Raw genomic sequence first — 144,179 nt, forward strand, 5'->3', positions numbered from 1 at the left:
TTGCAAATTATATTCCATACTCATTGACTGAGCACTCTCAAAATCCACTTCCACAATATTTCCCAGATTTGGGTGTGTGTGTAAAGAGCACATTTCTACATCTCCTTTTAGACGTTCTGTCCTTGGAGTTTGAATCCCAAAGCGCAGGTTTTCGTAGGAGGATAGATTGCTGGAGCTGAGAAACCTGGTTCCTGGTCTCCCTGAACTTAATCCATAAGCGACACAGTCCCCTCCATAGACAGTCCTTTCTAGGAAGTTAGCCAGGATCCTAACGAATGCAGAAATTGGAGCTAGCGGGTAAGCTGCCTCCTGTAGACTCTCAGAGGAACAAATGTGAGTTTCTTGGAGTTGGGCCCAGATGGGAGGGACAGTGAGACTCAACCATTGTCTGAGATGTGAAGCCAGTGCAGGTGGCCTGTAGTAGCAAAAACCACCCATCACCTGTGGCTCCGTGGGTGAGGAGCCCACTGAGGGTGAAACCCTGGGAGACCAGGAACTGTGGTGAAGACCAAGGGAATGGACTGAGCTGCCCCCGAGCAGGGCTCATGAAACGCCCAAGTCTCTGCTCAGGGAGCAGGATGACTCAGTCCCTCTGTGACCATGTTGGGGAAGCTCCAACTGTGCTGCTAGATGTGTTCAGGCCCTGGGCAGCGCTCCATATGGGAGTCAGCACAGGTTAGGAGAGTGGAGTCCTCCCTGTTGTTTCCCTGGCCCGTCTTCCGCTGCTTTGCACATGAGAACAGCAATGTGAGCTCAGCTTGGCCAGGGCAGGAAGGGGGAGGGAGGGTGGAAGGGTGAGTAAGCCCAGTGCTGAACTGGTACGTGGGAAAGAAGACTAAAGCTGAAAAGGAAATGTAGGATTTTCTCTCATCCCAAATCTGATTGGCTTAGCGTGGGCCACAGTCCCACCCCAGCTGTGAAGGGGAATGGGTTCTGTGTTGGACAGCCCACCAGGGTCACCAAAGGAGAGAGAAGGGCAGTGCCCCAAGGGACAGTGTCTGGCAGACAACATAGACAGTGACCTCCTTGGGGAACCAGCACTGGGGTATTTGCTCCACGCGGCCATCGGGCAAGTGGCCCCTGACCCTGAGGTAACCAGTCCCAGGCTTGCTTGGGACCCATACTTAAGACTAAGGAAGAATGGCTGATCTTCATTGAGCACTTCCTATGTGCCCTCCCTCCTGCAGGTGCTTTGCATAAGTCACCATGTTTAATCTTCATCAGATTCTGGGATGTAGGTGCCCTTGAGAATCACAGCTGACATGAGAGCATTTAGTGGTGGAGCAGCCCCGGGAGTGGGCGCCACGACGCCCAGTGCACGAGAGGGGAGGTGCTGCATTAGCTGAGAGGGAGGCTCGGGGTCTCCAGTCTAGAACCCCCACTGGAGCATCGGGAGAGACAGGGCAGTGCTGAGAGGGACAACACGGACATGCAGATATGAGCAGGGAGACAGGCACCAGCTGCCCGCAGGAGCATTAAAAGGGTCCTAGAATCACACTCTAGTCCCCCTATAGCCTTGAAATAAATTGGCCAGCAGAGAGAAAGACAAGCGACATAAAAATCAAAAATAAATAGTCTCTAATCGAAGGTGACTTAATAGAATTCTGTTCATTGTAACAGAAAAAGTAAATGAGGGGAGAATGCATGTGCTTCCTGCCCCAGGAGAGGGACTCAATGTGGCCCTGATGGTGAAGTTGACAGCAGAGAGCAGGTCCTCGGTGGCCCACAGGGGGATCTTGGGCATCCAGGGCAGGCCCCACTCTTGCTATTTAATAACAGGAAGAGCAGCGGGGAGGCCGCCCAAGGCAGTATTGACCTCAGGGGCTAATGCTTCACTATTGGGAAGCCATGGGGACTGAGAGCTGGCATGCGAAACACCTGAACGTACCATTTTAAAACCCAGAAACTTTCTGAGACATGTGGTCTTATGCATCATGCCCACAGAGAGCCTTTGTGAAAAGTGTTGATGTTCCCCTTCCTTTCCATTTGTGGCACTCGGGTGCCCAGACTCTCATTTGGGGACAATCACTTAGGGAGCGAGTCAGGCGTCAGAACACAACACATTGGAAACTCAAATTTTCAGGCTGACACACACCCCATCAAGCAGCCAGAACACGTAGGCTGTTTGCCGACGGCCTGGGTGTCCTCACCTTAGAGGAAAGATCGACAGACACAACATAGGGTTGAGGCTGACAGAGCGAGTCCACTTAGTAGTGAAGTCCTGCCTTCCCCAGGACACGCCAGCCAGAGGGCACCCTGGATCTCTCTGAATGGCAGCCCAGCCTAACAGGATGTGTTCACACAGGCGTCCATGCCTGAATAAACCACTGATGACACTGTGTCCCCTCCTCAAGACTCCCAAGCTGCCCAAGCTGCCCAGCCCCCGCTGCCAACAGTGTGCACTGCCTCGTCTGGAATGGGGAGCCTTCCTCTGTCCAGGGCCAGGGACTCCCTTTCCCTCCTCGCTGGGCCTTTGGGACTGCAGAAGCTGGCTTCAGGTTGACTCAAGTCACTGAGCCCATGTCCCCCATGAAATGCGTGCTCAGGGAAAGAACAGCCTGTGATTTACTCTGGTGCTAGGATTTCACCCTTGATCTAAAATGGGAAGGTAGGATGAGAAATGGTGATAACACCAAGCACCAAGCAGTCGCCCTAGGGGTGCTCAAGACCAATAATCTCCACCCCTGCCACACCCCACCCAACCTCTCCAGGAAAACCTGTAACTAAGTCAAAGCAGTGACTTTGTAATCAAAACATAGCCTCCAGAGAAGCCCCTGGGCCCTCACCCCATTCAAACTTCTCTCCTGAAGCTTAAAGTGCCAGAAACTTGGGGCCCCCACGGAGCAGAGAAGGGCACTTAGTGAAGGGGAAAGGACCTCACGGGGCTGCCAGGACCACTTCTGTGGCTCCTTCCATCCTGCAAAGACCTAAGGGCCGAAACTGGGCCAAGCCCACCACCGGAATTCATTTCCCCACCTCTCTCTCAGCAGCAGTGACAGTGTCATGAAGCACTGCAGACCCCCTGGGATGACAGACCTGAAGGCTGCCTGAGCCCTGGGAGTCCCTGTCTGCACCCAGTGTAAACGTTTGCTCCAGGGACCTAAGCTCTGAGGGGCTGGTGCACTTTCCTGAACTGTTCTGGAGGCCACTTGAGGGTTACAGCCCCAGGCTACAAAGCCTTAGGGAACCCACAGGCCCCCAGAGGTCCAGGCAGCCTGGGTGACATCACAGGGTAGACTCTGGAGTCTTCCCTGAGCTGGTGGCACCACACAAGGCCTGGTCACATGGCTGCAACCCTGTGGTCACAGGATAGAGGTTAAAAGCAGAGGATGTGGGCCAGACTGAGGAGGCTATGTCCCTGAGCTGCCACAGGCTATGTGACCTTGAGAAATCGCGTTCCTGGAGGGCCAGGGCACTTCTGTGGGAATCAGAGAAATGAGGTCCAGCAAGTTCCTGGCACTTACTAGGTTCCAGATCAATGTTAGCGAGGACGCAGTGACGACGAGGATGGCGGTGGTCACCCAAACAGGCTCTGTGATTAGGCCCTAGGCAGGGATAGTTGTATGTCTGCTGGTCTTTGAGCAAAGATGACTTCATTTGTTACCATGGCACCCAGTAAAAAAGCAAAAAGCAAGACTTTCAAGTTTTGGTAGATTCAAGATGGTTGGAAACTGATGCTCTTCTCACTGAGAGATTGTTCTAAGTCCCCTTGAATCTAGGGGGCTCAGTGACTACTTGACCAGAAGAATAAAGTGGAAGCCACACCGTGCCAGCTTCAAGTCCAGGCCTGAAGAGATGGGCAGCTCCCACCTCCTGTCTCTTGGGATGTTGCTCCTAACACTAGGCGCCCTGCTGGGAGGAAGCCCAAGTGGCCTCTTAGAGAGGCCACACCAAGAAGAACCGAGACCCTGGCCAGCAGCCCCCGCTGAAGCCAGGATCAGGGCCTCGCCATGTGTGGTGTGACCCTGGAAGAAGACCAAAAGGCCCAGCTGGACCATCTCAGCTGATGCTGCAGGAGCAGAGAGAAGCCATCCCCACCAAACCCTGCCCACATGCCAGGCTCATGAGTGGAACTGACGAGTGCTTAGCCACCATCTTCGGAAGCAACTTGTTATGAGGCAACAGGTAACTGGGGCACAAGTATTATTTTTCTCCAAACTCACTTAAGGGCTTGTCATGTGCTGCATTCATTCATAAGGTCATTTTATTTTATGTTTATAGCAACTTTGCCAGGTGGGTACAATGATTTCCATTTTTTTCCATGAGCTAGTCAGAGGTAAGGCACCTTGTTTGAGACCAGCCAGGTAGGAAGGATGAAACCTGTTTTCCACTCTGTGCTTCCTGTTAGCTGAGTCTTCTCTCCCTGGAGAGTGCACTGTACCCAGAAGGGTGCAGCAGGATCAAACATCAAGAACCCCACAGCTGACATTTAGGGGGCACTGCACGGCTTTCAAGGCAAGACTTTTACCTGCGTGATCTCATAACCAGCCTAGGAAGCAGGCTCCGCCATTATGCCCATTTCCCAGGTGACACTGAGGTTTCAAATGAGGGTAGATGGTTATCTCAAGTTAATAGCTCTAATAAGTGGAAAAGCCAGGATTTGGAAATGGGGTTCACTTTCTTCAACATGCTTATAAGAGTTGCCTCCTAAGGGGCCCCTACTGCTTTGGCATGTGGATGCTGGGGGAGGAGAGGGTGAGTTTGTGGTACTCGGCATCCAGGACCTCTGCCTGGAGTCCCTACAGAGAACCCCTGGAGGCCACTGGAGTTTCCCTGGATAAGCGTGAGGTCTCTCCTGGGGTGTGGAGGTAGGATGGTGAGAAAGAACTGAGATGGGGGAGGCCTGGCAAAGCTCTGTGACCTGGACAGTGGCCTCACCTGGACGTCTTGGTGAATCCCCGCTCTGTGCTGGGCCTCAGACCTCGCCTGGCCTGCGCAAGGCTGTCAGCCGCTGTCTTGGGGCGAGAATGGTGCTGGAGAGCAGCGTAGCCTCGGAACCCAGACTGCCTGGGTTCTCGTCCCAGCCCCGCCACTTGCCAACCTGACTCAGCTCTCGGGACCTCGCCTGCCAAGTAGAGCCGCGTGACATCCGCAGAACAGCTCCTCGCCCAGAGGCGGGCTCGGTCAGTGTCGGCTGTTGTTCATATGCCGCCGCGACGGTGCCCTCTGACTGCGGGGACAGTTGTTGTGGTGGCCTGAATAGTGGCGCTCTCAAAGATGTTCAGGTCCTAATCCTGGAGCCTGCGAATATGTTGCCTGACATGGCAAAGGGCCATTGCAGGTGTGATTACGGATCTCAAGATTGGCAGATTGTTCTGGGTTATCCAGGTGGGCCCACTGTCATCACAAAGCTGACAGCAGCAGGCAGGAAAGGGAGAGAATCTGAGACTGAACCAGCCACTGCTGGCGTGGAAGATGGGAGTTGTCAAGTTTTACTGCAATGGCGTATCAGCTCCACTCCAGAAGATGAGCCAAGAAAGGCAGGCAGCTTCTAGAAGCTGGAAAGGCAATGAAATGGGTTCTCTCCTAGAGTCTCCATAAAAACTCAGCTGTACCAACACCCCAAGACCCACTTCTAAGCTCCAGAGTTGTAAGATAATAAAACTGGATTGTTTTAAGCCACTAAGTCTGTGGTAATTTGTTCCGAGCACAATGGGGAACTCACAGAGCTGCCAAGACCCAACACGGCTGCATCCTTGCAGGAAGAACCACAGTGAGTCACCCCACGGCAGTTATTGAGCCCGTCACGTCACCCACACTGCTCGCCCTGTGGACACGTAGGAGCGCACTAGACCACGGAACTGAATGTCCCCTGGGCACAGGCATGGCCAGAGCTGGGACATTCAGGGCAGGAGAGCTCAGGGTGGGCTCATGGGTGGAAAGAGGCCTCCTGGAGAAGCTGGGCCCTCGGCAGGGCTTTAAAGGGTGGAGGGTGTGGGGTTTGGACAGGGAGGAGGAGGGAAGAAAGGCATTGCTGGAAGGGGCCCAGCAGGATCACGTCCACCCTTGTGCTCCAGTCCCTGTGGGAAGCCCCTGCACAGTGAATGGAGTAAGATAGAATGGGTGGTTTTCTCATGGAGCTGACACTCTGCAGTGGAGGCCAATACGCTATTGCAATAAAACTTGACAAGTGTTGCAGCAGACGTATAGCTTGTTAAGGGGGCATGTCAGGATGGGCTTCCTGGAGGAAGTGGCCCTTCAGTTGATACAAGATAAACTGAGGGTTTGTTCTGTATCACTTTGGGCACCGGTGGTACTTTGCATTCAGTAGGTGCTGACAGGTAGTTTAGCCATATAGTCTGCTATTCTCTGTCCAATTCCTTCTTAATCCATCTTCTTACACTAAGGAGAAAGTGTCATTTGGGGGCTAGTATGTCCTGAGCGCCACGTTAATTCTTGTTAATCTTCCCTTGTAACCCAGAGGCTGTTCTACAGGCAACTGGTGCTAATTAAAATTTAATAACACTCCTTGATTTTCTATGTAGTTGTTTTCATTTAAGTACCTTCCTTTTGGGGCAGGGGGTACTGATTTTCCACTCTGGGAGTGGAACAGAATTGCCTTTTAAATGTAAGTGAACTTGCCCTGGCCAGGTGGCTCAGTTGATTGGCCCATCCTGTACACCAAACGGTTGAGGGTTCCATCCCGTCAGGGTGTGTATGGGAGGAAACTGATGGATGTTTCTCTCTCACATCGATGTCTCCTTTCTCAAAATCATCAAAAAAACATGTCCTCAGATGAGGCTTATAAATGTGTGTGTGTGTGTGTGTGTGTGTGTGTGTGTGTGTGAACTTAAGTGTAATAGAACCAGGAGTGAGCATGTGTGGAAGAGGGGTTTCCTCTTGTCCTGGAATTGCCCACTGTGTCCAGTTATGGACAAAGGGGCACTAAGCGCCAGCCCCTCAGCAATGGGCCTGATCACTCCCTTAGGGCTTCTACATCCTAATCTCCACCCCCAACACTCACACTCAATAGTGGGGGGGGGGCAGAGTGGGAACCGACAGAGGGGAGTAGGGTGGGGTCAGCCCTGAAGGGGGCATGGAGGGAGCTGCCTGGAAAGTGGAACCCAGGAGTGAGCTCACAGGACTTTCAATGAATGTGTGTGGGAGGAAGGAGTGAATGGCTGAGCGACTGGCAAGTGTGAGCTCTGGAGAGCTGTTCCAGAGGGGAGAGAACCATGAGAGAGAGGCTGAGAGCTCCAAGGAGTGACTGGCCAGCGGTCAGGTCCTGCAAAAGCCTGCATGGGACACAGCTTGCAGGTGCCGCTGCTCAGTTTGGCTCAAAGCATTCTCGGTGGCAGCTCCCGCTGAGCGGTCGGCTAGGACAGACTGCAGAACCTCGGGAAAGGGGAAAGGAGGCAGGAGGGGACACTTGTACAGAAGAGGTTTGGTGAGGAAGGAAGGGACATGGAGGCAGCAGCTGGACAAAAAACCATTAGAAGATTGGGCCCGGTGAGGATATTTACATGCCTTCCTCCCACCCTCACCTTTGAGCATCTATTCTGAGAGGCCTCCAAGGCCTAAACTCCAGATCTAGCTTTCCCTGGTGGAGGAGCCTTGGAAAAATCCAAAGGATGACTTTAAGCTGAGCTCCTGTTGTGATATAAATCCCGTATCAAAATGGTATTCGACTTACAGGAACTTAAAATAAACACAGGTCCAGAAAAAATCCGCTGCATGGTGAACAGGAAAACCTCACTTTCACATTCTCTGACCTTGTGGCAAAGGGAGCTGTGGATTCCAGGGGCCAGGAGACTGGGGGCTGACGCAGGGAGTCCCGAGAGCCCAGATAGCCCGGCACCCGTCAACACTGCCATGGATGAGCAGTGAGGACAACTAGGACTCAGTTCCACTCTTTCTCATACTTTTACAACCCCACCCTTGTGTCCACCATGAGTAGCTATTTAATACAAACCCCAAAGCGCCCCTAAAATCGACCCCATTTCTTTCCCAGCATATGAACTCAAAAGGAAAAAATCTTTATAAAACCAAAACCACCAGGTTTAGTACGTTCAAGAAGAGCACCTTTAGTAAACAGGAAACTGTGTGTCAGGAAGCTGGCCAAATACACACGGGAGCAGGTGAGGCTCCCCGTGGCAAAGTTCAGTGGAACATAACTATAGGGTGTCCCCCCAAAAAGTTTCACAGGTGAGACTCCTGATGGGAGTCCTTTCAGGACACCGCGGGCAAACGGAAAGAAGGCCGTCGTCAGAAGGCAGATGGGTGGTTTTAAGGCTCAGGAACTGCTGGTCCAGGAGAGCGTGGTACACAGCCGTACTCCATACTGTTCCACACTGTATGTTGGCCCACCCGGCTCTGGGGACACTGGCCTGGTGCTCTTTGACTTGTTCCCATGACTGAAGTCCTCAGGGACCCAGCTGGCATGGGGAGCCAAGTGGGGAGGCCTGCCCGGGCTCCTGGCAGGGAGCCCCTCCATGGCCCTGTCATGGACCCATCATGCCAGCTGTAGTAGGTAAAGTCCTGGAGCTGGGAGTTGCTGCCACCACCGCCAGTGGCAATGGCTGAGGCTGTGGTGGATGCTGCGGGGGAGCCAGCCTCTCCTCCTTTGGGGGAGCCAACAAGAAGCACCTCGTGTTCAGTGGTCGGCTTCAGGGCCCTGGGCCCTGACAGGAGCCAGCAGTCTCTCCCACAAGTGGGGTTCTCTCCTGGGCTAGGCTGTGGGAGCTGGGGGTGTGGGGCTTTGTGGGTGTGGCTGCTTGTTTCCTTGTGCCCTGAGGTATCAGAATCCCTGGGTTTTCAGGGGGCTCCAGTTTGCAAGCCTCTGGCCCACTGGCCAGAAGTAGGGTGGCTGAGGCCTGACAGAAGGCCCAGCTCAGCGACACACTCTGGATGGCAGGCATGTGGGAGGTTGGGGGCACTGTGGCCTGCTGGGGTCTGCCCAGAGACAGGCTCTGGCAGGCTGGGCCTGCCTCAGGGGGCACTGGGTGGGGCCTCAGACTCAGCAGGTCTCAAGTTGGGCTTCACATGCTGCTCCAGTTCCAGTAGCTTCCTCTTGGAGGTGCTGACAACCATCTTGATGGTGGGGCTACAGAGCTGGCAGGCATCCCAGCCCCTTCCCTCCTGGCAGGTGGCCCGGGCTGGCCTCGGATGGTTGGGACATCGGCCTTTCTGAAGAGGTAACATAGCAGGTCATCCCGGCAGCTGAGAGTGTCCTACAGAGAAGAGAGGAAGAACTGAGAGGCTGGAGAAAGGCCAGGAGAGTCCTGGTAGAGGCTCATTCACCCAGGACACCCCTGTGCAGGCCATGTGGCCAGGACTGAAGTTTCTGGCTCCTGCTTGGCCTTTCCACACACACTATCCATGGTCAGGATGGTGGGGCTGGGGCCATACACGGATCAGGAAGAAAAGCCAGGCAGCCCCCTAACTTCACCAGCAAGAAAACAGACCCAGAGAGGGAGAGGACTTTCCACAGACGCTTCCACTGGATGGGACGGTCAGGGCTGGAGGCCTGAGCACAGCAATGGTTTTCATCTGTTCCTCATTCCCACCAAGCAGAGCCTGGAGGAGCCTGGTGGAGGTGTCTCCTGAGGCAGATGGACACCATGAGAAGAGGAAAGGCAGTGAGTGCATGCAGAAGAGGAGTTGGGGTTCACCAAGGATGGAGTCAGACCCCGGCCCGCTGGACCCATGTCAGGGAGCGTCCGTCTGTGGGACGGCTCAGCAGCCCAGAACCACCTGCACCTACCAGCAACTCCTGGCCCAGGAAGACATCTGGACGCTCAACTTGACAGAGACACAGTCTGCTGTTTTGCGTGCAGGTTGGGAGTCACATATCCAGGGTTTTTGTACAGTGAGACCTGTGGTCATTAATATCAACAGGTAGCACGTATCAGCTGCTTCCCATGTGCCAGGCACTATGCTAGAAACCACAGGTGTAATCGTAAGAGAACGAAACCATCCCCCCTCCCTCCCCCAAAACCTCATTCAGTTCTCAAAGCACCCTTGCAAGGCTGTACTAGGACAACCTGTAATAGGTAAGGCAATGGAGGTCACAAAGGTCAAGCAGGTCCCACATTGAGAAAGGGACAGATTGAGGACTGGAACCCACAGCTGTCTGACTCTGCAGCCGTCTTCCCACCACCCAGCCCCTCTCTGCACATTTCTAAACCTTTGACACCCAGCTTCATGAGTCTGCCCTCTCTGACCACCCAGAGGGCCCATCTCCTCACACCTCTCCCAGCATCAACACTCACGGAGTGGAGGCCTGGCATGGGCACCATTGTGACTTCCACGTCTTCAGGCCTGTTCAGAAAGGGGAGGGCGACAGGTTAGTGGGGTGAGCACAGTGGGGAGATGCAGGGAGGTGGGGGCGGCTCTCAGGAGCGGAGCATACGTTTCCACAACCAGCTCCTGCAGGGAGGATGCTTTGGTCTCATTTAGGCTGAAAAGGACAAGCCATCATCGGGGCACTTGGCAGGAATGCAGATTCTCAGGGAGCCCCCCTCAGTGCTCCTGACTCAGAAACTGCAGGCCGGCCTGGGTCCAGGCAGCCCAGGGGTGTGTGGCTCAGGCCTGCGTGTCGCGGCCACGGCTTCAGACCGAGACCTTCCTGAGGGCAGGGCTTTGGTTTTTCTGCAGCTCCGGGCACAGAGAGCTTTGTAGACAGAAACAAATGGAGAGCAGAGACCAGGATACATATTTCCTTTCAGCCGATACAGGACCAGGCACAGGGCGAGTCTGTGATAAAACTTGCTGACGAGCCGGTTTACTCTGTTGTTTTGAGAGCAGGCATCACATAGGACACGCTCCAGAAATACCGACTGAACAGATACTTTGAACTCGCTGTGTCACTGGGCTCTACTAACGCAGGCCACGGAGCTTACAGTGTGGCCAGAGAGAGTCCCACTGTGTGTGTTTAAGGGAATGAGACTGTAAGGCACGCATTTCATCCATGGGGTGACCCAGAAGCGGTGACCCCACAGCTCCTGGCCAGAACTGTGTGAGGTGCCCCTGCGGCTGCAGGAAGCTGCCCTGAGCCGGGAGGGTGTCCCCACAGCTGACGGCCGGGGGCAGAGCTGCAGCACAGACCTCAGGGCGCTCGAGCTGCGGCCACCTCCGGCTTGTGCCTTGTTTTTGTATGGCCTGTGAGCTAAGAACAGTTTTACATTTTAAATGATTAAAATATTTACTATCTGGCCCTTTACAGAAAAAATCTGCCAAACTCTGCTGGTGAAAGTTCAGAATAGGTAGGTGTTCAGGGCTCTGCCGCACACCTAGCGGGAGATGCTAACTCTCAAGTGGGTGCTGACCACATCCTCAGGGGAGCTCCGGGGGTGGGCGCACACCCTCCCACCCCCATGTTGGCAACACACTTCTGTCGCTCACTTCACAGGGGAGGAAACAGTCTCCTGGTCTGGGCTGGCTGACAGCACGCTGTGATTTTCTGGCTAGTGGTTCTGCTCCCCATCTGAGCCAGGCTGCACCACCCCCAGTCCCATCCCTCTCTGTGACTTTGTTGTCAAGGTCCCTACCTCTGGTCCTGGTCCATCTGAGGGAGTGAGGGAGGAGAATGCTCCCAGGCCTCTCACAGCAGTGGGGGAGCCCTGGTCACTGTCCTCCAGGAACTCCTCCAGGGTGAGCATCTCACTGCTCTGCTCAGGGAGGTACAGGGCTGCACCCAGGCCTGGGGCTGGGCCGCACCCCTCTTCTGGATGCCCTGCTGGAGGAGAGGTAAGTTCCGGGGTGGCGGTACTCATGGCAGCTGAGGGCAGTGCGTCCTGGGGTGCTGGCATCCCGGGGCAGGGTGGCTGTGTCCCTGCTGCGAGTCAGGTCTTCACTGCTGAAGCTCTTGGATCTGCAGTGGAGCTCATCGGAGGAAACTGGGTCAGGGGAGGGGACACAGAGGAACACACTTCAGTCTCCTAATCTCGCTTGCCGGCCTCCAGTGGGCTCTGTGCTGCCTCTGGCTCCCTGAGCACAGACAGAGCCCTGCCTAGGAACCCAGAGCACACTTCTCCCACGCTGGCATTGTGGGCGTCCAGGGCATTCTGGAATTCTCTAGAATTTACACTGGCATTTAAAAACAAAATAACTTGGGATAAAAGTGGAAAGTTCCTTCTAAAGCTTAATTTATCAACAGCTGTAAGTACCACGCTCATTAGCCTGGGACAGTGCAGACCACTTTCTGCACCAATAAACAAACTTTAAACATCAAAAAGGAATCAAAGTCACTCACTGTGTCCTCTGCGCACCATGTACTGGAACTGCTGGCACTGTCCCCATCCCGAAGCTGAAGTGACTCAGACTCAGAGAATGGGTTGCTTTCCCAGGTGCACAGAGCTGGTCAGTGGAGAAGGGATTTGAACCCAAATCTGTTCAAACCCCCAGGCCTGAGCTTGAAGTTGCGTGATGTGGCCCTATGAATGCAAACGCAACGTGCTTTGAAAAACCTCACTAATTGTATTTTTTAAATCATACAAACAATATACACCCAGAACCAAAGATCCAGGTCCGCGGAAAAGCACACAGCAGGCAAGGTGGACTTACCCTCAGGCTAGGAGGGGAACTGTCACTGGTCCAATTCCAGCTGCTCTCTAGGCTACCTGGCCAGGGCACTGAAAGGAAATGACAACACTTAACCTACAGGGCTGATGCCAAGTACAGCCCACATTAAACCATCCAATCCGAAAACAACTAATGACCCTGCCCAAGTTCTGGCAAATGGCCTCAGGAAGGACAGATTTCGAGTTGCTCTCGACTCTCCCAGGAGGAGTCCAGCCTCACCTGAGTGCTGGGTACCACGCACAGTGGGCTCTCAGGAACAACAACTTCTATCTATGTGTATGAGGTCTAGGGCTGTGGCCTCAAACAGTTTTGTTAATACAGAAAATCTCACACAAAACTCCAGTATAGACAAAAGGTCTGCTCTGGGGTTGGGGGTTGGGGGGAGCCCACCATTATTACCGCATGGAGCTTTCTGGAACACAGGTGGAGACACCCTGCCTAGACCAGGGCAGTGCCGCCTGGTGAGGGCAGGGGCCAGGACATGGCAGGTCATGCGTCCACGTGTGGACAATGTAGCCTGTGCCGTGCGCAGCCCACTTCCCCTCCGTGGTCCATGGGGGCGGGGACAGGGCCCTCAGGAGGAAAGAAGTCTGCACTCTTCTTGGTTCGCTGCTCTTCAGCTCCTCTCTGTCCCACGTTTACATCTGCCCCAGAGGGGAAAGAAATCAACCTTCACAGTGACGATTTGGGGGAACCAGGCTCACCCTCTGCTCTCTCGGGTCAGAGGGTGAGCACCAGCTGCAGGGAGGGAGCACCGCCCCTTCCAGGGGCAGGCTGTCCCTTCCAGGCCTGCAGACCTCCCCTCCTGGCCCACTTCTCCAGCACATGCAGAATCAGGGGCCTGCCCCAGGTATCATGAGTGTCTGTCCTGCTGCACACGGACAGCTGGGGGACAGGGACACGCTTCATCATCCCTGCTCACATCTTGTGCAGAGCTGAGCTGCACTGAGAACCGGGGACTCACCAGGAGATGCTCTGCTTCCCGGCCCACCAAGCAGTCTGCTCTGGATTGACCGGGTCCACAGGGCACCCAGGTCCCAAGTGCCGGCGGGCCCCGCAAACAGCAGGCCTCTGGAAAACACCTGTTAGCAACGGCGCGTGGGGCTGAGCCCCAAATACTTGGTTTTCCTAAAGCGCATAGAAGCAGAGCAAGTCCCCTCTTTGAGAAGGGAAAGTTTCAACTAAAAAATCCACCTTTCTCTTTGAAAAGGACATGTCACTGAAAGGCAACCGTGATACAAATCAACGGGATCCGAAAATGCCTGTTTGTCCGAGCCCTTGCTGCAAACCCCTCTGCTGCCTTCTCCTTTCCTCAGCTGATGAAGCATGAACCTGGCTGCTCAGGGAAGCTCACGAGAGGGGAGGCGACTCCTCCGTCCTGTTACCCTCCACCCAGGGCCAGGAGGGAGGGCTCCGTGGTGTCCCGCAGTTTCACCAGAGCCAGCCCTTGCCGGAAGCTGTAAGTGTCTATGTCTGAGTGATCAGTGCCAGCACCATTCACCGCTTCAGGCAATGGAGGGGGCAGGAGATGACGCTCGCTCCTACGCTTACTGTTGATCACTCCAGAAGCTGAGTCCAGTGTGAACTCTCTGAGGCTTTGTTTTAATTAAAAATTTAGCTTCCCACCCTTCTAGGAGTTTGTTTTTCAGAAATTGCAAAAACCCAAAGCAACTTAATTTTTGAGAAGGCTGGTCTAATTCACCATTTCCCTTCTGCAGAAATTGACAACATGCCTAAATCAGATGGCAAGTGTTTCTAACAATTTCTGAGATCAAATTTACAACTTGGAGCTACTCTGGGAAACTAAACTCCAGGTGAGGATAGCGTGACCTCCATGCAATCAGTGCTCTCTGCATGGGTCACATGGCCTTTCTTCAAGCAAGGGCAGCCAGAGCCTTAGAAGTAGGGCACTTGGTAGGTAGTGACTTCCCCATCACTGGAGGTTTGTAAGCAGAAGCTGCATGCTTAGGCCCATAGGAGGGCAGGGAAGGAGTGTTGAGGAACTGTGGGTCCCCTATTCCCACTTCAGCATAACAGCAATACTTGCACCTATTTTGTGTGTGGACTTCCACAGAGAACAGCTTGAAGGACAAATCCTATTGACGGAAACAGGTCTGAGAACCCAGGCTGAAGGGCACATGCACCAACTACTCACTGTGCTGCCTGTGGCTGGTGAACTTGAGCTCCAGGGACCACTCACAGAGCTGCCATCTGAATTCTAGCCTATGGTGAAAATAAGGCTGAGTCAGGGGCCTGGACCACCCATGGGGAAACTGTGGTCCTTTGTCAGAGGCCACCTCTGACTCCTGCCCAGCACCTGAGTGGTGGCTGTGTCCAGCGCCTGGAAGAGGGAGACGTGCGGACCCTTAGGACCTGCCTGTACTCTCGTCTGTACTCTCCCTCCCCCATTGCTCCTGCTGGGACAGCCTTGCTCTCTGCCTGTGCAATGACTGGGACGCAAATGGAAGCAGTGTCTGGCCTGAGGATAAAGCAGCAGCAGGAGCTGATACTTAGTACCCTGGGAGCCCCACCAACCGGGAGGGGGGCTGCACCGAAAGCAGAGGCTGTGAAAGCAAAGCTCTCCTGGGGCCTTGTTCTCTTCAGGTGGCTGGAGGAAGCAGAAGGAAAGAATCCACCACCTGAGGGAGGATGCTGGGTCCCTAGAGAGGGAGCCCTGCACCAGCAGCTCCTAACCAGAAACAGACGGAACCCATAGGCCACAAGGCACTGCTCTTTCCCTGGGAAGAACTACACTGCCCTGTGCTGACAGCAGCCCCGGGTTTCCTCCAAAATGACACCGGGGTCTCCCCCATTTTGCAGACAGTTCTGCATCCACCTGAGCATGAGAACCATGCTGCCAGGGAATCACAGTGGGCAGCGCTTTGTTTGCAGTGTGACAGGCCCTCGGACAGGCTCTGCAGGCATATGAACAAGTGTGGGCTCTGGCTCAGGGTGGGATCCCGGTGGAGACAGCCCCTGGGTGAGCCTGGAGGGCCAGGCCTGGAGTCCCCCAAGCCGCTGCAAGTCTGAGGGGAGGTGGTGCTCTCAGCTCCTGCTCCAGCCAGGCAGGGTTTCTGAACCACAGAGCCTGGGAGACTGGGGCAGACTGCTGACTGCTGACAGTGGACACCTGAGCATGGCTGCCCAGCCATACATGGCAGTTTCCTTGACACCCAACAGTAAGGGACTGCCATTCTCAGTGTCTGGTCAGGAGCGCAGGAGGACTGTCTGGTTGCCTGTGCTCACCCAACTCTTCTTCTCCCAGGGGTGCTTCTGATTTGTAAACAGCAGGGACCAGGTCCTGGAGCTAACCTAGGCTTGCCTTGGGGGCAGGGGCCCTATCTTTTCTTGGCTTGTCAAACCAGGGTTCTGCAGGCCATACTTCCAAGAGTCCAGTGGGTGATATCATTATGAAAACTAATATCCTTTCATGTTCTCATCAGTTTCTAACACCCCAGGGGCAATCATTTTCAGCTCTTCCTGCTGTCTTCAGATATTTTCATCTCTGAGTTATAAGCAGAGTGTCTCTTTCAGTTTTAACCTTTATTTTTCCCTTTCTGTTTGCATATTTTAAGTGCTTTTCCCCAACTGTTCCATTTAATAACATCCAGGTGGAGTTCCTGGGAGCATCAGGACAGCGCTGCTCTGCACAGTGTCCTGCTCCAAGCATCTTAAAGCTTTTGTCTCTGACCATGACTCTGTCACCTCTCACACTAGTTTCTCTCTGGTGTTGCAGGTCCTCCTCAGGTGTCTGGGGTCTCTGAACCTTCATGGGCTTCACCTGGCAAGATGGGACTAGACTGTTCTGCTGGGAATTTCTCCACCTACTCAGGTGACTTGAGGAGCATTTGACTATCACATCCTGAGGTGTGAACACGCATGGCTACGGCATCCTGGGAGACGTTCAAGTTGTAAACCCTTCCCTGAGTCCCCCCATTTTTCAGTTTAGGACACCTGCCCTCCACTCTATCAACCGACCTCCAGTTCAGAGATGCTGCAAGGTCTCTTCCCTGGAGAATAAACCTCCAGTGCTGCCTGAGTTCAGCCCAAACTCTGGCTCACCTCCGTTCTGGAGCTCCTTGGTGCCACCAATTCCTGCACGGCGGAGGTGGGTTCTGGGCTTTCCCACTAGGGGCTGCAGACTGGGCCTCCAGATGGTGATGTTATCTGTGCAAAGTCACACAGCTGCAGGCAGAGCTGAGGTCAGGACCTGTGTCTGTGTGACACCAAACCTGTCCACAGCTTAGCCCATCTGCTGACCACCCTTCAGTCTGAGAGACCCCTCCTGCCTCTGGGAGCTGGGGTCTCCAGGAAGGACCTTGGGCCCCAGATGCTCATGCATCTTGGTTCTGGAGGGACCTGTGACTCACCTGGGGTGTCGCCTGGTCCCAGGAGATGGGGGTGGAGCTGGAAGAGGTAGTAGTCATGGCTGAGGATGAGCAGGCCTGGGAGCCCAGCTCTGATGGCCGGGGCTTCATGGTGGGGTAGCCAAGGCCTCCGTGCGGTCAAGGCTGCCTCTGTGCAGGGCCACTGGCTTCGGTATTAGGTCCCTGGGGCCCGGGGCAGAGAAAGACAGTGATAACTGGGGTCGCAAGATCCCATGCCAAGGCGGGGCTGTCACACCGAGTCCTGAAAGCAGAGGCACCAGGGCACACGAGCCGCAGGGAGAGAAGCTGGGCTGCGCCTCGCGGGCTGTGGTCTGCACAGGAGGCTCAGGCTGCAGGCCTGTGCTGGGGTCCCCGGGAGGCCGGCCTTGGCTCTAAGGATAGATCCCACTGTGAGCCCCACGCAGCTGGGAGAAAATAAAGGACAAACTCAAGAGGCTCAACAAAACATTGTTAAAATCCAACACATTAACCATTGGGCCCACCTGCTGTGTACCTGTGTGTCACTCGAATCCCTGGTTTAAAAGGACCTTGACAGGTAGGTGTCTGCTCAGGACCATGGTCAAGGCCCTCAAGGCCCAGAATGTGCACCCTGCCAATAGGCATCCGTTACGATCTGAGAGAGGAGTTTGTTGCCACCCAGTAACTTGTCTGAGGTGTCTCCATCTGTGCATGGTGACACCGCCTGCAAAAATGACATTTACCTTGTAGTTGTGCTTTTCTGCCATCTCTGAATTTCCTACTGTGAACACATACTCTCCTCAAAGTTAAATAAAACCCTATTTTAAAAAAAACACTGAGGGATAAACAAAAAGATCTTCACCACCTAATATCAGGGAAGGGGATGGGTTCTCCAAGTACAAGTCATAAGTTTCTGCAGGTGGAGTTCCTGGGAGCATCAGGACAGCGCTTTCTGCACAGTGTCCTGTTCCACGCGGCCCATGGGCTGTGGACCCAGAGCCACGCCAAGGTCAGATTCCTGCCCCTCCCCACCCTCTCCCAGTGACCTGTCCCCGCCCCTCAGCCACTCAGTGTCTGGACTCACTGGGAAGTCTCAAGCACCCAAGTCTCACAACTTGAAATCAGGGGAAAGTTTGGATTTTGAAAGATAACCTTGATGGGAAGCAAGGCAAGTCTGGTGGAGTGAGTCAGACAGGCGTCCACTGGGTGAAGGTGACACGAGGAGCAGAGGAGAGGCGGAGATGGGCAGAGGCAGCGATGGCAGAGAAACCGCGCACTTCCCACAGCTGCTGGGAGACAGGCGGACAGACAGGTGGACGGAGGACAGGACGCAGCAGCCCAGGAGTCAGAGCAGGTGCGTGAGGCCAAGTCAGCGCCACTCGACTGACTTCAACATGGTGTAAGTCATAAAATAGATTTAAGTGGCAGCGAAGAATCGATTGGAGGGAAAATATGTGAGTAATCACAGAGGTGATACAGACATGCCAGAAATCGCGAGATGGCACAAGGATGGTGACGACAGGAAACACTGCAGGAGCTAGTGGCCCCTGTGGACCGTGTCCCGGACCTGACGGTGACCACGTGCTGATGCTCTGTCTGTCCATTGCAGCTCTAACACCTGCATCCAAGATGTCACGGGACCTCACCAAGGTCATACAGTCTCACTCCGGGCTGATCAGTTCTGCATTGCACACGGCCGGGCAGGACATACAAGCCTGCCGGTGGGACAGAGGGTCAGCGCCTGGCCAGGGGAGTGACTGAGCATGGACATCCCGGCCCGAGGACCTGTGGGTGATGTCCCGAGGCTCCCCTAGCATTGTGCTGTGCTGGAACACGATCCAGAGGGTGACAGCTCATCTTCTTTGAAATCGGAGTCCACACTGGCTGCTCTCAGCTTGGCTGGGAATTGGGGCCAGGAGGAGGGGTCCACTCTGTGTAATCTGGCCTTTAGGTACTGATTTGTCGGTTTTTTTGAATTTCAGAAATGAAGGAGGGGACATGAGAAGACACTGGTAGAGGCAAATATTGGAAATCTCCAGTGTCTGAGGAAGGGAGAGGCTATTTAGAGGAGGCTGGTAGGACCGAAGCCGACCAGAACCGCAGGCGTCTAGAGAAAGCTGGGCGGGCCGCTGGAGGCTTGTCTTTGTCCTTGGGTTTGCCTCTCAGAAAGGGACTCTTTTTGCGCCTTGTTCCTACATTGTCATCCCCTGGATAAGCCAAGAGAGGAAGGAAAAAACACACAAAACGGCAAATAAATGAAATGAATAACAGCAAATGCCACTACAATAGCTAAGTGTGCAGGGACATCGGAATCCTGTCCAGCCCAAGAGAGAAGGAAACGCCACCCAGGGCAGAGCCAGAGCCAGGGCCCGGGAGCCACTGCTGCCCGGGCTCAGTTTAGTTAGTTCACCGGCGTCCCGGAGCCTGTGCTTCACTGAGCAGCGAGGAGAACTCCATGTTCCCCAAGGAGCCGACCCGTTAGGCTATTTCCAGTCCCAATGTGCTGAATTACTGAATGAGAACGCATATAAATTTAGGACCTCATTTTCCTTCTCATTTGTTTTAATGACAGGCTCCCTGACAATTCAGCTCACACACAACTGGCTCCTGCTCCTGGTACAGACCTTGGAACACTTTGTGATATGTTTCTGGCCTGCTGCAATGAAAGAGTCCACCTAAACCTTTCTCTAAGAATTCTTTTTTTTTTTTTTTAATCCTTACCTGAGGAAATTTTGTTCTATTGATTTCTAGAAAGAGTGGAAGGGAAGGAGGAGAAGAGGGGAGGGGAGGGGAGGGGAGGGGAGGGGAGGGGAGGGGAGGGGAGGGGAGGGGAGGGGAGGGGAGGGGAGGGGAGGGGAGGGGAGGGGAGGGGAGGGGAGGGGAGGGGAGGGGTGGAACATCAATGTGAGAGAGACACATCAATTGGGTGCTTCCGGCAAGCACCTTGCCCAGGGATGGAAAACCTGCAATGGTGCATGTGAACTTGACTGGGAATTGAACCCACGATCCTTTGTTCCAAGGGCCCGCACTCTAACCACTGAGCCAAACCTGCCAGAGCCACTAATAATTCGTGTACATTTAAAATAACCTCTCATGGCAAGATGAATTTGAAAATGATGAAAATACCTCCTTCTGATACCAAAACACCCTCAACATTTAGACCCCTACGCATCCTCCAATCCAAACCTACACTTTATGACCTTTAAATCAGTCTTATCAGAGCAGACAATTGGTCTAACTTCCTGAACCTGGTCTCACTTTCTGAACATGCCCTATACATTCACATAACTGATTTATCCCATTTCTGATTTAGGATTAAAGTCCATGGTGGAACCTCTTGTTTCTTTCTCCACAGCACCCCTGGTGGCCACAGCTCACACCACAGGATAAGGGACAGACTTCAATGCTGGTGCCCAGGTCTGTTCAGCATCTTCAGGGACCAAAGCGGCTTTAGCTGCAGGCACTGCCCACAGTGGTTAAGAGTTCAGGCTCCGTAATCTGTCAGACCCATGTTCGGACCCCGGCTCCAGCACATATTCTCTGGGCAAGTGCTTAACCTTGTCAAGAAGGGGACAGTAAGCGTGCCTGCCTCACAGGGCAGTTAGGACTGGATAATAGATACAGTGCATAAACCAGCTAAAGGGGTGCTGAGCCCAGAGAAAACACCCATTCCATGGCTGCCGTTACTAATATTTACCACTAACCTGCTCACTCATGGATCCAAGCAACAGTTTGGCTCAGTCAAGCATTTTTTTCTCTGAAAGTTTTGCTAGCTCAACTAGGCTGCTTTAGTTCACTAGTTCACCTTAGACAATACACAAGTTGAGGCGATAAACGTAAAAAAAATTAAGTAGCCAGCATGAAAACCTGTGGCTACAGAACCAGTCAAGATAAAACTAATGCTAGTAAGCTTCAACCTGCAGTGAGTGTTTTAACCAGTTCATCTCCTGTAAAGACCGGGAATGCAAGCATTAGTCCCCAAACTGTGTGTTTGTGTGCATGCTTCACTTTTGCATTTTGAGTGACACACCAGGACTTGAAGTGGTGAATGTCATCTAGCAAGGCGTGTGCACATGTCACACTCAAGAGGCGGCTTATCATCCGCCTCTGGGCTGCAACGTCGGCCCCTGAAAGTGCACTAGTGTGAGGCATGGACCTGGTCTTCAGAAAGTCCTAGTGTCCTTCATAACATTTAAATTTCTCAGGGTGCACGTTTGGCAGGTTTATAGGTAAATTATCTATAAAATGATATTTAAAAGCAAATTTCAAAATTAAACCATGTTTAAGGCAATGGCTTTGTTTAATCGATGGTAAGATGCACATTGTTTCCCCAAGCCTTAGCCTCTCTGAAATCAGGACTTAGCTTCAAACATGTCCTGCAGTCACTGTCGGCAAGGTGGCAATTCTGACAAAACAGTCGCTGCCACGACCAACTTATTTTCTTCTCATGTGCGCACAATTGCACAGCTTATAACTGACAGCTTCTTAGACCTGGTGAAATACACCCAGCACATTTCAGAACCTCTGGCAGACTCCGGATGACACCCTCAATGACAAGGTGCCTGCACCCCATGGTGTCAGGACCAGAAGACAGATCAGGTGGGAGAAGAAAACCCGACCTGCTCTTCACTGTGACGACAAGTTCAGAGACACACACGGCCTTGCTGAAGACCTTGCGTATGTCCATTACGTGTTAAATGCATCGGGATCTCCCTTCAGAAACGCTTATTCTAGGCCTGGCAGACACGAGGAAACCCAAAAACACACACTATGGAGCCTGTCTCTGCGGTAACTTGTGGGCACCAGCTCTGGGTACTCACGTCCCTACCACAGTGCACACCGTGCATGAGGCTTCTCATGCTAAAGTGACTACCTTGCTCTGGGACCGAACTGCCACAACACTGTGGTGGGTTTGTGTTTCCTACTTGGTTGTTAACATACCTAAGGAGCCAGATGTGCCTGCATGGAGCACACCCCCTTCAGGCTCCTATGCACACGTGTGCACCCCCAGCACGCTGTCCCGTTGGTTCTACCCTGCCCAGGAGGGAGGCCTGGCACCCCCCTTCACTTCACCTGCAGCCGGGTCAGCCCCTCCTACCTTTTCTCGCGGGCCCGCTGGGGGGGTCTTGCTCTTCTGCCAAGTGTGAGCACGATGGGGTGGCCTCGAGGGGCTCCTGCGGACATGCAGCACTGTCTGGGGGGGACTTTGGTCCTTCTCTGGAACGCTTTTTCTTTGGCTTGATGAATTTGACAAAAGCTTTGGCTTTTGTCCAGCGGGTTTTCCTAGTTAGAAGTAGATTTTTAGGTCACAGCCAACCCTGGCCACCCCTCCAATGGTCACTGGGTGCCCTACAGTGAGCTGGGATTTCCATCACCTGCCTGGGAAGTTGGCTGTTAATTAGGGGTTCAGAATGAGGGCCCTCTTTGCCATCACCACAATGATCGTATCCGGGGCTCAGAGGTAGAACCTAATTTGCCGTTAATGAGCACAGACCCAGGATGGGGAGAAGCGTTCATCGTGGCAGAAACCCACACTAGCCTCTCGGGAGACAGAACTTCAAACACAGCCCCCAGCTCTTGGCTGCCTGTGCCGAGTACAGGACGTGGTTCTGCGCTAATCTAATCCATGTTTGCTCCAAGTTCCCAGCAAAATGCCACTTTCAGGAAGAGCCAGGGACCTTCTCATTTGCTGCCACGGTTAATAATAAGTGAAATAGGCTGGGATACTCTGCCCATTCCCGGCACTGAGGAATCTGGGTGGGGGGAGAGGCAGGGCAGATTGGGCCGTTTGAATTGGAAACAGTGCCCCTTGCCCATCCAGCGTGGCTCAGTGCTTAGAGTGTCAGCCTGTGCGCCAATGGGTAGTGGGTTCAATTCCCAGTCAAGGGCATGTACCTGGGCTGCAGGTTCAATACCGGGCCCTAGTCAGGGTGCATGGGAAGCAACCAATGGATGTGTCTTTCTCACATCGATGTTTCTCTCCCTCTCTCTCTCCTTCTCACTCTGCCTCCCTCCTTCCCTCCCTTCCACTCTCTCTAAATATCAATGAAAAAAAATCCTCGGGTGAGGATTAAAAATAAATAAAATAAATAAAAACAGTGAATTTAAGGGTAATACATTGCCGCTGACTGGAAATGGAGGTCCTCTGACCTAACAGAACAACCCCATCTGGGTTTGAATCCTGGCTCTGCATGAAACAGCACTGTGTTCACACAAATCACTCTATTTCCTCATCGGTGCCTTGATTCCTGTCAACAGAGGGGTCAGGCGGAGGCTCTGAAATTCTGTGGTTCTGTGACTTCCACAGAGAGGCCTTGCAGGACTCACGGGGATCCGACTTCAAAGTTGGGCTGGGGCAGGACCGTCTGAAGGACCAGCTCCTGGGGCTCAGGCCCGGGACCAGGGGAAGCCCTGCTGGACAGGGACCGAGCCAGCCCACAACCAGCCTACTGTTCTCTGGAGAAAGGAAGTGTTTGTGGAAATCCCTGGGGTCCCATGAATCCAGAAGAATTTAGGTTCAAGGCCAGGAGGTTCCTGTGCCTGAAGATCATGTGTGCTGGTTCAGGTGTCTGACCCAAGCTTCCTTCCCAAAACAGAAACATGGTTTTCTATGTCCTGAAATCTTGAGACAAAACCTGACACTCCTGATTTAATGGCTCTAAAACAAGAGACCCCTTTCCCCCTTACACAGACTCATGGCCAGCTGGCATTTGCCATACCCCGTAGGATAGCCATGAGTATGGAGGGTGGAACTGAAAGAAACCCTAAATCCTGTCTGTGCTGGAAGGGACCTGCACACAGGTGACCTGTCATACAGTGGAAGACACGGGCCCACCCACTGGCCACCGCTCCAGGTGGCTACAGCGTCCCCTCCTCGTGAGAGAGCAAGCCCTCTCTTCTGTTTAAGTCACTGGAACTTAAGTCAACTCACTGCTTTGGAGCCGGATCAGAGAACTGATGCTGAGCCATGAATTTATCTTCTAGGTTTTCCTTTTGTCTCTCTAAGGCATCTATTTCGTCTCTGTAAACAGAGGACAAAGAAAAAACAATCTGGCTTTTAAAATAAAACACATGAATTGACCCATCAGCCCAGCCTGGGACCTGGCCCAGAAGAGCCCGTAGTTTTCTGGGGTTCAGGCATCATGGTGCGCATGACCATCACGGTCGCAGAGGTGGGGATGTGTGAATGGAAGCATCAGACGTGGTCCAGGAACCCTGACACCTAGAGGAGACCTGCTGGAGCACCTAGGACCAGGCTGTATGTCATCTTAGGAGAGCAAACCCCGGATCACCTGAAACTTCAAGCTTGGAAACCGCGAGGACTCTCAGGCCAAGTCAATTCAGGAAATTGTGCACTCAGGGGCAGATACAGGGCTAAGCTGGCATTTGCAGGTGCAGACTTACAAGACCTTCCATGGTGGGCAGGGGTCTGCCCTCAGTCAGTTAGATGGGCATCAAGGTTACAAAAGTCAGCTTAGCAAAGTCAGACCTCTGACCTCGACCCATTCCAATGTTGGTTTCTGATAACACTCCCACGGAAGCAAACTCAGAGCCTCTCTGGGGCCAGACAGAGGAGGAGAGGAGCAAAGCGGGCCTGGAAGGACCAGGCAGAGTGGCTGGGCTGCCCTGGCTGAGCGCTCGGTGCTGCGTGGGACTGAACTCAGCCCCTGCAAAGGAGCGCTGCTCCCGAGGAGGCGGAACTTCTGGTCATTTTCCCAAAGGATCCAGAAACCCAGGGTGTGAAGCAAAATCTCTTAATATCTAAATGCTGGAAATCAGTTCACATTTTCAAAAACACAGAAAGGACAAAAGAGGGCACCCTGCTCATGGGGAGAGGGCGCCTGGCTTTCTGAGGCAGATGGCCTGCTTTTGTTCCACCCAGTCCCCAAGTGGAGCACGTGGTGATATCCATACAATGCATCCCAGGGGGCTGCTGGCTCCTGTCCTACTCCTGCCTCTTGCAGCTGGTGTGGCCTTGGCAGCTCAGACCCCTGGTTTCCTCGCCTGAAAATGAGTCCTCTGGACCAAGGCAGCTGCTCAGGCTGCTCCGGTCATGAAGCTGCCACAGTCCTGCCTAAACCAAAGGCGTTCCCAGGAGTTCACTGTGGGTGAGCACCCTTGAAAGGTGGTAGCTCGCAAACCACAGGGCCCCCGACCATCGACCCTGCTCTGCTCCCAGCGCCCTTGGCTCCACATCTGCTATTCTCGTCTGTGTTATTCTGCTCCCACAGCCATGCTGCTTGGCCTTATGCTAGAGCGCTTTCCTGTCTGGGTTTGACGGCCTGCCCCCTGCCCCCCTGCCAGCTGCACAAACTCATGGAGGGCAGACACCGCAGCCCTCCCAGGGCTGGGGAACAGTCTGCTCAGAGCGGGCTCAGGAAGCCCTGGCCTCCTGCAGATACCCTCTAATGCAAAACCGTCGCCAGATCATCCCCTTGGGTACCAGGTTCCCTCATGAGTGCCCCCCACTGGCTAGCCTTCCCCCATCCATGTCAGCAGCAGCACCCAACTCCCACCACCACACTTCCTTCTACGCCCCCATGGAGCCCCTCAACACATGTCAGGTGTGTATGTAGCTCTGCTCACATCCCATCTCCCATTCTGGTTCCTGGCATTCAGGTAATTGGTCCTGTGCACCTTGCAGGGCCTCCGGCAAACCCAGGACCCTGTAGATATTGGCAGAGGGAGGACAGTCACAGCGCACCACAACCCATTCCCCAGCCCATGAAGAAAAAGCGGACATAGGAAGGGCTCAGCCTTCGACCTGAATTCCTTCCCTGGGGGCCTCTCTTTGCTGCTGTCCTATTTTTTAAAGTGAACTTCATTCCAAAAGCAGATCACGAAGCATCTGGCAGAGGGCAGTGTCTTTGAAAAGCAAAGGCCAATCACCCCACTTGCAGAAACCTAGGACCATCCCAGGGAAAACGAGAGGAGGATGCTGTGGTAGGATGGTCTGTCCCTTCACCCTTGGGATGTGATGCGCCCCAGGGGTTCTCTGCCCTGAATGTCAGGGTCTAGGCTGGAGCTGGAAACCAGGACCCCTCTGTGGACAGGTCCCAGCCCGCCCACACCCCTTACATGTACTGCTGCTCCTCATAGTACTGAAGTTGATTATCCAACTTCTGCTCCAGACGCCTCAGGTTCTGGGCCATCCTCTGGATCTTTTCCGAGAGGTAGTGATTTTCTTCCTCCAAGTCCCCCTTGAGATCAAACAGCATCTAAAACACAGATCGACAATGTCTCAAACGCCATGCACCCCATGACTCATGCTGGGAATCTACTTCCAAAGAGGAAGAGAGCCACGTGCACAAAGATGGCCATTTCGGTATTTGCTAGGCCAGTCGGAATGACTAATACGGTCAATGATCTGGGGACGGCCAAGCCTTCTGTCACTGCACCATCCAATCAGGCAGCCGCTGGCCAAGCGTGGAGGCCGAGCTCTGAAAGTGCAGCCAGTCTGAGCTGAGATGTGCCATTAGGCAAAATATACAACAGATTCTGAGGACTTAACAATTTTAAAAAATAATGTTACATATCTCATCAATATGCTGGTGGCTGGTGTGGTCCACTTGGACGATGACTGCCCCACACGCCAAGAGGTCTCAGTTTGATTCCCAAGTCAGGGCACACGCCTGCATTGCAGGCTGGATCCCCAGTAGGGGGACGTGCAGAACTGAGTGAGAGGACCCAGGTCAGCACTGAGCAAAGTGCTCAGCTGGAAGACAGACATGAAACAGTACTGGGCTGTCTCCATGCACTGCCCGACCCTGCAAAGAGCCACGGCCTGATGAAAGGTGTTTCCTAACACATCCCTGCCAGTCATGGAGTTCGTCCCTTCAAATACTCCTGGCTTCCCCTCGGCCTCTGTGTGACATTCACACAGTCTCTGAGCACAGACCCCAATGAGGGCCCATTCCCACCTGGCCGAGACCAAGGCTGTCAGCCCAGGGAACTCAGCCCGGCGTCCTAAGGCCCACCAGCCCCAGGCCTCACTTCGCATTGTTTGCGGAACTTGGTGAGCGATGTTTCCGTGTCCTGGTGCTGCTCCTTCAGCTCGTGGTACCGGGCCTGCCAGCGGTCCACCTCCAGCTTGGAGCTGTCCAGGGAGGCTTGCAGGTCCTTGTTGTGGGCACGCAGCTCCTCTTGCTCCCTCCTCTGCTCTTCATACTGAGCCTGCCAGCGGTCCACCTCCAGCTCTGAGCTGTCCAGGGAGGCTTGCAGCTCTGTGCTGTGGGCACGCAGTTCCTCCTGCTCCCTCCTCTGCTCTTCATACTGGGCCTGCCAGTGGTCCAACTCCAGCTTTGAGCTGTCCAGGGAGGCTTGCAGGTCCTTGTTGTGGGCGCTCAGCTCCTCCTGCTCCCTCCTCTGCTCTTCATACTGAGCCTGCCAGCGGTCCACCTCCAGCTTGGAGCTGTCCAGGGAGGCTTGCAGCTCCATGTTATGGGCACGCAGCTCCTCCTGTTCCTCCTTCAGCTCCTGGTAGTGGGCCTTCCAGTGCTTCGACTCCAGCTGGGAGCTCTCCAGTGAGGTTTGCAGCTCCTTGTTGTGGCTTTGCAACTCCTCAAGCTCCTTCTTCAGCTGCTGGTGCCGGATATCAACCCTGGGGATGGAGAGACACAGGGCCAAGGGCTGAGGAGCACTCCCAGGCTCTGTCCCAGCTGTACAACCTTACTCAAAACCACAACCTCTATGGGCCTCAGTTTTTCTCATGTGTAGATAGATGAAGGTTGAACAAAATCAGCAGTTTTCAAACTGTCTGTTGGGGTTCTATAAGGCTGCCCCTGGTGTCCCACTGTTGGCTTGGGGGACAGGAGAGGCAGGCTCGGACACCACTTCAACACAGCATCATTATTAGCAGTCTTTATACTTAAGGCGTTGGCATCCCTGCCTACCTGGATAAAGGGTTCTTCTATTAAAACACTTTTAAAAAACACTGAGCCAGAACAATTTTGCTCTAAAACTCTATGCCTATGCCCAGCTCTTCTCCCCAATTCCAAGTCCCTTTCTAATTTCAACTCCTGAGATAAATGAAATATGAGATTCTGGGTACTATGTAAACCCAGTGAAATTATGGTCATCATCATCATTACCCCACTGGGTTTCCTGGCGGAAGATTTATACCAGCAACTCCAATTACCAGAGGCTCATGGACTCAGTTTGAACACAGATGTGTCCAGTTTGGCCTACACAGTTGTTGTTTTTAATTAATTGGTTTATAAAGATTTAAAAATTTTTAAGTTTCACATCAACATTCAGATGTCTAGATTCTTGGGGGGAAAAAAGCATAAACAAAAGCCCTTGGCCAGCCTCCCATTTGATGCCTTCATATGGTGTGTGCTCTCCACGAGGGTCTGGTCTGTCGCTGACACTTCTCCCCCATGTCCTGGACCTGCCTGGCCACCAGAGGCACCTGAGTTTGCAGCCCTTCAGGACATTCTAAAACAAGGCTGGGGGGAGGAAGGCTTCCTACAGTCATGACTCTGGATTGAGACAAGACCTGGACTCGAAACCTGACTGTGTCAACTAGGAGCACTGACCTTGAACAAGTGACTTAATCTCACTGAGCTGTTTCTTCACCTGTTCAAGAGCTCAGTCAATTCCCATGATTCCCAGTATAATGTTCTATCATCACTGTGAACACAGAATCAGTGTCCACTGAACTTGTTCCCCATGCCCCTATAAGTCTCAGGGCACACTTGTGTCAACTGAACAAGACATAAAGATGCCTGTGTAACATACTCACAGCAACAGCACTGTGACTCCTGCCTGCAGGAGCCTTATCTACCACTCGTGTCCTCCCTGTGAGGCCCGGTGCAGCACTGCACATGGGAGCACTAGGCAGCACTCAGCACTCCATTTGGGGGCCATTTCAAACAGCAAAATTGCCACCCAAAAGCACAAAACGAGAAAATCATGGCACTAACTGGGCCATGAGCAGGACGCTCATTTGCAGTGTGAGCGCTGGCACAAGGCAGGAGTCAAAGGCCTTGTCGGCCTCAGCTGCAAATGTGCGCATCAGTCAACACCAGTGTCCTGCACTCTGGGCACATCCATGAAAGGCCACAGGTGCCAGTCTGGGGGTTACAAGGACATTTCAGCCAGTAGGTGATTCATACACAGGGATTTCGTGAATGAGGACTGGCTCTCCCTCTCTCCCTCACGGGCCCGATCGCTGGAGTTAGAGGCTGAGGGTGCCCGGGCCCGATGCCATCATCATCCTCACCAGTGTGGGAGGTGAGGCTGTCTAAGCCCAGACAGGGCACCATCCCAGGTGTCCCTAGTCCTTCCATCCCAGACACCAGCTGGCGTCCCCTTTTACCTTCTTACCATCCAGCAGTTGACAGGGTTGGTAAAAATATACCATCACCAGAGGACTTTCTGGAGCTTTGCTCAGCGGGTGCTGAGTGAGTTGGTCTGAATGAAACCCTGGCAGACGCCGCTGCGTGGGGCGGGGCAGTTACCTGTCCAGCTCTTCCCGCAGCCTCCGGTTCTCGTCTGTGACGTTGTCGTTGACCCTCTGCTCCAGCTGCAGAGCCTCCCGCTCAGCGCTCAGCAGCTTCTCCAGCTGCCCCAGCGCCGCCCCGTGTCTCACCATGTCCTGATGCCTGTGGAGGGAACACACCCACTAGGAACAGGCACCCCAGAAGACTGCAGAGCCTCCCAAAAGCAGCTTCTCTCTGCAGAGCTGAGGGGGATACAGATGGGCAGGGAGTGGGCCTGGGCAGCTGAGAAATGGGAGAATGGCAGTTGGGACAGCCTGGGGCCAGCTCTGGGGGATCTCCTCCAGCTGCGGAGCTGAGCTCTCCTCTTCCCACCTGAGGTGTCTCCGTGGTCCCTTCTAGTCCCTGTCACAGCAGCCTCCCTCTGCTAGTCTGCTGAGAACACCACGACTGACCAGAGGCTTGCCTGGTGGGGCCCAAGCAGCTGCCGGGGCGAGTTGCACATACACATGCACACACACAGACACATCCTGCTCCTCAAGGCACTGCCAATCCAGCCCTTAACCTCCCCCATAACTTACCCCTCAGTTTGGGGCTTTTATTTTCTTCCTGCCTCAATCTTCATTACAGAACAGTGTCTCTGGAGGGCAGTAGAGCACAAGAGGGAGGCCCTGACCAGCCCTTGGCCAATCCTCTAGTGTCCAGGGACAGCCTGATCCTCCCGCCTGCTGGAACCTCTCATGTCCAGGGAACCTCTTGTGTCCGGGGATGGCTCAGGAAACTCTCCCCCAGGCTGACCTTCCTGCCTGCTGGAACCTTCCAAGTCCAGGGATGGCTTGGGAGCTCCCCACTTCCAAGGTGCTGACTGAGTCGTCTGCAGCCCTCCACCCCCGTCCCACCCACCCCCTATCAGCTGTCCTTGTACCATCTGCCTGGAGCCAACACTTGTGGAGACTCAAACTCGGAAACCAGCTCAGGCGGCTGTTTCAAGACAAATGTGCGTATGGCCTTTAGCCACGGGCAGAGGCTGCCCCGAGTGGGAGGTGAAAAGTGGGGGTGGGCTCTGCCTGGCTTGCAGGGTGGTGATCTTTCTCATCCAGGCTAACGATTCTGGAAAAACTCATCCCCATTTGACAAAGAGGGCCATGGACCATTAGGGTCCCGACTCCTGCCTCCCAGTTGTGTCTTGGACAAGCACACTGGTCAAGCATATTCCAACCATTAGTAATTGCCCTGCTGCAGGAAGACGCTGAGAGAGTCTTGCTCCCATTGAATCCCTAGTACGGGGTCTGACATCAGCCAGCGTGTGCTGGGGAACGAGTGAGTGTCCGTGTTGTGTCAAATGGAATGAATGCAGAGCCATCATCCTTGTCTTCCAGGCACCTGCACCACAAACCTGTAGCCCGGCTGCAGACATACCAAGGGGTCTCTAGCTATCTTTCCAACCAGCGAAACCTACAGAGTAGCACAGAGGGTCCGCATGTTTTATGGAGCAAGAAGCTACAGGAAAAACAGCAATGAACTCCTCCTTCAGAGCCATTCAGATTCCACCTGCACAAACCTTCCCGGTCTGAACAGACATTAGGAACACATCATGACACTTACAAATATAACATTAGGTACATCATGACACTGTTATAAATATAACAGGACATTAGGTATATCATGACACTGTTATAAATATGACAGGACATTAAGGATGAGGCCTGTAAGCACCTGGTGAGGGGTGGGCACCACACCAGTTTCCCATCATTAGTCAGCTGGGTGCATTCCCGCCACATCTAGACACAGGACCCACATCCAGTAGATGCTCACTAAGCATCACGTGAACACAGTATGGGTGCGGGAGGAGGAGAGATGGAGATGCCAAGAGGCTCATGATGCTCATTTTGGCTGGAAGGAGCAGGCCTAATAGGAGCAGACATGCCAGCAGCCCCGAAGGATGGAGACCTGGGTGGAAAAGGGGGTGGAAGGCCCCAAAGAGAGTCAACAGGAAGTGCTAGGTAAGTGAATAAATGAGTGTCATCACCCCCAGGCTCACGACATCATCAGATGCCCTCACCAGGCTTGGCTGGCTTAGCGGCCTCCCTGGATCCCTGCGAGGGAAACTCCTGCCCTTCAGCTGCTCCCACTAAAGAACCAGCATCTGCTTCGCGTCTTGTGAGGCAGAGTCACAGGAAACACCGTCAGCAGGGACGTCTCACAAGCACAATGTGTGGACGACAGCTCCCTCCTGCGCTGCTCCAGGTGTCTGAGAGGATCCCCCCTCTCCCGCCTTTGAGTCCCATGCACATCCACCTCTCCCAGGCTCTGGGTCCTGCTGCACCTTCCCGGGGCCTGGCGCAATCAGGATCTGCCCGGCAGGAGCTCGGGTCATGTTGGCGGACTGCATGCACACAAAGCCCCCATTTGTCAGGAGCACAAAGTTAAGATTTATGCATTTCAACATACATCAGTTTTACCCCAAAGAAAAGGCTCATGGAGGTAGAGAGGAGGTCACAATGAACCGAGAAAGGCAGTGTTGACAAGGACTGAAGCTGGTGATGGCACACAGCGCTTTCACTGCACTATTCTGTGTATTCCTATCTATTCAAAAGTTTTCAAAATTAAAAGTTAAAAAAAAAAAAAAGCCCAGACTTTGAGACTTTGACAGGGAAGAACAGGCCTGGGAAGCTAGGGAAGCACATCACTGCAGACAGGCAGCTCGGTGAACGTCCCCCGACATTCTTGGTTTGGAGACAAAAGGAAGAGGGAGTAGGAATCTTCAGGGGAGCAGGGCCCCCAAAGCTGACACGTGGTTTCCCTGAACTGGGAGTAGTGTGCACACCCTTCCCCCTGGGGACCCTCCTGCCCCCGTCTCCAGCTGCACAAAAGCCACACCGCTGAAGGTGAAGCTCGATGTACTTCTATTCACTGTGAAGCAGCAGGTCCAGAGGAAACTCGAGGGGCCAGAGCGAAGGGGGGACAGGAGCCCAGGGGAGCCCGCCAGTCTGCCCGCCAGTAGCCGGCACGCACCTATCCTTTTGAGACTTGTGCACCAGCTCCAGGGTGCGATGCAGCAGCGTCTTCTGGCGGCTATGCTCGTCCTTGAGGGCCTCGTACTCCCCTAACAGGTGCTCGTGGAGCGAGCCCAGGCTCGTGTGCTCCTGCAGCAGGGCCTCATAAGCTGCTACCAGCTGCGCCTCCTCCTCGGGCCTCCCCAGCTGCTTGGTGGCGAGCTGCGGGGCCTCCGGGCCCTGCTGCAGGGCCTGGCTTTCTGCCTCCAGCTCCCCGAGCTCCTGCTCCTGGGCCTGTGACTTCTGGCTGCTGCTCTCCAGGGTCTGCTGCAGCCTCTGGTTCTCCAGTATCAGGCCCTGGTTCTCACACTCCAGAGCGTCGGTGGCTGTCTTCAGAGAGGAGACCTCCCTGGCCAGCTTCTCCTTCTCCTTCTCCAGCTCCGCCACCTGCTCCACCTGCTCGGTCATCTGCTCCAGGTCCCGGTACAGCTGCTGCTTCACCAACTGCAGCTTGTTGAGGCTGGTGCTGGTCTCTGCCCCCGTCTGGTGGAGGTCTCTGCTCCCCTTCTTGATGTCCTTCATGCAGGCCTCACTGGTGACCTGGGACCTCTGCCGCAGAGACCGGACCAGTTCGTTGAGACAAACCCTTATTTGATCAAGATCATCGACCTGCAAGAAAACACAATGAAAAAGACACAGGCAGCTGTGTGAACATATTTCAGGGGTTTGGGTCCAAACTAGGGGACTAAAGTGTAGGCCTGGAAAGACCACGCCACCGTGGACCCGACAGAAGTTCTAACATTTCCCAGAGGCCTGATATGGACACAAGGTGAAGGGCACGGAGATCCCCACTGAGACAGTTCAAAGTCAAGCACATGCACAACAGCCAGGCTGGTTTAGAAACATAAACTACATCTCCTCCTACTTAACACAGTGAAAGTGATGTCACTCGGTTCTTTCTATCCTGGTCGGCAGGGGCCCGAGGAGCTGGCCCACCCCTGTGGCCTCTCCTTAAGACACTCTCCCCACAGACATTGCATGTGACCTTCTCTCTGCCTTGAACACACACCGCCCTCCAAGCTCTGGCCTTCAGCATCACGGGCTCCTCTTCACCCTCCAGGGCTCAGTGTGTGTCAGCTCGTAAGAAAAGCCCTGCACCACTATTCTAAGTGTCCTACACCTAGCAAGGCGCTCCCAGGACTCTCGCACATTCCCTCAATAGCACACATCTGAAGTTACCTGGCTTGTCACCTGTCATTCTGACTTCTAAACTGTAACCCAGATCAGGGTGGGGATTGCGCCTGCCCTGGGATGATACACAGCACCTTGTCAGCACCCTCTTCAGCACCATGAGAGAGGCTGAAACTCAAGTGCTTGATACTGAGCCTCCCTTGCAGCTAGGGCTAGTCATGTGTCGGGTCTGGCCAATGAGATGTTGATAGAGTCCTGGGGAGACCTTCCCTCTGTACCTTCACCCTCTACCTTCTTCCTGCCCATTTTTGGGGGAGGTACAATAGTCTCTGCCAAGACCAGCAGAGCACAGAGAGAGAAGCCTGGCTCCTGGTGGCCTCACTGAGATGCTGTCCCACCACTGGACTGCCTACCCTGGGACTTCTTGTGGTGGGAGGCAAATTAGCCCTGGAGGTTTGCCAGGGTGATCAGTGTGACACTGGACATTTGGAGAAAGTTCATTCTTTGTCCTGTGGTGCTGACTCATAAGCTGCGGGACACTTAGCAGCATCCCTGGCCTCTACCCAGCATAGCCAGGAGCACCTCCTCCCTCCTCCAAGTCATGACTATCAAAAGGAAGATGGCCAGTGTCCCTGGGAAGCAACATCTGCCCCCAGCACCCTGATGTGGCTGAGAATTGCTGTCTGAGCTGCAGCTGAGTGAGGAAACCAGAGATCCATGGGCCACTGATAAATTACCAGGCCATGACAATGGTCCTGGACTCTTCCTCTGGCAGGCAGGGCCTCCAGGGGAGTTGTTCGCTCTGGAGGACCTACCTGTCTGGCCTTGTCAGACTTTAGGATCTCCATGTCGCTGTGCAATCGTTCTCTATCTTCCATCAGCTCCTCGCTGAGGGTCTCCAAATCCTGGCTGCTCTGCTTTTCTCTCTGCAGCTCCATCTGCAGCTCTTCAATCTGCAGAGCCAAAGACCAAGCCCATTGAAGAGTTAGTTTTATGAAGTGAACTGTAATTTAAAGAAATCCCAATGCTGTCAGCCCCACAGATACTTTAACAGGCCTTTTCTCAAGGAAAGACCTTCTTCCTGACATTGGGGAGGTCCAACAGCCACTGCCAAGGCCAGCAGAGCAGGGAGAAACAAGCTGGCTCCTGATGGCATCACTGGGCCACCTCCCCACATCAGGCCTTGTTCTGCAGTGACCTCCCCATACCCTTGACCACTTCTTCTCAGCCCACAGATTGCACCTTCAGCTCATGGTAGAGAAAAAGTTCTTGGCCCCCATTGGTCAGCTTCCCTCCCAGCTCACCACTCCTCACTCTCTCTGCTTCCATCTTAGGTCCTGTCTACTACTATCCTTGGAGCCAGGTCACATGTCCTGGGGCCAGCAGCCACACCCACTGGATATCCTGGAGGTACTCCACCTGGTTGGGGAAATTCCTATTCACCCAGCTTCTCGGAGTGGTCCTCTGCCATGTCTGTCCTTCCTCTCACCCTCCAAGTAAATGTGTCCCCAAGGCCTGTCCTCTTTCCCCATGTGGCTCCCCCCTCCACAGCCCACTGCCTGCCACAGGCCACACCACCTTCCATCTTGCCTGGACAATGGCCCAGTCACCAGCCCCGCAAAAAGTTCTTCTGCTGGGACCCACCAGTGCCCAACCTCCCTGAACAGGAACGGCCAAGATCAGCACTTCTCTCACACTGTGCCTGACACCTGAACAACGTGATGGACACAGACTCAGACTCTGGAGGCCAGGGCGGGACCTGAGGTTCCGCTCCCAGGTGAGGCCCATGCTGCTGTCCTTCCCATTGACACCAAACTCATCACCAGCTGGGAGGTGGGAGAAAGGGTTGCTTCCTGCTACCAATGTGACCACTAGTGGGTTTCCATAACTGACACAGGGCCAGCAAGCAACAGGCATCATCAGGAGCCTCTGTCAGTGTGAAGTGCTCAGCACACAGCTCGCAGGCCGCAAGTATGAGGAAACAGCTGATCCCTTGTGAGAGCCCTGTCCCCTCACCCGTCACCAGAGCTTCTGCCATAGTCGATTGGGGCTGGGGCCCAAGAATCTGCATGTTGACTTGTGACCCTGATGCTGCGGGTTTGGGGTGACTGCTCTAAATACTGGATCTCCAAAGTCAAAGATGGTTCTCAAAGCCTTTAAGGACTCCAGACCTCAGGACACCAATTAAAACCTCTTGGGGTCGGTCTCTCAGACCCCCAGTGACCCAGTGGGCAGCCAGGACCAGGAGCCTACTCTCTTCGCCTGTCTGGAGTGTGGATGGCACAGGTAGCTTTACCAAGCTCCCAGAAAGATGGCTGTTCTAATGTCAGCTCTGCCCTCTTGTCTGGGGGAGGGCCACCCTGCCTTTCTCTCACAGGTAAAGGTTTCTGTCTCCAGACTCCTCTGGAAACAGCAGCCAGGCTCGCTTCTTCCCCGTGAGTGGAGAGGGCCGGGCACACTGGGGCTCCCATTCATGTCCTCACATCTCCCTGTCAGCATACCAAGCCCCCTGCCTCAACTTGGGGACTCTCGGACGGGGGAGCCTCACCCAGCCAGAGCCAATGGCAACATGCGCTACAACATGCCACGTGTCTGAGCCTTTCTCAGAAGTAAAAACGTCTTTCTGGTCGTTCTTCATCATTGCCCCACTTCCTAGCACAAGGCCTGGACTCAGCAGAGAACCAAGCATCTCCTCAGTGGCAGGGCCCATACCTGAGAGTGGCTCTGAGGAGGAAGGCCCTGGACAATTGTCACCAGCCATCATTCAGGGAAGGGTACGGGGTCAGAGAAATCGAGTAATTTGTCCAAGCCCCACAGTGAGGATGTGGCCGAGCTCCATTTACAGTGGTGGGCCAACCCCAGCCCTGCTGTCACTCAGCCGGGGCCTGTGGAGTATGCCCCAACCCCACCTCGCTCACCCCCCTTACTGTGGATACTTCACCTGCCACCCCTTCCCTCCCAGAGAAAGAACGTTGCTCCAGCCTTTGTGTATCTGACTGTTGTTGCTTCTGGTCTGAGATGTGGCTGCCCCACGTCACACCCACACTGCTGGCCAACCCCACCTCTCTCTCTGTCTGATCCTTCCTGCCCTGCACTGGAGCCTTTGTTGCTGTCTGTCCCCAAAGGACCCCATTCCCCTAGGAGATCTCACTGGCTGAGATGCGAGCGGCCCCACAGGGTTTCTCATCCCTCCCAAAGCACCGGACTTGGGCTCATGGGGTGAGGCTGTGGTTCCCAGAACCAGCCTCTCAGCCCCTGTGCTGCCCTACTGTTCCCATGACAGGCCCCCAAGGGGCTGCCTCTCTTCCTCTGACAACCAGGGATCCTCGTTGAAGAAATGAACTCTTGGGATATCAATGTGGTTAGATGAGGGAGTGGCACCTTCTCTAAGGTCCACAAAAGTGTCCTGAGTTACAGGGAAGGATGTTAACTTCGGGAACTAAGGTTTAGAGACATTCAGACCAAAGTGAGCCTACAACCTGGGTGACGCTCTGAGTGGTGGGAGACCAGAGCTGGCAGCAGAGGGCCAAGGACTCCAGGCTACAGTGTCCTGGCTGACCCTTTTCCCTCCTTCTTGGACAACTCCCAGAGTGGCCATGCTGTCTAGATTTGTCAGAGGCTGTGCCTTCCCTCTCCCAGGAAGGTCAGTGTTGGGCCATGTCACCTGCGGTACTTAGCTGATGGCCGAGAGGCACCATCCACTCCATGTTAAGGGGGACTAGTCACCTGCCAGGCTCGGGGGAGAAAGCACAGCCAGCCCTGCTGGGTCAGGACAGATGAAGCCAAGTCCCAAGCGGGCCAAGCAGGAAGGGAAGCCCGCAGGATGGAAGGAGGAGCCCGCCACAGAGCAACGGCCACCTTCCCAGGGCTCCTGGCACCTGGCACAGGGCAGCTCTCGTCTGGGAACTGTGGCCTCGCCTTTCTACCAGGGACTCTGAGCCAAGACATGGCTCCTGAGGGCTGTGGCAGGACCATATGGTGTCCTACCAGGGAACTGATGCAGAGAGGAAGCATGGGTGGGACCCGAGACATGGGGGGCTAAGGAGTCGTGCCAGGGTGATGGCACCCACCGCCAGCCCTGCTTATGCAGAGGAGGGACTGAGGGAGGAGAAGCACCAGCAGCATCTCTCGGGCCTGCGGGCACTGGGCCACAGGTCACATCACAGGCCTTCTGCAGCAGACCCGGGAGGACCCGCCGAGTCGGAGGTCTCATCTTTCTAACAGAAAATTCTTATTATTTCAGCCGAGGTTGGTCTGCCATTTAGAGACATTTCCTGTGCCAGGCCCACGTGAGCCTAAGAACCCTACACTGTCCAGTGGCTTTCCCAGTGCTGGCTGCACCGAGGGACATGGCATGAGGCAGGCTTCCTACTGTCCCACAGAGAAAGGACAAACTATTTGCCAGCTACTGTGCTGCAAGGCACACAATGCCTCAAGGGGACAAGGAGACTGAGTCATGGAACCCTGGATGTCCCACGGGAGGCCTGGGCAAACCACTCCACAGGAGGGGCTGCCCTGAGCCTCACCCAGAGATAAAGTGCCAGCAGAGCTGGACCCAGGTCTCCTGCCTGCAGCCCGTGTCCTTCCTGCTGCCGATGCAGCTTCAGCAAATGACACTGGCGGGACTCATGGGTAGGTTGGGACAGACACCCAGACACCTGAAAGCACCAGTCCCACAAGGTGGTCAGCAAGAGTTCCCTTGCCCTTCCCTCATCCAGAATGTGGTCAAGCTGTGTGCACAGCCCACAGTGCCGCCCTGCCATCCCCGGTGTGGCTGTAGGAACTGATCCCCTGACCCAGAGTGGCCAGCACAGGAGGCCATCCTAGCCTCTCCCAGCCCTCCTTGCTGTGGGAATGGGGTCCTCCTGACTGTAGGACCAGGCCTGTTCCCCAGATGTCCGTGTTGCACTGTACTGCTGGGGAGACCCGGGGGCTGTCCAGAAAAGAAATGCAGTTAAGCCACCTCCCCCCTCATCCCACCGATGGGAAGGAGAGTGAGCACGGACCTTGTTCACCCGCAGCAATGCCCCGAAATGGCCCATCAATGATCCCACACTCAGGTGCGCGTCTCCCATCACTACTCCTGTCCAACGCCCACCGAGGTATCTCAAACAGGGCGCTGCTCTCTTTCCATTAATCGCTTACCATGTGCTGGACCCTTCATCTACACTAACTCACATGACCCTCACACCACCTATTAGGTGGGTCCATAGTCAACCCCATTTCACAGATGAAGGCAACAAGGCACACAGAGGTCCATCTTGTCTGGTCACTTGCTTCAGGGACACATCACGATGCCTCCTGACTCTTCTCAGTGATTAATTGCCCTTGTCCCTCTGCTACCCCTGTGGCTGCCCTGGATTCTGCATTTCTCACAGCTGTGCAGCCTCACCAGCACCTGGGGGCTCCACCTGGCCACCTGCTTGCCCGTGGGTTCCAGACACCACCCATGGTTACCTTCTGGCTGAGCTGCTGGCTCTCCCTCTCCAGCTCCTTGCACTTGAGGCTGCTCTTATGCAGTGCCAGGGACGTGTCTTGCAGCCCCTGGATGGTGCTCTGGAGGCTCTGGCCCTCCTCCAGCTTCAGGATGTGGATGGAGCTGCATTCCTTCAGCTCAAATTCAGACTTCCTGGAGGCTGAAGTTCAAAGTCGTGTCAGAACCCAGATTCCAGGGGCCTCCATTTCCCCTCTCTGCCCCCGGGCTCAAGATAGCCATCAGCCCGAGCCCAAGGCTTGAGGGGTTGGGATGGTCTCCCACAGGTCATCTGGGTACCCTCTCTTTTTCACAGTGTGCTGTTGCGATCCGCACTTGAGGATTCCTCAGACCACTATGGCCCCTTGCTGGCTCAGCTTATATCTCCCAGGGGGGCGACCCAGAGCTGAGGAGGAAAGCAGGTGACAGTGAAGAAGCCAATGCAAAAGTTCAAGGCCATGGAACTGCTGGAACCACTTTTACCAAGTTCTAACCTGACTTTCAAGTCAAGGATTTCAGGGACTAACAGAAATGGCAAACAGATGTCATTTTCTGTGCCAGCTCTGAGTGGTGGGAGTCTGGGTAACTCAGCTGGGGCTGGGGGGGGCACAATAATTGACCATTATGTCCGCCAGGGGTGGTAGAGGCCATGGGGAACATATGCCCAGTACTTGCCATCCCCATATAAGGTCCTTTGGACAGAGATTTCATTTTGTAACTTCACAATTACATTGGAAAAGGAATGACATAGTATATCTAAATTGCTTTAAGAGTCCGAAGCAAGATAAAAACATAAGTTAAAGATAGAAAACTTTACTTTGCTTTTAAACAGCTTAAATGCAGAATAGAAAAGGGAGCACAGATCCAAGGAGTATGGGGGTTCTGGGCCCCTTCCTGCCACACCAGGTGCGTGACTTTAGGTAGGTCCCGGGGCTTTTTCATGAAGAAAAAATGAATGTATATGAAAGCCCTCGAAGGAGGGCTCAGGGTTATTCCCTTGCCTGTCCCTCCAGTGCCACGTGCTCAGCCCTGGGAGCCTATCACACTGTATTGCTAATAGTGCAGCACCTCCACCTGCTGCTGCTTCACCACCCTAGGGGCTGGGAGAACACAGGGGCGGCTTTCACAGCAGGCACATCAAGCTGGAAACAAAATGCGTGTGCCCAGCAACTCTGGACCATCACAAGGAAAAAAGTGTCTGCATCCCGCCCTTTATTCTCATCTCCCACCAAGGAGAGCAGTGCAGACCCAAAAAGCCAAAACATGCTAAAAACCCCAGCAGCAGGCAGCTCAGCAGTGCAGCAAATGAGCCGTCATGGTCCTGACTGTATCCCAGCGCTGACCACACACAGACACGCGCCATCAACACAAGGAGACACGTGAAGGGCTTCGTCCTGACAAGGCTACAAATGACGTTAACCGACTAAAACACCTGTAATCCACACACTGCCGTCATGCGGACAGTACCTCTGCAGCATTCACTTTTAAAATAGCATTTTTTAAAACTGTGCTGAAATATATTCATTCAACACAGAACTCACTGTTTTAACCACTTTTAAGCAAGCAGTTCTGGGGCATTAGATACATTCCCACTGTCCTGCAACCGTCACCAATGCCCACCCCAAGCTTTTCCATTGTCTCACCGGAAGCTCTGCACTCATGGAAATGATTGTGAAGGTTCTTCAGGTACAACAATGGAATTCACTGCAAGCCTCATTTCCTCTCCCATAAAAGCCAGTGCCTCAGGCTATTATGATGACAACAGTTTATTGGGAAGACAACCAATGGTTCTTTACTGGGTGCTGCACTCATGAGCACCCCAAGAACCAGGGCAATGGGATATCTTCTACTAAGGCAGGGCGATAAGAGCAGCCTTCTTTGGTTGGTGCCCGTGGGCCAGGCACAGCGTGTGCTTTGCTGTCTCCTCTCAGAGGATATTCACAGCAACCCTGTAAGGCAGCTTCATTGCCCCTATTTTGCAGATAAGAAAACAGGTTTAAAAGGGGTCACCTAGCTAACAAGTGGAGGAGCCAGGACTCTAGGCCAGGCCTTTCTGCCTCAAAAAGTCACCATACCACCCACGCACAAGTACATTCCATTTTGTTCATGAGCTTCCAGTGAAGCAGTAGAAGTGGGAAACACGGAGAATAAATCACTGCCACTGACCTGAGGGGCTCACAAACTACCTTGACCAGTCTGAGTCAGTGAGGCTTTCCAGCCCCACCAGCCACCCTGGTCTCTTACAGAAACACATTGGGTCTGAGATGGTCCCTGCCAGCTGGCACCACCTCTGTGTTCCTCCAAGGGGCAGGGGTCCTCCCGGATGAACTTGAACTCCCAGACCCCGAGGGACTCCCTGTTTTCCCGAGGGACTCCTCGGCCCCAGGACTGCAGCCACATAAACCACAGAAAGAACTAACATCTCACACAGATCAATAGATAGTTCGATGAACTGATTTTAGGTTTGGAACTGATGGGACCCCTGCAAGAGAAGAAATATCCAGCTGCTTTCACCAGCCTTTCCATTATGCTTAGGACTGTTAATCAGAATTGAAAAAGCAGCCCCCTCCCCAAACCAGCCAAGAGCCTTCCTGCTCTGTAAAGTTCTCAAAAAACATTCCTTGCACCCTCAGGTGCATGTTGCTATCTTTGAAACCAGGAACTGGCTATTGTTTGCCAGGCACTGAGGCTTCCTGATGCACTGGCACCCCCCAGCCACCTACCCCTGGCCAACTCAACACCTCCTCTGTCGGGGGTGTTGGGCAGGGCGCAGACACAAGAGGGAGAGAAAGAGGCCTGGGTCCCGTGAGAAGCAGCCACTTAGCAGCCCCTACCCAGGGAGACAGAACAGACAGCATCCATCTTGCCCAATTATGCAAATGAACAGAGGAAATAATGCCCAGGGGACATTTATAGTGAAGATTAGTCACCCCTGGGATGTCTCCTGCCCTCCAGAGCTTTCAGTCACCCATGGGTAGATCTGAGACATTCTCTGCAGTCAGCTTGCTGTAGTCTGTGAGCTGCTGGCACTGTCCATATGGGAACTGAGAAATCTGGCAACACTTTGTATTGCATGCCAGGCCCTTCATGTTCTCCTGGGGAGAGCTGTGAGGAAACGACCCTTGAATAGAGTCCTATGTCCTTGACGTGAGGATGGGCTGACACATAAGACTCAGAGCCAAGGGCTCAGCTCCCTGAATGAGGGAGGCACCACAGCTGGGCTGGCTCCTGGGCACCTGGGGCTGCGGCCTACCCTCCGACAGGGGTGCGTCCTGGGGCAGCTGCTCCAGCGCCTGGCCCAGGTGGGCGGACTCACTCGAGCTCCCCCGCTGAGCAGTCTTGAGGACTGTGATCTCCTCCAGCAGCTCCTCAGTGCGCTTGTTGTGTGCGTCTTGGTCCTAATGCAGGAAGAGGGAAGGCGTGAGGATGCAGCCTGGGGCAGACCCTGGACAGGCCCCAGCCCCTGTGCATCCACCCTCATTCCCCCAGATGAAGGGCCTCCGTGCACCTGCTCACTTCCCAAAACACAGCTGCACAGAAATGACTCCTGCAAGGCCCAGCTGTGAGAGTTACAACCACTAAGAGATGTTGAGCCAGGGACCTGGGTGATGAAGACACCTGAGGTCTCTAACTGAGTGGTGTCTGAACAAAGTATCTACAGCACAGGCCTTAAAGCAAGTAATGTGATGAAGGCAGCTGTGAAGCCCCTGAGCAGGCCTTGGGCCTAACACACTCGGAAAGGCCATGGGACTAACATACCACAGCTCAGCCCGCATCGCACACACCAGCAGAAACCCTTTTTGCGACACCCATGTACATCCATCCTTACAGAAAAGCAGCACAGCGGTCAAGCCCTATCTGGTTGAGGGACCCTAAGTGGTGCCCACTCAAGCCGCTGAGCTTAGGAAGCGTCTCCCACAGTCAGTGGGTCAGCATGTCAGCAGCAGCACCAACCCAGTAGCTGAAAATCAGAGCAGGGCACCACATAACCTGACACTGCCCCAATCTGTGTTACATGGGTCACAACAGCTTGTAATACCAATTCCAGGTCCTGCAGCTTCTGTGTCAGCTTCAAGTTCTTCTCCCCCAGCTGGTAAAGTTCGTCAAGCTGGGCCTCAGCCACAGCCAGCTGCTCCTTCAAGATGGACTTGGTGTCCATCAACGTGAAGTTATCTTGTACCAGCCCCTGGTCAGCAAAAACATACACGAAACCGTCAGATTCAAGCCCCTGCTTCGTGATGACAGCGTCCTTCCAGGCATCTGGACCCAAACCAACAACCTAGGGATACAACTGCCACCACAGGAAAAGTCTGTCTCCACTTTTGAGCCCCTGAACCTTTTCCACGAGGCCAAGCCAATGGACTTTCTCTATGAAAAAATCCACGAATCAAGCTATTTAAATCCAGGAAGGAAACACTTCCTCAGTATCCCCTTTTTGCCAGCCGAGGTGTGAGAGTGCCTGGCATGTGTAACCTCTGTGGTTGGACAAGTGCACCTGCTGACAAGAAGAGGACTTCATTGAACCTGGTTCCTTAACGAAAAACTGGTGGGTCAATACACGGTTCCTATTTGAATATTTTACACACACCCTTGGGAAACCAACAGCTCTCCGCAGTTTCCTGGAAATGAGGAGTCTGTAAGACACAACAAACAAATAAGTACTATGGGCCTACTATGTGTCAGGCACATGCTGGGTGTGGAACATAAAGGCTTGTCTCTTGCAGGCCCCTCACAGGAAGTGTCTGCTGGACTCACTCCTGTCCCAGGTGCCCAGCACATGGGGGAACCATTCAGCTCATTCCTGTGTCTCTGCTCCCTAACCCCGGAGCCCTGCCTTCACCACTCAGGATATTAGGGGGACTAAGTCTCCCCTGAATGCCTTCACAGTCTGCAAACATGCATACACGGGAACCTGTCCCTTTCTCTCAGTGGGCAGTTTTCCGAGGCTTGCCCCACTCACAAGTTCTAAACTGGGAGTGGCAGGTAGCTCCTGCTTACCCACCACCTGTTCATTTTCCCTGCGTGGGCCAGAATCCAGGGTTCCTGGTAGAGGGGAAACCATGCACCTCACCGTCAGTGGACATGGTTCTGATCAGACCCTGGCAGCAGGAAGGGTTTGGTCATTAGGACTCTGGATTCACCAGAGTACCCTCTCTCTGCCTGTCTCCGGCCCTGCACTAGGCGCTCTCTGTCCCTGCCTCATTCACTCTTCACAACAGCCCCGAGAGGGAGGCAGGGACAGTCACTTCCTCCACATGAAGAGGCTGACTTGGGTAAATTAAGGAATAAGCCCCAAGTTACAAAGCCAGCAAGGGATAATGCTGGGGCTTGAACTCAGGCTGCGGAGCTGAAGACCTGTGTACTCTCCACTGCCCTCAGCTGCCTGCAACCCATCTTTAAGGAGCCCACATGGGTAAGAAGCCCCAACTACTCAGCGATGTGAGCTGGAGCACATAGAGGGGCTCCAAGCAGGGAGAAGGCCCAGCTTTCCCTCTTTGACCACTGCTCCCAGCATTCTCACCTTGTGCTCCAGCCAGTCTACTCACCAGTACTCGCACCAACCACCATACTCTCAGGCCCTGACCTCCCATAGCACAGCTTGCCCCTTTATCCTTACAACTAACTCCTACTCAGCCTTCAAAACCCAGCCAGAGTTGCTCCCTCTGAGAAGTGCTTGCAACTCCTCTCTGTCCCACCCACTGAGTCAGATGCTTGGGCTCCCAGAGTGCCCACTATGAGGCAACACTGAGCGGGCCTGTCCGCCACCCCTCCACCCCCCGCCAGCTAGTCCCACAGGGCAGGACTATTCTGTTCTCGTGGGCCTCCCAGAAGCATTCAATGACACTGTCAGCTGAATCACGCCATGAGGGAGAATCAGAGGTGGCAAGTGAGTTGGGCCCTGGAGGATCTGGAGACAGGCAGGGATGGACAAGTGTCCTGAAGCAGAATGCAACATGGAACAAAATGGTTTATAGTTACTATTCAAATATGTCTCAGTTTTCTGGCGGCATCAATCTTCACCATGTATTGGGCAACAGAAACATCTAAACTTGCTTCGCAAACCCCACCACCTCAGAAGTGAGAGACTAGACCCCAAGAAGCGGCCTGAGTCCTAAAGACCTGCAGGAGGGAGGAGCCACACCGAAGCAGCTGCCCACGGCCACTGCCTCCAAGGGCCTGACCCCAGCTGAACCGGATGCTAGGCTTAACCTAGCCCAGCGAACAGCTGAGGGACTACGTTTAGGAAGTCACAGGTCAGGCCTGACAGTTGGATCCTGAGTGGCCCAGAGCTCTGATGGTGACTGGGAGTGATGACTGGGAACGTGGGTTGATGGGCTCTGACTCCTGGGTCTGCCACGTGCATGGTTAGCTGTGGGACCTGAAGCAAGTACAGGTCCCTGGACTGTGGATCCCTCCTTCCCACTATGGACATGAAAAGGGCTGATGTGTGTAGATATGACGCGACAATGCACGTGAAATGCCCCGCGCTCGGTGCCTGAGGCCCAGCAAACAGGCGGGTTGCCCATTACAATCACTTCCTGTCCCTATAAAACACTCACCGAGCAACCATCTACCAAGCAACAGACAGACCCTCGTTTTCCAGGGGGAGATCAAAGAAACAACTCTCTCCTCACCACGCCCTAGGCCGTGGCACCCAGGGATGTCCAAGGTGTCCACGACAACCGAAAGCCAACCCAGAGGTGTCCTCAGGGGACGGAGATCGCCCCTCACTAAGCTCCACCTGCTCACCGGGTTTGCTGCCATCCATTAAACTTCATAGAAGACTGGCCTGTTTATAGCTTCACCTGTGAGCAGCGTGGTGGACTGAACCATAAACCAAAAAGCAGTCCCATCCTGCTCTCACTTCTTAGTGTACCTAATTTTACCTAAATGCCTTAGAAGTGATCAAGAGACAGAGAAACTTAAAGTCCCAAGCGGAACACAAGATCAAGGTGTGTGAACGAGGCTGTGGCCGCCCCTACCCTCGACGAGTACCCTCATTTCTCCTCTCGCTGCACCACCTTTGCCTCCACGACCCCACCCATGTTTGCCTTACTCAGCAAGGCCAAGGTCCTGGAGGCAGTCAGATGGGCTTCACTGCCAGGGCCACATCCTTACCAACTGATGTTGAGCAAATTATTAATCCTCAGCTTTCTCATCTGAAAAGGAGAGGTACAGTGGCTGCTGAACCTCATAGAGCCACCAGGAGGCTTCAATGTGATGATGCAGTTAGAGCTTCACACGGTCCCCGCATGTGGAAGCAGCTCCATAAGCTGCTATCACTGCTCATTTTCAAGGCCTCACTGAGCGCCCACTGTGGGCCAGACCGTGCGTCTGTGAAGGACCGGGGCGTAAATCCTTCTGGCTTTTCAGGTCGTGAGTCTTTTACAACTACTCAACCCTACAGGTGTAGCAAAAGCGGCCAGGCAATATGTGAACAAATGGGCATGGCTGGGTTCCAATAGGCCTTTATCATAAGATCTGGCGCTGGCCGGGTTTCACCCCTGGACTGAGTGTGCAGCTCGGCCATCCCTGAGCTAGACACATGCTGGCACTGAGACTCAAACTCAAGGCCAGGAATACACTCTCTTCAGGGAGCTCATGGTGTGGGTAGGGACAGGCAGGAAGATACATCATGACGACGCCACATGGTGACCATGCTCAGAGGTAAGGGGTGAACAGGAAGCGTGAAGCAGGAGGCTGGGGGATGCAGCCTGCAGAGTTTGGCCCACACGCCCGAGCTGGCCTTGCACTGGGGGAGGTGGGGTGGGCGGAGGAGGCCTCAGTGGGCACCAGGGCACCTGACGGGAACTCACTGTAGCTGGAGCAGAATACCACTGGGGACTGGAGGAGGGTGAGTGCCAGATAAGGGCAGAGTGTGGAGTTTACCTAAGAGCACTGGAGAGATGCCTGAGGAGCTTAGCAAGGCTGCTCCGGTGTGAACAAGGGGAGAGGGAGGCATCGTGGCCAGTCCGGGTATTTGTGGGGCCCCTGCACTAGCGATACTAAGGCTCCCGGGCAGGCACTGGGCCAATCTGGGCAGAGGACCCCTGAGTCCAGCGGCGCAGCCACACTCACTCTCCCAACACCTGCCTCGGGCCAGGGGCATGCTGGGAGATGGGGAGGTGGGCTCTGCAGGCTGGGGAGCACCTGGACCCATGGGGTGGCACAGGGAGAAAGAATAACCAAGGTTCACAGGCTCCGGATTAAGTTCCTGGGTGGGTGGGTGGTGACTGCAGCTTAGCAACAGCTCGGCAGGTTTGGGGGAGGGTGACCGTCCATTTCAACAGCTGACCTTGGGCGGAGGGGTCCAGGCCACACAGAGGTGGGTAAGGGAGGCTGGAAGCGCTCACTGGACGTGAGCCCTGATCCTCAAGCCTGGCTGTGATTGAAAGGCGGGGGGGTGCGGAAAGCAAGGGAGGGCGGGGAAATGCAAGAAGCAGGGGTATCCCGTCCTCCCAACAGGGTCGGAGGGGGACTGATTTAGCTGGGGAGGGACTGGGCAGAATGGGGACGGTTTTGTTTTGTTTCAATTAAGGGTGGGGATGCCTTGGAAATCTTAAGGATGGGACTGAAATCAATAAATATATCTTGAGCACCTTCTATTGAAGATGACAGAGAAGGGTTTAGCTGTTGGAAGCCCAGGGTGCAGTGCGTGACTATGCCTTGGCCGGAGGGTGAGTGGAGCTGAGACCCCATCTCCTAGGGCTAGATGGGTAGGAAGACCAAGCCTACAGAACATCTTCCCTCCCAAACCTGGGCTGTGGGGAGCCGCTGTGGCCCCAGGCACGGAGGTGCTGCCTGGGTGAGCTGCAGATGTGCTCTCCTGCTCCCTGACCCAGACCTTGAGGCACCAAGGCGATACTAATTTAGCTTGCGGCCATAAATTCTAGAAAGGCTTATGAGGAAGCTGGCCCCGGCCTGAAGGGTTAAGGGACAGTCAAGCCACATACCAAGCCAAGGACTCAATCCTCCCCAAAAAGTTCCCATTAGAAGCAGAGATCAAAGGTAGTTACCAAGGTCTGAGCTCCTGCAGGAGGCAGGATGTTTACTCCGAAAGAACATTCATATGTCCTTAAAGGAATTACTCTGTATCGGGCAAGGGGAAGGAATGTGGGGCGGGGTGCTATTCAGCAAAAACAACAGCGCGGGTGTAAATTGAGCTTGGAAAATAAACTCGGGGCTGCAGCAGTCATGAGCTGCAGTCCTCCCGATCCCATCGTTTTTGTGTCTGTCTTTTCTCCATCCTCACCCCTTCCTCAGGACCGTTCGACTCTGCTGGTGGGCTCCGGCACTGGGCACTGGGGGGATTTCTTAAGAGTGTGTGAACATGCCCTGGCCGGTGTGGTTCAGTGTTCCAGCTTCGGTCTGTGCACCAGAGGGTCTTGGGTTCAATTCCCAGTCAAAAACACATACCTGGGTTGCAGGTTCAATCCCCAGTTGGGGCACATGTGGGAGGCAGCCAATTGATGTGTCTCTCTCACATTGATGTTTCTCTCTCCTTCCCACCCCACCCCCTTCCACTCTCTCTAAAAATCAATGGAAAAAATATTCTCACTGCTCAGGTGTGGATTGACAACAACAAAAAAGAGTGTGTGACCCCTGTAACCCCGGGCCCCATCATTAACCCAGCTCCTAGTTGCCTTGCCAACAACCCGCCCAGCCCCTCCCTGCACGGATCCAATCCAGGGGCCCGCCTCTGTGGACAGGGATTTGCCAGGATAAACTCACTAGAAATGACACCTAAGCTCCCACCTAAGCCACACGATACCAGGTGCGAGGTGCTCAGAGACACCTAGACCACCACTCCTTTCATAGATGGGGACAAGGCTTGCCCAACACCCAGCAAGTGGGGTGACAGCTGGGACTGTGCCCGGCTAAGTCACCGCCTCTGGAAGTAAGCACTGCCCAGGAAACTGTAACTGTTCCAGGGGGGCTGAGACAGGGCCCCCTGGCCCTCACCCTGCTCAGGATGCACCTGGCACCTGCATGTCTGCTCTTTGCTCTCAGGAATTTCAGCCAATGACAAAACATGGGACGAGAGGACCCTCCCAGGCGATCTCTCTCTGCCTGTGCCCTCCAGCTTGTGCCCTGGCAGCAGAGGTGGGACAGCTGTTTGCAGAGGGAAGTCAAGGGACCGTGCTGTGCACCCCACTTCCCACTGCGCCTAGGGTTCCCCAGGCTGGGTAGCTCGCTGCTCTAGTTGTTTTAAACTTATGTAAACCAGACTAGGAGCCACACAGAAGCTGCCTGAAGGTTACAAACAAAACAAGGAAATCTGAGCTCCTTATTTTTCTGACCAAAATTAACCTTGACTTGGCCCTGAACCCCGAGTCCTTTTCCTCCCACGTGGTATGGACACCCAATCCCTTTCATGTGTTTCTCAGTGGCGACCCTGGGCAGGCTCTTGAGCAGGTCCCCGGGCCATCTGTGGCTCCCCCGGGACCTGGAGGAGGCCCCTGCGTGGTGGGTGTCCCCAGACATGAGCCAGCGTGACTGACAATCGTGCTCGCTCTCTGCTCTGCTGCCCGTCACAGGGACACTGTCACCATTCCCAAGGAGACAAAACCTCACAGCTTTTCCCTTTCCTGATCTCCAGGCTGCAAGGCTCTTCATTGCTGAGAGAGGGGTTTTTACTTGACTTGTTTGGTGACCACCAGGCGCCTTGTGTGCGCCAGGCCCCAGCCACGCAGTTGGAGACCCTGTCCCTGCCCTCAGGGCCTCGAGGTTCACACAGGACATCAGGCCAAGCAGGGGTGCAGGGAGGGCTGCTGACATCTGCAGGGCTGTGGGGAGCTTGTGCATGGCTCACTACGACTCTCCCACCTGTGGCGTTTCCAGCACATGATGTGGGCCATGTCCCAGAACCTGTCTGTGCTGAGATCTGTGCTCTTGCCACCAGCAGGGCCAGGGGACCATTTCCAGGACAAAGCCGAGAGCTGGCCTCCCACTCCCACTCTGCTCGGGCAAGGCGGATTTGGCACAGCACCCAGGGTGCCTTCTTCACAGGGGAAGGGCAAATGTGTCACTCACATTCCTGGGAGACCAGACACACTCTGAGTAGGTGGGAGAAACAAGCCTGGACCACAGCCATCCCCAACCCACTGTCACCTGTCCCAGGGACCCCAAGGCCTATGCGCAGCCGGAGAGTATGTTGAGGTCTCAGCCTGCAGCCGCCGGGCAGGGAGGACAGCCTGTGCTCCCCGGATCTGTGTTCAGGCCCCTCCAAAGCTTCCTGGCTGGCAATGGTGATGATTTCTTCCGATCCAACAGGCCCACTCAGTGAGCTGGCACCCTGACTTACCCAGCTCACTCACACTGCCTCTACACCCTGGGATCTGAAAAGGGAGCAAAACTCCCAAATCTTTGGAAACCAGGGTCTGGAACCAGCTGCTGACATGATGCAGTTGGGGTGAGTGGTCAAAGTGTCAAGTAACCTAGCCTGGGTCTCCGTCTCTGTCCCCCCTCAGCCGTGAAACCCTCCTCTGAAGGGACCCAGACCTTGCTGTCAGAGTAGGCTAACCACTGAGAGCTTCAAATGGGACTTGCCGAACACTAGGTATTTCACTGTAAGAGCCTCATGAAGTAGTACAATTATCTGTCTTTTATAGATGAGGAAACAGTCCTGCCAAGGTTTAGTCACAGAAATTGCAAGAAGTCTTAGAAAAATACTTTGTGAATAGACAGGTCGTCCCTGGGACATGAAGCAGGAGAAGGAAAATTCTAAAAGAACCAGGGCCCTTTGACCATGCTCCCGACCCCGTTCCTCCCACTAATAGGGGGAGGCCCTCGGGGGTCCCACAGACAGGCTGAGTGCAGGGAAGGGTCAGCTGGAGAGGCGCTGGCTCCCCTTCCCTGGTCCATGACAGGGATCCCAGGTGGCTGGGGCTCACCTCCATGCGGGCCTTGTACAAGTCCTTATCTTTCAGCTTCCCCTTGAGGTGTGCAAGCTGTGTCTCTCGCCTCCCCACTAGGCGCCTCCTCTTCCTCGGGGAATTCAGCTCACCCAGGTGGGCACCAGCAGACTGGGCGCTGGCGGCAAGCTGGAAGTTCTGGAAGGTGGGCAAAGGCAAGGGTCCTCACTCAGGGTAACGCTGGGGAGGGAAAGGGCTAAGTCCCTGCAATCCCAAGAGAAGCCAGTTCCTGGTGGCCAAGGAGCTCCAGCTGCAGGCCGCTGCATGGGGGCCCCCATGCTGTCACTAAAACACATCACCCCCACAGCAGCTCTCAGGACACCTGGCTCTCAGGCAGGGTTGCATTGAGCAGGAAGGAAACAGGTCCCGAGGTTACACTCCTGGACCTTGGGCCACGGTCACTGGGGTGTCCTAGCCCCCACCCTCTCTACACACGACAGGCTCCCACTCACCTCCTGCCTGACGTGCTGCAGCTCCAGCACCAGCTGACCCACCTCATGCTTGGTGGCCACCAGCTGCTCTGTTTTCTGCTCCCTGAGGGCAATTCAGAGGACGCTTGGTGAGAGCTTCCTCAGAAGCACCCAGAAAGCCCACCATCTTGAGAGACCAGAGGGGGAAGGAAAGGGGACCTTGCTAGTGGGGGTGAGGAGAGAGTTTGCATGTGGGGCTCAAAAAAGCTCCCGACTCAAATGTCACTTTTAGGTTTTCAATGCCTGCTCTCGGGCTACACACATCAGACACTGAGTTTTCCTCTGAGGGTGCAGGACAGGTCAGGAGCCCCCAGAAGCCACTGTGCCCCTCCACCACCAGGCAGGCAGTGAGGCCTACTGACAGGGAGGTAATGGCTGGCAGCCCCCAAGACGACGGGCCAGGTGACATCACTAGCTGCAAGAAAGGGGTACAGACTCACCAGAAGGGGCAAGACACTTCCCCCTCCAGCCAAGGACACACATACCAGTGTGTGGCCACTGGAGCCCCACACAGGGCCTGAGGGCAAACAGCAGGCTGCCTCTCTAAGCCTGTAATGTCTGGACTGGCAGGAGCCCAAAGCCCCCGAAGAACCCCTCCTGTGCTGCACCAGGTGGGAGCGAAATTTTCCCTGGTCAAACGGACTGAGCTCGGAGCAGGACCCAGCTACTCTGGGCTCAATACAGAGCTCTCCTGTCCACTGCACTGCCTGGCAGTGACCCACATGTGCTAGAAACGTGCTGGTGACACACACAGAAGAGCAGACAGGCTGGGGCACTGGAGGACTCACAGTTTCTGGCTGACGTGGCAAACCCTGGCCTTGGTGTCAGCCAGTTCCAGGGCCAGGTGATGCCCGTGCTCGCTGGACAGGACACTGGTTGGGCCGGGTGCGGACTCAGCACTGGAGGCCTGGAGGGGGCAGGGCAGCTGCTGTGCCCGGAGGTGGTCCCGCTCCCGAGTCAGGTCCACGATTATCTGCAGCAGGGCAGACAGGGCGTCTCAGTGCGTGCTCCTGTGCCCGGCACAGTGCCTGCTCTAGAACTTGGTGAAAAATTACCAAAAAGTGTAAAAGAGAAGATGTCAGCTGACACCCGACACTGCAAAACCAAGAGGGAGACATGAGAACAACGATGTAATTTTTTAAAAAGCGATGACATATTTAGTGAGACAGAAAGAGGCGTGAATGGAGCACGACTCCAAGTTCAACTTCTACCCTGATGCAGGTGATTCGGAGGTAACTGTGCATTTCAGGGAGAGTGCCCACGTCCTGTCCCTGTGGAACCTCGGTCAGGGGTCGGGGTGGTGTGCGGGATTGAGAGGGAGAGTGAGGGTGAGGAGAGTGGCCCATAACTAGGACCCCAGGCCCCTCCCCACCTGTCCCACCAGGCTGCTGGGCCCCCTGCAAACACACCTCCCTGTATTCGTCTCGCTCATCTACGAGCCTCTTCACGTGAGACAGCATGTTCTTCAAGGAGGCCTCCAGCTCCTCCCGGGACACGTCTGGAACCTCCAACATCTTCAGGTCCAGCACGTTCTTCTGGTGTTGGGTCACCTGAGGGCACACATGGGACGGTGCTGCAGCGGCTGGGCAGGGAGCAGCTGCGAGGGCCCAAGAGCACCTACCTCCCAAGGGCAGACCTGAATTTCATCATCCCTCAGGACTCTTTGGGCTGCATTGCAACCCCCTTTTATTACAAATATCCTGCTGGCTGAGCAGAAAAGACAATGAGTGGCAGACCTAGTCCCCAGGTACATACATTTTCAAAACATGTGGACACACCAGGGAAATCAAAAGGCAGAATGGTTCTTAGGCTGACAGGTGGCCACTTGCCCACATGAATGGCTAAGTGTATTTACCGCAATGCTGACTTTCCCCTAGACTACAGCAAGCTGCATCCATCTGCTGCTCCAGTGCTGACTCAGAACCCAGCACCCAGCACCCATGGTGCCTGGCGGCTGGGGACCCATCAGCCCAGCCTGTCCCCGGCACCGGCACAGGGAGCTGTGTTCAGCTGCCCCTGCCAGTCACACACCTGCTCCTATGTGCTCCTGCTCCGGTCTTTTTCACGCCTTTATCTCACCTGTCCGATCAGACTGAAGGCTGAACCTCATCTCCTAAGATACTTAAAACATACAAGGCTGCTTCTGGAAGGGAGGGTGTGGGAGTGTCAGGGAAACCCATTTTCAGGCAGGGGCTTGCCCCACAGGCCCAGTTTCCAGGGAAACCACTTCTCTGATGTTACCACCTCCGCCAAGGTCAATGCAGAGGGGCCGTCCTCAGTGCAGAGCCCTTCTCACCCCACCCCAGAAGCAGAGTCCATGGTGACAGCCCTTCTGGGACCTGGTGGTTCCTAACCTCCCAGGTGGTGGCAGCCTGTTTCTCTGCCATGTCACTGACACAGAGCATCTTTCTCCATGAAGATCAACCATCTGAAGCAGGGTGACATTTGCCAGAATATATTTTGAGGGACTGTACATCAAATTCGAAGCCCCAAACCACTTGACAGTACTTAAAAGTAGTCTGATTCCATATTAGGCAAGAAGAGGAGGCAGAAGACTTGAGTGAGGAGGTTTTAAAGAATATTTTAATCTTTGCCCCCATTTTATTTTAGCATGCTGATGACTAACCTTCCCAACAGGATGGACATTTCTGTGGTGTCTTTTCCCTAGTAAAATCACGAATGGGTGACATAGTCTTTAAACTTTTCCCTGGTGGAGAGAGCCTACCTCCTGTCTTCATGGGAGTGGGGTCCACAGCTGAGCCCCATGAAGCCACCGACACACCTACCTCCTGAATATGGGCCATGATCCCGGCCTGGGTAGCACTGTCCAGCTCCTGGATCCGGTTTATATACTCCTCTCTCCTCTCACACTGTGGAGGGTAACCCGTGTCAATGGGAGCATTTTGCCAGTGAGGCAACCTGGGCCCAGCCCACCACACAGTTTCCAGACCAACTGCCTGCCCAGCCCCTGGCTTCCTCCTTTAGATTCCTCCAAGAATGTGTCCTCCCTACCGCCCCTGAGACTGGGGTTTCTCTAGAAGTTGCTCTGAACGCCTACATCCGAATCACCTGGGTTGCTTGTTTATTAAAAAAAAAACATCAGGTAGAAGACACAGGGTGAAACACTAAAATATGCACGTGAAACGAGCTCTCCAAGAGATTCTTAAACTGGTAAAGATCAAGAACACTGGGTTTAAGCCTGGGAGCGGCAACCTTCTATTTCAAAGTGCTGGGTGGTAAAAGTATCTTGGAGTCTGGGGGTCGTTTGGTGTCAGCTCTACCATTGTGGTGCGAGAGCAGCCAGAGGTAACACATGAAGAAACCAGTGGGACTCTGTTCCCGTGAAAGTTTATTTTCAAAAACAGGGTGGGTCACATTGGGGCCCCCCCGCTGTGTGTAGATTCTGACCTTTGCTCTAGGTGTCTATACTGGGGAGAATTTGCTAATGGCACCCTGGGCTGAGGAACCCCCACCTGCTTGTTGCCAAAGGTGCCCTGGTACTAGCATTGACTGCCACCTATTGATTGGTCCCCTCTCTGAGGAAGCCAGGAATGTATCGTGTTGGGCTGAAGGGAGCGTCACTCCTACCTCACTAAGGGGGAGCTTTGTCCCCACAAACCCAAATACGAGGTTGCTGAAGGCAGGCCCCCTCCACCCCTGCCCAAGCCCTACCTGGACAGCAGAGCCCAGCACCAACACCAACAAGTTCTTGACTTCCTCCATGCTTCTGCCTAAATCCAAAGAGCAACATATTTTATTAGGCTTGTCTGTTCATAAAATCTCACTGGTGAGACACCAGTCTGCTGGGGAGCGGGGGGCGGGGGACCAGATAAACTTAAAAAAATCATTTCTCTACCCATGATTTCGACTTGGGTGTACACATTCCGTCTGTTTTCCACGTATTGGTTTGTATATTATTTAAACCAGATGAGAACTCTGTACATAGCTATCTGTGGTCCTTTTCCACTCAAATCTGTCATCAATATTGTCCCAGGATAACCCATGAACTTCAGCATCAGCATCTCTTTTTAGGGAGTGTGGGAAGCAGCGCCCAGTGGCAGAGGCCTCTCGGCAGGGAACAATGAGCCGACTCTAGAACCAGGCTGCGCACAACTCTGCCTTTCATGGTGTCCACTTCAAACAGACCATCCCCAGGCCTGTCATCCTGCTCCGGCCTCCCCACTCTGACATCTACCCTGCCACGGCCTCCTTCTGCTTCTCCGTTTCTGTGTTTGGCTGGAATGTTCCAAAGAAAACCCCAGACAACCTACGGACATCACTTTTGATGGCCTCACACTTATTTTGTACAAAGGCCACAGACTTACTCAACCAATCCCCTTCCAGAGGCTCAATTTTTCAATGTTTTCATCTAAATGATGCTAAACACGTTAGCGGCTAGCTAATTTTTAAGAAGAGGGAAGAAAATTAGTTTTAAAAATATATTTTAAAGCGAGAGGGAGGGAGAGAGAGAAAAGACGAGCATGGATGTGAGAGCAGAACATCAATCGGCTGCCTCCTGTACGCCCCCTGCTGGAGATAGAGCTGGAAAGCCGGGCATGTGCCCTGACCAGGAATCGACACAGCAACTTTTGGGGGCATGAGATGACACCCATCCAACTGAGCCACACTGGCCAGAGCTTAAAGGCAAGTTTTTAATGCAGATTCTTATTTACTTCTTTAGGAGAAACTCACCCTTTGACCTTCTCCTACTGCCAAATTGCCCCACAGAAACGCTTTACCCTTTTACTGTCTCACAAGCAACAAGCTTATGATAAGTCCCATTTGCCCGGACCCAGACCAACACTGTCTTGCCGCCCCTTCTCAGCTCTGCCAAGCAGATAGCCCAAACATGTCCTCTGTCATCATTTTACACTGTCTATCTGATTATGCATCTTCGTGTGCTTATGAGAACCAAACACTTGATAAACAGAGTCAGATGCTGGGGCTCTAGACTTGGCTTGGTTAGCAGGAGCAGTGTGACCCCAGGAAGCTGTACTCTGGCCCCCATCCTCAGTTTCCACACCTCTGAAATGGAGACAGCTAGCTTGGGTGATGTGCAGAGGGGGTTGGGGGTTAAAAAAAAAAAAAAAGTATAGTTTTCTAACTTTCTAATCATATCCTGCTCTATTTGGGGGAGAAGGAAAGTGCCAGAAATGGCATTGTCTTCTTGAAAGACTTACCCACACCCACTCACACTGTGCTAAAATGGCCCAAAGTATTACCACGGACCCCGGGATGAAAAACACAAACTCGTGCCCCGAGGATTAGTGCTGTGGGTCATTTTGGGTCCCTGGGTGTAAGGTGTGGATGGAGTGACAGGCAGCCTCATCCCAATACCTCCCAAATGAGACATCGCTAAGAACAACCTTCCTGAGATGGAGACACTATGGCTGAGTCTCAGAACTGAGGACTGGGTATTCACTGACCTAAACTGCACCCTCCTTGCTGTCTCCCAGCCTGGGGAGGGCGGGAGGAGCGGGAACCGGACCACAGGGTCCCTATGGACCATCCAGGTTCCACTCTAGCATATTAGGGATATGCTGGATACGGGTGGGTGCTGCAGATCCATCCCTGCCGGTCAAACCCTCGCCTTAATAAGTGTAGAACCTCCTCAGTGTTAGGAATGGAAAAGCCTCAAAGACGCCTATGAATTCTTTCCCCTTGAGGCTTTCATTGGGCCTCGGAGGCTCCAATCCATAGTCGTTAATAAATATAATCACCACACTGACTCACTTCCCTATTGGTGCGGAGCTGATGATCAGTCACAATTTCAGTTTTGATAAAAAGAAAATGCACACATGAGTGTTAAAAGCCTCCAACCAGCCTCACCAACATCTTTCCCAGCTACAGTGCTAGTGCCCAGCCCATATGCCCATGTGATGGTCCCTCCTGCACTATCAGTCCCCTCCCCTAAGCCCTTGGTGGATATTAGAGGTACAGTCCCCTCCAGCCATCACCAGCTCCTCTCCCACAGTGATTCACCTTTCCCAGGCCAGGAACTTGGCGCTGTAACCAGCAGAGCTGATATAAGGGAGAAAGTGTTTGGAGGGCTTGGCTCAGCCAAAAAAGAAGGGAGAGTTCACACAGAAAATCTTTATGTATTCTGTCCAGAGCAGAGGCCGCGAAGCATCTATTATACCATACTTTAGAATAACTTAAACAGCCCTGACGACCCATTTTCCCAGACACAACTGATGGAAACAGTATTAAAAGTGAAAACAAGTGTTCGGTAGGCCCACTGCTAGTAGCAAGAGTGTAAGCAAGGAGACTAGAAAACCTGTACATACAGACACACACACAGATACACAGACACACAGACGCACACACACAGGCATACACGCAGTTACACACACACACAGACACAGGAACACAGACACACAGACACACACATAGACACAAGCTCAAAATTACAGTCTGAGGCTGCTCAATGAAAGAGCAAAGGGTTCTGCTCCCTTAGCACCTGAGTCACATGCAGTGACAACCATGAGCCATGCATTCATTCCTTCAATCATTTAGTTCATTCGTTCACTCACACCCATTAGGCATCAAGAGAAGCTAAATCCCACCCAGAGTTCTGTTAGAAAAGCACGGAATTCCTGTTTGCTGAGTTTTGTTAGCAGAGGGGGAAACGGCTTAAAGGTAGAGAATTAATTTTAGAAAAATCTTCATGGACAAAAATTATTCAAAATAAGCTTTTGGGCCATAAGCAGGGCACTAGGAGATTCCGCTCTGCCTCCTCCGGGTGGGGCAGCCCTGTGCTTGTTCTCACCAGGCTGCGTGAGTAAAAACATGCGCTTATCACAAACACATCCTGTGATTTTTATCCCTACAGGTTCCTATGAAACTTATAAAAAGAGAGAGAAAAGCTGAAGTTCCCTCTTTTCTCATGGGAGGCCGATGCCCAATTTCTCTCCAGGATTTTAGGAGTAAGAAAAACTGCTATTTTCATAAATCTACCAGACTGTGGGTTTTGAATAGTTTCAAACATACAAGAGACTGTCTACTGGGTTCCTGCCAGCGATATTGGCTCAGTGACACAGTTAAGCAGGCAAAGAAAAGAAACAAACCTACTGATAACTCCCTTTCCAAGCACCCATGTGGTCTGGGTGCTGGGAGCTTTGTCATAATCAACACAGTCCTCTCAGCTCAGACCAAGGAAATCAACAATTAAAAAAAGCTGAAACCCAGCCGGCGTGGCTCAGTGGTGGAGCATCGACCTATGATCCAGACTGCAGTTCCATTCCCGAACAGGGCACATGCCCAGGGGCGTGCAGGAGGCAGCTGATTAATGATTCTCTCATCATGATGTTTTTCTCTCTCTCCTTCTCCCTTCCTCTCTGAAACCAATGAAGATATATTTAAAAAAAAAAAAAAAAGGTGAAAAATGCTAAGGGAACCTGGAAGGAGGACATCTAGTCTGCAGTAAGAATCAGGCAGGGTTTCTTAAAGGAATGACCTCTGAGCTGAGACCCAAAGGATGAGGAGAGATCTAGGATGCAGGCGAGCGAGAGCATCCCAGGCACAGGGAACAGCATGTGCAAAGGCCCAGAGGTAAGAGAACGTGGTGTTTGTCCAGGAGCCGTGGTGCAGGCAGATGCTCACAATGCGGCAGGGAGGAGATCTGCCGCCCTTTTCAACTCACCAGGGAGCTACCTGACAGGTACAAACTAAGCTCCGACTTTCTAGAAGATGTCCAGGAGCACATTTCATTCAGTCTTTCAAGGTCACAGTGAGTGTGCGAGGCTACAACTTGGAACCCTTGCCCTCTCAGGCCTCAGGGCGCAGTGGGACATGACAGGATTCCTGGTGAGACCTACCACAGACTGAAAGAGCATCACAGGGCCCGTGGAAGGGAGATGTGAGCTCCCTCAACAGATTCATGTTTTTTTGGTAATCCTCACCCGAGGATATTTTTCCCATTGCTTTTTCAGAGAGAGTGGAAGGAAGGGAGGGGGGACAGAGAGAGAAACATCGATGTGAGAGTCACATTGGCTGGTTGCCTCCCACATCCACCTCAACTGGGGGTAGGAGACAAACCCACAACCGAGGTAGGTGCCCTTCTTTGGGAATTGAACTTGTGACCCTTCGGTGTGAGGACTGACACTCCAACCACTGAGCCACACTGGCAGGGCCCTCAACAGAGTCTTACTTTCTTACCAAAGGGCACCCATCCCGTGACGGTGACATTGATTCCGCATATACTAAGGAGGAGAGACCCTGGAGAGCCCACCGCAGCAATGGCCTTGCATGCCTCTGCACTTGGACTTGGTCTTAAGGAAGAAGTGTGCTCTTGGCTCCATGCCTCAGAGTAACAAACCCACCCTTTAAAATCGCATCGAAATGATGCCGTGTTTTCACTGTGCTGGCTCCAAGCTGGCAGCTGGAGCTCCGTGTCCAACAGCTGCCCAGAGCCAATGGCACTGCCAAGCACCCCGGAGGCAGCGTTCACTCACCAGACAGCGGGTCCTCGCCGATCACCACGACATCGGGCAATCTCATGAGGATCACCTGCCTGAGAACATCCTACAGAAACAAAGAGGAAAAGGTACCAACGAGAACAGGAAACAAAAATAAAGGACTAAGATGACCGGATGAGCGTGCAGCCACGACACGGCGACTTTAACACACCATAGAAGAGGAAGGTCTACTTAGGATAGAAACAAATGTGAAACGTCAAAGCTAATTCACGTCTGCCTCGATCGTAACCAGGTAAGCCTCATGTCTGCTTCGGCACAGAGACCTTGGGGAGAGAAGACATTTTACACGTCAGGGTGGCAGGGGAAGGGGTGAGCATCTGTTTAAAAGATGTCTTTATTTTTATGGTTTGGTTTGCTTGTGCAGTTGAAAATATGGAGTGAAAATGAGAGAGATGCTGCTGGGTCTCCATAGCCTGATGACCCAGGATGCTGGCGCCCAGCAGGTCTCTGGTACACGCTATAGATGTGGATACTTCCATCCTGTACAGCAGCGACTTCCCTTGGACAGGGATAGGTCACAGCTAATCTGCACCCGTCAGAGGGGTGGCGGGGGAAACGAGCTGCCTTCTGGCCCTCACACCAAGGGCCTTTGACAGCGAGGCCAGGCACCAGCTGTCAGCCATGCCCATGCCTGGGCGTCTCTGACAAGCCCTCCTTGGAGTGTGCAGGCTCGCACCCAGACCCACCACTGCGTTCCCAGAGCGCCTCCAGGGCAGGTTGTCTTCGCTGTCCTGATGGGCCTTGGTTTTTACAAAGCAGAAGATAAAAATCTAATTTTACAGGAGACGAGTAAGGGGGGAAGTTCCAGAGTATTCTTGGCCTTACGAAAGTGGTCACTATAGAAATTCTTGACCAAAAAAGCTCTTCTTAAGCCATTTAACAAGGTTTCCCTACTGCATAGCTCCCTGCATCTCTGCATTCAGCATCCTGCCAGTGAGCACTGGTGAAGAAAGGGCCGATTACACAGCCAGCCCCGTGGAGCAGCCCAGAACTCTCTCTGGATCATCTGATGAGAATGGCGGCCTGGGACACGCAGGCCAGGGGATGCCAGAGCCTCCAAACAGCTTGTGCATGGACTCTATCCCCTCTCTAACTGTCTTTCTGTGGCTCCTGTCTGCACCAGAACTTGGGGGGAGGGATGCTACACCACAAGGTGCACCTCACCCCAACACAATGGGCCCCTCTCTACTTGGTGTTGGAGGCAGTTTAACTTTATTGTCTGGGGTCGCATGTCGCCACATCAGAGAGGCTGGTGTTTTCCTAAACATGTCTCACTGGTGAATACCTGGCTTGGACAGAAGTCTGAGGTGTGTAACAGCCTCAGCCCTCCTTCAGGCCTTGGGAAAATTCAACATGAGAAAACTGTCTCTCAAGTGAATGGCTCATGAAAGTGTTCCACAGTCCCACCCAGGGCAAAACACGCACCACGAGCAAAATCAGCAAAATCCACTTTCCAGCTGCTCAGTCAGCACAAGGAAGGACTCCTGCCACATGAGCCCTGAGTCCTGGAGGCTCTGCCCCCCTCTTGCCTTCATACACAACTCAAGCGCTCAGCGCAGCTTCCAGAAGGTCCACGTGTTACCGATGCTTGACCACCCAGAGCCCCGTCTGGTCTTGGCTGTTTCCCCGACTGCCCCCGTGCAGCTGGAGTTAGGAGCCTTGTCTCTGGCCCTGTCAGCACAGTTTGCCTCCCCTGGCCCTTAGCACAGAGCATCAAAAGCACTGACTCACCATGAATGGTGCCTGCAGCCAGGAATCAGGCGCCTTCCATGCCCAGGCCCAAGTTCAGTGGCAACACCACCCCCTTCACCCAGCTGCCCCCGCCCGGGGCCAGCACAAGGGCAGCACTAGCTGAAACCCAGCAGCCTATAACATGCCCGGCCCTGAGTGTGGCTCCCCTTGGCCAAAGAAATGAAGCCACTTCAGCCCCACCGTCCCAGCTCTCCCAGGACCCACCTCGACCCCCAGTGCCTCCTCAGTGCAGCTAGCGTTTCTGACTAAAAGGATGGGGCCGGTTGTACGCCTCCTAGAGGTTGCCCAGGGAATCACGGTGCTGTGCTGCCAACAGGCCATGGAATGAACACAGCTGAGCGCTAAGAACAGGTCCCAGGCACAGTCTGGCCCAAGATCTCAGTGGAACCCCAGCGTGAACCTGGGACATGTTATTGAGCACTCAGTGGTTCTTGAACCATGTTTCCTGGGGTCCCAGGAACCAACAGAAATGCCCTGGAGGGAGAGGACAGGGCTGAGCAGAAGGCACTAGGGTCCCCCAACCCCCACATCAATCAAAATCATTGAACTTCACCTCAGATCTTAAAAAACTTCATATGGGTGAAAAAGTTTCAGTGCCAAGAAAACCAGGGTCCTGGGGGACAGTTTAGATCCATATTGCTTCAGTGCTGGCCATATAAACACCATAAACATCAAAGATTTCACCCAGCCTTCCCAAGGCCCTTCCCCATCAGGCCCTCCTACCCACTGACTATCTGCTAATGAGGTATGGTGAGCACTGGACAAGTGGACACTCCACACGGTGAACTCTAGAGCTCCTGTGAGCAAGCTCAGGGCTCATCAATTACAGTCCCAAACCCAACATAACCCTTCTGTGCTCCCATATCTCCTTCAACCCCTTGAACTGCTGCTGTACAAAGACTCACCGAGCTGTGGACAAGAACCACATCAGGGTGCCCATCCCAGAGCCCATCGCAACCACTCCCAGTGCAATTGGTGCTTGGGGTCACAGTGGTACCTGAGGCTCATCTTTGGGGCTCTGTCAGCACCAGACATTAATGCTCTGGACATCGCTTGAAGAGAATTCCCTGGACAAAGTAAAGCAATCCAACACCCGACCCTTCTCACAATGCAAAAAAACAACATGCAAGTGAAAAAAACAAAACAAGTGTCATCACGTAGGGGTCTGTCCTTGAACACAATGTACTCCCGGCTTCCTGTGGGGAAATCATGTGAGTGACAGCACTGCCAGGGGCACAGAACTCCTGGGGAACTGAGAGCTGCCCTCACCTTGTAGAAGGTCTTGATATTTCTGACCAGGATGCTCAAGTTCTCAATCCGAAGGTTCGCATTGTTGTTGACGTGCTGGTGGATGGGCTTCTTTCCAGGCCTGGGATCACTGGGGGAAGAAACAGGAGAATGGAAATGGCATCTCCCAGCTTTGCCGCACCTCCCTGCCCGGCGGCGGATAGTCCTCTCCAAGTCTAGGTGGGTGTGAGGCTGTAACGAGTGTGGCTCCAGTAAACCTAATTCTGCCACTGCTGAGCCGTGGACTTGGATGAGCCCCATCACTCCCGCCCCACAACAAGGCCCTCAACCTCCTCAGGCCTTTAATCACAGTCACTGCCATTCCCACTTTTAGCAGCACCCACAAACCACCACCAGTGCAGACCCCAAAAGTTACACCGTGTAAAAATCAATAACCTACCCCAAGATATATTTCAAGATTAAAAGGATTAAAAACTGAACATACCAAAATGTATGAACTATCAAGAGAGAAAAGGGGGAACAAAGGAACATTTTCTGATTTACATCAGTAAAAATCATTAATGTTCCACTTCACATGAGTCCTCTCCTCTGTCACCAGCATGGGTCTCGGGCAGGTCCTGCCTGTGATTTTACATCCCAGGGACACAAGTCACCTGGAAGAACTGGCATCATCAGAACTGCGCACTCTATGGTGCCCAGAGCAGCCTACAAGAAATGCTAACAGTAGTTGATGTGGGAAGCCCCAAAAGTGTCTTTTACTTTCCGCTCCCAGGCAAAAGTCTAGTCTGGTCGTGATGAGACTAGAAATCTGAATCAAGTGACTTATAATTCCACTCATCTGTATATGTGAAGGATATTTCTCAAAATTCTGTGTCAAAAGAAGGTTTCCTATCTGAAGAGAACGGGCTCAATAGGACCATTTAGCTGCCACATCTCCTGCTTTTCATGACAAAGCCATCCCCCCACATGACTGTCCCAAGACACAGGCAAGGATATCTAATTCAAATGAGGGCTGTGTTCACGGTTCCATCTGTCCCCAGCCCTGTGATAACGGTGCTGAGAAATTTCATAAAGTGTCACATGTGCTTCTTAACATAGCAGAACTTAGAGAACATGCAGGGCTTTTCTGTTTCGTTGTTACTGTCACCTCAGCTTTCCTTTAGGTCAGATGGGACCACCCCAACTGTGCCAGGAGCCAAAGGGCCTCAGCACACACCGGGATGCTGGCTGCACCTAAAAGACACTACACGCACCCAGGGTAGGGCCGGGCTCTCACCGCCTCTGCTTCCCCCATCAGTTCTGAAGGCAGCAGCTAACTGCAACAACACTGCAAAAGAACCCCAACATTTACTGTGCGAGAGGCCCTTCACTGAATTTAGCCTCAGGCCAAATGTGAACTGGCAATGAACTGGCATTTCTCAAAGGAACGGCCAGCAGGCTTTCCTGATTTACAGGCAAGTGGTAAAAGCTTCAGGAATTCCAAAGGTCAGGGAAGAGCCCTGCCGGGCATAGCTAAGTGGTTGAGCTTCGACCTGGGATCCAGGCGATCGGGTTTCGATTCCCAGTCAGGGCACATGCCCGGGTTGTGGGCTCGATCAATGACTCTCTCATCATTGATGTTTCTATCTATCTCTCTCCTTCTCCTTTCCTCTCTCTGAAATCAATAAAAGATATATTTAAAAAAGAAAAAAAGGTCAGGGAAGAAAGAAACAGTGCCCGGCCTTTGTTCTGCCTCTGCCTGGGTGTAAAAGCTGAATGGAAAGGCTGGGGACACTACTAATTTCCTTAATTAAACAGTCCTGGGCTTGGGTAAGGGCAGGTTGAAGTTTCACTCATCACTGCACCGATGGAATCCAGTAATTTTCAGGGTCTAACAGAATGGGGGGGGGGGGTTAGCCAGATCTGGAACATCCAGGGGACAACCTCAGGAAAACTCATTTTCGCCAATGATTTTGGAGCAGTGCTGCCAAAGCTAATAGATATGTCGTTTAGAATCTAATCACAGGCTTCTGAGAGCGAGACCTTAGTCCCTCACAGATGCTCCTGACCCACCGACTCCTCTGTAACCAGACACTGTCTGTTACTCTTCCTGGATCCCCAAAAGGTTTTTGTTTTAATTTCATTGCTTAAAGCACATTCAGTACCCGAGTTGGAAGTTAACTGCACCACCTACACCAAGTGTTTGTTTGACAGTCCTTCAATTCCAAATTCCCGTCATCAAACAAGCTGCAAGCCCGCTGTCCTGGAGCTCTTCTCGCCCCAAGGAGTGGCAGCAAAGGCACTCGGACTGAGACACCCCTGGGCCAGTGGAAAGACCCTCCCATAGCAACCGCAGGTCCCATTTCTACACCCTTAAAGCAACACTTTCGTAGACAACTTACATTTGTAGCATGACCTGGTTCAGAAAGATGCCATCCACCAGTTTCATGTAGAAACTCAAGTTGTCGCAGTTGCCGCTTTGGCATGGGTCCAAAGTTTGAACCTGCGAGGGGTTGGGGAGAAAGGCAGCACAAGTCACCCCGTGCACATCCTAAAGCTCTGCAGACAACCACAGGCCTGTGGGCTGAAGGGGTCCCCCAACGCCCACCCATGCTTCAGTAGGCACAAGGCCCCCCTTTCCCCAGGGCCCCCTCACTTCCTTCTCCAGGCAACAGACAGGAGGCAGCAGGAGGGACACCTTCCTCCCACTTTTCTCCAGCACCCAGAAGGGGAAAAACAAAAGTAAAGGGAACTTTTCAACAAATTTCTCATGTCTCTGATCTATTGGAAGTCACTGTGCCCACCCCAGACTGTACACATTCCCACTCTGAGACCCCCAATCCCACCCATCACTGCCATTCAAGGGCTGGTCTTGGGTTCAAAAACTAACTACACGAGGATATTTGGGGAGAGTGAGTCCTATTCCTGGGTGGTCAATCCACAGGGGCCACGGCGACCACATCGACCCTGTCCACTCCTGGACTGGCAGCCCAGCACCCCGGTAGGGACAGGTGTACCCACAGGCCAGGGCTGGGGCACTGAGGGGTCCTGCACAGGGAGCACCGACTCCAGAGTTGGAAACACCTCCGGACCCCAGGCCACTGTCCGGACCCCAGCTGGGAACACCTGCTAAGACCCCTGAGTCCCCGGACTGCCTGCCACCCGTAGCCCCCACCCCGGCAGGTCAGGTCTGCAGTGACCCGAGGGGGGTGGGAGAGGAGCCCGGGCACCAACACGGGCTGGGAGCCAGGGGCACTCACCCAGGTCACCAGCGGGCTCTGCAGGAAGAGCTCCATGAGCTCTGAGACGGTCACATCCATCCCGAGGCTGCGTCCAGTCGCTGCGCCCACTGGCTCTGTGCACACCTCTGTGCCCACCGGCTCTGCGCCTCGAACTCTAAACAGCTCTGTGCCCCAAATTCTAAACGGCTTTTCACCCCACATTCTAAACCGCTCTTCGCCCCGCATTCTAAACTGCCCTTCACCCCACATTCCAAATGTACAGCGGTTTGGGCCCAATGCCAAGTGCTTTGAAACATGCAAAAATCATGACACTCTCCCTATGAAACTTAAGGCCTATCTGGACACAAAATATAAAGGTTACATATCTACTTTCTACATGATTATTAATGGAAATTAACCACAGAAACCTAATTTTGTCTATCCCCATTTTTTAAAATTATTTTTTTCCATCAGCCGAATTACAGAAATGTGATCAGTTCCTTTGAGGCAACAATACACTCACTTTATTTTGCTAAGTGTTGCCCAGTATCTCAGCTTGGGAATTCTCCCCATCGGCAGGGAAAGGGGATGCTCCGGTTAGCAGTTCATCCGTCAGGACAGCTAAACTCCACCAGTCAACTGCCTGCAGAACAATGTGATAGAATAGTAACTAATATGTAATTTATAGGAAAGAAAAATGAAAAAAATAAACCTGTATATTTGGAATATGTATTTTTTCCATTGCTTTTCAGAGAGTGGAAGGGAGACACACACACACAGAGAGAGAGAGAGAGAGAGAGAGAGAGAGAGACTGATGTGAGAGAGACACATCAATTGCTCGCCTCCCACAAGGCACCCAGACCTGGACAGGGGATTGAGCCTGCAACCAGGGCACGTGCCCCTGGCCACAATTGAACCTGGGACCCCCCAGTCTGAGAGCTGACACTCTAACCACTCAAACTGGCTAGGGCTGGAAAATGTTTTAACAAAAAGATTTTGTACATAGCTTTCCATTTAAGGAGTATTAAATTAGCACATGCAAGAAAGACATTTAGAGAACAAATATGCTGGTACCTCAGAACAGAATTTAAACATTTCTGCCATCAATCAATGAGATAAAAGTGTTTTAATCATTTTCTAAACCAGTAATGGTTGTACTTTGGTAAATTAAATTTTAATTTAAAATAAATTTGAATTATTAAGTAAATGAAATCTTTGGACTTATGAGAGAGGTGAAAAAAGTACTGATTAACATTTTTATTAATTATCCAGCTCCAATAAATACTATGAAATTACTTATAGTCAAAGAACAAAAATGAAAAAAATCCCACTTTAAGATCTTCTTTTTCATAACCACCTAAATCAATTTCTTTTGTAAAACCTATCCCATAAATCTAACAGTCTTCATTTGCAGGAAGCATGATGAGATTTAAAATAATATACCTCAAAATATGATCCAAATGGGAAACAAATTTATAAATGTAGTTAAATCATTAGCTGTGAACTGAGGACACAGCTAATGCCGCCGCCTAGGGAAATGGCCTGAGGTTCCCTATGTTCAGCCCTTTTCTGGAGCTCCACCACTACCCTGAAATCCGCTCCTCCTGCCACATCCTTTGTGCCTCCACCTCCAGGCCCCTAGAACGTCCAGAAACCCCTGATCTGCCTTCTTCTGAGCTCACCACCCCCCCTCCACAGAGCAGCCACCTGGGTTTAACCCTTTCTTTACTTCAAAACCACAGGCACCTGGAGTGAGACACTTACTTAGCAGTCCTGCTACTATCAGAAGCTGACTCATTACCACCCAAACCTTAGCATGTTCTCCCTAAGGGTGTAATAAGTAGAAAGCCTGTTAGAGGAGTCCTTTGTGTCTGTTATGAGAGCTGAGCACTTTGGGGATGCATTTTATCAAGCAGACAGCCCCAGATATCAAAAGAAAATTATATAAACTAGCCTTAGGACCCCAGACTCCCGCTGACCAACTGGTAGAAATAACTTCCAGTTTTTAACAACCGAAACAGGGCATAGAAAAAGCAAGAAAGCCATCCTATAGCAACAAGCAGCTCAGCTTTAAGCCATATGTCACCTCAACGGCCATGCCCCCTCTGTCACAAGTTCGGTCACTGGAAGGTGGACTGTCTTGGGGTCTGGGGGTCCCCGGGACGAGAACCTAACCACACATGGCCTTGAACTGACGGGACCCAATGATCCAGTTGGCCCCCCACTAAGAACATCATCTATGAAGGGACAGAGCCATAGGTGACCCTTGATGTGACAGGTAAACCCATTACACTTTTATTTTATTAGACTGCTTGCCCTGCTCTCACCCACTCGCCAGGACCCCTTTCTTCCAAAACCTGTTTGGTCCCTGGGGGATGGGGATCCTCAAGGCTACTCAACCCCCCAACTGCAGCCTCAAGAATCTCATTTTTAGTCATGTCTTCCTAAGCCTCCAGATAATATAATTAAAGAAAAACTTATAAAAATAAGTCTCTGAAATGCTCCAAACTCTCCCAGAAGACCGGAGTTGCACAATCTGCAGAAGCTGCAAACAGGGAGGAGTGCCGCCCTCCCCTGGTAAAGGAGAGAAGTGTCAGCTTTAAATCCAAAGTGCAGGAGGCCTGGGAGCTGCAGCTCTGGGGACAAGCTGCCTGCCGGGCCTGTCTGCTCCTCCTCCTGCCTTTTCTTAATTTTCCAAAGTCTTTGGTAACTTAAAAGCTTTGGAGCATTGCTGGGTTAAATAATAAAAGTTATGAAACATCTAGATATTTTAAAATAACATGAAATACTGAAACATTGATTGCTAGACAACTTAAATTCACCTGCTTTTAGCTTTTATCACACAAAATCTCAATGGATTTGGAACTGTTGATGTAATGTCTTGTGCTTTTTTAAAGGTGTGCTTGAAAATAAGAGTATGTTTAAGTGTATTCATACATGTCAATCTGAGAAATGCTAGTTGTTTACTTTTTGGTTATCATTGGGAAATTAAGGTTTCTAAAAATTAAGAATTCAAATTAAATGGGGAACATTATATGAATTTAATAATAGAAGGCACAAAATATAAAAACACATATTTTCAGGACAAGGATTGAAATTAAGTTGTCTAATGATGGTTATTTCTGAATGGGTAAAATGTTTGTAAAAGGTTGTGAAGATTGTGAAAGTTTATGAAAGTTTGAAGTCTGACGGAGGACCCCAGTCAGGCCCCAGTCCCCTCCTCCACCTAATTTCTCTCTGGTGGACCTAGAGTTGCTTTCATTGCACTTTCTCTCCCACTTGTCAGTGTGGGGAAAACTTACCTGTCTAGCTATGGAGTAAGTCCTTTATGGAGACACACGTCATCAATGTGGAAGTGAAAGAAATCTGCCCTCTGGACACAGAGTCACCAGCCCACATGACTGACACCTGGGTGACGGGGCCCAGTGAGCCAGGACCTGATCACCCCTGATATCGAAGGGACCCCTTCTCTCCTCGTATTTCTAACAGCCCCACTCTTGTCATGTCACATCTTAGGTCACTAGGGCTCTGACTTGTAAGTTTCCAAAGCAGCCCTGCCCAGGCTCTCTCCTGTTGCTTAAGGCCTTCGATTGAAGCCTAGACTTTCTTTATTTCCACTGCTCATTCACAGTCCTTGACTCTTACATTGAAAGTCTCAATAGGTCTTCCCGCTTGGTATTTAGGAACTTCTCTCCCCTTTTCTAGCCTTCTTAAAAGTTATCAAAGGCAAGGGGAAGATCTTATGTCTTCTCTACAAAAATTAATAATTTAAATCATGCATATGGTCTTCGTGTATTTGTCTGTATGTGATATGTAGTGTGTTTTCTGCCTCTGGATGGCACCGCTAGGATATAATGTTATATTGGCCTACAGAGATTAAATACTTATATGAATTAAATAGGATCATATGGTCTATACAAAATGTTTAATATAAAAAACCGATTTAAGTTTAATTATATCTTTTAAAGTTATTACCATAATATATATACCTGTGTTTTACCTAGATTTACAAAAGATTTATAATATAAACTTTTGGTTAAGTATATTTAACAGCCTTCCCAAAGTTTAAATTTCAAAAGACTTTTTTAAACAGACAAATGACTTTGAGTTATTACAATGGGCCCTGAAATACCTCAAGGATTCATCCTCTCTCCTATGTTTTTAAACCAATTAGGCCTATTTAATATGCTTGAAAATTACCTGGGAAGCTTTGCCAAATAAGAATTAATAATGATAATAATAATTATTATATATATTTGACAAATATTCTAAAACTTCCAGTCTGCTCTAGAAGGAACTTACAAAGATTCAGAGCTGAGCTCAAACAGGAAATTCTCAGGAGTAACAGGTATCCTGTCAGTGACACTGGACAGGCGTATAGCAACAGATCCCTCTGGAAGTCAACTGGCAGTAGTTATCGAGATGTTTGTAAACCACATATTGCGGTGTTCATGAATTGTTTCCCCTGCCCGCACCACCGAATTAACCTTTCACATATCATTTAAAGAATCTTGATATATTGAAAATTATTTCTTTTATACTTACACAAATCAAAATTTCAATAACAGTTGAATATATGAACTCATTCCAGTGAGATATTAACTGGGTGTTAAAATTTTAAACTCCCTGCTTCCAAATTTTAGGGCCAACATTTCAGAAAAATGATGCAAAACTGATGAGCCTAGAGCTATGTTAGACAAAATACAGATCAATGCTGTGGAAAAGAGGGCCAGGCAGACAGAAACCACAGAGGAGTGAGTGCAAGTCAGGCACAGTGGTGAGCATGCTGCATCATTATATCTCATCCAGTCACCTCAAAGTTGTCAAGCTGTTCCATGAACTCCCAATGACTCAGCTGTCTTTTGGACCCAGGTATGCAGAAATTCTAGAGTAATATAAGGTTTTATTTCATAAGAATTGGTTCTGTGCCCTGGTTGGTGTGGCTCACTTGACTGGAGCATCATGCTATAGACTGAAAGGTTCTGGGTTTGATTCCTGGTCAGGGTACATACCTAGGTTTCGTGTTCAATCCCCAGTCAGGGTGTGTATGGGAGGCAACCAATCAATGTTTCTCTCTCATATCGATGATTCGCTTTCTCTCTCTCTCTCTCCCTCTCCTTTCCGCTCTCTCTAAAATATGTAATAACATACCCTTGGGTGAGCATTTTAAAAAGTCTACCCTGAATTTGATATTTTTATATACACATTTTTATCAATCATAACCTTACATATATTTGAAATCTAGTAGTAAATTCACAAGTGGCAGACATCACTGGCAGAGAATTCTTTGTGAGCATATAGGCTTGAGTTTTAGTTCCCTAGGGTTCAGGTGAAACAACCCTGACCCTGGGAGGCAAAGGCAAAGTGGTTTTTGGAAAGTACAGCTCTGCCATCATATAACCATATGACTTAGGGATGGGCAGTTCCCTTCCCATGCGGACCTTACTGTCCACAAAGAAATGATATGCCAACTGTCCCCTCTGTTTCTCAGGGGATCAAATTATAATGTGATAATAAGTTAGGATTTTGGAAATATTAAAAGAGCTATTTAAAAGTGCATAATACCATTTACAATCCCAAGTTTGTGTCCTCAAATGACATTTAATCTTTTCCTTAAACAAATGCATAAAGAAAATGGTTTCATGGCAATGCTACTATAGACTAACTGTCTGAAAATTAGATGCAAGTTCATTTGTCTTTTCAAATATTGCCTCATGCATTCAAAATCACTATCTAAACTCTGAAATACAAATGACTAAGAGAAGGCTCAACATTAATTCAGGAAACGAAGGAAGAGAAACTAGACAAGAGTGAAAGGAAAATAACCAAGATGTAAGCATAGCAAATTCATATGCAGGGCCCATGAGTAGGTTTACAGTTCTGAGTACACCAAACACAGTGTATTCTTGTTTATTTATCCTTGTACTGTTTAGTTCAGCTGTAAACCTACTTTTGCCCACCCCTGCATATTGAATACATATCTAAATCAAACTATTACTCTGAAAAGAAGAGGTGAATTTGATAATGATAATTGATTAAATCTTAAAGGATATAAGTATTTTATTTCCACATGAATGGAAATTATCAATCAGAAATGTTAATACATGAACACAAAGGAAGACATCAGGCTGCAGGAGGAAATGATCTGGGGAGAGCTAAGTTTCCCTGGAGCACAGATTGAAGTTCTGAGTCCTTTAATGTTCGGCCCCTTGAGTTTGGCCAGGGTCCCGTTGGGGACTGGGTGAGGAGCTCAGAGCTCCTTGGTGCAGTCCTGGGAGAGCAGGAAGAGTGCACACTCCTGCCCTTCCCTGGGACACCTGTGCTCCCAAACCTCTTCTGCCACAAAACTTGTCTGCCTGTGTTCCAGATGTTTAGACAATTACTGACCACACTGTGATAAACTCATTCACTTTTCACTAAGCCCACACCTGGACATGCATAGAGGCAGCACGTGAGAACTGGAGAGGAAACAGGAAGGAAAGAGGCACCAGGGATGCAAAAGGAGAAATAACCTTTGGTCACCTTGGTCACTGCTCTTGTTTCTCAGGCTAGATATTCAGGGCTCCTGAGTCCAGTTCAGAAGACAAAGTACTGGGCAGGGTCTAAGAAAGAATGTTAGGAAGGAGGGCACTTAGAGCCAGAGACCCTTTTACCCCAAATTTTATTTTGTTCATTAGATTCCATATAGAAGTGACACCACATGGCATTTGTCTCTTTCTGGCCTACTTCACTTAGCACAATACCCTCTAGGTCCATTCATGCTATCACCAATGGTAAGGTTTCATAACTCTTCATGGCCAAGTCATGTTCCTTTGTACATATGGACCGAGAGAGTCTGCTATCCACTTGTCTACTGATGGGCACTGGGACTGCTTCCAAATCTCAGCCACTGTAAATAACGCTGCAATGACCACAGGGGTCACATATTACTTCAAGTTAGTGTTTTGGGTTCCTTCGATGTAGTCCCAGAAGTGGAATGGCTGCATCATAAGGCAGTCCACAGTGTTTCCACAGTGTTTCCACAGTGGTTGCAGAGACTTTTGTTTGAGTTGGAGAAAGCAGTGCCCAGCTTTGGGCGGAGTGCTCCCCCCCCACTCAGGACAACCACAGTCCAGAGCCCTGCCTTGGTCCGCCAGCATCAGAAAGCTCTGTGAGGGGTGAAGGGAAGGCCAGGGTCACCCAGCTGCCACTTGATGGGGGAGAAAGGCAGGGTTCATCACACAGCAGAAAAAGATTCACCTGCTCCAAAGGAAGATGGGGAAGCAGAGGCCTTGTGCAGGGAACCATGGAGAGCTGCAGTTTGACAGTGTCCCTGGCAGATGGCACAATCTAAACAGCTTGATTTTATCCCGGTAGCTGGTGACACCTTGAGAAACCCAACTGGCAATGCTCTAAGCTGAGTTCTGTAAGATCCCCTAAGACAGGAGTGGGGTAGGGCTGATGTTCTGAACAGGAGGTAACATTCATAATAATATTCCTTATTATGAATATTACCTCCTGTGACAGAGCACTGCTACCTGGGACCTTTCCTTCTCTTGTACCCGAGGCAGGTGCCAGTGCTGCGTGTGTCTTCTCCAGACATTGCAGTCAACTCCTAGGCTGTCACTTGTAAAGGACTCCCAGACAGACCCCTGTGCACTTCTGGAAGAGTCTGGATTATGTTATAGGTCCATGTACGTGTTAAATGAATTTGCCCCATTACTTATCTGACCTATAAGACAGAGCTTTGCTCAGTAGGAACAGTAACAGCAAAGTACAAATGATGATTTACTCTGTAAGTCTGATGCCCACAAAAAGCTGTGATCAATTTGAAAATTACTGAACACCGGGCACAGATTAGAGAAGCAGTGTTATTGGTGTTTTTCAATTTTATATATCAATTACAGTTTACATTTTTTATTTTGTATTAGTTTCAGGTGTAAAGCACAGTGGTTACATAATCGTATACTTCACAAAGTGGTCCCCCCGATACTTCCAGCACCCACCTGACACTGTACATAATAATGACAGTGTAACTGACTGCATTCCTGTGCTGTAGGTTACAGCCACTGACTATTCTGTAATTACTAATCTGTACTCTCAATCCCTTCCTCTTTCACTCAGCCCCCAACCCTCCTCTCCTCTGGCAACCATGAGCCTAAGAGCATGATTATGAATTTGGTAAATTGTTTAAGATGCCAATACTCATTAACTACTACTCTTATGATTTTCAGCTTCATGTTCATGGATTTAAAAAGCAGTTTCCTGATTGAAAGCTCAACTATGGGAAAATGCAAAAGTGATATTTTTTCCTGCTATGACTGGGAGAAGGAGCTCAAGGCTGCCCCCCTTTCTGTGCACCTCTGCTTCCTGCCCAGCACCGTCCAAGGGGGTGATGAAATGTGACTTCTCAGAGATGGAGGCTGTCCTTACCCAGGCTGGATCTGTAACTGCCAAGCAGATACTGAAGGGAGGTAACAGAATCACTTCCCGCTACTCCCTCTTGAGCAGCTTGTCCCTCTGTTCTGTACATGGCATGCCTGTGTCCCCAACATTCACTTGCTGAATCCTTAATCCCCACGTGGTGGTGCTTGGAGGTGGGTATATGGAAGGAGGTGAGGTATATATGACGTCATGAAGGTGACCCCTGGGTTGAATTAGGGCCCTTTAAGAAGAGGAAAAACTAGAGCCCTCCCTCTGGTCTTAGCCACAGAGGAACACCAGGAGATGACCATCTGCAAGCAAGGAAGCAAGTTCTCACCACACACGCCATCTGCCAGCACCTTGGTCTTGGACCCCCAGCATCCAACACTGTGGGGAAGGAAGGCCTACTGTTTAAGCCACATACTTTGTGGAATTTCTTAGAGCAGCCTGAGTTGACCAAGACACTGTCAGGAATCTTCCTCTACCTCCAAGACTGGAAGGAGTTTGACAGGACCAAGTCTGCACCACTTCTGAGCACATCCCTTTCCAGGAGCTCAGAGATTGTCCCTTATTTTAAGGGTCTGGCCGTGGGGGTGACATGAGGCCTTCCTGTTCCCTGAAGCTTTCTCCTTTCCTTCCTGTATGTCTTTAGCAGAAGCAGCCATGTGTGTTGGGGGGGGGGTCTGACCTTTCTGTCCAATTCACCAACCAAGAGGAGGGGAATCCCAGTGTCTTGGGAGGAGTAGGAGGCCTGTGTGTCCCAGTCGCAGATGTGGTGTGTGCTCTGCCAGCTCTGACTTGACATCTTTCCTGGTCTCGTCACTAGTCACAATATGATTACACCACCTGCAGGCTTGGAGCTGTTTGTGACTTGGCGAAGATTTTTAATGCACTTATACCACAAGGAACTTACTGTGGATGATGCTGTTAGATAAACTAAAAAGATAAAAGCATGAACGGTGTTTTCCAGATGGCCTGTGGATGGCATGCTGTTTCCAACACTGTTGTTTTCATGCCTCTGGCACATATTAGTGCAGTTCAGAACTCTGTTAGGAGGCTGACTAGGCCTTTGGGCACTTATTGTTTGGAGTATTTGTATCCCACAGCCATGAACCCAAACGCATAATATGGATGGGCATTGAAAATAATATAAAATCTTAAAAACTGGTTATCTTGAACCTTAAAATTTAAATTCAGAAAGATGCTTCTTTGCCAGGCCTTTTCAAATTCATTACTCAGAGTCCTGGCTTTCATCATTCTTTTCTCAGCTCTTCGCTCTCTCTTTTTTAAAATTCTTTAAATCCTCACCTAAGGATATGTTTTTATTGATTTTTAGAGCAAGAGGAAGAGAGATAGGGAAACATCTATGTGAGAGAGAAACATAGACATTTGCCCATGCATGTGCCCCAAACTAGGATCAAACTCTCAAGCCAGACATGTGCCCTGACCAGAAAGTGAACCTGCAATGTTTTTGGGATATGGAATGATGCTCCAATCAACTGAGCACTCACCAGGGCTTGTCTCATCTCTTGTTCCCTGACTCACAACTTGCTCCAGTCATTCTGGGCCACTGCTGTTACTAATGAATATTCTCATTTTCCCACATCTCATCTCTCTGCTCCTGATTACTCCAACCTTCAACACACTACGTGTGGATTCCTTTCAAATTACAGTCTGTAAAAAAATAATAATAAATGTAGCCTCTTTAAAATGGAGTAGAGCTGCCATGCCAGAGAAACTGCATTGAGTGTCTTAAGTCTCAAACCTTTAATGTTATATCATATCGGGAGTGGATTAAACTCCTGGCTGTGTGGATGAGATGTTCTTCATCCTGCATTCTCACCCAGCCTTACCCACATAAACACTTGAGCATTCTGAGAGTACATGCACTCCTGGGCTTGGTTTTCTTAGAAAGTGATAATAAAATAGTTTATGCTCTCAGAGGAAATGAAAGATGCTTCATTATGGCAGCTTCAACTGGGGACGTTAGGTAGGAGTAACAAAACAATCAGACACTTGAGAATCCCCTATCGGTAGAACACAAGGTGTGTAGAAATAGACAAACTTATCAAAAGAGGGGGAACAATAACCACACTAGTGCTCATTTAAGAGCAAAGGTTCTCATTACATGATAGAGGAGGACTTGGCACCATATACATGTCCATCTGCCCAAAGCCATCTATAGGGTCCATGGAATTCCTACCAAGACAACAATGGTGCACTTCACAGAACTAGAGCACATATTCCAAAATGTATATGGAATCACAAAAGACTCAGAAGAGTCAACAGCAATCTTGAGAGAAAAAGAACAAAGTTGGAGTAATTATGCTACCTAATATCAAGCTACACTGCAAGCCATAGCAGTAAAAACAGCCTGGTACTGGCATAAAAACAGACATATAGATCAATGAAACAGAATAGAGAGCCCAGAAATAAACCCACATCTTTATAGTCAATTAATATTAGACAAAGGAGGCAAAAACATACAATGGGTTAAAGATAGTCTATTCAATAAATGATGTTGGTAAAATTGGACATATATATGCAAAAAAGGGAACTAGACCACCTTCTTATACCATACACAAAAATAAATTCCAAATGAAGCCCGGCTGGTGTGGTTCAGCTGTTGAATATTCACTTATGATCCAGATTGCAGTTTTATTCCTGGTCACTGCTCATGCCTGGGTTGCAGGCTCGATCCCCAGTTGGGGGCATGCAGGAGGATGTCAATCAATGACTCTCTCATCACTGATGTTTCGATCTCTCTCTCTCCCTTCCCCGTCCTCTCTCTGAAATCATTAAAAAATATATTTTTTAAAAAAAGAATATATCCTACAAGGCTATATTAATCAAAACAGCATGGTATTGGCATAAAAACAGATACATAGATCAGTGGAACAGAGTAGAAAGCCCAGAAACATACCTATGACTACATGGTCAATTAAGATATGACAAAGGAGGTAAGAACATACAATAAGGTAAAGATAGTCTATTCAATAAATGGTGATGGGAATACTGGACAGATACATGAAACACAAGGAACCTACAACACCTTCTTACACAATACACAAGAATAAACTCACAATACATTAAAGACTTATATGTTAGAGCTGAAACCATAAAAATCCTAGAAGAAAACATAGGTAGTAAAATCTCAGACATTTCTCATAGCGATAATTTTTCTGATATATCTCTGTGGGCAAGGGAAACATAAGAATTAAATAAATGGGACTACATCAAACTAAAAAGTTTTTGCACAGAAAAGGAAACTATTAACAAAATAAAAAGACAACCCACTAATGGAAGAATATATTCACAATACATCTGATTGGTTAATATCCAAAATTTATAAAGATCTCATGACACAACACCAAAACACCATCCACTTAAGAAATGAGCAAAGGCCCTGAATAGACACTTCTTCTAAAAGAACATACAGATGGACAATGGACATATGAAAGGGTGCTCAAAGTCACTAATCATCAGAGAAATGCAAATTAAAATCACAATGAGATATCAGCTCACACCTGTCTGAATGTCTACCCTCAATAAATCAAGAAACAACAGGTGTTGGTGAACATGTGGAGAAAAGGGAACCCTAGGGCACTGGTGGTCTGAATGCAGATTGGTGCAACCACTGTGGAAAACAGTACGGACGGTCCTCAAAAAATTAAAAATAGAACTGCCTTATAATCCAGCAATTCCATTTCTGGGTATATATCCGAAGAAACCCAAAACACTAATTTAAAAGAATATATGCACCTTATGTTTATTACAATAGCCAAGGTATGGCAGCAACCCAAGTGCCCATCAACAGATGAGTGGATAAAAAAGCTGTAGTACATATATATATATATACACAACAGAATATATATATACACAACAGAATATTGCCATAACAAAGAAAATCTTACCAATTGGGACAGCATAGATAGACCTAGAAAGTATTGTGCTAATCAAAATAAGTCAGAGAAAGACAAATACCCTATGATTTCACTTACATGTGGAATATAAAGAATAAAATAAATAAACAAACAAAATTGAAACAGACTCATAGACACAGAGATCAGACTGATTCTTGCCAGAGGGAGGAGTTTTGGGGGATGGGTGAAATATGTGAAATAGGATTAAGAAGTCAAAGTGATAGTTACAAACAGTTATAGGGATGTAAGGTACAGCATAGGGAATATAGTCAATAATATGATAATAATGTACAGTGCCAGGTGGGTACCTGAAATATTGCGGTGGCCACTTTGAAATTACATGATTGTCTAACCACTATGTGGTACATCTGAAACTAATACCAAGTAATACTGAATGTAAACTGTAATTGAAAAAAATACAGTTCAAAAAATAAAGTCTTAAAGAATAACAAATATATAAAATAAAAAGTAGAAGAGTATTACTCTTTTACCACTTTACTACCATGTGACCTTGATAAGAATTTCACATGACTACTGCCTCTTAAATCATTAATATGACTAATGTACTTAAACAGGTTGGCATCAGGAATATGTAACGCAGGTATATGGGTAGTCTCCACATCCTGTTAGGTGTGCAAGTTGATCCCAAGGTTAGGCTCCAGCACTGTTGTTACGTGCCTTAAACATAATGTCCCCAGCCTGCTGCAGTCAGGTCTCCAACAGCAGTGCACTCGTTACTTACTTCCTGTTGCTGAGAGTCATGTTCCTCTTTCCCTTCATCTTCCTCTTCTGTTTCCTCATCCTCTTACCCACTTTCTTCACTTTCTTTGTCATCGTTCTCTTCATCTTCTTCAGAAAAATCACCTTCCTCTCTTTCATTAAGTGCCTCAATTCTGCAAAAAAACAACTACGAGGATGATCACATGCAACAGTATTTTAGAGCAGATCAAGCATCTCCTATACATAGGAGTGTCCCCTATTTTGAGCTGAAAATTCAAGAGGAGGGAAAATTCCCAAACTCTTTTTATGAGGCAAGCATCATCCTAATCCCAAAATCAGATAAGACACTACAAAGAAAGAAAATTACAGGCCCATATCCTTGGTGAACATAGATGTTAAAATCCTGACTAAAATACTAGCAAACTGGATCCAGCAATACATTAAAAAGATCATACACCACAACGAAGTGGGATTTATTCCGGGGACGCATGGTTGGTACAACATCCACAAATCAAAAAATGTGATACATCACATAAGCAAAATGAAGGACAAAAATCATATGATTATATCAATAGATGGAGACAAAGCATTTGACAAAACCCAGCACTCATTTCTGATAAACACTCTCAGCAAAGTCGGAATAGAGGGAACACACCTCAACATAATAAAGGCCATGTATGACAAACCTACAGCCAACATCATACTCAATGGGCAAAAACTAAAACCATTTCCATTAAAAACAGGAACAAGACAGGGAAGTCCATTTTCACCATGCTTATTCAACATAGTACTAGAAGTCCTAGCCACAGCCATCAGACAGGAAGAAAACATAAAAGGTATCCAAATTGGAAAGGAGGAAGTAAAACTGCCATTATTTGCTGATGATATGATACTGTACATAGAAAACCCTAAAGACTCCATGAAAATACTATTAGATTTGATAAATGAATTTGGCAAGGTAGCTGGATATAAAATAAACATCCGGAAATCAATGGCATTCTTATACACCAACAATGAACTTTCAGAGAGAAAAACAATACCATTTTCCATTGCAACTAAAAAAATAAGATACCTAGGAATAAACTTAACCAAGGATGTAAAAGACCTGTACTTGGAAAACTATGTGAAACTGAAAAAAGAAATAGAGGAAGATTTAAACAAGTGGAAGAAGAAACCATGCTCATGGATTGGAAGAATTAATATCATTAAAATGCCCATACTACCCAAAGCAATTCATAAATTCAATGCAACTCGTATTAAAATACCAACAGCATAATTCACAGATCTAGAACAAACATTTCAAAAATTTATATGGAAACAAAAAAGATCCCAAATAGCTGCAGCCATCTTGAGGAAAAAGAACATAGTGGGAGGGACCACATTACCAAACTTCAAACTGTATTGCAAAGCCATCGTAATCAAATCGGCCTGGTATTGGTACAACAGACATATAGGTCAATGGAACAGAACAGAGACCCCAGAAATAGACCCACACCACTATGGTCAGTAAATATTTGACAAAGGAGGCAAGAGCATCCAGTGGAGTAAAGACAGTCTCTTCAATAAGTGACACTGGGAAAATTGGACAGATACATGCAAAAAAATGAAACTAGACCACCAACTTTCACCATACACAAAAATAAACTCAAAATGTACAAAAGATTTAAATGTATGTCATGAAACCATAAAAGTCCTGGAAGAAAACACAGGCAGTAAGTCACAGACATCCCACACAGTGGAATTTTCACTGATATATCTCCTAGGGCAAGAGAAACAGAAGAAAAAATAAACATACACCACTACATCAAACTAAAAAGCTTCTGCACAGCAAAAGAAAACAGCCTCAAAATACAAAGGAACCCGACGGTCTGAGAAAACATTTGCCAAGGATGTATCTGAAGGGGCTAATTTCCAAAGAGTACAAAGATCTCATACTACTCAGCAAGAGGAAGACAGGCAATGCAATTAAGAAATGGGCAAAAGGCCTGAATAGACATTTCTCCAAAGAGGACACACAGATGGCCAAGAGACACATGAGAAAATGCTCAACATTGCTAATCATCACAGAGATGCAAATTAAAACCACAATGAGGTATCACTTCACACCTGTCAGGATGGCTCCATCAACAAATCAACAAGTGACTCATGCTGGTGAGGATGTGGAGAAAGGGGAACCCTGGTGGGAGTGCAGACTGGTGCAACCACTATGGAAAACAGTATGGAGGTTCCTCACAAAATTAAAAATGGAGCTGCATTTTGACCCAGTGATTACACTCCTAGGAATGTATCCTAAGAATCCTGAAACACTAATCAGAGAGAATATATGCATCCCTATGTTAACAGCAGCACAGTTTACAATAGCTAAGATCTGGAAACAGCCCAAGTGCCCATCAGTAGATGAGTGGATAAAAAAGATATAGGATGTATACACCATGGAATACTATGCAGCAGTAAAGAAGAGGGATCTCGTACCCTTTGGGACAGTATGGATCAACCTGGAGAAAATTATGCTAAGTGAAATAAGCCAGGTAGAGAAAGACAAACATCCCATGATCTCACTTATATGTGGAATCTAAACAACTTAATAAACTGATGAACAGAATAGACTCAATGACTTGGAGGCATACATCAGACTAATGGATGTCAGAGGGATGGAGTAGAAAGTAACCAAAGAATTTATACACATATATGCACAACCCAAGGACATGGACAATGGTGGGGAGAGGGACTGGGGAGGGGGAAGGGATGGAATGAAATGGGTCATTAGGGAGAGAAAGGCACATCTGTAATATTTTAAACAAAAATAAAATTAAAACAAAAGGTTTTAGAGTGCAGAGCACACTACTTGGTACATACAGAATACAAAATAAATTAAGTTGCCTCTTTTTTACATTTGTAATCCTTAATCGAATCTTATCATTCCAAAATTTATACCACATAGATATAGATAACTGCAAGAAATCTTTTTAAATATATTTTGAAAATTTCACTGTTACCTCAATATTTTTCTCATTATTAGTGTTTTTAACTGTACTAATAAAAAAGAAAAAAAAGGAAAGAAATAATGCCTCAAACAGTTTCAATGCTGTAAACACAGCTCATTGCAACGCGTATGCTTTACCTTTGGTAAATATCTCGCCTTTTACTGGCTTCTAGAGTTCCTTTCAATTGATTCCCTGAAAGCAAACTACCAACCAACAATAAACAGAGACTGTTTTAAATATCATATTCTTAAATACCATGTAACCTTAGGAAATAAAATTTTAATATTTTCCCCAATATTTTTGGATGAACACATAGAATAACGTGGAAAGAATTTTACAGTGAACACCCATATACCCACCAGCTAGGTTCTACATTAACATTTGACAATACTATACTCATTTGATCCATCTGTTCATCAGCCCTATTTTGTTATGTATTTCAAAGTAAACTGCAATTGTCAATACATTTCCACGTAAATAATGCACCATGGTATCACTAACTAGAGTTCAACATTTGCTGTAAAATTTACATACAATGAAAGTGACAAATCTTACATATACATTTGTGTGCACCTGTGTAACCAAACCCCATCAACGTATAGAAAAGTACCTTTACCCCAGAACACTCCCAGGGAGTATGGACTCTTTTGTGGAATCCTTTCACAGCGTGTTTCTGAGATACTTCCATATTGTTTGTTGTGTGTATCATTAATTTATTCCTTCTTATTGCTGAGTAGTATGCACTGTATGAACTCACCACACATTTGCTTGTCCTCACTCTTTCTTTGTAATTCACACCCGAGGATATTTTTCCCATTGCTTTGCAGAGAGAGTGGAAAGGAGAGAGAGAAACATCGATGTGAGAGAGAAACATGGATGTGAGGGGGATAGATCGATTGGTAGCTTCCTGCATGCGCCCCAACCAGGGCTCGGAATAGAGCCTGCAACCAAGGTACGTGCCCTTGGCCAGAATCAAACCCAGGACCCTACAGTCCAAAGGCCAATGCCCTAACCACTGAACCAAACCAGCCAGGGCCATCCTCATTCTTACATCTTACACCTTAGTATTTTCCAAACACTTCATGGAACACTGCCAATGTCCTCACAAAGCAGCCACATAACTGTTGTGTTCTTTTCTATAAATGATGTGAAGTCAAAGTGTGTAAGAAAGAGGAAAGTTCTCTAGCTTCTCTGCTCTTGCTATTCTGCATCTTGTCAGGGTCATGAATGAGCTGGTCTCGTCCCCTGGACACCAAGTTGGAAATCTGTTCCGTGTTTTCCTTTAGGCATCCTCTGCAGGGACAGAGAGGAATGAGCTCACACTATCCAAGGCCCTTCCCAAAAGCAGGGCATTAAGGACTCCTGAGCCAATTCTTCTCCAGGCTGACAATCATCGTTAGCAGCTTGTTTTAATAACAATTTCTGTTATTCTCCCAACATCACAATAAACTACAATCAGATACAGAACCATATCCAATATACAGCCCAAGTTCCCCATAAGCCCGTGACTCGTCACGTTTTATTTTTATTTCCACCAGAAGAGTATTTTGTTTTTGTTGCACCACTATAATTCCAATAGAGTCACTTAAGAAATATTTATCCATCAAATCGTTGGTACTTTTTAAATGAGAGTCCAAACTGGATAAAATATGAGCATTCAGTAAATCTCTTCTCTGCCAGCGATAATAAAATTATTTTATTTAGTGGAAACAACACTTGGCAATTTTTTTAAATGTAAAATTAGCAAAGTTAAATAGGAATTTCAGAAAATAACCCACTCTTTTACTTTTTAAGTAATATATATTTGGTATTGAAAATCATGAAAATATCAAAATGGAGAGAAACGTAATAATTATCACCATGCTACCAGCTACCATCCTAGCAGGCTTCCTTCTATCTTTTTCCTACATATATAGGGTGTTCCAAAAAAGTTTACGTACTTTTACAGCTGGTAGCTCAATTTTGAAAATGAAATGTGTTTTCATAAACACAGCCTTTATAATTATTCAAAGTGTGTGTATATTTATTTTGGGACACCCTATATATAAAAAATTTATTGAAATACTGTATATTCAAATTTATATTTCTCAATCCCTCTTTCTCTCTAATACCAATAGAAACATTTAAAAAGTAAAACCGATGAACATAATAGATTCAATGATGTGGAAGCATAGATGAGACTGACGAATGTCAGAGGGATGGAGGAGGGAAGAGGGTGGAGGGGGAGAGAGTAACCAAAGAACTTATATGCATATATGCCAAACCTAGGACATGGACAATGGTGGGGATTGGGACTGAGGAGGGGGATGGGACAGGGTGGATTGGGTCATTGGGGAGAAAAAGGGACATCTGTAATATTTTAAACAAAAATAAAATTAAAAAAAAACACACACACACAAAAAGAAAACCTAAGGATAATATGGGGGTTTCTACTGCCTGCTCTAAAAGTATCTAAATAGAGATAATTTTTTAAAATTAAAATTAAATACTTTCGTGGCATAAATGAAAAAATAAAAAGAAAATAAAAAGTAAATAAAATAAAAATGCCCCAGACCTTTCCTCCGCAGTGGCTTGGGTATCTCTGAAGCTAACTTACCTCAAGCCCCGCACTTACCCGTGCGCCTGCTGAGGTCCGAGTCCCTCCTCTCACGGGCACACACGGGGACTGCCCTCTGAGTGGCCCTTTAGCCAGAGGTCACGTGAACAGCAGCCGCCCCGCGGGCAGACGGCAAAGGCGATGGGGCCTGGAGCGGAGCGGTGCCCGCGCGGGTGAGGTGGGCAGTGGTTATGGTTAAAAGGCAGGACTGGGAGGGGCGGCGGGTTGAGGGCGCTCAGGCCACGGTCACCATTCTGGGAGGGGGGTCCCCGGGGTGTGGTGGGCGGGGCGAGGGGCAGCCCCGGGTGGCTGCGGGACGCTGGGATGTGGGCGGTGCTGGGGAAGGTCGTGGGTCAGAGCTCCCAGGACTAGGACCCCCGGCTCTCGCCCTGCCAGAGCCCGGCCTCCCCGCCACCCGCCTGGAGGAACAGCCAGAGGCACCTGCTGCCTCAGCTCCAGGCCTGCGCCGCAGGGACAGCAGGGGGGTCGCGAGGACACTGTGCCAGCATCTCCTTGCCTCTGTGCTGTGCCTCACCGGTGACCAGGGAAACGACCCCAGTGGCCCTGGCAGGTGAGGCCACGCTGGGACGCCATCGTCGTGTGTCTGCCTCACAGCCCTATGCTGCAGGGGCGGCGCGGGGGACCATGTGGGCCTTGGTCACCTGTCGCATCCCCGCCCCGCTGCCGCAGGCCCTGAGCTTGCAGCCCCCTGCGCCTTGTCCCCTCTAACTGGCCCACCCAGAGCCTGGGGTGGACACGAGGGAGTCCCACGCGCCCGAAACCCCACCTCCCGTGATACCACCGTGTGGACACAGGACTGTGAGGCCACGGGGTTACGCCCCTAATTTTCTGATGCCAGTTTTGCTAAAGCAACCTTGATAGCATTTTAAGCATCTTAAACTCTTTAATTAACTGCAAGGAGAGCGTTCCTCCGGGCCCTGTGGGATACCCAGTTCTGTTGCACACACTCCTTTCAAAAGGCAGGTTTTAGTCTTTGCCATTTGGGGTGTTGCTGAAGTTTCATTTCATTCTATTAGCAGTTTGGGGAGGATTGTGATTCTTTCTGTTCTACAGCAAGCCTGTGAGGAAACAAGATCCCCATTTTGTAACCATGAACAGATACCTCATTTTTAAAATATACTTGAACTTATACAGGACTAATAATACTAAACTTGGTGAGAATTTAGAGGTAAAAAGAATCTTAACATAAATTAGTTATAACAAATAAAATATTTTAACCCATATAAGACTATACTAACTAAAGGGAAAACTAGAATATTAATGAGATAATATAGGTTCCTACAATAAAAATATGAAAACTTTATATTATTCCAACTGACAATAAAAGAAGAACTAGAATGAAATACACTAACACAACAAAACTCATAAAAACAGTTATATACTTACAGTTTCCTTATGAGCACCCTGCAGGACTCAGCAGTTCCAGTGCCCAGGTGAATAAGAAATGCCTGATCCCAAACCTCCCAACCTTGGGAATTTGGCTGAGGCTGACCAGTTCAGAACACTGACAGCGAAGACCTATATCGGGAACAAGAAGAAGGCAGCGTGGCCATCCACAGTTTCTGTTCATGTCCACAATGTCTCCTCCCCCCTTCCTTCACGACACATCCATTGTGGCCTGAGGGGTCCTTTCCATGGTCCAGGGCATCCCAGGGTTGATAGGACACTGGCCATAAGGGATCCCCCTTGTCTGTGCTGCTTTCCCAGAATCCCTCTGGCTGCGAAGACAGGCAGTTCACCTTTTCTCTGGGGACTTACATACCTTCCTGAGTCTGTCACTCCTTTTGACATAGGGAAGAAAGCTTAACAGGAGTGTAGAGAGGAGTTGAGATCAAGTTGCCTTTTCCCGTATTCTTTTTAGAGGTGACAGTGTTGAAGAAATCCCACCTCTCTTATTTTTTATCATCTAAAGCAATGCTACTTTGAAGGAAAAACTGGAAATCTTTTAATATTCCTACAGGAAGGGTTTGCATTTCTGAAGGGCTGCTTTACTTCTCAGAGCCTATTTGGTTTCTGTTTAATTTGTGCAGGGATACAGCAAGTCTGAAGAGTATTGCTGCAACAATTATAGGAACACTAAGGAAAGAAAGCTACATTCTCAGATACTTCAGAGGGCAACGAGGATTGTGCATTTTACCTGCACAAAACAATCCCCCTTCTTAACTGGGATTGTCCAGTGATTGTCACACTGAGAAACAAAAGGAAAGGGCATTAAAATGGAAATGGGGGGGGGGGTCGTTTGTTTTCAAGGTCTGATTTGGGAAGTGTGTGACTGGTGCCTTCCCATCCTTCTGAAGTACCTTAAGAATGCCCTGGATTTGAGTTTGGGAAGAGGAGCCTTGGTACCTGACAACCCTGCACAGGGGATCAAAGATAAGTATGTCATCCCTTCCTCCAAAGGGCTTCAAACAGCTCAGGTCATGGGGGCTGTGCTCCTATGAAGAGCAGGTGCCTATTTGGAAATTCTCCTGAGCCCTCCCCTGGTGTATATCTGTGATTCCTCTAAAGATCTGGGAACTTCCAGGGGTAAAGGGAGAGTCACAGTAACTTCTAACTCTATGAAGACATGTGGAAGATGTTTCTTTTACTGTAAATACATACAAGTATAAAAGAAATTATTCATGGTAATACTCTTAATATAATGATGCTGTGTTTTATATAAACTTTGTATACAGACTTATCTAGCTTTGTTGCTCACAGCTGCCCAGTGATGGATAGTTATCTTGCCCCTACCACCAAGGAGGAACTGGCTCCAGAGCACAGGCTGGGAGAGGGAAGAGGGCGACATGCTGAAACCAGGTTTCCAGTTCTCACAATTACCTGTATTTGTATGTGTTTTAATTAATTTTTTGATAACCCTAAGACTATTTTGTCCATTATTTTTAGAGCGTGGAAGGGGGAGGAAGGGGGTGAGAGAAAGAGAGAGATGCACTGAAGCCCTAACCCCAAAATCTAGTATATCGGAAGGTGACCTTATTTGGAAATAGGGCCTTTGCAGATTAATTATTAAAGATGAGATCCAACGAGACAGGTGTCCTTAGAAGCAGACATACACAGAACACACATGACAACTAATGCAGAGATGTGAGTTAGGCAGCTGCTGGCCAAGAAACAGTAAGGGCTGTCCTGAAACCATGAGAAGCTAAAAGAGGCAGGGAGGGATTTCCTGATAGATTTTATGGGGAGCACGGCCTTGCCAACCCCGAGCTCAGGAGCCGGCCTCCAGAACTCTTAGACAGCAAGTTTGCATTGTTTCAAGCCACCCGGAATGTGGTATTTTTATGGCAGCTCTAGGAACCTGACATGGATTTGTAACCCCAGTGAGTCATTAGATCTAAATCTAGTCACCTCATAAATGTGCCTCTTATGTCACTCAGTTCAATTCTCCAATTCTCCTCTGGTAAACAGGATCTGGATGAAGCTATACATCCAAGCAACTTCACTAATTAAACTCTACATTATACAAATATAACCCTTATCCATTAGCCCTATTATCTGTTCCTTCATTTAAATCTGTTGAGCACCACCTCTGTGCCAAGTACCAAGGCCCTCAGTCATGAACAAGATTGCTACCACCACCTTCCTGGTGCCGAGACCCCCGAGACACACAGTGGCCAGAGCCACTCCCACCCACCCGTGTCCCCTCCATGCTCACAGTCTCAGGGACCCACCTAAGCGCTGTAATGACTTGGTGGAGGATCCTCTGACTGCTGCAAACTGCGAGAGCCCATTTTTAAAGCTGGCATCATTGCATTGTTGTTACTTTTCAATACATTAGTATGTCTAAAATACCCAGGGAAGTGACTCAACAGAAAACATTCAACATTTCCTGTTATTAATATACACAAGGGCTTTTCCATAAATATGAGATACGATTTAATTACAGGCAAGCAAATCATTTCACTCTGCATGTGTTGTCACCATCTGCACTTTCTGAACCTGGATATGGAACGTGCTTTAAAGGTATCCAAAATTAATTTGAAGACCCCACAAGCTATCTCCAGTTCAACAACCGGGTAGAACATATCTGAGCTCAGGGACTAGGAGGCATTCTCCAGGCTGTGACATGGGGACATTGCTCATTTCTCTTCATGGTTCACAATATGCCATGATTTCAACCAACAAAGTATTCCTGGCACCTAGGCAAGCAGTAAGCAGGAGACACACTCCAGAGCGAGGCCCTGCTCCTTCCTGCCACAATTGATACACTGTTGCTAAAGAGGCATCTGCAGTGGTCTGAACAAGGATCAGTGGTGTTAAGTGTTTCACTCTTACATTATTTCTCTCCAGTGATGCTGCTTTATATTGGGGGTTGGATTAGATTCTCCTTCGCAGGGATTATTCACACAGGTTACTGTAGGTAAGATGCCAGCCTTTCCGGGCTGCCGGCTAGTGCACGTGGCTCCAGGTGGGGCAGGAGGACATGCACTGAGGGACTCTCTTCCTTCCCCGGTTACTATCACACATGCCTCCTCTGTGACTTCTATAAACATTGTCAATGAGTGATGGAGGGGGAATGAAGGCAGGAGATAGGCAATGTGAGGAAGACAAGGGCATCCCAGGGTTGTATTCCAGTCCCTTAAATACAGGGAAAGGAACATGCCCCAGGGCTCAGAATGCTTCATGTTGAATCTGAAGCAAAGATCCTCAACAGAGGCTGTAGAAAAGTCATATAAGAAAAGGGGTATTGTCAAAAAAAATCTAAAATGTGAAGCTATCTGGGTCAAGGTCACTGAAGACCCTGTATTGAAGTTGGCACTTGAAGGACCGTTGCAGGTGGCTGCAACTAGCTGGTTACATCATCACATGTTTTGTACACTGGGCATCAATGATATTCCCAAGGAGGCTGTAGATACAGGCAGAAATCACCTCCTCGGGGTGAGAGACTGAAAGAAAAAGAAGCTCAGACTGAAGGTGGCCTTTTGAAAGTACAAAAGGGAAAAGAAAAAAAAAAACTTCTGAAAGTGAACATTTCTTCTTACTCCATCAAAAAATTACTTGAAAATATAACCATCTGGAGTCCTTCAGAGTGAAAAACCTGAATTTGTATTGTCTCCTCCAAGGCAACTTCAGTGAAGATAGAGATGGGTAATTGGGAGCAAATGATCAAAGGGAAGAAGGAATGTCAACAAACAAAGGGCCTGCTCCTGACTTGATTTATAAGATAGTCAAAACTTGGACAAATCTTTTTCAAGATAAAAAGAAACAAGGTACAAAAAATTACAATGAATGCAAAAATGGGCACACATAATTAGTGGAGGCATCCAAAAACATATTATAAAGAATATTATCTGAGCCCAGCAGTTGAGCATTGACCTAGGATCTAGGAGATCGCGGTTTGATTCCTGGACAGGGCACATGCCCGGGTTGTGGGCTCGATCCCCAGCAGGGGGCATGCAGGAAGCAGCCAATCAATGACTCTCATCATTGGTGTTTCTCTCTCTCCCTCTCCCTTTCTCTGTCTGAAATCAATAAAAACATTTTTGAAAAGGAATATGATCTGTGACAAAGACAGGACAATCTATCATTTATAACAAATTTCTTAACTTAGATGACATACCTGATTATGTTATAAAAATGTCTCAGAAACATAAACATTACATAAATTGATCAATAGTGAATAAAAAAAATGAAAGTATATATTTTCACGAAAGGTACCCATGGAAATAGTGTCAGATTTATGATTTATCTAAAATACTTTAAAAACCAAGTTTAAATCCCCAAATTATATAAACAGCTCACATCAAAGATGCAGATACAATTCAAAGTTTATTTTACAGAAACAATTAAGAAAAATCTACCAGTAGTCAAAAATGAGAAACGACAGAACAAATAAATGTTTAGGCCAATCCCACTAATGAACAGCATATAAACATCCTAATTAAAATATTAGCTAATACAGCAGAGTCTGAAAACTGCAATGTGGCATCGCCGAGCGCATCCTGTCCAATGAATGTTCAGCAGCAGAAAACACACCAAGCTTATGTGCTACATTAAACGATTACAGATGATAAAACATAAGATTTTATGTCCAAAAGCTGTTTTCTAAAATGTTCCACCAAACTCTGATTAAAACTTTAATATGTAAAACTTTTAGCGAGCTAGAAGTAAAAAAGGAATTTCCTTGACTCAATGTATTTTATCCACCAGAAAACTATAGAAAAGCATCACATTTGTGGTGAAATATTGGAAGCATTTCTTCAAAATCAGTAAAGAGAGAAGAGAGTTCACTATCAGATTGTTAATCAGCATTGTACTGGGGCCCTTGGTCAATCCACCAAGCCAAGAAATAAAAAGATGAAATATATAGATATTGGGAATAAGTAATAAGTCATATACATATTCTAAAGGAGTGAAAAAATTCTGTTATATTCAGAAAATAGCCACAAGGCAATTTTGCATAGCTTTATTGTATGCTGGCAACAATAGAACTTATAGCAGATGATAAGATCTGCTTACCAATACCCACAGAACTATAAAATGCATAAAGTTAATCCTAGTAAAAATAAGTATAAGGTCTATATGAAGAAAATAACGTTTTACTGAAGGACATAAAAGAAGATTTGAATGAAAGGTGATCCATGCCCTATGCTGAATGGGATGATTCCATATTGGAAAGATAAGAAAACTCCAAATTACTCTGTAAATACACTGCACTGTAATAAAGCTCCTATTAATGGTATTCATGAATCTCAAGGTTATCCTAAAGCTTCATTTAAAAGGAGAGAAAGGCCACAAGCACCACAAGAACATTCAAATAACATAAACAGGATAAGACAGGTTTGCCTACCGTGTTTCAAAACTCATTATAAAATGTGATTAAGAAGATATAATACTGCCATAGAAATGAAGAGATGATGGTCCCAAAACAGCTCCAGGAGAATGGAGGGTGAGAAAGGTCGTAGTCTGGACTAGGAACACAATGTGCTGGCCATAACTAGGTGGGTAAATCATCCCTAAAGAGAGAAAATAAATTAGATCCTTCCCCCCCAGAACTGACGGAAATACACGCAGGCATAAACATTTAAAAATGTAAATAGGAACATTGTGAATAAATGAGAAGAAAACATGTCATTATTTAACATCAGAACAGGAATAAGTATTTAAAAATACACACACACTCAAATAATGTAACACAAACACCATGGAAGTTAATATATTTAATTAGGTATTGAAATAATTGTATAGTAAAACTCATTGAAGAGTATTAAAGGCCACAATGAAGGAGATAATATTGGTGCTATAAATATATATACGTATTTTTGCATATGTATCCTTGTGTGATTACATATTCTATATCAATGTTAACATTAATGTATGTACTAACACTATATATGTGTGTGTATTTAGGGTGTGTTTATTATTTGTATTTAAATAGTATGTATTTGTACTATATGTATATACACACAAGCACATACACATCAATAAAAATCTAAGAGTAATGGGCAAAAGATCCAGACAGACAACTCAAAGAGTCACAAAAGAGGAAATAAAAATGGTCATTAAAGCAACAAAAAGATGCTTAACTTCACTAACAATCAGAAAAATTAAATTCAAATAGCAAAGAAATGCTACATCCATTGTTTTGCCTACAAACGGGCAAACATTAAAAGTTGGTGTCATTTTGTCAAGGACAAAGGACAGTTCTGCTGAGGGGCCTCCTTTGGCACCACCCATTAAAGTTGTAGCTGTGTGTGCTTTCACCCTGCAATACCATCTCCTTCCTTCATACAGAACATTTTATAAAAGTGTGTATATGTGTATGTATATGTGTTTATACTGATCTAAATATACATCCATCTACAGTAGCACCCCTCCTACATCCTTCTTATCAATTTAGCCTGGAATATATTCTTCACATTTCCCTTTGAGATGCTAACTTTTTATTTAGTTATTTTATTTCCTGACTTGCTAGACCAGACTGTGGTTGTATGGGATGAGAGCAGGAATCAGTCAGTTTCCTCACAGCATGACCTCAGTACCTGGAGCAGCAGCTGACACATAGTAGGCTCAGTAAGGGTTTATCCAAACAGAAATGTTATCTGATATTTATTGGTTAACTGATCACAGGGGTGGTAGGTCAGCAGGATTAGCAACACTGTAATGGAATGTCTGTGGTTAATGCTCAGTATCACCGAGCTATCTATTAGCAAGTACTTATACCCTTTAGCGTGTCTGCAAATCAGAACATATAAGTATGTCGTGTATTTGCTGGGTATTAGAACTTGTATTAAAGAATTATGTAACTAGTCTAAGCTTGATAAGCGCCTCTTCTACCTCAATAAAGCCTTTTGGGGGAAGAACAGAAATGAAACAAATGCTTAGAATTAAAAACAATAAAGTAGAAACGTCAATTTTTCTTTCTAATAAAAATTCTGGAACCACCAAAGTGAAAAATCATGTCCATTCACAGCACCTGCTCTCAAAGTGGCTTACAATCCAGTGGGGGAGACAGCGTGGTGCCCAGATCACTGAGGGGAACAAGGGAGGTCAGAGGGAATCTCAGTCCAGTGGGGTCTGTGTGCGTGTGACAAGGACAGTTAACAGCTGAGCAGCAAGGGATTCATAGAGATTCATCATCATCCAGCTTTCAAATCAGAACAGTACTCATTTGTGTGGAAGAAAAGGGGTCGTTTTAACCCACCATCCAAAGTCCTTGACTAGGGTCTGGGCTGAGGATGGCTCTGGGGGGTACTTAGACTTCAGCCTATGAATTGGTTCCCTGGCTCAGAAAGTCCTCTACCTGCAGGAATACCTGACAAGAGCTGCACAAAGGGGCTGTATATAAATCACATTCTAGCATCAGAATCATTTCATAAAGCCATATTCCCAGGTGATATTTCTTGGTGGATGGGAAGCCTGAGAGGTGCGATGAGAGCCCGAGGCAGGAGAGCAGGAGTTCCAGGCAAAAAAATATTTAGAGATGAATATCCTACTTATTGGCTTTGATGTTTTAAATCCATTTACCACTGTGTATCTGAAATGTAATAAACCCTCTCTCTGAACCATGTCTCTCCAGAATGTGATAGAAGCTTTCAAACGGGAAAACTTATTCTTCAGAAGAGGCCATAAAAGCCAGTAATGCATTTCTAAATGTTGAGAAAGCTTTTTGTTAAAAAAAAAAAAAAAAAAAAAATCATAGGGTGACAACAGTGAAACTGGGAGTCTAGCTCTGAAATTTTGACCGAATGGGCTGTTCATCTCCATCCTTGCTATTTGCTTGCTTTATGTTTTACTCCTTGAAATAACAGGTGTGCTAAACTGCTCATATTGGTTGGTAAATGGGCATTCTTTGTATGTATCTTCTCACAAGCACCTCTTACCATTAGAGGTGAAGCCATCTAAAAGAAATGGCCATGGAATTAACATTAAACTTGGGGTAGTAGGTATCCCTGATATGTGTACAGAAATATGGCATTTAAAACGCTGTGAGGGGATACATCATTAGTTTTGTAAAAATCAATCATGGCAGAGGAAAACAGCAGCGGGCTTGGCAGACAGACGGAGTGAACAGTGAGGTCCCATCCATCTCCAGCTCTCGTGATTACAAGATTAAATATTAGTGTCTAAAACAAGGGAGGAAAATGCCAGCTCTTGAAATACCAACTGTAGACCAGAGAACACTGAGTAAATACCTCATTAGGCAAATCCAGGTTCATAAGGTAGCCAAAAAAAAAATGGGGTCCATGGGCTCTTTCCCAGGAAGCTAATTAGAAATTATCAGGAACTGGACTTGAAGGAATGGAAAAAATGTTACTGCAACAGCTAAAAGTAATTTTTGTGGAAGAATATTTTATTCTGTCGCTGATATCTTATTTAATGCTATGCTGAGACAATGGAGACCAAAGAATAATGAAAAACCCTTCTAAGGGAATTAATAAAGAGTATTAGATACCCACTGCCCCATCCCACCCTTTTATGAAGAGTGATTCCTACCAGGAAATCTCACGTATGACGACAGAAAGGGCAGATGAGGACCATCTGCAAGTTTGAAGCTTCCACTAGCCTCAGTGGCCAGGCATGTCCCTTGTCTGCTCCTGAGACCTGTATCTGTAACAGAGACTCCCTGACCATTCAGGGTACAAGAGGGACTCGCCCTCCAGTTCACGGAACCTCACACCCACCCCCACACTCACCAGATGGGGCCAGTGCAGATACACCCGTCACCCCTGAACCTAGCATGGACATGCCTGGGACATGGGAGGACTCTGGGGTGCCTGGAGAAAACCCAAGCACATATGGGCAGAACACGCAAACCCCCACTCAGTGAATAAATCCTGAACCATGCTCAGTGATAGGGTCCCAAACCAAAAGGCTGCATGTTGTATGATGTCACTCATACAAAATATACAGAATCAGCAGATCAACAGAGAAGCAAGCAGATCAGGGGCAACCAGGGGCTGGACAGTGAGGGGACTGGGGAGTGGGGATGGGGCTTCTTCCCAGAGTGATAAAAGTCCCTTAAAATTGATTGTGGTGACAGTGAATTGTTCAACTTTCTGAATTTATTAAAGAAAACTGAACTGTATGCTTTCAAAGTGCACATACTGTTATGTGGAGTCTATCTCAATAAAAATTTTATTTAAAAAAATGAATAAGACAGATGAACATATGGGCATTAGAAAACATTTTTCATAAGCATGTGATTGTAAATCTCTTTATTCTCTACACTATTTACATATACTACAAACATCTGTAACGTGTCTCATGTTCTTCTGGTTGAAAAACACTGACTTATTCTGCTTTATACCATAGACCAAGCTGGGGAAATTATCCATCATCTTAATAATACGATGCAGAATTAGCTTGTATTACAAATGGCCAGATAATTGAAGGACATTTTTGTCTATAAACATAATAATTTTATTTCTCTAGCTGATCTATCATCTGTGTTTAATAACTTTTTATAAAATTTTATAAATTGATGAATTAGATAAGATGACAAAACCTGATTTTGTTGACAGGCAGACACTACTTTCCTGGGCTTTCAATATTTGGTACAACCAGAGATACAAATGAAACAAATATATCCAGAAATTCCTGTGAACATACAGGTTCCCAAAGCGTGTGGGTGTTCCTAAGCTACCCCTATGCCCATTAACATAGTATAAGACTTACAGATGTATGCACAGCTATTTGAAGTTAAATTTTGTAAAATTGTATGGATCTTGACAGCATTAAGCTTGGCCCTGTTGTCTCCTTTTCTCTATAATTGTATATAATTATAAGCCCTGGCTTATCAGCAGCTTCAGCACTTACTGCTTTTTCACTTGTAGGCAAGACAGATTTCCTTGTCAAAAATATTATAAATTCGGTAGGAATGCGGTGAATGTGCTGAGGACCGATAAAGGGGAGGCGAGATGAGAATGACCACATACAGCAGCCACAGACACCATCTGGGTGGCAGGAAGCGGTGGCTTGCCTCAGCTCTGGCAGTTGATGTTTTTATACCTATAACAACTCAATCTAAAAGAAATTCTTCAAGGACCACTTCATGCCCAGGTTCTATGTTGTTCTGATAACGTAGAAGTGGGGGAGGAGACCAACAAACTCTCTAACTGAATCGCATTCTGAATTTTTCGTTGTCAATTCACGTTTGTATTACAGAGGATAGATTGAGGAAGAATGAAAGAAATCAGGTTTGCTCAGGTCGCTTTTCCTTGTGTCTGGGGTTCCAGGCCACGGGTTAGTGTATCACGTAAAGATAAGGCAGCCACTGTATCAGTCTTCCTTCCACCTTGTTAACAGGTGGCCATTACTATGCATCACAGGGTTTTGTAATCCTGACCAGCTTAAGTGGCTGCTCCAGAGTCTAAATGCATTCTGCACCAAGGCCCTCCCTTGGTGCTATGAATTGACTTAATTGCTGTCATGGAAACCAGATGTTAACTCGGTAATAGAAGCATTTTTTTTTTTTTACTAGCTGGGGTCCAGAAATCTGACACATTTTGTATCCGTATTAAAGAGCTATTTGGGGTATGCTGGCCCACAGAATGTCACTGGGGAAGGAGAGGATCTGGCCTGGTGAACTCCCCGACTCCACTCCCCTGCCCGCATATGGACAATGGGCTGTGGTGTTCCCGAACCCACAGTAAGTCCCATTCATCCGAGATGCTGGAGGACAATGGCTAGCTGAGCTGGCCACACTGCCCGTGAGGGGCCTTGAGATGTCATTACAGGGAAAGCCATCATAGGCCATTTCTAAAGACGTGAGTGGTGTAAGAAGCAGTTTTCCTAGAGCTGAAATTTAAACAGATGACGGGGCATAAGAGGCAGGCATGGAGGTCTGCCAGGGTTTTGAGCTGTGTGGACCTGGTGGCCTTCTCCAGTCACCTAGGTTTATTGTGCCCCATGCACTTCTAGAGGATTCCTACATACCCTTTATTTAAGACACCTTCAGGTGGGTTTCTACTCCTCGTGACTCAAAGCTATTTGTACAGAATGGTCAGCAAAATAGCACATAAATAATAGTTCCAGGAAGCTCTGCTGTTTGAAACATTTATACACATTTCTAATTCCTTCCCTCCTTTCCCTCCCACCTTTTTTGCCCTGAAAATGGCAACACAATCTTCTCGTCTCAGTGGGGAAACACCCTCTCTTTAGAATTCGGTGGTAATAATCCTGTGAGGAATAATCATTCTAGATCCACTGTACCATGTGAATTAATCTATTGCTCTGCTATCTCTGCTCCACAACACAGGCTGGCGCTGAAAGCTCAGAATGAACTAATTAATTAGCGAGAAAGCAAAATCTAACATCTCTCGGTGGTAACCTATGCAGAAGAAAGGGAGGCATTAGGCTCCTGTAGTAACTGCAGTTGAAGTAGAACCAAGTTTAATAGGGCTAAGTGTTCTCACTACTCATCCGGACAGTCTAGTCCAGGCCCACAAGATACTTGTGACCCCCAGAGGCTGGTCTGAGGGTCTGTTCAACAGAAAACTGGTCTCTGACCAAAAGGCTGTCTGCCCCATTCACAATCCAGGAAAAACATACACATCCCATTTTTTTCCCTCCTATATAAAATATCTCCTGGTACTAGGTTAAGCCTCAGAAAAAGAGACAGTCATCTTAATCACTTTTGGTCACAATGAAATCCAGTTAAATAAATGTAACTAGAAAAAAAAATCTATCGTAAAGACACATGTGACCTTCATGGTCCCAAGGACGGAAACAGAGCAAACCTCCTGAGAGAATAAAGAGTCCTTCCTGGGCTTTCTTGGCTCAGCCAGAAAATGACACCTTTCCTCAGCCTCATCTCTATTGCCCTAAATAGCTCCCCATACCCCCATGTAATTCCAAGACTCTGGGGAGCCCCATTTCTAACACGCTCCATTTTTGTGGTCTCGTAACAGTGACCCTGAGGTGGAGGTTCATGTGCAGGGACCCACTGAGTACACTCGGTAATGACACCTGTCCATCACTTAGCTCAATTTCTTTAGACGAAAGCATTTCTTTCTCAGAGCAAATCTAAAAAAACAATTTCACAGAAAGATTAGCCTTAAATATCTTGTTCCAACACATTTATAGTTTACAATACCTCTATACTTTACGTTTGTAGTTTACAAGTGGGAAATAAAAAATGGGGAGAAAACCCTGACCCTTCTTTAATCTGAATGCTTTCTTAACCTATTTTTACTATACTTTCCATATATGTTCGAATGTTCATAGACACACACACACACACACACACACACACACACATATACGTTCTCCTCTGTCTCTTTCAGTTGAAACTGAAATTCTGTGAAAGAAAACACCAGCTATTGTGCGCAGGATACAAGAGAGGAGCTCCCTTTCCCAGAACCATGACTTATAGAAATATGGGGAAGCATCTAAATTGCCTCCCCTCCACAACAGGCCCCTATAACTTCTCCCACCATTGATTTCTCCTCTGGAGCTGCAGCTCCGAGTGGCGGGCGTTGGGAACCCCGGCCAGGCAGCAGCTGCGGCACAGGGCAAACCAGGTACCGAGCACCAGGTGGCTGGATTTTAAGCGCAAGGCCTGGAGGTCTACACAGCAGGTACACAGTTGAAGCAGTGTCTTCCTGGGACAACACCTTGAATCTGAAAGGGCCTGTTAGGGGAGTGTGACACTCAGATAAGGCAGTCATCGCTGCAACAGGCTGACTCTAAGGGACTGATGTGCTTTTAAAAATCCAATCACATGTTTTTATTTGCCAGTATTACAAACAGAAAAACAAGCCAACTTGCTTCCTCCCCACTGTGACCTCCTTGGGGCTAAAGTGCACTCTGCCAAAGCCTGTTCAGCTGCAGGCAACCCAAAGTTTTAAAGGGAGACACACTGGTCAATGCCCAGCTGTCAGTAACCAGCCGTGTGTCTGGAAACAGGCACAATACAGCCCCTCATTAACCTGGCTGCTAGGAAAGTCCCCTGAAGAGATCAGACTCACAATTTACTGCCATGGATTTGTAGACTGGACTTCATCACCCTGAACAAGGAAATGATAAGCTATGTGATCAATGAATCTCTACAGTGTATGGCATAAATTGATAGGAATCTGGAGAAGAGAGAGAAAGGTAATAATAATTTACATTTTATGTGCGGAACTGTTTCTTAATATTAAGGGCTGTATAAATCAGCGAGAGCCAAGTTAGAGCTAGAATACAAATAAAGAAAACGAATTACTAAATGTAGTATTTAAATTTTAAAAATTTAGGGAAAAGTTAATGTTGTTTTAGGTAATTCTAAAAAGACTAAAATAGCTGGAAGGTGTTCCTTTCACAGTCTTGTCTTGCTGGATGTTGTTGGCTGCTCTGTTCTCTATCATTTTGCTTGTCACCTATTTAATAATTCTAAATAATTACACAGATGTGGGGAGCTGTTGTGGCCCCAGGCACGGAGGACCTGCCTGGGTGAGCTGCAGATGTGCTCCCCTGCTCCCAGGGAGACGTGGGTGAGCTGCTGTGGCCCCAGGCACAGAGGAGCTGCCTGGGTGAGCTGCAGAAGTGCTCTCCTGCTCCCTGACCCAGACCTTGAGGCACCAAGGCGATACTAATTTAGTTTGCGGCCATAAATTCTAGAAAGGCTTATGAGGAAGCTGGCCCTGGCCTGAAGGGTTAAGGGACAGTCAAGCCACATACCAAGCCAAGAACTCAATCCTTCCCAAAAAGTTCCCATTAGAAGCTGAGACAAAGATAGTTACCAAGGTCTGAGCTCCTGCAGGAGGCAGGATGTTTACGCTGAAAGTGTGTTTGTGCAGCCTGGAAAGAACTACTTTGTATCCAGCAAGGGGAAGGAATGCCGGGCGGGGTGCTATTCAGCAAAAACAACAGCGCCGGTATAAATTGAGCTTGGAAAATAAATTGAGGGCTGCAGCAGTCACGAGCTGCAGTCCTCGTGATCCCATCTTTTTTGTGTCTGTCTTCTCTCCATCCTCACCCCTTCCTCAGGACCGTTCGACTCTGCCGGCAGGCTCTGGCACACAGAAACTTATTTCTTTGTCCAAGTAACCCACAATGATTTTCAGTAAAAAACTTTAGCCACACCCTACGCCTTAAGACAGTATTTTGTTTCTTTTAATATGTTTTTTCTTTTAGAGAGAGGGAAAAGGAGAGAGGGAGAGAGAGGGAGAGAAACATCAATGAGAGAGAGAGACATCAGCATTGATCAGCTGCCTCCTTCCTGCACATTCCCTGCTGGGGATCAAACCCACAACCCAGGCATGTGCCCTGACTGGGAATCAAACCTGCAACTTCCTGGTGCCCGGTAGAACACCCAACCACTGAGGAACACTGCCAGACAGTACACTATTTCTATTTGGAGTACCTCCACTCAGGGCTCCCCATTTTCATTATTGAGGATCCAAAGCTGCTTATCAACATAAAATACGTGTGCTCCCGGTGTTTACCAGAATGCAGTCTCAAACTCACCACCCTCTCCACTGTGAGACAGGAGAAATGTGACTCATGGGGTCTCCTGCCAGCAGTTACTCTGTATTTTATATGTCATCCCTCCGTTAGACTGTCTCCAATGTGCAAACTCAAACTGCATTGTCTTCATTGCCTGTAGATCCCCTTGGTCTGAATCGGGTAGGATGCTATGACCTCTGCTCGTGGGGAGGGATGACAAACTCCATGTTCACTAAGAGTAGTCCTAGTGTTTGTAGAGACAAATGGAAAACTGGATGAGCATCAAGACTCCAGAAACATTCTCACTCAAATGCAGTCAATGGACTTTCAACAAAGATGACACATCAATAAAATGGGAAAGGAAAGCCTGTATTAACAAATGATTCTGGAACAAGAAGATATTATTGGAATAAAATAAAAGCCTCAACTCCTAACTCTACAAGCAAGATGAGTTTTGACATTGATCACAGAAGAGCTCAGACAGATCATCCTACATAGTAGACACCCAAAACGTGACCATCCACACCTGCAGCTCCCAAGACCTGGAGGCTGTGGAGAAAGAAGGTGAGGAGACAGGTGGTACAGCCAGACCCGAGACAGACCACTGTACCTGGAAGAGCAGATTGACAACTGGAAATCCGAAACTAGCAAGAAAAATTTGTGAGGGAGAAAATGATGGAGGAAAATTGCAAATACTATCATCAAAATACTTATACAGATAGAATAAGCAGATGCATCCATGAACAGAGACGATGACGTTTAAACGTTTCACATTTAAGAAGACTGGGAACATTATTGAGCAAGTGTATGATACAAAATTCTAAACAGCTATGAGTTCAAGGAAATCCCACAAGTAAGGCTGCTAAGAATGTACCCTTGTGAGTAAACAACAGAGTTGTGGAAGTAAACAGTTATTTATAAAACCTGACATTGCTGGGGGGCCACCAAGAGGAGTCCAAAACTATGGGTGTTCATACACTCTCTGACCTGCCCTGAAACTGTAGTTGTGATATTTATAAATTATGTTTAATGACCAGCAATAATTTGAGAATCTGAAAATGTGTGCACATAAACACACTTTGGAGAACCTTTAGTGTGAACTGGGGTTTCCTGCTCCTTACCAAACAGCACCCTGACTCCAGTTATTCCCAGTATCCCATATCCTGTTCCAACATGAACCCTGGCATTGGTCTTGCCTCTATCCTGCCTTATACACGGTAGATTCACTCAGTTTCTGCTCATTTCTTCCCTTTAGGATCAACCCCACATTACCAAGGAAAGTGTTTTCATGTAACATTTATTGTGAATACATGAATAAATGAAGGGCTTATGTCAGTTTAGACCAATATGAGTCCTTAAGTTTCTGTGGCCTGCCGAGTCAACAGTAGACTAAAGATGGTCCCTAAATAACAGCAAACTGACCTTTACTTTCTAGTCAGTACAGGGCATTTTCTGTGCTGCCCATGTCACCACAGTCCAGCTGGGGGCTGGTCACAGCAGTGCTCACCCTGCAGTTTTGAAGGGAAAAGAGCCATAGAGAATGTATTGCCCAGAATTGAGGTATGAATACATATTTCTAGCCCGGCCAAGGTGGCTCAGCAGTTGAGCATTGACCCATAAACCAGGAAGTCAGGGTTTGATTCCCGGTTAGGGCATATGCCCTGTTTCAGCCTCGATTGCCAGTAGGGAGCATGCAGGAGACAGCCAATCAATGACGCTCATCATTAATGTTTCTCTCCCTCTCCCTTCCTTTCTGAAATCAATATTTTAAATTATTTTTAAAAATATTTCTAAGGAGGTGTATCACCAAAAAAACACCAAGCTCAGTGTTTAAAACTCTTCCCCAATTCGGGAAAGGAAACACCGCCTTAAGCTTAAAATACTGACTCCTGCATCACAGAAACTGAAGTGAACAGTAGACTACAACAGGAACTCTGAGTATGTTCATACTCTTGTGTAAATAAATATAAATAGAAGTAAATGTGTTTTCCTCTAAAACAATTGAAAACGTCATATGTGTAATTGGATAGTCAATTTAGAAGCTGTGAATGGTGGATGTCATTTGGAACACAGTTCTGTTAAGATGGATTGAACTCATAGTCAGGGCTGGGGGGCAGAATAACTCCTCTCCACATTAACCCACTGAGACTCGACATATCCAGCTGTCGGTGGAGGGCAGCTAGGCATGAAAACTAAAATTCTGAGTATCTTACACCCTGAGGAATGTTGATGCCATCAAGTTTTGTTGAAATAATGAGATTTATTCCAAGTGTTTATATTCATTAACGTGCTCCATAGCATAGAAAGGATACTGGGTCTCTCCTGTGCTTTCTGTTTTCTCTAATTGTTAATGCTTGTGACAGTTTATATCCTGATACCATAAACGGTAAGGTTTTCAATCTCTCCCTAGATGTTGCATACCAGTAGATCCAAGAATTCTTATTGTTTTTGGCAGAATGTAGTTCAGTCCTCTTTTTTTTATTGTTTTGTTACTACTTGCCCGAGTATATTTTTGCCATTGATTTTTAGAGAGAGTGGAAGGGAGCGTGGGGGACACAGTAAAACCAATGTGAAAGAAACACATTGATGCGTTGCCTCTCGCACAAAGCCAACGGTCTTAACCACTAAGCCACACTGGCCAGGGCTGTCTTTATTTTTGACTTTTATTGATGTTATGATGTATGCATGCTACAACATAATTAGATTAGTAGCAGTCCCATTTATTGCTTTCTTACTCCATGCAAGGCATTGGGCTCAGCACTTCACACACAGCATCTCATTGAATCCTCACAGCAGCCTGACTCTGAACATGAGCTGCTGCCCTGGCTCCCTATTGCCGCTGTCACAAGTAACCAAAGACTTGGTGGATGAACACAAGTTTGTCTTACAGAATTGGAGGCCCAAAGTCTGAAACGAGTCTCACTGAGCTAAAATTTTCATTTCCAAATGGCATATACCTAACAACTCCTTTATAATTGTAGTTTATCAAGTATAAAACAAAATACCTATCAGTGGGTGACTGCTTAAGTAAATCATGATTAAATTACATATTATAATGAATACTATATTAAAAGCATATCATGTGTAGCATATATTTTTATCATATATGTTGATATAATCAATCATGTACATCTGCAATGGGATATAAAGCAGCTAATCAAAAATTTCACACTGATCTTTTATTGATATGTCAAATATATAAGGGTAAAAAACAGGGTTCTAACGCCACAGCTACTGCATAATCCCATGTAAGAAAGTGTATGTCGCATGCATGTATGTGTTAGTTATGCATAGGAGTGAGTGTGGAAGGATATGCCTCAGAGTGTGAAGTGGTGATCACTAAATTTGGAATATAACTGATTTTCCCTTTTTCCTCTATACTTCCCCGAGTTGGCTGATTTTTATAAGCATACTGTATCTAATAATCAAACAAAAATATAGAACTACTTTTCCTTTAGGAATTAAATTACAAGTCAAAGTGGATGTCATGAATCATGGTCCAAAAACATAACTTCTTAAGTAATACAGTCTATATCTAAAGTTCCATAAATAAAACTAAACAAACATTTCACATCCATGTGCTCCTGAAGGTTGGCCGATAGCCATACCCAAAGGTGACTACATGGAAGACTGGAAAGCACACAGCTAGTTCTGCAGTGTTTATGGAAAAGTTCTCTCTTATTTAAATAACATAATATGCACTCTCTCAAACTGTAGCTTTGTTTATATTTTCTCTAATATGTTCTCAAGTAGTAAAGTATATTTATAGCTATACTTGCCAACTTGATCTTTACAAATAAGTAGGATTTCTTTTTTCTTTCCTAAACTGCATCAGAGACTATAGGCATGTGAAGGTAACTTACTCAGCTTATGTGGGTGTCACATGATGCAATAAATTCCTACCCTCTTCACACAGGAGTTTTAATTCTGTGAAATGTTTACTATGGGGTAAAGATTTATTAAGTTGTGCAAGTGTATGTAAGCTTTACTCCAGCATTGTTGATGAGAAAACATATGATACATATGATAAATTGCGTTATTTGTATCATTTTTATTTTCATACAATGAAGAATTTCATTGGAAATCTGTTCATGCAGTTTCATTTCATTACTGGGGCTGTATTACCTACTGGGATGGGGATAAGATATATGATTTTAATTTAGTTTTCTAAGCTTTTGATGGAGAATACTATGTAACTTCTACATAACATATCAGATCGAAATTTACTGTTCCCTTTCCATTCAGTGAAAGAGCCCCAGCCACACAGTTTCTATGTGCTGGTTTGACTGCTGCAATACTCTTTCTCTTCTTTAGCTCTCAAAACAAAGACACAGGATTGTAGGCTCTGGGAAGCTCTAATATGTATGATAAAGGTCCTACTCCTTTTTTTAAAAAATTAAATCAGACTTTAAAAATACATTTCCAAGCAACAGATTAAACTAAAAATAATCACTTCAGATATAAAATGTCAAGATTTCAAGAAAAGCCTATAAAACTATTGAAGGAAATTTAATTGCCTTACAAATGACTTGTACTGACTCATGTATAAACCATAAGAGACAAGATTTTATCATGAAAATTGTGCCAAAGTCCCAAGTCCAATTTCTATCATTAAGGGGTTAAGGCCTTAAGCACTGCACTGTCCTCATTATGAAGGGAGCTTTCTGGTCTCCACTTCCAGCCGGTCCTGAGCGGGCTTCCACTGGATAGGGGGTGATTATATACCTTGTTGCTATCCATTGCCGGGAGGATTAACTCCATGTAAATGAATTCTTTCTCAGTATTTCAAATTATCCTTAGACAGTCTTGGCTTATTTTGAAATAACTCAGGAACTTATTTCATGAGGAAAATCGAGAAACAAACTTCAAATTTCAGTGTTAAGCTTTTCTTCCTGAGCAACAATGATAGGGTGATGGGGATAAGATAGTAACCACAGGCACAGCACACCTAATGGATGTATGATTATGCGAGATAGCAGAGAGCCCATCAGAAACCATGGGTCTCTCCCTGTTCCATTTTCATTCCATTCCACAATGATTTCCCAAATGCGTGTTTGTAAAATAACCTTCTCAGAGATAAGTTCCAGATATCTCTGTAAATTGGATAGATTTTATTAATAAATTGGTCATTTCATCAATCATTATGTTACTAACACACACAGAATCCAGCCCGTTTAGATACCAGGGATGGATACCTGCAGGGGTCTTCCTGCAAATAGCTGGAGTCCACACAGAGATCTGAAGTTTTGGTGACACTGCATTACCATTTTCCTGTTTGTAATATGTGTATTTTCTCACAATTGAAAAACTAAAAATATATGTAAGTTTTACCACTTAATCAGTTGTAGACTTCAGGGGCAATGAGTAGATTCACACTGTTATGCAACCATCACCACATCCATCTCCAGAATTTTTCATCTTCCCCAACTTAAACTCTGTCCTCATTAAACTATAACTACCCATTTCCCTTTCCCTCACCTGTGGCAACGACTATTCTAATTTGTTTCTGTGAATCTGACCACTCTAAGTACTTCACGTGAGTAAAATCACATGAAGTATGTGTTCTGTGTCACTGGCTAGTTTCATTAGCATAATGTTTTCCATCTTCCTCCCTATGGTAGCATGTGATCGAAGTCCCTTCCTTTCCAAGGCTGAATAAGATTCCACTGTATGCAGAGACCACATTTTGTGTGTCCATTCACCTGTCAGTGGACAACTGGGTTGCTTCTACGTTTTGGCCTTTGTGAATGACGGCTATGAACATGCCTGTACAAATGCCTGTTCTAGTCCCTGCTTCAATTATTTTGGATGTATACCTAGGAGTGGTGACTTAATTTTTAATTTTTGAGGAGCTGCCATACCATTTTCCACAGAGGCAGCACCATTTTATATTTCCACCAGCAATGTACAAGTTTTTCAGTTTCCTCATATCCTTGCCCACATTTATTGTCCATTGGGGGGGAGGGTATTGTTTTTAATAACCAACCTAGTGGGTGTGGTGTTCTTGTACTTCTAAGGACAGGCATCTGGAGAAGCTACTGTTGAAAAAGTCAGCATCCACATTATAAATAGGAAACATTTGTATTATGTGTAGCATGGAAAATGGCACGTGGACCTACTTAAGGAAGGCCGAAGGCATCCCTCCTTCATGCTGCCCCTCAGACCAGTTCACTCCTCCATTCAGGGAGGTGCACGCATGGCTCACAATTTTCTCAGCATTATTCCAGCAACAGCAAGAGTACACACAGTCTGACAGAAGAGACTGATATTAAATAAGCATTTAAAATAGCCCTTATGGGACAAGCCCAAAGAAGCTCAGGCTCAGGATACCAGGGACACTTTCTCCAGGACATGGCAACTGCCCACACCTGAGTGAATACAAGTGAGCCAACAGCTAGGGGAACTAGGAAATACCCAGATGGAAGAAACCAGCTCCAGAATTGAATGTGGTCCTTCCCAGCAGATTCCAGCAGCTCAGTGTTTGTTTACTCACCACCGTGAACAGTAAACCAGGCAGGAAGTAGGACAAACTGGCTGCCTCAGAAACACACCTCTACTAATGAAGAACGTTCACAGAAAGGTCCAGGTTCCAGTGAATTCAGAACTCAACCATTACTCTTAAATTTTATACAACACATGTCATATATCCATGGATAGAATTACCTGCTTTCCCCCCCCCAACACATGCCCGGCTGGAGTTTTCAATGAAAGAGGCGAGTGTGGTACGAAAGAACTTACTTGCATCTCCTGTCCTTCAGCTTAGAAACACGGGTCATGGATGCTCCGGGGCAGAGACAAGGTGACATAGGAGGTAGAGCTAAGCCATCTGCAGAGCAGGAGAGATACTCTTTACTAAATGTCCCTGAGACCAATGCCAGCTGTCACAGGACACAAACTCAGAGCAGGTATAACAAACACGGGTAGTGTGTTGGTTCCCCCCTGGCGGTTTCCAGCACTCCAGGCTGACGCTTGGTCTCCCCCTGCAACTCCAAACTCTGCCTCCAGGGTCAAAAAACCTTTTTCCCCAAGTCTAAATGTCGACAGGAGGCCTTCTCTTAAGGACAGCAGTGACAGTGGACCCTCCTTAATGCAGTACTGATTAGCGTTAACTAATTCCACCTGTAAACACTACTTTCAACTAGGATCCCCCTCTGAGCTCCAGGGCAACCTTGAGCTTGGGGAGGATGCTACTTGGGTCTGCGCAAATGTTACTATGGAACTCAAAGCGGGGAGAAGACATGGGTGGAAACTGCCTGGAAATACAAAGGTCCACAGAACAGTCTCGGACTAGGATTCCTTAACTCGTGGGCAAGAAGCCAGGTTGTCCCTTAGTGTGAACTAAGCCTCAACCCAGGTATCTGAAGTAGTTTCAAAAGCCTCCCCACGTGGACCTGCTGTAGCACCGAGTGTTAGGTGCACTAAGAAGTTAAGGCGTCAACCCCGTTTCCGTCACGGATGTTGTCCCCCGAAGTCACATGCAAATAATAAGGGGCTCCCCCTCCGACTGAGCTCACCTGCTCCCAGGCTGCCCTGCATGCACTGCTGCAAAGGGAACAAGGTCCCGTGAGAAGGCCCAGCAGTGGCACGTGCGCTCCTGCCCCTGTGCGCAGGGAGGACACCGCATGGGAGCCTGCGGGGCAGGGGCAAGATCTCCCACAACCCACCTAAGCCCCAAGCTGCTGAGCTGCTGCCTGGAGAGCAAAGCGTTGAACAGCAGACCTGTGAGACCTTCACCTGAGACAGGAACTCACCAAACACCTGGCTCGGAAAGCCTGTGGATGTGCCCGCCAGAAACCAGAAAAGTCCGAGCTGGGCTGCAGGGAGCTGGGAGGCTGTGGTCCAGAGCCCTGCATTTAAGGGGCCCACCTGGTTAAGGGGACCTCCTGCTTAAAGAGCCAAATGGTTAAAGGGCTCACGTGCTTAAAGGGCCAGGTGTTTAATGGGCCGGGTGTTTAAAGGGCCCCTTGTTTAAAAAACCCACCGGTTATAAGGGCCTGAGGACTGAAGAGCGGCGCTTGGATGCCCGCCTGGCCCAGAGCAGAGGCTGCAGCTTGGAAGCGCCTCCATGCTCGCCGGGGCCTGACTAAGCCAGGGGGCCACAGGCTCACTTCCGGAGGCCCCCTTCCTGCCACCCCTGGCCCACTTCCGGCAGCGCCATTTTCTCCCTGGCCTGGCCCCAGCACCGCTTCTGTCGCGAAGCCGGACCCACAGGACTCCACCCAGGTACAGTTCCCAAGTTCCCCTGTGTGCTTACCTTCTGGTTCAGTGGCTCCTTTCAGAGTGTGTGGGGAACGCAGGTCAGGGGAGCACGGGGGCTGGGCCTGAGGGAGCACAGGTCTTAGGGGCAGGGACCCTTCCCGCCCAGTAAATAATTACAGCCTGGTAGCACCTCAGGGGCCAGCGCGGAGGCTGCAGTTTGAAAGTGCCTAAGGCTTCCTGGGAGGAGGTGCAGTGCTACATGTAGAGCCAGGCCTGCAAGCCGGGCTTGCAGGGGCCTAGTTGGTTGGGGTGGGGGGACTCTCCGCGCCCTCCGTGGCCTAACTTGAGCCAATGCCCCACAGGCTCACTTCCGGAGGCCCACTTCCTGCGGCGCCATTTTCGCCCTGGCCTGGCCACGGTGGCCTGGCCCCAGTGCTGCTTGTCTTGAAGTCGGACCCACAGGACTCCACCCAGGTACAGTCCCCGAGGTGCCCTGCGTGTACTTACCCTTTGGATGGGTGGCTCCTTTCAGAGTGTCTGGGGAGGCGGGTCAGGGGAGTCCAGGGGCTGGGCCTGAGGGAGCTCGGGTCTTCCTGGTAGAGACACTCCCCACCCAGTAAACCATTACAGGGGGCAGCATCTCAGGGGCCTGAGCGGAGGCTGCAGTTTGAAAGGGCCTGCGGCTTCCTGTGAGGAGGCGCAGTGCTAACTGCAGGGTGAGGCCTGTCGGACTGGCTGGCAGGGCCTGGCGGGGGCTGGTTGTTAGGGGGGACTCTCAGCTCCCTTCCTCGCCTGACTGGAGTCAATGCGCCACAGGCTCACTTCGAGAGGCCCACTTCCTGCGACCCCTGGTCCACTTCCGGCAGCGCCATTTTCGCCCTGGCCTGGCCCAGAAGGCCTGGCTCCGGCACCGCTTCTGTCTTGAAGCCGGACTCACAGGACTCCACCCAGGTACAGTCCCCGAGGTGTCCTGGGTGTACTTACCTTCGGATTCAGTGGCTTCTTTCAGAGAGTAAGGGGAACGCGGGTTAGGGGATCCTGGGGACGGGGCCTGAGGGATCCCTGGTCTTCCCCGCGGGCGGGAAACAGAGACGCAGATACTTCCCAGCCAGTGAATAATTAGAGCGAGGCAGCGCAGTGAGCAAAGGCGGGGACAGGGCATGGCCGAAACCATGGCTGCTGAGGGTCAGCGGCATGCCCCGCCCTGAGCCGAGGTGGGGGGCCCTTGAGGGGGTGCTGCATAGACACCTGCTGAGGAAGCGTTTTGAATGTATAAAGTCCCAAATGCATGGAGCTTAAGGTACAGAGGTTCCCTGCGTGGTCCTGAGCTAGGCTGGGGCGGCCTTCAGAAACACGGTTTTCCTGGCGGCCTCTAGGGGAGGTGGAGCTCTCACCTACCGGGAGGTGCCACGTGGGTGGAGATGCCACGCCATGAAGATCAGTGACACCCAAGGAGGACCTGACGCTGGCTTTTAGATGGAGGAGCCATGATGGCGAAAAAGGTAGGCAACCCTCAGGTCCAGGCCCCAGGCCCAGCTGTGTTGACTTCAGTTCTGACTGGGAGCTGAACCCTGCCCGCAGCCCAGGATCTTGGAGGTGGCTTCTGAAATAGATCCTCCAATAGTATCCTGGCCAGACACCCCTTTATTTCAGCTGTATTAGACCCCCAGCAGAGAACCAGGTAAAACCAAGTTGGACGTGTGACCCAGGGTGACTATGAGATAGTAAGTAATGTTTTAAGCCGCTAGTTGTGGTCACTTGTTATGCAATAATTGGAAAGGGCACAATCCGGACAGTAGGGGATTCGTTGGGGAAGGAAAGGAACCCCAAGTATGTCATCCAAAGAATGAATATGTTGGGATGTCTTAGAAAGTGATTAACAGCAACAGTCCTCAGTAAGAGCCTTCAGAAGGTATTGAGGTTTTGTCTTCGTTTTTGGAAACTTGGGATCAACCAGAGCCCATGGACTTGAAGTTGGCCCAGTTACAGACCCCCTTCCTCAGAGTGAGCTGACAACTGGTTCCCTGTGGTTTTCAGCTCAGGGTCCTTGATCTAAGCTGGTGGATGCTGAAGGATGGATGCTCAAAGAAGCTACAGGGCCAACGTGTCCTCCTCCTAGCAATAGCTTGTTTAGTTCTGTCTGTAAACCATAGCACAGGAGATTATGAATCTTTCTAAACTACTTTCGGCAAATCCCTTTCCATGATATAAGCCATCTGGTCCTCAGGAGGTAAAGTTGTTCCTTATATATGGCTGGGAACCAGATGTAACCCTGAGAAGAGTTAGGTAAACTACCCAGTGTCAGACTGCTGTTACTTGGTAGAAACCAAGTGTGATGTTTATTTGCATTGCCATTTACTGTACTTGTCCTTCTAGAGGTTAGTGTTTCCTGGTGGAGGAGTCTCCAGGGAATGAGATAAAGTGGTCCATTAAATCATTGATCAGAACTCTTCTAGAGAGGAATCAATGTTTAAAAGACTTTTATTATTTTATTAGTATTTTCAGCCAGTCAAAACTTAAATTGTTATCTTAGGAGGTTATGTATATTTCAGCAAAGGTTAAGTCACTCTCCTAAGATCTGCTGGGCAGAAGAATATTTCCCAGTCCTAGGAGGTCAGCAAGTCCAAAAATAGACATCTGCGTGTCCTTTAGCAAATTGATCTTGTTAAATGAAGGAAATAACACATTCAGTTCTATACGCAGGGCTAATCCCCTAATCACTCTGACTTGCTCTAGCATCTGGGGTGTTGAACTGACTACTGACTCCTGATATGTGGGGGCCAGGGTTCTGCCTGATTGATTCTGCTTCAAAATCAGTATCGTTTCTGCTTTGACATTGTGTAAGTTGTGTACCACACTCATATCATGTAGCATACAGCTTGATATTTTATCAGACCCATCTGGCCTAAGCACTGTTGGCTTTTTATGTTTTCTATTTTTTAATTCCATAAATATAAAAATTTTGCCACTTTTCAACCACCCTTAATAGTTGGCTGGTGGTTGCCAAGGGATGAGGGAGAAGGGTTGGGGATGGGTGAAATAAATGCCAAAGTACATGAACATTCAAATGTGCAGAAAGCAACATAGTGAGTTTCAGTTTCAGTTAAAAAAATCTCAGAAATATGTTCTAGGACTTGGAATTCAAATTTGAGAAACCAACTTTTTTTGGTTTGAGATAAAAGTCCTTCGAACTCTAATATCCCCTTTGAAGTAGTTGGAGTCATCCCCACTGTTGTGTGAGTGAGCCCACACATCCTTCCCAGGACCTGAAGAGGCCTTTTAGGAAAAAATGCCAGAATAGGTGGTCTGGGAGAGCTGGAGAGGCAGAGGGGAGAAAGTACTGATGGCATGCAGTTCTCAGGGTTCCAGAAAAAGGGACTGGTTAGTTATCTTGGCATTGGGCATTGGAAAACTGAAATTAACTTCTTAGATGAAGTGATTTTAGTTAGCTTCTTACTGTATTTAAGCAGATGCAAAATGTGTAGTAACTTGCTTTGAAATTTTCTCATAAGATATATGTGACGTTAATTTATTTGGTCACAGTGGAGTAAAGGGAAAGGAAGCATCAATTGTGTTGAGCTTACAGGCTCCTTTTCCCCTTGAAAAGTCAGGCTTGTGTTTGTTGAGAGCCTCCAGTGATGATTAAGTCTATAGTAAAGAGCAGAGTCAGCCACCTAATACTTAGTGTACCTTTGGAATGAAATGTATGACATGTTCAAGGATGTATTACTATGTGAGTGTTTCTGTTCTCCATTCCTCTTGTCTAGCCAAGAGATGAAAAAGAGATTTTATTTTGCATGGTACCTCCAATCCAGTGATTGGCATTGGCTCCCTGAATGCAAATCTGAGACTAATTCTGAGATCAAGCCCTGTTCAGAGGTAAAAAACGTCAGGGTTGATTACCAGGAGCACCATGGACATGGAGAAAAGTGTTTGTGAGCCCACTGTGTACCCAGGACAAACCCTAGCTCATCTCATGGTTTCTAAGTGTCCTGGGCTGAGATGAAGAGGTTCCCACCACATTAAAATCTTCCCATTAACAGCTGATGCATTGGGAGCTTTACATATACTACCTCTAGTGAGCCCTGCACACTCGCACATCCACGGAACTGAAAGCACTCTGTGTTCCAATAAAATATGCAAAATCATATTAACTGACATAAAAATAGGCCACGTTTGACATGCGCTTTTGTTGAGAGCGTCATTTAAGTGTGTGCTGTTATCCCATTTCAGAGCAATAGCAGATATTTCTGCTTTCTTCTGAGTGTGTTGTAAACTAAGGTTAGACTTGAAGAATTAACTTCCTACTGTGCCTCTCTGTTGTTAACCCTCCAGCTCCCACCCAGTACTTTACTCACAATGAGAGCTACTACTTTGCTTTGGTGCATACTCTATGTTCTTGCAGTCGTTATATCATCATCATTGCCCGTCAAAGGCCTCTCGTTCTTGATATCTTCCTGAAATAAGCAGGGAAACAGGCACAGCACTTATTGTTCTGAACCATGGATACTTTATTTAATTTTCACTTGAAATTCCTTAGACCATTCAAAAGCATTAAAATAAAATGGAGTTTTCTTCTTGTAATTTGAGAACTCTGTACAGAAATAGTGGCAGTTATGTATTCCATTGGGTGGGTTTACAGTTCACTATACATAACACTGTGGGGCACTTTAACTATTCCCTCAGATCTTTACCCAGAGATGCTAGTAACACCATAGTCCAGGTAACAGTGATAGAGCTGGGTCCTCCAGCCTTTTAATCCCAGTACTCCTGGCACTGGATTTACTCCTACCCTGCATTTTCTGTTAGCTGAAGGACCAGGAGTGGGGTGTGCCTAGTAGCTCACCTCCAACTGTATTGACTATAGGACTTGTGTAGAGAGGCCTCCCAAACAGAAGTCTATCAGATTCCAATTCTGTGAACACAGTCTCATTCCTGTTTCCTTCTCTTTCCATCCTATCAGAAGACAGAAGATTCTAGGCTTTGGACCACTTGTGGAGCTAAGTGTGTTAGACACTTTGGGTGGTAGGTTTAGATGCCTGCTCCTGAACAATAAGTGTAAGCAATCACTTCCAGGACAGGAAGCCCATATTGCACAAGTTGGACATGGAGAGAGGAAAGTTTTGGCAAGTCAGACCTTGCTCCAGAATGCTTAGGAAATGGAATATATTACTCTTCAGGAAAAGAGTTTCTTTGGGTAAGTTTCAGTTTTATTTAACATGTGATAGTCATTCCCAACATTTTTAATCTTCTATTTCAAACAAAAGTATATATTTCAAAGTTTATAAATACTAATAAGGATCACCAGGAGAACCCATGCCTGTCATCTTCTCAATCAAAGAGAACTTAGTAGATGTGCTTGGACATTGTTGGGAGTATATGCTCCTTGGAGGAACTGAGACATTCATCTTGGAAAGTACTTAATGTAGCTACTGCTGTCACCACTATAGGTAGTAATAGCATCAGCACAAATTTATTGAGTCGCTCAGTGTGCCAAGGATCTTACAGTAATCATCTCATCCAGTCATCAAAGAAACATGAGGTAGATACTGTTATTTTCTCCATTTGACTCTCACTAAAGTTATTGAGTTTTATAGTCATCAAATAGCCTTCCCAGAATCAAGGAGCCAGTGGTGTGAGAGCCAAGCTTCCAACACAGTGTTATTCAGATGCCAAGGTCTAAGTCACTATTCCTCTATCTCTCTTCCTTTATCCCTCTGCTTCCAAAAGGATGTTCAGGCAAAAGTGCTTAAAACCTCAGAAGGGAGAGTATTGCCCAAGGACTAGTAAGAAAATTGGACAGAGTAAGGGAAGCCCACAGTGGAGAAGGGAGGTTGGGTATCTGGGAGATGGCAAGGCTGCTGGCAAGGAGATGAGGCGGGGTGCAATGGGAAGAGCTCTAGGGCTCTGATGTGGGCGTGTGTGCAGGTGGGACTACAGGTGTGGGAGCTTACAGCATATGTGGAACAGGAAAGAAGATTTGCTATCACTGCAGTATGAGTCTCTGTCTTGGCTACTGTTTTTTTGTTTGTGTTTTTGTTTTGTTTTGACCACTGTTGTTTTTAAAGAGATTACTTAAAAAGTAATGCTAGAGGGGGAAAAATCTGGATAGGCAAGAAGTCATGTGTGGAACACCAAGAACTATGAAAACTTCAGGTGAGACTGAGATTTCCTTCTAGAGGGTTGGTAAAAATGAGGAATTGCCCACAGAATGAGGAAGCTGTGGGAAAGGACATCAGTTGCTGTTTCATCTCTGAGTAGAGCTTCCCCACAGCTGAGTGGTGAGGAACTGCTTAGAGTGGCCCACGGTGGAGGCCATGGTTTCAGGGTGAGGACAGACTTCATTTTGCCCACAAAGCTTTTCTCCCAGGTTTTCTGTCTAAACAAGGTGGTAGTGCCCTCTCAAGAACAGCTTTGTTATCAAACTTCCTAATTATCTGTTGTTCTGCTGGATTCTTGGTTGGTTTCAGTTTCCTCTACTAAGTTCTTAGTCCGCTTTCAGTTTTCATAGTACCTTGTAGAGAAGCAAACTTAAAACTAGAAAAAGATACATACAGTGGTATTAAACCCCTTAAATATCTGCTGCTGCAGTTCTGCCCCTATCTTACCTGGTAAAATTCTAAAGATGTACCTGTTATATAAGAGCTTTGATTACAAACGGTAACATTTTACATGTAACACTTATTTTACATACAATTTTTCCTGTATAACATCCGCTGTTTGAACATTATATCAAATATATGTGATTCATTGTGTTAGAAATTAGGACAAGTTATCAGTAGAACTCTTGACATAATTTTAACCATTTCTAAGGAAAGTGAAAACATTCTGAGATCTGTTTTCTTCACTCTCCAAAATACATATCTATGTACTGTTTTAAATTGAAGCTTTATGTGGATTTATAAAGTGCTCAGTTTGATTTGTTTTAGAATACATCCAAGATAAACATATCTTTAAACATATCTTTGAGGGAAGATTCTATTGATGTTACTGTCAATAGCTTAGCATAGTTGCAAATTACAAGCATTTCTCTAGTTGATTTAAGCAAAAATCATGTTTATTGGAAGACAGTTGTCAGCTCAGAGCACAGCTAGGAAGACTAAATGAGGCAGGGAAAAACGGCAGGAGAGAGTGGAGCCAGGAAGCCAGAGGCAGGCTGAAATAGTGCCCAGAGGAGCCCAGTGCGGACACTGTCAAAACCACCTTTGACTATGGTGCCACAGCTAGTACCACTGCTGTCACCAAGATTCAGTGCCGCCACTGAGCACTCTCCTCTGCTATCCCCAGAGACAATTACCAGGATCTCTGCTCTTTGTTTTCCTTCTGTCGAGATATAAGTTGTCAGTTGGAATAGTTGATACTGAGCCTGATCACAGGCCCACAGCCTAGCTGGCCTTTCTTACTTCCATTGGGAAAGTCCTGCAGTACACTAGAACTCATCCAGGAATTTCTGAAGCATTGGAAGGTACAGAGTGTTTCAGAGGCTGGCCATTGACAAGAATAACCAATGTGTAATGCAGAATGTTTTTGTTTAAATGTAGTTGGATTGGTCAGGTTTTGTTTCTCTTTTTGTTTTTTCCTCAGTAATACTAAATGACAGAAAAACTCCAGCATGTAGAGGCTCACTCACAGTTCTTTGGGTCAGCTGGGGCCCTTCTGGACTTATGAGGGGTGGGCTGGGTATTGGGTTCAAGTTTGCTCCAAGCATCTCTCTCTGGTGCCAGTGACCACCCAGGGCAAACTCTCAGAAGTGATGGCGGAAGAGCAAGTGCCAGCCTAAGCCCTCAAGTGCACTCGGAGCCCTCGCAGCATCAGCCCATTCACTGAGGTTCTTTGGCCAGACAGTCACATACTGAGCCAAGTTTAGGAGTCAGGATGCATCTTCAACCACTGTGGGGAGGCCCTAGAAATGCATGTGGCGGACGGCTTGATGTTTAATTTTGTCCCAGGGATGAAATGAACTGGGGAGATGTAGCTAGTCTATTGTAGTTGGAGAAGTAATTACCATTTAGTCTGACACAATTGGAAGGATGTGTTATTGTGAATAGCATTGACGTTATTGTGGTTCATAACATTGGCATACGAACATTCATTTTCCATTCTATACTACTTGTAACATGTTTTTGATGACATTGCGCCCCCCCCCCCAAAAAAAAATAGTTCCACCTTTCTAGTTTCTCCTGTTTATTAAAATTCAAAGGGTAAGAGAGCTATGAAAGGAATTTAGCCATACAGGCTCTGAGTGGGGGTTGCCAGACATTGTGAGTGTACTCAATGCCACTGAATTGTTCACTTTAAAATTGTTTGTTTTGTGTTATGTGAATTTCACCTCAGTAAAAGAAAAAGCCATTCACACTTCAGGAGGAAAAAGTTAGCCCGTGGTCAGTACATAAGTGAGTCAGCATGGCTCTATTCCAGTATATGGTATTGTAAACTTTATACTACAATAGGAGAAGGCTGGTCAGATTGGCCACCACTTGGGATAATCTGAAAAATAGTTTTGATAGTGATGTGAAAGCTGGATCAGCTATGAGTTGGGTCAGTGTAAGGGTTAGATAGATGTAAAGATGGAGGCAGGGAAGTGAGGAGACTATCGCAATAGTCCAACAGTTTTTTCACTTTGGGGAGATCATAGAGCACTCTGAAAAGCTGTTGCAACTGTGGACCCTTCATCCCCCTCAATGTTTTTTATGAACATGGCCATACATTTTGCCTATAAATGCCGGTTCACAATCCTATGCTGAGAGACCCTGTTGTGGTTGGAGAAGATGGGAGTTCAGATCGCTGAAGAAGGGCAGTGAGGAAGTAAGGGGTCCAGGCACCTGAGAAGTGTCATGTTCCATACAAAAGTCAATACGATGGAAATTAAAAAGAAGCCATTGGGATTCTCAGGGAGCTCATTGACTTACCTCAGCGGGAGCAGTGTCCCCAGAACAGTGGTAGCACACGGCCAGCTATAATAGGACAAGAGTGAGTGAGGGTCAAGTCGCACAGGCAGAAGTGTACACTAGCTTCTTGAGAGGGTTGGTGGTAAAGGGAAGAAGGCAGCTCTCAAAGCGTGAGCTTCAGGGCTGGTTTTTAATAGGAAGGGAAAGATGTGAGCCTGTTTGCAGGCTGAGGAGGCAGCCATCTTCATCTCCTTGGAGATAAAAGAGCTGTAGGTGGAGTGGGGGCGCATATTGGGATCCAGCAGGCAGGTGGCAGATCCTTTTTGGAGGAAGGGAAAGGCCACAGAGACGGAGCTGATAGGCGCCTGCAGGTGAGTTTAGAAGTGGAGCAGCTAGATGAGTTTCTCCTGCCTCTATCCCTCCTCCGTTTTGTTTTAGCAAAATCAGGTTTTACAAGAGCAAGAGAGGGGAGAGAACTTGGCAGTGTCTTTTCCTAAACGGCCCCCTTTTCTCTGTGAGATAATTGACAGGAGCACCTGCTGAGAACGAGAGAGGAGGTGGATGTGGGGTCAAGGGCTTAGAGAATTGCAGAGGTTTAGGGCAGGGGCTGAGGGCAGGGATTTCTAAGGGTCCCTAGCGGCAGATGTTTAGTAAAACTGATGAGTTCCTAGGACTCAATCCATGAATGCTTATTGAGTGTGTTTCATGTGCCATGAGGTGACTCATCTAAGAATATTTGATGCTTTTCTAATTTTTCAGAATGAGTGTACAGCCCAAAACTCTTATTCAGAAGGGTGACAGCAGCAGTGGGTTCAGCAAGTCGATTCCTTGTAGTTTAATTCCATGGCACAGGATAGTCTACAGTAGGGTAATCAGTGCACAACAGGGCGACCTTCACACAATCATTGAAAAGTTAACCTAAGTATCCTAAAGTAGAATATAATTCCTAATTCATCCAAGAGTTCCTGTGAATCCTCTGAGACTTAGTAGCTAGACGGGACATGTGTTCCTCCTGCCTCTCTCCCTCCTCCGTTTTGTTCGTTTTAGCAAAATCAGGTTCTGTAAGAGCAAGAGAGAGGACTGCAAGCTCAGAAAACACAGTCCTTGCAGTGGAGGTGTGAGTGGCCCCTGAAGTTTGGGGTGATCCTCAAGCCATTGCTTGTTTACGGCCCAGTGACCAGCTCTTATAACAAAGGTGTTCAGCACCCACTGTGAACAGTCCTGGGCATTCTTGGGTAGAGCGTTCTTTTTCTTTTTCTTGAAGTATATTCAGGTGTTCATCATAGTGACTCAATATTTATAGACATTATGAAATGATCACCAGATGCTGAGTATCTACCCTGTGTGTTGACCACCTTTCTGCTGAAGTCCAGCTTCCTCCTTCCACTTTCTGTGCTTGATCCCAGCTGATGCCACATGGTTTTGGAATCCATAGTGCACCGGCCTTGTTTGAAAAGGTCACTGATTATTAACAGGCTTTTGGAAAGGAAGTTAGAGATTATTGGTTTTCAGTTGAGACAATTCTCAATTAAGACATTTATCCATTTTCCAGAAAACTGGAAAGAGCATGACAAAGGGCAAACTCTGAGGAGAACCTAGTCCATTGTATTTTATTTCTCAGATTTCTTGGTCTTTTCTGGTTTAGCTCTTGAACCATCTCCTAAAGGGGATTTATTCTATACTTTGTTTGAGTGCCTCATTTTACTTTAGAATAATGTTTGTAGGATTGACTCGATTCTTAGAACTCTCTGGAAAAGTTTTTGCTACTTAGTGGAGGGAATGGTCAGTTTAATCAGTTATGATGTGAAAACTCCCCCCCACCCCAAATAAACACTTTTAAAATGTAAAATTTCTCTCTGGGGAAAAAAAAAAGAATACATTAAGATTGCTCTTTCAGATTCTGTGGCCATAAACTAATAAATCTTGAGAGTTAGTATAAAAAATGGAAAGAATCGTGATAGCTGTCACAGGAGATTACAAAGAAGTGTATGAGTCCCTGATTTCCTTCAAGAAGCCTTAATGTGGCGAGGAATTTGAGGTTAGATTCAGCATTGCTGCCTGAAGAGTAATTTTTAGCCAGCAGTGTGCTGAATACCTGCTGTAGGCCTGGCAGGTACTGTGGTTGAAACTGTGCGTGTGGGGAGGGAACTAGAAAACGGCGTCTGAATCTTCAGAACTGCATTGACTCCAGGGAAGGAAAGCCACATGCATGTAAAACAACAGTGAATAGTACGGGACTGTTTGATGAAGCACTGAGTCACACTGGTACAATGATTTAAGAAACAGGTACACTGTGGCTGGGGAGCTAAGGTGTATTGGGGATAAGAAGGAAGATCTTACTTGGGGTGTAAGGCAAGTTCACATGTACACACGTTATCCTGGAAGTGGTTCTCGGCATTTCCTACATATTAAAATCACCTTGGGCGTTTCTAAAATGGCAGCATCCAGCCTACACCCAGTACCAATGAGATGCAGATGCTTTCACCAGTCCAGAAGCTCTCAGAATCCCGTTGTTTAGGGATTTTATGGAGGGCCTGTTACTTAAGCAAAATTAATTAAATCATTGACCCTTGGTGACTTAACTCAAACTTCATCCCAGTTCTTCTTCCCAGAGTCCCAGGGCTTGGACTGAACTTTTCAGTCCTCTCTAGTCATGTGGTTCCTTCTTGTCACCAGCCCCCTTCCTGAAGCTATGGGGTGGTGTCACCAAGAGTCACCCCCTTAGCATAAACTCAGGTATGGTGAAGGGACTTGTTCTGAATAACAAAAGATACTCCTGACACTAAGGAAGTCCCAGGGGCCTAGACCAAGGGTATTCTTCATCACACTACAACAAATTCAATCATAACTTATGGGAGTAGGAACCAGGCATCTGCCTTTTTAAAGCCCCCAGACACTTCCAGTGTGTGCAGCGATCCTTTAAACACTCCATGTTAAAAAGAAAAAACCTTAGCCCTACTTCTGGTCCAATTAGGTCAGAATTTCTGGGTGTGGAGCCCAAGGCACTCTAATGTGCCCTCAGGTCTGGGAAGCTTATGTAAAGTAAGGATGGGACCTTCACATTGATGTGGCTCCAAAGATACTTGGACATAGGGAGCTAGAGTGCAAGGAAAACAACTACCTGCAGTTGTTCACTTGGGGGTCCTGGTCAAGTTGTAATAAATCTAGGAGTCACTACCATTACAAGCAAGAGGGGCCCAGGACAAAGACTTGGGAACACCCCAGAGGAAGAAAAGGCCAGTGTAGAAGAGAGGGGTGTGAGCCAGCAGACACAGGGGAGTGCTATTGTGGGATTCACAGAGGACGTTTTAAAAGGTGAGGGGGCAGTCTGTTTGGAAAACCATGGGGAGCTAGTGTAAGGTGACCAATAAGAAAAGCCATTCCTTTTGTAATAGTTGTATCTTGAGGTGATTGATGGGGGACCAGTTTCACTAGAGTGTATTGGGGGTGGAAGCCAGGTTCTAGGACCTTATCCAAAGAGGCTACAGACCCACAGGAGTAGACCCCGGGTGCCAGGAACCTTTAAGTGCTAGGAATGTGCAAACCAGGACAGGAGAGAACTTGTGAGGGCATCAAGGTCAAGTGAAGTATCTTGAGGGGTTTTTGTTGTTTTTTAAAAATATATCTTTATTGATTTCAGAGAGAGTTAGAAACATCTAACTGTTTGTTCACCTGGAAGTAATGTGTCTTCACCAGGAAGTAGTGTGTCAAATTTTTCTTTGGTTGTTTTTAAGATTTTTTTTCTTTGTTCAACAGTTTGGATATGAGGTGTCTGGGCATGGATTTCTTTGTGTTTATATTGCTTGTGGTTTGCTGAGCTTCTTGAATATGTATGTAAGTTTATGTTTTCTGCCCAATTTAAGAAAATTTCAGCCATTGTTTCTTCGAATATTTTTGCTGCCCGCACTCTTTTGCTCTCTTTCGGGGACTCTGATGACATGTTTGACCTTTTGTGATTGTCCCCCAGTCCCTGAGGCTGTGGTAATTTCCCTCACTGCACTGTCTTCTTATTTTTCGGATTGACTAATTTCTATTTTCCTATCTTCCAGTTTTGTTTTCAACTGGTTTTAGATTTGTAGGGAAGGTGCAAACATAATACAGAGGGTCTCCTTATGTCCCTCATCCCACTTTCCCGAATGTGAACGGTTGCCTGTTGCTTTCTTTGGACAATGTATTTGTGTGGTTTTTACCCCTCTCGCAACTCAGTTGACCAAATGCTCAATTATCTATGAGGGCGTATTTAATGTTTTCTTGAATAATGACAAACATATTTGACTTTTAGACTCTTGGGTCACATTGTCTTGTATTTTTCTCCATATACTCTACACCACTGTTAACACGATGGCCTCCAACATTTTTAGATCGTGCATTGCATTAGTGAAAATAATGATCAACTCTCTAGAATATTCTTTTGTAATTACATTTATAAGTTTATATGTGCTACTGTTATCTATTTTGCTTGGCTCCTAAAATTAGAACAGGCCGAGATTTTTAAAAATACAGTGCATGAATAGAAGTTTCCATTTTTTCTTTCCACCTTCCAATGAATCATCTTGCATACTGAAGTTTGTAGATTATTGGCTTAAATTACCATCTTGGTTTAAATGTATCCCTCTTCTTCTGACAGAAATGGTGCTTAGTAAGGAAATGATGCTGTTTTGTATGTTGTTTTAACATTGATTATCCTGAACTATGTAATGTAGGAATTTTCCAGTGTGTGATTTAGAAAGAGCTGAGCTGCTTCTGAGAATCTCACAAAGTAAGTTTACTTGAAAACTGTTTCTCTTAAAGCAAAGCTACGGATTAAACTTCTCTTAGAGCTAAAAGAACATTAATCTTGTAGCCAGTAACCAGGGATTTTAGTGTTTTTATACTGGAACAAATGCTTGTTTCAGATCTGGAAACAGTATGAAGTTGAAGCCAGTTAGCAAGGTACTTGGGAAAGCTCTCATTAGGTCCCAAGGGGGGAAGCCTTTGTTCTTGGGGAAGAGGCTTAATTTCAGGGGTTAATTACAGGGACGGTTGGAACATCACTCATGGCTGGTGCAGGTCAGAGAGAAAAGTTCACATCTCGGTGTTACTGACCACGAAACACTTTCTCGTGGTCCCTTCAGAAGTGATATATTGTTAAGCATCCCAAGAGCACAAGCCTCTAGTGTAAGTTTATTGGAGGAAAATGCCCCCTGTCCGTATGATAGAGTTAGGTAGTTATTTTATTTGAATCTGAGGTAGGTGACAATTAAGGACTTGTGGTAGTTATTTGAGCAAATATGCTAGGAAGTAATACTTGGGAAAGTGTTTAAGTTTGCACATAACAGTATGGCGTGCAGTTTGTGGATTTCATGGTTGTGTGAATGAGTTTAGGTTTTCACAAGCTAGATTGGTATAGTGTTGCAATACCAGCTGGGTGAACATGTGATGGTTATACAATTTTTGCTTTGCTGCTATCTGTTAAACTGTACATGTAAGTGTCTTTTCTCTTTGCATGTTACATTCCCTGATAGAAATGTTTTTAAACATTTTAGGGAAAAAATGTAATGAGATAAATACCATACATGGACTTTGTTTTCTTTAGAGATTTCTGGGTAATGTGCTTAAACGTCCTTTGTCAAGTTGAAGCATAAAGATGAGAGTGTTTGCTTCTCAAACACATGGAATTCGATAAGTAACTTTTATTTAGAAAACCCTTTCCACCTTTGAACACTTTAGGGAACAAGATTTCCAAGTGTATCTTGCTAACAGCCAGGAAAGGCTGCATTTATGCACATTGTTTCAGATGTCTTCCCTGTGACATCTGTGGAAGCAGACAGCTTCTGTCACTCAGCAAGCCATTACTATGTGGCACGTTACAGCGTGTGATGTGTGGGGGCCAGTCCCACTGGAACGGAACCCCTGGCAGATTTGTACAGAAACACTTGACTTATACCTGAATTTTAAATGGAAATTTGTTAGAGAAATGGTAAAGATGGAAACTTCAATTTAGCAAAAAGTATAAAATCCGTTACTTAATTTTTGTCTGCACATGCTTACGTTAGAGAATAAAAAATGATTCCTAATTGGCAGATTTAATTTGGGATGCGAGGAAACAAATCAGTCATGGACCGGATGGCTTCCCTGGCAGGGCTGTCCTCACCATCACAAGTAGGAACTGAGAGGAGTGCAGAACCGTGCCATTCATGTGAGCATGGAACAGAGTCCAGGGTATTTGGGTAGGATGGGGTCAGGGGACAGAGGGAGGCAGCAACACCTTCACACCACCCACCTTGGTCTGTTCTCTTGCCAGAGTGTTTTTTAAATTTATTTCACTCAAGTTTCATTTCTCCCTCCTCCAACCCCAGTCCTTTCGTATGTACAATTCATAGGAAATATCAGTCTTTTGAAAATCAGCCAGTTAATTACAGGTGACTGTGGACTAGTTTTTAACCTTATAGATGTTCAGATGATTAAGTGTGGCGAAGGAGAGTTCTTTTACTCTAGTTCAAGACGCTCTTAGTTTGTACTAATAAAAAGCACTCACAGGGATAAAGTGCAGACCTGATCTTCCCTCACCCAGTGCTTCCACTTAGGGATGTATTATCTCATTCCAGATAATTGGAAAAGGATATTCAAAATACTACTTTGTGTAAGATGGTTTTTGCCTGCATTCTATTACTAGGAGTTCAGAACACATCTGGAGAGAAGGTGGCCCCGGGACACTGAAGCACACTCTTTGGGTTGGCACAGTGACATTACAGTATGTGCCAATTTGTAATGGCTCTTGGAAACAGGCAGTTTTAAACTCTCCCTGAATTATTCTCCTGAGAAATTATTCAATTAAGTACAACTAAAATTAATGTTTAGTATTTTTTGTTTAAATACAATAGGAAGCTAGAGGAAAATCTTTGCTTCATACTTGTGCTCACATTTTTGTCTAAAACCAAGCTCCTAAGGAACAATTGATTGTCCTGCAGTTCGTTTCTAGAGGAAACAGGTGCCAGATCCCCCTTCCCACTTTCCCACTGGGAAGGTCTCGTTGCTGCCTTGGCAGTTTGGGGCACCAGGGTGGTTGTGGCAGCATCTGAAGGAGCATCAGGGCGGGGAAGGCTGGAAGGATTCCTCTCCCTCTTCTAAGTCAGTGTTTCTCAAACTTTAATGAGCATCAGTATCCCAAGGGACCTTGTTAAAATGCAGATTTTGATTCATTAGTTCTGATGTGGGGCCCTGCTTGTCTAACAAGCGCCCTGGGGAGCCCCTGCTGCTGGCCCCAGGACCACACTTGGAGGAGTGAGGATCTGAGCAGTAAAGGGGGGATGCTGGGGGCAAACCTGGACCTAACTTTGATTTCCAGTTTGTGGCTTGGCCCTGAGTGCGTTTGTGTAGGTATGACTCTCTTCTTTCTGGTTGATCCGTACTTATTTCTCAGAATCCTGGTTCTCATGCACATCCACAGGGCACTCCTTCCCCACTGTTTTGCAAAGGAGGACTCATTTCTAATCTATTAATAGCAGGAGTTAATAGATTCAGTTCTTTCGTCACATGTCTTCCTGAAATCCAGAAACACTGTCTACCTCATTTTCTGATCCATCTTTTTGTGGCCACATTATTAAAGAAAATAAGAGATAACCTGATGTTCTTTCGCCTGTTCCTAAACGTGTAAGCAGAGCCTGGGGAATGATAGAGTGTGTGATTAAATGTAGCTTTGCGATTTTCACCCTGCACCATTGCTTTCAAGGTGTGGCTTCCTGGCCCAAAGGTCCAGGACTTGGCCACTCAGCTTTCTCAAGGGTGGTCTCATTGGGACGTAGTAAAATCCACACTAGGTGAAACCTCTTGAAAAACTGACTCATAACTCAGGGTAGTTCTTTGTCCATATATGAGAAGATGTCCTACAAGAAGACTACGGTAATTCAGACTGGCTTTCCCCTTCCTTGTATTGAATACTAACTTATGGTCAGAGAACTACCACATAAGTGGATATTGCAACATCCTCGTGGTGGCCACCATTTATGCTCTTCTGATATTCCTACCATAAATGGAGCCCTGGGTGCTCTTTGCTCACACCAGTGTGGTGACAACTAGAAATTTCATCTTCAAATTCTCCCTCTTTCCTTCCATCCTTTGTTTTTTCTGTCTCAATAATTTCTTTGTCAAATACAGTTCTGATCTTGTCACTTGCTTGCTAAAACCCTTCAGTGGCACTTCATTGCATAAGTGCTGTTTCCAAGACCTTTATGATTTTAGTCATGGTCACCTGTAGTGTTTTTCATTTAAAGTTCTTTGGACTTAATTTTTTTAAGTCAAATTTTATTTTTTTTTATAGAACAATACCTCTACATAGTTTAAAAAATCAGAGAGACTGAGAGGGCTTAGGAGAAGCAGGAGATCTCCCCATCAGCCCTCCCCTCCTCAAAGTCCTTCCCCCAAGAAGTAGTAACTTCTTATTTTCTAGCGGTTTATATGTCCGCATCTGTAATACAATATTTATGTTTCAAAATAATGGGCTGCTATTAATGTTATCAATCTTAGATTCTGTTGACTTCCTCCAAAGGTAGATGTTAATTAACTTACAGTCTCCCTATATGTACATACTTCCCCCTCTCCCATTGCTCATACAATTTAGTTAAATTGGTATTTACAAGATTATGACTGTGTTAGTATTGCTCATGCCCGAGCCACAGTGTGTACTGGAATTAGATGTTATTTCATTATACCATTTTCCCTTTAAAGTCAGTAATTACCCTTCTTATTTTTTAAATTTCCTTAGTTGTCTTTATGATACATATTTTAACCCACCTCCCTTGAAAAGCACAAAAACAAACCTCTGATAGAATTGTAATATTCCTTTCAATATAGACAAACACTGTTGGTAGCTGTCTTAATCCATTCTGGCTGCTATGACAAAACAGCACAGATTGAGGCTTATAAACAACATAAATTTATTTCTCAGTTCTGGAAGTGGGAGTCTGAAATCAGGAGCCAGCATGGCTAGGTGAGGACCCTCCTTCAGCTGAAGGCTTCTGTGTCCTCAAGTGGCTGAAGGGTCTAGGGATCTCCATGGGGGGATCTCCATGGGGTCTCCTTTATAAGGTACTAGTACCCTTTATGAGGACTCCACTCTAGTTTGCAAAAGTACCTCCCAAAGACCCCATCTCCTAATACAATCACCTTGGGGGTTAGGATTTCATCATATGAATTGGGGGCAGGAGGAGGGGGATATAATTTAGGCCAGATCAGTAGTCTCAGTTTCATCTTGTGATTGGAGTCTGTGCCTCCCTGGTCCAACCTGAACCAGCCGCTCTCACTCAGCTGCCTCCCTGCTGGAAAGATGTCCCTGTGCCTCTGCCCCGGGAACAGAGAGTCTTTGTCTCTGTTTATGTGTATTCTCCTGTTTTCTGGATCTCGGGTCTTCCTCTTGCTTCCCTCCCCCCTTTTTGGTGAAGCACATTCTCCAGGAACTTCCTCAAAAAAAGGTGTATGGGAGGTAAAAAATGTAAGTCCTTGTGCCTTTGAAAATCACTTTCTTCTACCATCTTGAAAGAATGACTTCCCTCGGGGTGGCGGGCATCTTGGAAGCTTGAAGGCATCCCTCCACTAGCTCCCTGCTTCTAGGGCTGTGGGTCAAAAGGCCCACTGCTCCAGTTCCCTTCACACGGGAGCTAGCTTCCTTCTTTCCCTTGCCCTCTGGAAGCTTTGAGTCTTTTCATCTCCAGCATCCTGAACTTTCCCAGTGAAGCGGTTGTGACTTTTTTCATTCATTGTTCTCAACACTTCTTCCTCACTTATCAGCAGGGCACTCATGTTCTTAAATTTGGAGGAACTTCCTTGTATTATTTTATTGTTAATTTCCTCCATAGGATTTTTCTCTTTTCTCTCTCTCTCTCGTTCCTGTTGTCAATGTTAGGCCTCAAGAACTGATCCTCCATTTAATTAAAACCTTTTTCTCTTGTAGGTCATTGCTTTGTCTTACTGCTTTACCTCTTATGGTTTATAGTATTGCAGATGTCCCCCCAGGCCCCCCCCCGAGCCGCCCTCCTCCTATCCCCGGTCCCCCAGGCCTTCACCACACTATTGTCTGTGCCCATTGGCTATGCAGATATGCATATCAGTTCTTCATTACTGCTTTATCTCTTAAATGATGTCCTCAGCTCTACCTTCCTTATAATTCTTTTCTTCTCCCTTTCTCAGTAGCCTCTTAAAAAAGCATTTTATTCTGAAATCATTATAGGTTAATAGGAAGTTAAAAAGGTAGTACAGTAGCCCCATATTCCCTTCACCCACCTCTCTCAGTGGCTACGTCTTCTATTATAACACAGTATGCAAACCAGGAATTTGACATTGGGATAGTGTGTGCATATAGTTCAATGTCATTCTATCATGGCTAGGTTCATGTAACCACCACAATCAAGACTGAACCTATTGCTATCCTAATTTCTAAGAACAGTTGTCTTGTTCTCTGAACTTTTCTTTTATGCTTTGGTTATAATTTTGTGGATACATTGTTTTGTTTTCTCTGAGGGGTGTGTGTGTTAGTGTGTGTGTGTTTCCCATCCACTCATTTTGTAACCTTTTTTTCAACTGTCGATTCTAAATACTCTTATTTTAAAGCAAGGCACTAAGAGTTGATTGGAAGGCCTTTTGTTGGCTGGGGCTTAACTGGTGAGCCTCACTTCAGGGCAGTAGAAGGGGGACCCAACCACTTCATTATAGGAGTTTCAAATGTCATAATATATACATCTTTTCTCTTGGGCTAGTCTGTTTCTGGATGATAAGACTCCAGTCTCCTCTTAGGGGGTGTCTGCCCCTAGCGTTCTGGTTGCTGATTAGGGAAAGAGATTCAGGGAGGAGGAGAGGTGAGCTGGAGCTCATACATTTCGGTAGGCACACTTTAATTTAGTGCTCCCCGTTTTATTATACCGGACCCACTTCCTCAGAGGTGCCCAGTATCCCAGACACAGAGCTCCCCAACAGGGATCCAGACCTCACTGGAGAAGGTGTGGACTTCACAGCTGAGTTGATGGCACAGGAGTTTGTTGGGTTGCCTAGGCCAGAGCTGCTCCACAAAAAATGCTGCTCTGGGGTTGAAGGTGAACTGAGGCCAGCCGGTGAGAAGCCACCGCCAGGACTGGCGAGCAGGAAACACCTCTTGGGGCTGAAGGCAGGCGGAAGCTGGTAGGTGGGAACATGGCAGGAGTCCTGGCCCTGGGAGCTGGCCCGTTGGCAGGATGGTGCATGCTGTCCATTTTGGAAGGACCATGGCAAGGTGGTCAACAGGCAGAAGCTCTGAATGCACTGAAGGTTTGTCACTCCGGGTTCACAGCTGGGCCCAGCGCCACTGGATATTGTTTGTACCCATAGTCACTGGTACAGGCACAGCAGCAGGAAAAACACTAGTACATCAGACCCTGTGGTGGCCTTGTCCCCTTGCATTGTCCCTCCAGTGCCCCCTACTCATAAGGTGTAACATCATGCTCACTGCAAAGGAGAAATGCTTCGAGTTCAGCCCATTAGTGGCAGAGTCAGTAGTGAAAAATGGTGAATTTGGAGCCAAGAGGCAGTAGATTTGGTTACTGGCATAAAGGAATAAAATGGAATGCAAAATACCAGTCTATTGATACATCTTATAAAATTAGGACATTTTCAGGCCAGCAGTTCTTTAATCAGTGGACCCCTGTTCACCATTTTTTGTTTCACTACACTTCATATAGTACTTTGTGTTCGGACTTTTTTTCTATGCTGTGATTTTAAAAAACATGTAAAGTAAAACACTAGGATTATTAAAACTGTATATGTAACCAGAAAGTCAAAGATACGTAGGTGGACTGTGGCTCAAGAGAACTGCCTATAAATTCTGGCCTCAGGAAAATGTCATAGATTTCCTCCTTTTACACCCCCTTTTTCAAGTGGATAAACACACCTAAAATACATCCAGAGTATGGAAACTAGTTGGGGGAAAGGTAGGTAACTTCTCTGCAAAGGAGGAATGTTTTCTTCTTAAATGGAAAAAGTTTCTTCTTTGACGGCTGAGGAAGGGGTGAGGATGGAGAAAAGACGGACACAAAAAAGATGGGATCTGGAGGACTGCAGCTAGTGACTGCTGCAGCCTCGAGTTTGTTTTCCAAGCTCAATTTACACCCATGCTGTTGTTTTTGCTGAATAGCACCCCGCCCCGCATTCCTTCCCCTTGCCTGATACAAAGTAATTCCTTTAAGGCCATATGAATGTTCTTTTGGAGTAAACATCCTGCCTCCTGTAGGAGCTCAGACCTTGGTAACGATCTTTGTTTCGGCTTCTAATGGGAACTTTTTGGGGAGGATTGAGTCCTTGGCTTGGTATGTGGCTTGACTGTCCCCTTAACCCTTCAGGCCAGGGTCAGCTTCCTAATAAGCCATTCTAGAATTTATGGCCACAAGCTAAGTTAGTATCGCCTTGGTGCCTCAAGGTCTGGGTCAGGAAGCAGGAGAGCACATCTGCAGCTCACCCAGGCAGCTCCTCTGTTCCTGGGGCCACAGAAGCTCACCCACATCTCCCTGGGAGCAGGGGAGCACATCTGCAGCTCACCCAGGCAGCTCCTCCATGCCTGGGGCCACAGCGGCTCCCCACACTTCTTCAAGTGGTGAGTGTTTTTTTAAAGAAAATGAGAGTACACAGTTCATTTCAACCTCCTGACTTGTAGATGCCATGGTACTCAATCTCCGAGAACCTAAGGCTTGCCAGTATCCGAGCTTTATGAGGGACCTTCTGTAAGAAAGGGAAATGGGGAGAAATCTAGGCAATGCTCCTGTGGAATGGGAAAAACACAGACTATGTTTAGTCTGGAATTAGACATAGACCTGAAATTTGAGACCTGAGAGGCATGAGCTCCTGAGCAAAGCTTTTGAATTGAAATCCAGAGGCCCATCTTCTTGTGCGGTACCATTTACTTGTGGGGTAACTTGGACAAGTTACATAATCTATGTGGGCCTGTATGACATCTATAAAATGCAGTAAAACTTTCCCTATCTACCTTTCAAGATCGTGAGGTGTATCAGATGCAATAATAAATAGCTACAGTGCATTCAAATTGTGTTACCATCATCATAAGTATACTTAAAATTCTTTCTCTATGTGAAATGCAATTGAAACAGGGAGCGTAATCCCTAACTTAGAAATAACACCATTTTATGAACTTCATTAAAAGCTAGTTTGTTTTGTTGAGATCTAAGAGGAAGAACCCAGAAATAACGTTTGAAACTTTCTCCATTCCTAATGGTCTCTTTTTGGCGTTATGTATTTTACTTCCTATGTTATAAGAATTTGAACATGCTCTAAATATTCAGTATTATAAATATGCTCTAAATATTCAGTTGCAGGGCCAGATATGGAAATAAAAGGCTGTGATCTCCCCTTAGCATTTTTGAGTGCCAGAGGAATAGAAATTACTGAGACACACATATCTTGTTGGGTTTGAGATATATGCTATTTTTCAGAGGGAGCGAAGATCTAATAGTTTCAGTCCCTTTAATCAGTTTTGAGAGGGGAAAAAATGTTAGCAAATGACCTTGGCTCCATTGGAAGTTAAATTCTTGCCCACAGCCATGGTATTCGATAATCATGATAATGACCAACAAGATATAGCGTAACAACAAGTGACAGCTGTGGGAGTGGCTGCCTTTCTTGGTCCAGGGACTTGACACCTGTGCAGTTTTGCTTCAGGTAGTGCTCCTATTACCATGCCTTGGTCCTTTGTTAGCCAGCTAGGCGGTGCTCTCCCAGACCTTGGCAGTGGGCCTTCCCCCTTCCCATTAGCATCCACCACATGCAGCTGGATTTCCAATCCTTAGGTTACAGCTTTGCCCATCAGACCTTTTTTCTTGTGGTCTTATAATATTTAGTGTTTCATGGGAGCAGTCTGATGCCAGTTTAATTAATTTTCTTTAATTCTTTAATTTTCTTAATTTCAAAAGTTGGGAAGCTTCTCTCCTTTGTCTGCCATTTGAATGCCTCATAATTTTCTTTTATTCTGAAATTCAGAAACTTCATGAGGTATTTCAAGACGTTTTTCATTAATGTTCAGAGTTCAGTGAGTTGTGTTTTTTTTAATATTAAAACTCAAAATTTTTTCAGCTCAAAGAAAATTTATTTATTCGCTGATTGTTCCTCCTTCAGTTTTCCTAGATCTTTATCCCTATCTCTTAATTTTTCCTCCCATACTTTGTCCTCTCTACCCTTTTTCTGTGGCTTCTGGGAGACAGTTGAAGCTTGTTTTCTAAATCTCTTATTTAGATTACAATCTGTCTAACCTTCGTTGTGGTGTTTAATTTGACAATTGTGTCTCTGCCTGGACACAGTGTTTCTAGCCATCTTACGTGGTGGCTCTCTGTTCTGCTCGTGTTGATTTAGTGTCTTCCTGAGTCTGGTTTTAATAACAAAGAAAGGGATGATTTGTCCTCTCCCCATCCCTCATCCCTGCTGCCCTAGAAGAGTGATGGGAAGAGGACAGTCCCCTGAACACCTCTCATGTTTCCCTCATTTCGAGCTCTGTATTCACACCTGCTGGCTGTTCACTCCTCTTCTCTCCGAGCGCCTGTCTGCTGTTGGGGTGTGTGGGGGGGGTGCTGGCTTAGCCTAGGCCTGCGCGTTTCCAGGCCCAGATGCAGAAGGAGTGAGAGGCCCGGGATGGTAGTGGAGAGGAAGAAAGAAGGTGCCTGTGCTTTCTGCCTGGCCCTGCCCTGCTGTTCCTGCCCAGCTGCTCGAGTAGGAGTGGCCAAGGCCATTTCTCCTAGGCCCCCAAAGCCTGGGTGCTCCCCAGAGGCCCTGCTTGGGGCACTGGAGTTTCCTACTCACTGCCTTGCCCTGGAGTGCCAGAGGTGGGTTAGGGCTTTTCCTTGCTGAGGCACCCAGTGGTCTTTCTCTTTCTGGCTTCTGTAATATATTTGATGCTTTTTCCCAGTCCTAGGTGGTATTAGAGGTCATCTGCCCCCCTTTAGTTTCCATTATAGGAAATAGAGGGAGTTCAACTAATACCCTCAAGAAAAGCTCTTTATTCACTGTTTGTTTTTGATATTTGTCTTCCAATGTTACTAGCAGTATAAGTGAGAGGCATAATAGCATAACAACTTTACAGCTGCCAGCATCCATTATGGGTACAAAAAGGCACCAGAATCATCCGAAAATGTTCTGCCTTTACATAGAATTTATTGAGCTTATAATTGGGAGTAGAAAACATGAAATATAATTGGAGTCAGGTGTTCTGATGTCATATAATATTTGTTACTGCTTTAGAGCCTGCTAATTTTGCACCCTACCTTACATTGCCCATTTTTTTCATTCAGTGTTGGAATGGCACTTGGTGTGTCAAATTAGCATGGTAGACATATAGGCTCCTTCGGGAAACCGATTGCAAATACTTACAAGGAAGCAAAATACCAGTTTCTCTTTGGAGGCTGTACTGTCAGGAATCTGAAAGAGTCGGCTGGTTCTTTCTCAACCTGGACTCTGAAACCTGTGTTTCATTTGCTCCTTATAGAGTCTGGTTACGGGAATTCCCACTGTCCTCTTTGCCCTGGGAAATCTCCTGAGATCATAATAACTGACAAGGGGAGTAATCCTATCAAACCAAGAGTGGCAGTATAGACCTTTAGAAACTGATCTGGCAACATGTTTCAAAGTCCATGCAGCCACCTTAGTCACACTTTGTTAACTTTGGGAAATAATACAAAAGAAGGTAAATAATAACAGAAGGAAGAATTCATTGACATTATGTAGAAATAGACGCATTCTCAGTATTTCACACTGGGTGATTTTAATGAGTGCTTATTTAATGAATGAATATTTTGTAAGAATTAGAAATTGTAACTGAAGGTGCTGTAGCAACATGAAAGAGGACAAAATATAGCACGTTAAAGGGGGCAAAAGGCTTATATATTGCAGCTATATAAAAATATGTATATTTATGGGAAATCTTAGAAGGGAACATATTGATGTGATTACTGGGGCATTTGGATTTTTTTTATTGTTTTCACCCTCATTTATAAACTTCAATTACATAACTTTCATAACTTAAAAATAGAGTTGTTTTAAAGAAAAAAAACAACAAGCTCTAGTAATCAGAAGAGATTTACCAACCAAAATGAAAACTTTGCATTTGGTCTAATATTAATATATTAACTCCTTCACTGTTTACTGACTTTTGCTGAGCTTATCTGTTGCAAAATTTTTATTTACCTCAAAGTTTTGAATACTTACAAATTCAAAAAGAAATCTATCAAGAAACCCAGTTACTAAGTAACAGCTAACGTATTTAGTGTCATACAAGGAATATTTTCTGCTGAACTTTCTCATAGTGACAGAGGCTTACTAAGTAAGCCTGAGTGTTCTATCATATATTGGGACCTTAGAGCATGTCATGAAATTCTGGCCTTTATTGGTTGCATAAAAACAGTGTACCGAGTAACTATAGGATGCACAAATGTTACTGTGGAATATTCTGATAGGACATGAGGAATGGATCGTAAAAATCCACTTGTATATATGCTACTAAAATAAACTCAGCTGTGCTCTTCGCTGACTAGACAAAAATGAAATGATATATCTGTGTCCAGAGGTCTCGTGAGAGCAGGAGCTCAAGGAGCCTGAGCCCGTCCCACCACGGCTGTGTGTGTAAGGCCTGATCTGCTTTCCGGTTTTCATTTTTGGACAGTTTTATCAAAATACGTTTTACACAATAGAATTTTATCATTTTAACTATTTTTCAGTGCCCAGGTCAGTGGTGTAAAGCACAGTCATACTGTTTTGCAGCCATCACCACCATCATGCCCATCACTGCTCCCATCTCCTGCAACTGAAATTGTCCCCACTAAACATCCCCCATCCCCTCGCCCACCCGCTGCCTTCCACCTCACCTTCTATCTCTGACTCCATGGAACTAGGGACATCCTGTGAGTGGAACCTCAGTGTTTTTCCTTTTGAAACTGTTTTTTTCAATGAGCAAAATGTCTTCAGCGTCCATCCAGGATGTAGCATGTGCCACAGAGTCCCTCCTGTTTTTTAACTGAATCTATTGGGGTGGCATAAGTTAATAAACTCATAGGTTTCAGGTGAACAGTTCTATGATACATCATCTGTATATTGTATTGTGTGTTCACCACCCCACATCAGGTCTCCTTCTGTCACCGTTGATCCGCCCTCTACTCTCTTTACCTCGGCCCACCCCTTTCCCTCTCGTAATCCACAGGCTGATGTCTGGGTCCACCAGGCGTTTGTTTTTTTTTTCTGTGCTTAATCGCTTCACCTTATTCACCCAGCCAAGCAAATACCCTCCCTCTGACAGCTGTCAGTCAGTTGGTTCTCTATCCAGGTGTCTGTTCCTATTTTGTTTGATTATTTTGTTGATTAGATTCCACATATAAGTGAAATCCCATGGTATTACTGTTTCTCTGCCTGCCCTGTTTCACTACCAATAGTACACTCCAGGTCCACCCATGCTGTCACAGATGGTAAGATTTCCTTCTTTTTTGCAGCTGCATAGTAGTCCATTGCGTAAATGCACCACATTTTTTTCTCCACCCATCTACTGGTGGGCACTTGGGCTGCTTCCAAGTCTTGGCCACTGTAAGTAACGCAGCAAGGAACATAGAGGAGCATATATTCTTTCAAATCAGTGTTTCTAGTTTCTTGGGCATATTCCCAGAACAGGAATTACTATGTCATAAGGAAATTCCATGTTTTAGAAAAATGTGCTTTCATTGGTTTCAGAGAGAGGAAGGGAGAGGGAGAGAGAGATAGAAACATCAGTGATGAGAGAAAGTCATGGATTGGCTGCCTCCTGTGCGCCCCCTACTGGGTATCATGCCCGCAGCCCGAGCAGGTGCCCTGTCTGGGACTCAAGCCAAGATCTCCTGGATCATAGGTCGATGCTCAAACGCTGAGCCACGCTGCCCAGGCAAAGAAATTCCATTTTATAATTTTTGAGGTAACTCCCATACTGCTTTCCACAGTGGCTGCACCAAATGCATTCCCACCAGTGATGCACAAGGGTTCACTTTGTCCACGTCCTCACCAGCACTTTTCATTTGTGGATTTATTGATGGCACCCATTCTGACAGGTGTGAGGTGATATCTCATTGTGGTTTTAATTTGCATCTCTCTGATGATCAGTGACATTGAGCATCTTTTTATGTCTATTGGCATCTGTGCGTCCTCTTTGGAGATGGGTCTATTCAGATCCTTTGCCCATTTTTTTCAATGGATTGTTTGGTTTTTGGTGTTGAGTTTTATAAGTGCGTCATAAATTTTGGATATTAAGCCATTGTTACATGTATGTGGATTGTCTTTTCATTTTGTTGATGGCTTCCTTTGCTGGGAAAATATTTCTAAGTTTGATATAATGCCATTGGTTTATTTTTCTTTTGTTTCCCTTGCCGGAGGAGATAGATCAGAACAACTATTCTCATGAGAAATGGCCGAGATTTTACTTCCTCTGTTTTCTTCTGAAATATTTACGGTTTTGAGTCTAACAGTTTAAGTCTTTAATCCATTCTGAGTTTTTTTCTTGTGCATGGTGGAAGAAGGTGATCTCGTTTACTTTTTATCCATGTATCTGTCCAATTTTGCCAACATCATTATTGACTAAATTATCTTCACCCCATTTGATGTTCTCCTGTCCTTTGTAAATATTAATTGACCATAAATGGGTGGGTTTATTTCTGGGCTTTTTATTGAGTTCCTTTGACATATATGTCTTTTTATGCCAGTACCATGCTGCTTTTATTACTATGTCCTTGTAGTTCAGTTTTGTATCAGGCAGCATGATTCCTCCAACTTTGTTCTGCTCTCTCAAGATTGCTGTGGCTCTTTGGGGGAAGGGTGCTGTTTGTTTAGTTGGTGGCTTGGTTTTTGGTGGTTCCATGTAAATTTTTGGAATATTTGTTAGACTTTTGTGAAAAACTCCATTGGTATCTTGGTAGGAATTGGTTAAATCTATAGATTGCTTTGGGTAGTAGGACATTTTAATGATGTTAATTCTTTCTCTCCATGAACCTGATATATGCTTCCACTTATTTGTATCTTCATTTTTTTTTCTTTTTGCTAATCCTCACCAGCAGATATTTTTCCATTGCTTTTTTAGAGAGTGGGAGGGAAGGACGGATAAATGGAGAGAGCGAGACAGAGAGAGAGAGGGAGGGAGAAACCTTGATGTGAGAGAGACACAGTGATCAATTGTCTCCCACATGGGCCCTGACCAAGGCTCGGGATCACAGCTGCCACTCAGGTATGTGCCCTTAACCATGGAATCACTCCTTTGACCCTTTGGATCTCAAGCTTATGCTCTAACTAGTGAGCCCCACTGGCCAGGGCTTCAGCTTCTTTTTCCACTATATCATAATTTTTGGACTACAGGCCTTTTACATTCTTGGTTAATTTCATTTTTAGATTTTTTTTTTTAGGCAGTTGTAAATGAGATTGTTTTCTTAGTTCCCTTTTGATAGTTCATTATTGGTGTACAAAAAGGCAACTGATTTTTGGATATTTATTTTGTACCAGTACTGTACTGAGTTTGTTAATCAGTTCTAGTAGTTTTTTGGTTGAATCTTTTAGGTTCTCTATATACAGTATCATGTCATCTGCAAATAATTATCTATAGATTTACTTCTTGTTTTCCATTACAAATGCTTTCTATTTCTTTTTTGTTCCTAAACATTGTAGCTGCATCTTCCAGCAGTATGTTGAATAAGAGTAGTGAAAGCAGACAACCCTTTCTTGTTCCTGATCTTAAGGGAAACACTTTTAGTTTTTGCCCATTGAGTATGATGTTGGCTGTGAGTTTGTCCTTTATGGCCTTTACTATGTTGAGATATGATCCCTCTTTTCCCACTTTGCTGAGAGATTTTATCATGAATCGGTGCTGAATTTTGTCTGATTTTTTTCTGCATCTATTGACGTGATCATTGTGATTTTTATTCTTTATTTTGTTCACATGCTGTATCAATATGTGGATATTGCCCCAACCTTGCATCCCCAGAACAAATCTCACTTAATCGTGATGTATGATCATTTCAGTGTATTTCTGGATCCAGTTTGCTAATATTTTGTTGAGGATTTTAGCATCAATGTTCATCAGGGAGATTGGCCTATAATTTTTTCATAGTATCTTTATCTGATAAAGGTTTGCCAATCTTGTTATCTCTTAGGTTTCTTTCTGTTGTTGTTTTTGTTATTCCTCACTTGAAGAAATGTTTCCATTGCTTTATTTTTAGAGAGAATGGAAGGGAGTAAGAAAGCACTGGGTAATGGGGTGTGTGTGGGAGAGAGAGAGAGAGAGGGAGGGAGGGAGGGAGGGAGGGAGGGAGGGAGGGAGGGAGAGGGAGAGAGAGAGAGGGAGCCACCAATGTGAGAGAGACACATGTTTTGGTTCCCTCCTGCACATGCAACCCATGTATGTGACTTTAACCAGTAATCCAACCCACAACTCTTCAGTGGGTACACCAACAATAATGACTGAGCCACACTGGCTAGGGCTTCATTGATCACTTGTATTTTTTTTAGACTCTGTTTTATTTATTTCTGCTTTGATTTTCATTATTTCCTTCCTTCTACTTACTTTGAGCTTTCTTTGTTTTTCTAGTTCCTCTAAGTGTAAAGTTAGATTGCTTATTTGAGATTTTTCCTGTTTCTTGAGGTAGGCCTGTAATGTTAGGAATTTGTCCCTTAGGACTGCTTTTTCTGTGTCCATAGATTTGGGTTGTTGCAATCCTCGTGTTCATTTATTTCAGGGCATCTTTTGATTTTTTTCCCCTTGATCTCATTCATTGTTAGTAACATGTAAATATATCTTCCATGCCTTTGTGTTTTACAGTTTTTTATTCTTGTTTCTTTAATTCTATACATCATTATTTTATTGTGGCAAAACGTAGATATCATAAGGTTAACAATTTTAACCACACTTAAGTATACATTTCAGTAGCATTAAGTATACTGATGTTTTTAAGCGATCACCACCATCCATCTCCAGAAAGTATTGTTTTGCATCTCATTATTTTAATTTTCTTCTTTATTGAATTTATTGGGGTGACAGTAGTTAATGACATTAAATAGGTTTCAGGTGTACAATTCTGTAATACATCACCTGTACAGAGGTGTTTTTCTTGTGATTTATTTCTAGTTTCATATCATTATGGTCAGAGAACATTCTCGATATGATTTCAGTCTTAAATTTACTGAGGCTTGTTTTGTGTCCTAACATGGGGTCTGTCCTAGAAAATGTTCTGAAGACACCAATGAAATCCTTCTGATGTAGTATATAATTTAAGGCCACTGTTTCCTTTCCGATTTTTTGTCTGGAAGATCTATGCATTGATGTCAGTGGGGTTTTAAATCCCCTGCTATGCCTGTGTTACTGTCTCTGGCTCTTCATCAAGATTTGCTTTGTATATTTGGGTGCTCCTATGTGGAATGCCTAAATATTTACAAGGGATATATGCTCTTATTGGATTGTTCCCTTTATCATTAGGTAGTGTCCTTTTTTGTGTCTTAATATAGCCTTTGTTTTAAAGTTTACTTTGATATAGCTATTGTGACTCCAGGTTTTTATTTCATTCTCATTTGCATGAAATATCATTTTCCATCCCTTTACTTTTATTTTAGTCTGTATCACTTTTATCTGAGATAAGTCTCTTATTGACAGCATATATATGGGTCTTGTTTTCTTATCCACTCAGCTATCATGTCTTTGGATTGGAGTATTGAAGCCATTTACATTTGAAGTGATTATCGGTATGTATTGCCTTTTATACTTTCAACTGTGCTCTTCTTTTTTTCCCCTTTTTTAATAGTTCTCGTAATATTGTTGTGTGGGTAACAAACTCCTTTAACTTTTTGTCTGTGAAGCTCTTTATTTCTCTGTCAATAGTCAATATTAATTGATAGCCTAGCTGGGTAGAGTAGTCTTCATTGTAGGTCCTTGCTTTTCATCACTTTGCATATTTCATGCCAATCCCTTCTGGCCTGAAATGTTTCTGTTGAGAAAGGAGCTAACAGTGTTATGGGAGCTAACTTCTTGGTAACTGACTTCCTTTCTCATGCTCTTTTAAGATTCTTTCTGTCTTTCACCTTTGCCATTTTCATTTTGATGTGTCTTCGTGTGGGCCACTTTGGGTTCATCTTCTTTGGGACTCTGGACTTCCTGGACTTGTGTGGCTTTTTTCTTTACCAGATTAAGAATTTTCAGTCGTTATTACCTTTAAGGTTCTGGATCCCTTGCTCTTTCTTTTCTCCTTTGGCTTCCATGATGCAGATATTGTTATGCTTCATGTTGTCCCAAAGCTCCCTTAGACTGTCCTCATTTTTTTAAAATTCTTTGTCCTTTCTGATGCACTGATTGGGTGTCTTCTGCTACCTTGTCTTCCAAATCACAGATTCAATCCTCTGCTTCATCCACCTGGCTATTTATTTCTTCTAGTGTGTTCTTGTCTTCAGATATTCTATTATTAATTTCTGACTGATTCTTTTTTTATGGTTTTTATGTCTTTTTTCATGTTCACTATCTCTTTGTTTAACTTCTCACTGTCTTCATACTTTCTTCCCCTGAGTTCCTTTAACATCCTTATAACCATTATTTTCCACTCTATATCTGGTAGATTGCTTCCTCCACTTCATTTACCTTTTTAAATGGAAATGTCTCCTGCTCTTTAATTTGGGGCATGTTTCATTGTCTCCCCATTTTGGCTGCCTCTGTGTGTTTGCTTCTGTGTATTAGACTCCCAGTCTTGGTAGTGTGGCCTTATGTAGTAGGTTTCCTGTGGGACTCAGTGTCTCATTCTTCTTGCTAACCTGATCTCAATGCTCCAGGAATGCCCCTTGTATCTTTTATGTGGGCTCTCCTATTGTAGTTGTCTTGTTTGCTATTGGCCCGTGCGTGTGTGGGGTTGATCTTCAGGCTGGTGATTGTGAGGATCAACCCTGACCACAGTGTACAAGCTTCTGTGCAGGTGCTGATCATGTGAAACAGAATTGGCCTCAGCAGAGTCTGGTTCTTGTTGAGATCTCCCTTTGGATCCACTTAGCTTGTGAATTAATTAGATTAATCAATTGAGAATTAATTGGATCCTGCTCTGATATCATCTGCAGCTGGCCATTGAGCACGTTGGACCTAGAGTCTCCTGGGAGGGACTCTGGTGTTAGCCAATGTCAGATGCTTCCTGTGACTGGCCCAGGGCCATGTATTTGGAGCTACAAAGCAACTCACAGTTGGTGGGTGCCTCTGCTGGGCCTAACTGAATGCAAGAACATTCAGTCATTACACCAAGCTGGCTTTTTACTAGCACTGAGCCTTGGGGAAGATCAGCAAAGGTCCAAAGGCGCCCCATGATCCGCTGCTGCCATCCTACATGTTCTGGCGGCCTGTTAGGCTAAGTCCCTGAAAGAGCCTCTAGAGTTACTCAAGTTGCATGAGGTAGGTTCTCAGTGAGTCCCCAGGTAGGGGAGAGTGGTGGTCACTAGTTTGATACAGGTTCAAATTCAGTGTCAGTGCTTTGTCTGAGGCTACTCAGTAAATGTCACAGGTATACCATGTCTAGCTGTTACTCGCTGGATGCTCGTGCACCTTTGAGCAGTGTACAAAAGACCCAGGCCTGGCTGTCTTTGAAAGAATGGAATTAAAAAGTCAAAACAGTCCACTTCCCAGGATTTAGGTGTCTGTAATGTGCAGCCTGAGATCAGCTGCATGAGCTCAAAGGCTTTGCAGACGGTCCTTGTGTTCCCAGAGGGCAGGAGCCACTACCTGTTGTGGGAAATTGTTGGGTCTGCTGGGACGCTGTGGGCGAAAGAGCCCATGGAGGGGTCCTTCAGCTGTGATCCAGTCACTGTGTCATGAAAAGTTTAGTGTCCTCATGTTTGAATGATCCAGGAAGATGCCTACCTCCATTTCCATCCTAAGAGAACTGCAGTTCTGCTCAGACATCTGACCAGATGAATGTACCTTGGATGCCTTGGGAGCAATGTCCTAGCCTTCTGTCCTCAAGGCTGGGTGAGCCTGGCTGGCTGGGGTGCAGGGAAGGGCAGATAAAGATCTCTTGAGTGGGTTAAAAATGCTATTAGAATCATTGAAGCTTTAAAAATATTTTGTTCTCTGTGCTACCACACCAGAGCAGCGAAGTGATGCTTAGCTCGCCCTCAAGGAAGCACAGTTCTGCCTTGCACCAGTGCCCGGTGCCGCTAAAACAGTTATGGGAGCAACTGGAGGAAGAAGACAGGGCATTCCTATCCCAGCAGTGTCCCACCATCACAGGCGATGCTCTCTGGACAGCTGACCACTGCTGGAGCCATTTAGGGCTTTTAGGCACTACAGTGACATGATCTGATTTATATTTGTTAAAGATCACTCTGACTTTTATTTTACTTGAAGCATTTTTATTGAAAATTATTTTTTTCCCAATTAGAGCAGACATTCAATATTATTTTCACATTTTCAGCATAGAGGTTAGAAATGTAATTTACAAAGTGATCCGCCAATAACTTTTGTCTAGGGTTTTCTTTAAAAGGGATCCTGTTCCTGAGGAATCTACCCTCATGATCTCATCACCCTCCAAATGCCACCACTTTTTATTTATTTTTAATTGAATTGATTGGGGTGATGTTGGTTAATAAAATTGTATAGGTTTCAGGTACACGGTTCTGTAGTGCACCATCTGTATATCATACTATGCGTTCACCACCCCAAGTCAAGTCTCCTTCCATCCCCATATGTAACCCCTATAACTTTTTCTCCCTCCCCACACACCCCCTCCCTTGTGGAGATCACTCTGATTTGACATTTGAAATAATACTTGAGATGTGTCTTGACACAGGTAGGATTTGGATGAAGAGGGTGAGAAATGTGTTTCTGGTAGAGAGTGGGCACTTGGCCTGGAGGGAAGAGAGATGAAGACTGGAGAGACTAGAGCACATTTTCCTATGAGTGAGGAGACATGGCAAGGGAACATGAGATCCTCCATGGAGGGAACAAGCAGGGCGGGAAAAGAACCAATCACAGATAGGTAAGAGTAGGGGATGCAGGGAACCCTGGGAAGTGGCAGGGCAGGGAGAAAAGGGGATGTGAGAGGGGAATGGCAGGGGGACAAGAGACCCTAGGAATGGAAGGGCAGGGGGAAAAGGGAATATTGATGGAAGGGGTACAGGGAACCTTCCATAGGGGGACGGGACCGGACCCTACATGGAGGGGACGGTGTCCCCTGTCCCCTCTCCGTCCTCTCCTCACCCTACTGCTCTGCCCACTTCATGGTGGCTCCCCTGTTCTCCTTACCTTCCCCCTTCTGTAGAGGGTCCCTTGTTTTTCATTCCCCCTCCCCTCCATGGAGGGTCCTTTATTCCTCTGCCCAGCCTCATCCAAGGAAGGTCTCCTGTCCAATGCAGGACAACCTTCAGAGAGGTTCCCTATATCCCTGTGTGCTCTCTTCATGGAGGGTGCCCTGACCCCTTCCCTGTCCCTCATAGGGGGGTTTCCTGTCACCCTGCCCATTCCTCTTTATCGAGGGTGCCTGGTCTTGCTGCCCAACTCCTGCTATGAAGAGTCCTCAGTCCCCCCGCCATGCCTCCTATGAAGATTCCCCAATCCTCCCTGCCCTGCCCCATCAACGTAGGGTCCCCCTGTCCTTCCTACCCTGTTAACTGCTTGGAGATTGCCCTGTTCTTCTGCCCTGCCCCCTCAAAGGGAGGTTTCCTATCCCCAGGACCATATCCTTCCATGGAGTGTGTGCTGTCCCCTTTCCCTGCCCCATCCACGGAGGTCCTCTGTCCCTCCTGCCCTCTAAACTTCATGTAAGATGTTCTTTCCTTTCGCCCCTGCCCTTCCATGGAGGATTTCCTGTCCTCCACCTCCTGCCCCCGCAGAGGGGGATTCCCTGTTTTCTTTCCCATTCCCCTCCATGGAGGGTGCCCTGTCTCCCACCATTCTCATCTCCAAATTGAGTCTCTTTGCCTACCTTTCCTGGTTCACCATGGAGGGTTCCATGTCCCCCTGCCCTGTCCTCTCAGTAGTGGGGTTATCTGTCCTCCTGCCCATTTTCCTCCTTGGAGGGTCCTCTGTACCCCCAGAACTTCCCGTTTAAAGAAGCATCCCATATCCTCCCTGCCCTTCCTATTGTGCCCTCCCTGTCCTTTTCCCCTCAATGGAACTTCCCCTTTTTCCCTGCCCTCTGACCTCCATGGAGGGTCCCCTTTCCTGCCTGACCTCTAACCTCGATAGATGATACCCTGTCACCCTGCCTTGCTGCCGCCATGGACGGTCTCCTGTCACCACTGCCCTCTCAACTCCAAGGAAGAGCCTCTGTCCTCCCTGCCCTGCCCCCTTCATGAAGGATCTCTGGTCCTCCATGCCCTGCCCTCTTCATGGAGGGTCCCCCGTCCACCCTGCCCTCCTCTCCACGGAGGTATTTTGTTTCCCTATCCTGTCCCATCACACACAGGTCTCTGAGAGTGTGGGTTTTGGTCTCCAGTGTTCATCTGTCCTGTCTTCAAGCCATGTTTCCACTGTCTGTATCTGAAGCACATGTCACAGTCTTTCATCTGTATAAATCCTACCCTTTCAAATTTT

The 144,179-nt window shown here is 47.5% G+C and overlaps 1 protein-coding gene across 1 annotated transcript; it reads right to left on the reverse strand.

Moving 5' to 3' along the window:
- Positions 1 to 4,658: 4,658 nt before the first annotated feature.
- Positions 4,659 to 66,252, reverse strand: LOC308552034 (protein Daple-like; the record flags this gene model as incomplete). Its single annotated transcript, XM_081163001.1, is given in 36 exon segments — positions 4,659 to 4,739; positions 4,922 to 5,170; positions 8,266 to 8,302; positions 8,304 to 8,444; positions 8,446 to 8,496; positions 8,498 to 8,535; positions 8,538 to 8,606; positions 8,610 to 8,691; positions 8,693 to 8,756; positions 8,759 to 8,914; positions 8,917 to 8,937; positions 8,940 to 9,044; positions 9,047 to 9,170; positions 11,547 to 11,603; positions 11,606 to 11,709; positions 11,712 to 11,837; positions 14,678 to 14,745; positions 25,947 to 26,086; positions 26,862 to 26,964; positions 27,298 to 27,468; positions 29,330 to 29,473; positions 32,324 to 32,973; positions 34,311 to 34,448; positions 38,953 to 39,131; positions 42,222 to 42,366; positions 43,008 to 43,154; positions 50,863 to 51,021; positions 51,336 to 51,417; positions 52,142 to 52,326; positions 52,763 to 52,903; positions 54,140 to 54,223; positions 55,026 to 55,084; positions 59,807 to 59,876; positions 62,852 to 62,960; positions 65,212 to 65,312; positions 66,070 to 66,252. Coding segments are annotated over 36 exon segments (4,563 nt in total).
- Between the last annotated feature and the right edge of the window lie 77,927 nt (positions 66,253 to 144,179).

Source organism: Miniopterus schreibersii (assembly GCF_964146895.1).
Source record: "Miniopterus schreibersii genome assembly, contig: HAP1_SCAFFOLD_76, whole genome shotgun sequence".
In the NCBI taxonomy this organism is placed as follows: Eukaryota; Metazoa; Chordata; class Mammalia; order Chiroptera; family Miniopteridae; genus Miniopterus; species Miniopterus schreibersii.